This window comes from Engystomops pustulosus, chromosome 6 (assembly GCF_040894005.1).
Source record: "Engystomops pustulosus chromosome 6, aEngPut4.maternal, whole genome shotgun sequence".
NCBI classification, from domain to species: domain Eukaryota; kingdom Metazoa; phylum Chordata; class Amphibia; order Anura; family Leptodactylidae; genus Engystomops; species Engystomops pustulosus.
In genome coordinates, this window is record NC_092416.1 from 138,752,867 (window position 1) to 138,897,045 (window position 144,179).

At 41.5% G+C, this 144,179-nt stretch overlaps 5 protein-coding genes and 1 long non-coding RNA gene across 12 annotated transcripts; 3 read left to right on the plus strand and 3 right to left on the minus strand.

Moving 5' to 3' along the window:
• Positions 1-7,232: 7,232 nt before the first annotated feature.
• Positions 7,233-14,539, plus strand: PHOSPHO1 (phosphoethanolamine/phosphocholine phosphatase 1). The gene is made up of 2 exons (XM_072111345.1): positions 7,233-7,376; positions 11,322-14,539. Exon 2 carries the CDS (start codon positions 11,331-11,333, stop codon positions 12,072-12,074), a length of 744 nt encoding a protein of 247 aa, XP_071967446.1. The 5' UTR covers positions 7,233-7,376; positions 11,322-11,330; the 3' UTR covers positions 12,075-14,539.
• A 15,573-nt stretch (positions 14,540-30,112) lies between these two features.
• ABI3 (ABI family member 3) lies at positions 30,113-61,343 on the minus strand. 4 transcript variants are annotated; one of them, XM_072111347.1, is made up of 11 exons: positions 61,023-61,343; positions 58,909-59,076; positions 58,109-58,285; positions 54,362-54,447; positions 48,547-48,615; positions 39,703-39,782; positions 38,748-38,855; positions 35,466-35,549; positions 35,157-35,302; positions 34,173-34,271; positions 30,113-30,274 (listed from the first exon to the last, which is right to left on the minus strand). In XM_072111347.1, exons 1-10 carry the CDS (start codon positions 61,176-61,178, stop codon positions 34,200-34,202), a joined length of 1,146 nt encoding a protein of 381 aa, XP_071967448.1. In that variant the 5' UTR covers positions 61,179-61,343; the 3' UTR covers positions 30,113-30,274; positions 34,173-34,199. The 4 variants fall into 4 exon arrangements, 3 of the variants coding, with proteins under 3 accessions (XP_071967448.1, XP_071967449.1, XP_071967450.1); XM_072111348.1 differs by lacking the exon at positions 35,157-35,302 and having other exon boundaries at positions 61,023-61,339; XM_072111349.1 differs by lacking the exons at positions 34,173-34,271; positions 35,157-35,302 and having other exon boundaries at positions 61,023-61,341.
• Positions 61,344-63,926: 2,583 nt separating this feature from the next.
• GNGT2 (G protein subunit gamma transducin 2) lies at positions 63,927-67,038 on the plus strand. Its single transcript, XM_072111350.1, has 2 exons — positions 63,927-64,306; positions 66,684-67,038. The coding sequence occupies exons 1-2, from the start codon at positions 64,223-64,225 to the stop codon at positions 66,807-66,809; spliced, it is 210 nt and encodes a 69-aa protein (XP_071967451.1). The 5' UTR covers positions 63,927-64,222; the 3' UTR covers positions 66,810-67,038.
• An 18,078-nt stretch (positions 67,039-85,116) lies between these two features.
• On the plus strand, positions 85,117-100,995 carry LOC140064436 (lysozyme C-like). Of its 2 annotated transcripts, XM_072111351.1 has the most exons (4): positions 85,118-85,319; positions 88,367-88,516; positions 99,867-99,945; positions 100,860-100,995. In XM_072111351.1, the coding sequence occupies exons 1-4, from the start codon at positions 85,166-85,168 to the stop codon at positions 100,918-100,920; spliced, it is 444 nt and encodes a 147-aa protein (XP_071967452.1). In that variant the 5' UTR covers positions 85,118-85,165; the 3' UTR covers positions 100,921-100,995. The 2 variants fall into 2 exon arrangements, with proteins under 2 accessions (XP_071967453.1, XP_071967452.1); XM_072111352.1 differs by lacking the exons at positions 99,867-99,945; positions 100,860-100,995 and adding an exon at positions 89,232-89,314 and having other exon boundaries at positions 85,117-85,319.
• Positions 100,996-108,094: 7,099 nt separating this feature from the next.
• LOC140064437 (lysozyme C II-like) lies at positions 108,095-112,727 on the minus strand. The gene is made up of 4 exons (XM_072111353.1): positions 112,598-112,727; positions 112,026-112,175; positions 109,462-109,540; positions 108,095-108,823 (listed from the first exon to the last, which is right to left on the minus strand). The coding sequence occupies exons 1-4, from the start codon at positions 112,725-112,727 to the stop codon at positions 108,760-108,762; spliced, it is 423 nt and encodes a 140-aa protein (XP_071967454.1). The 3' UTR covers positions 108,095-108,759.
• A 13,567-nt stretch (positions 112,728-126,294) lies between these two features.
• On the minus strand, positions 126,295-137,265 carry LOC140066089 (uncharacterized). Of its 3 annotated transcripts, none has more exons than XR_011848105.1 (5): positions 137,146-137,265; positions 131,508-131,698; positions 131,263-131,412; positions 130,291-130,369; positions 126,295-127,040 (listed from the first exon to the last, which is right to left on the minus strand). It is a non-coding gene; the product is annotated as an uncharacterized lncRNA (long non-coding RNA). The 3 variants fall into 3 exon arrangements; XR_011848107.1 differs by lacking the exon at positions 137,146-137,265 and adding an exon at positions 133,705-133,727; XR_011848106.1 differs by lacking the exon at positions 137,146-137,265 and adding an exon at positions 132,498-132,712.
• Between the last annotated feature and the right edge of the window lie 6,914 nt (positions 137,266-144,179).

Sequence of the window (144,179 nt, forward strand, 5' to 3'; positions counted from 1 at the left end):
GACTGCCTGTACTTTACAATCTCAGCATAGTGGATTTATGCCAATCCTATTCACATGCAAGACACATGGAACTTGGCATCCACAGCCGTCTTACAATGCCGAATGTAACTTGCTAACTGCATCCCTGTGCCAGTTCTGTAGCATAACATACACCAGCATAGCAGCATAGAGAAAGAGGTACTTCATTTTTTCAGAAACCATCCCCATTACCCCCCACCCCCAAACATATTATATTATCGACCTTAAATTCCTTAAGGATGCAGCTTCTTTTTAGTTCATTTTTCAAACTCCACCTTCTAAAATCCATTTTTCCGTTTACAGAGCTGTGTGAGGGCTTTTTTTTTCTGCGTAACAAATATAACTTATCAGTTACATTATTTATTATTTCATGCTGTGTAGTGGGAAGCTGGAAAAAATTCCAAGTGTGGTGAAGTTGGCAAAAATAAACCCATTTGCGTCACACACTTGTTGGCTCAGTTTTTACAATATTCACTGTGCACTCCAAATGATACATCTACTTTATTCTTTGGTTCGGTACGATCACGGTGATACCAAATTTATATAGGTTTTATTGTGTTTTATTATATTTTAAAAAATTAAATGAATGTATGAAAAAAAAAATAAATTTTTGCCATATTTTGACGCTAAGAACTTTTTCATAGTTTGGTGTACGGAGCTATGTAAGACGTCATTTTTTTGCAAAATGAGCCAACGTTTTCATTGCTACCATGTTGGGGACTTTGCGGTCTTTGGAGCACTTTTTATTGCATTTTTTATGTGATGTAAAATGGTGTAAAATCCTTCAGACAACAGTGCTGAATAGTTATCATGTCTACAGTATTGTGCTGTTTTCCAGGGCTTTAGCGGCAGCTCCCTGCATTATATATAACTAAGATGCTTGGAGTCTCATCCCAAGCACAATGTTCTTTCCATGAAATCCTGGCACCAGTCTGGGATTCAAGGTGGTTGCATGCAATCTCAATAGAAAGCTTAAAATAGAGTAAAAAAAAAAAAACCTGCCTTTCAGCAAAAACAGCAGCACATTTATGCTCAAGCTTTGGGCAGTATTGCAGCTTGCACACATTTATTGTATGGATGCAGAGGCGTAACTAGTAAACATAAGGCCCCAAAGCAAAAATTGGAAAGGGGTCCGCTCTTCAACATGAAACTTGCAGCTGGTCATTTCAAATAACTTTGATAAAGATAGATTAGAGACACAGGGATGTCACAGTACAAAGATAATTTACACTGTAATGTCACAATATAAGGGATAACGCACAGAAATGTCACAATATAGGTATGACACATTATAATGTCATAGTACAGGGATTAGAAACACAGTGATGTCACAGTCCAGAGATAATATACACAAGGATGTCACAGTATAGGGATAATACACACAGTAATGTCACAATACCAGTATAAGATACATCATAATGTCATAGTGCAGGGATTAGAGACACAGTGATGTCACAGTCCAGAGATAATATACACAATGATGTCACAGTATAGGGATAATAGACACAGTAATGTTACAATACAGGTATAAAACACATAATGTCATATAGTGCAGGGAATAGAGACAGTGATGTCACAGTATAGGGATAATACACACAGTAATGTCACAATACAGGTATAAGACTCATCATAATATCATAGTGCAGGGATTAGTGACAGTGATGTCACAGTCCAGAGAGAATATACACAGTGATGACACAGTACAGGTATAAGACGCATCATAATGTCATAGTGCAGGGATTAGAGACACAGTGATGTCACAGTACACATATAACACACACAACAATGTTAAAGTACAGGGATAATGCACTTAGTGATGTTATAATACAGAGATTACAAACAATGATACCGGTACCACATTAAAAAAATATTAAACACAACAACCTCAAAATCTACAAGAATACCATGTTATCATAATATAGGAATAATGCAAATATATTGCATGTCACCTACATCACTGCTCCCTATGTCTGAGGGCCGTGGTTTATGGGCTCTATAGTAGCTGCTATGTCTGTTACCCTTGTAGCTACAGGGTATGTCATTCTAATCCTGCACTGCCCCTTTAACTAAGCTCCCATAGGCGGGTATGCTCAGGCTACGTGGAGAGCACATTCTGTGTCATTTTGGATTTATAAATAAGCCGCTGCCCTCCATGTGGACACAGTTGTATTATAATTAAAAACAACGTAATGATTACCAGCTCCGCACCAGACCAGCATGTCACAGAAATAACTCCTGTGGATGGGGGGAGAGGGGTGTCTGTGACCACAGGGCTCCCTGTCATTTACCCGTCAGTGGTTGTGTGTACGGGAGGCCTAACAGCGCACCCTCTCATCTGTCAGGACCAGCCCCTCCTTCTGGTTACACAGAATATGCTCAATGCTATCATTTACCCTTCTGATTTTATACTAGCACAAATAGCAACCAATCCCCACATTAAAAAAGGAGTTACAACCAGTTTGGACCGTTTCATGTGTTACAGTTATAATATTGGAAAATGTTATGGTCCAGACATAGAAGAAAACACATTCAGAGACTCAGAGCTGTAATTCTTCTCTTTTAGGGAACCTTCAGATTTAAAGGGGTCATGCACTTTCAGAAAATAATTGATATTGTTTGTGTAATGAAAAGTTATACAATTTTTCATTTAATTCCTCCCAAATTTCTAGATCTCTGCTTGCTGCCCTTCTATAGAAGCTTCTAAGTTTACTACCATGTCCCAGGTCATGTGATATCACACAGGTGCACTGCTCGTTATATCACACAGCTCTGATTACTCTCTGTGGTATAACGAGCCGTGCACCTGTGTGACATTACAGGTTAATTCTTCATATAGAATGACAGCAAGCAGAGATCTAGAAAACCACAAGGAAGTGGTTTTATACAGAAAGTACATTGGAAAAGTTTATAACTTTTTATTATACAAACAATAACTTTTATTTACTGAATCAACATTTTACAAACAATAAATATTTGTAGCCCATTGGGGCAACGTATGTATGTCCGCAAGCTTGCGGCTGTACGTACGTCCCCTGTAGACGGCAATGGACACACAGAGCGATACGGTACCTCCCAGTGTTATGGCGCTGTGTGCCATGCATCACTATGGAGAGGGGAGGGGTCACCACTATTCCTTTCCATCGCGGTGACCATATGCAGCCAGCATACGTTTGTGTGAATGTAGCCTAAGATTTGTCATTAGAGGTGCACATTGCATTCTAAATACACACTGGTTATTATGGTGTTGGTTACAAAATTTAGGAATCTTCATCCATTCATTCAGCGTTTGTGAGATCAGAGCTAGAATCACCTTAGAATTTTTATCATTGATATGGAGCCTGGTGTCATCTACATGAACCATCTGCACCCAGGATCTTGGCATAGAAAACAGCTGTGACCACTATCCTACCAATATTTCCCATGTGGCATTTGTCTTACGCGCAAGGCACATCTGTCCTAATGCAGCTCATCACACGACTCCTGTATCTCATAGACATATGCACTCCAGGGATAATTTCTAGGAAATACAATTACACTTAGTATGTTTCTGGAGTGAGGGAGCAAGAAAACATCAATGGAGGACTTGAAATTGAGAGGCACTTGTAATAAAAGACTGAGCTGGAAGATTGCAGGGCTTCAAATACTCTGACCTTCTTGGTTAGAAGGACTTATTATGCTAATTGATTTTTATGTTTCCTCTGTTAAACCCCCTAATTCATTGCCAATAGATAATATTTCTCTATCACCTGTAGCTGCTAGTCTGATGTCTGATGCTTGGCTCTAGAACCCAGCATCACCACAATGGAATCTGGGCTCACTAGAGAACTCTAGGTAAAGCCCCTTCCACACTGGCGTTTTTCACGCGCGAGTTCTGCGCGTGCATTTGACGCGCAGAACTTGCATTGCACTCTGTCCCATTGTATTCAATGGGTCTTTCTTCATTAGCGTTGGTTTTCACGTGCGTGCTTACGTTCGTTTTCACGCGCGTCAAAATCGCAGCATGCTCTACTTTTGCGTGTCACGCGCGTTTTTCTCGCCCCATTCAAGTCTATGGAGATGCATCAAGAACGCATTGCACTCGCAATCATTGCAAGTGCAATGCGAGTGCAATGCGTTTTAAACGTAAGGGTTGCTAGGTGACCAGAATAACAGTATTTCCCCTGCTCGCGATCGAGCATTTAATTAAAAAAACACAATGAAGAACAGTGAAGAATAGAATAAAAACATTGAACACAGTGAACACAGTGAACACAGGATCATTTAAGAGAAAAACACAGTGCAGAACACAGTGAAGAATAGATTACAGATGTTCGGCACATCTGCTTACTTGTCGGGAGATGCGCACGGAACGGTGCGCCCAAAATAGCATGTGAAGAACAATATATATGTGTGAAGAACACATTGCAGATGTATTTAAACATCTGCAATGTGTTCTTCACACACATATATATTGTTCTTCACATGCTATTTTGTTCGCGCCGTTCCGCGCGTATCTCCCGACAAGTAAGCATATGTGCCGAACATCTGTAATCTATTCTGCACTGTGTTTTTCTCTTAAATGATCCTGTGTTCACTGTGTTCACTGTGTTCAATGTTTTTATTCTATTCTTCACTGTTCTTCACATCTGCTAACTTGTCGGGAGATAATATACGCGCGGAACAGTGAAGAATAGATCGCAGATGTTTGCAACTTATCAGAAGACATTATTTTTCAATTAAATAACACATTTTAATCCCAAACCATGGTCCCTTTGAAAAATGCTCGAGTCTCCCATTGAATCGCGCGTGAAAAATGCGCCGAAAACGCAAAAAAACGCTAACAACACGCGCGTGAAAAACGCAAAAACGCTAATTACTCCAAGGAAAAATGGAACAGAAACGCAGGCAAAAACGTCAGTTTTTCACGCATTGCACCCTGACGTGAAATGCAACGCTAGTGTGGAAGGGGCCTAACAGTGTTGAATTGATACTTTGACAATACGGCACTTTTCCATTCCAAAAAAAGTAGGAAAGACACATTTTATATCTTGGATTATAGGCACCATTCTTGGAGATTAAAGATTGTATTAAACCAAAAGCAAACCGGAGGTGGTAGGAGTGGCTATATGGCCATGTACAGCATAAAGCCTGTAAGGTGAGCAGGGGGTAACATGTTAGTCCTATGTGTAGGTTTCCCAGCCAACAAATACCTGCTGTCACCTTGGGTACAATATAATTAGTTGTGTTGCCTTCTTCCTTCTGTGACCATGTCGATGTGACAGATGCCACCTCCACAATGACTAGGCACATTCTACACAGGTGCACGGAATACATGGGGTGGGGGAAAGTAAAGGGACTGAAAACCACTTCCGGGCAGAATAAAATCTGATCAGTCTTAATAAACCTATGTGCACAAGATATTATAAGTATTTGCTAGTAATTAGTGCACTGGGGGTGGGAGCAGTACAGGTGTTGACAGTGGGGCAGTATAATAGGTATTACAGCAGTGGCTGATCACCACCTCCTCTAGGCTGTATATTCTGATGAAGTACAACCTCAATGACCTTCACTCCATCAATTATAACATCAATAGTTGCATTGTAGGAAAGTGATAAGACCTGTACTTCAATGCAGAATACAGTATATTACGTCTATGAAAAATGTCATTGACATGCAGGGGAACTGGACGCTTACATGGTACATGTTATCGTCTACACTCAATGGGGGACATTGCAGTTATTTCAGGGCTTGTGCAAGTCCTCTGATAAATGTGACTCAATGTTCCCATCATGCATGGGAGGAATGGAGGCCTGTGAAAAAACAAACCCTGGACATACACAGTGGGGGTCATTTACTAAGGGCCCGATTCGCGTTTTCCCGACGTGTTACCCGACTATTTCCAATTCGCGCCGATTGTACCTGAATTGCCCCGGGATTTTGGCGCACGCGATCGTATTGTGGCGCATCGGCGCCGGCATGCGCGCAACGGAAATCGGGGGGCGTGGCGGAGCAAAAACCCGACGGATTCGGAAAAACCGCCGCATTTAAAAAAAAAATTGTGTCGCAAAAATTTCACTCACCTTTTCACTCACCTTCCTGTTTAATTCCCGGTTGAAGATGCTTACCATCTCTCTCCTCTCTTTATATCTATCTCCTATAATCTGAACATTTATATATCTCGCTTTTTCTCTATCAATCAATCTTCTATTTCTGTTCTAGTGTATTTATCTGTTATATCCATCTACTGTATATATCATCTACTTTATAGTTCTGCATCTAGAAATCTCTATCATCTTTCATATTTATCTTCTATCATAATAATTAATAATTCTTTATATAGCACACACAGATTACACAGCGCTTGCCAAATCAGTCCCTGTCCCCATGGGGCTCACAATCTATTCAACCAAACAGTAATTTTTTGGAGTGTGGGAGGAAACCGGAGGACCCAAACAAACATACAAACTCTTTGCTGATGATGACCAGCGCTGCAAGGCTGTAGTGCTAACCACGGAACCACTGTGCTGACTAGCATCTCCCTATCATCTGATTATCTCCTTCCATATTGCAGTTTGTTTTACCATACTAAAGGGAGCCACTTACTGACTTGTCATAAAATTGTTTTATTTTGGGGCCCCACTTTTAGTTCTGCCCAGGGCCCCAATTTGTCTTGAACCGGCCCTGTGCTCATGGCTATTATTATTATGGGACGCTGGTTCATAGTTGGTGACATTGAGGCAGGAGAGAAGCAGCCTCTCACCCAGGGCCTCAGTGACTGCTGAGCTGGTGCTGATGCTGGTTCTGGTGGTGCCACACAGGGTGATGCGGGACTCGCCCGGTCATGATGTTGGGATGTATAGAGAGGAGGAGGGAGGAGTGGCAGGCAAGGGGAGGGGCTAGATGACGCAGCACACTGTGGAGAGGAAGGGAGGCCACGCCTCTCAGGCTGGTATACCTACATTTAGCCGACAAATTAGCATTTTATACAATCTTCACTAAAGCGCTCGGCGTGACGTCACTTGTCAGAGGGGGTGTGCAGATTATGTGGTTTGTTCTGGTGCAGGTACAGAGGCAGCTCCACCTCCTTATTGAAAATGTGGGCGAAGCTATGAGACGTGGGCGTGTTATGCTGCTCCCTTTCCCGCCCACCTGCCGCTTGTGAATGGAAGTGGGCGGAGCTATGCGCTGTGCTGCGCTTCCCAGCCCTCCCCGTTGCGGCGTCCTCTGATCACCGCTCGGAGTCTCCATTGGCTGCTCCTCTTATGACGTGTTGCGATGCGATGCGGCCGCTTCTCTCCTTCATATAAAATACCGGAGGAGATAACAGCCAGAGCATCATCCAACCACCCGCAGAGGAGAGGAGCCGGCAGGAAAACAACGTAAGATTATCCCCCCCTATGCATGACATGGACTGTCTTTACCTCCTCTGTTATTCAATGAAACTGAAGATACCACTGGTGGTACAAGGGGGTTAACTTTTAGAGGGCAAAGCAAGGAGTGGGAGCAACCACTGAATAATGGGGGTGGTAGATATTACTCTACATTATATTTTTAAAGAGATTTAATTGTTGTAAAAGCCATTGACATCAGGAATACAAGCGATAAAATATAATAGCCGATAAAATATACTAATATTATATTTTATACTATGTATTCTACCAGTACATTGCTTTGACCTTAGAGTGTTTGTAGTACAAGTGACATATATTGACACTGTATGTATAACATGAATGTATCTAACAATGTAACAATATATAACGTCGAGAGAGGTTACTTTTAACATTGTTGCAAAGTTCATTGTAAGGTGGAAAAGGGCAGGAATCCTCTTAGTAACCCTTTACCTGCCGCTATCACCTCCTTTTATCTCTTTTATCTCTCTAATCTATAGAATTACTCTTTGGCATATATATATATATATATATATATATATATATATATATATATATATATATATAAATTTTGCCATATAATGCATGGTTTTTTTTTTGTTGCATAAAATAATCCATTATTGGTTATTGCGGGGGCGGGGGGGGGGGGGGAGGTTTAAGTTCTTTTTACACAGTTATGTTGCTTATGTTAGGAGATAGTTAGAAGGAATATATTCAGTACTATATACCCCCTATATACATATACCCTGTCCTCTCCCTTGTCCCTCATGGGAAGCTGAGGGGGTAGGAGGGTTACGAAGAAGCATCTTGAAATAGGCAATGTTCTTTAGTAGCAGATATAGTCTTAGACTAGAAGGACTGGGAGACCACGGCCAGGGGATCTGCTGACTCCAGAATACTGGAGCCATCTTCTAGTGCTGATAAGGAAATTACACTAATAGGGTTTAATGCAATGTAAACTCTTATCCTATTGACCCTCTACCAAAATGTATGATTATGCTGATCAGCCATAACAATAAAACATTAGTAGAGAGTCAGTTCTTTATCTTGATATGTTGGAAGCAAGTGTCAGTATCTCAGTGACCCTGACAGGGGTCAAATGTTAGCATCTCCAAAATGGCAGATCTCGTGTTGTTATGAATGTGCAATAGTTAAGACCCATTAAAGTGTCCCAAAAAAGAACACATGGTACACTAGTGACCGGATGCCCAAGGCATTATTGATATGTGGAGAACAACCTGTTTGGTCTTATTCCACAGATACTGGAGTCTGGAGATAATGGTTAGGATGTAAAGGTGTGAATACAGCATCACAGCATAGCCCCATAATATACAACATTAGGCAAATACTATTTGGCATAACCATGACCATCCTAATATTTTTATTTTATTTCCCAGTTTCCCATTAAGGCCATTGGAGGAGGTGAATATAATTCTATAGTGAATAATTACAGAAATAGTGTCTTGCACATATTCTGTTACTCCAGTGGAGTTGGCAGCCTATCCAATTTATGTTTGACAAATCACAGAGCTTTAAGGAAGTTAGAATTAATATTCTATATCACAATATCATACTATGCTAGTTCAAATACATCTCTGGTTTACCTAGACTCAGTAATTAACTTTACAGTTTATATGGACATCTTAAGGGGGATGTACAACATTAAATTAGGTCTGTACTATTATCAGTGTCAGTTTGTTCCATACAACCCAATCAGTTATCAAGATCATATTGTCAGGATATAATCAAATACAATGAATATACATATGCATACGTTTATTACTGAAAAGCAGTTTGATACAGATGTAGGTTACCGATGTGAAAAAATATGAGCTTTTAGTTAGCATCACCATCTGCTCTGCTCTGCAATCTGTTTACCAGTTGTAATGGCCCCATCGCCCATGCATACAATTGACCTATATTTAGTTGGTTATCTGATTGGAACTATGTTAAAGGGAATCTGTCAAATCTTTTTAACCCCTCCCCCCAAAAACCAATGTATCAGCCTTGTATATCACAGGCACAATTTTTGATCCAATTTCCCAGGTCAGCAATAAAAATAGTGCTAATTATTCTAATGTGGTTCTGGACTGTTACCTAAGCCTCTCGGGCTTTGGTCTCCAGCTCCAGCGCTTTCTCTATGTGCACATGGAATATCTCATGAGAGAGCACAGTGATGTACATGAGTGAAGGAAGGTTCAGTAGAGGCGATGGGCATTTCTGAAATGCGATGGGGTGAAGAGAAAGCACTGGATTCGAGCTATGACAGAATCCCTAATCTACATGCACACTCCTCTATAGCTGGTTAAAGAAGGGGCAACATTTGTGGGTAAATGGATAAAAATCTGATATACCCCTCCATTGTGCATCCCTGGTTTCCCAAGTGATCCTGGCTTCTGGCACTAATCTTTCCATGATTCTGAATAGTGGAAAATGTAACTAATAGAAACAAAAGAACATCTTTTATCAATCTGATATTGACACAAAAGGAGTCTACCAGCAGTTTTTACCATACATAGTTGCAGACAGTGTTATGTATTGGCCCTGGAGAGCTTTGTGTATGTTGTTCGTAGTGGTAGGACAGGAAAAAATACATTTTCAGGATTATACTTGGATTGCTGTAGGAGACTTCTCAAACTGCTGTGCATTCTAACAGTTCCACAGCTCCTCCCCTCTGCTGTAATATCTAACCAGAAGCCTGCTTCTGCTTTTACCAAGAGCAGCGGGTAGGGTCTTTGCTGTGAGATCTCACATACCAGTGCAGTCCATCTACAATCCTGAAATATAAATGCAGTTTTCACAGTCCTACCGCTGCTAAGTTATGGTTATATAGATATCCATGGACAGTACCTAACACATCTATCATAGACATCCTTGACTTTGCCAATGTCACCATGGTCGTAGACACACTGGCTTCATGAGAAAATATGCATGTGCATTTTATCTGGTTGTTGCACTTGACCTTTCGTGTGTCAATAATGGGTTGTCTCCTACTAGCTTACAGAATGTATGAATTGATCCAGTTGTACCCACAATACATTACTGCAGCTACAGAAAATACCACATTCGACACTCTTGTTCTATAACACATGCAATTTATAGTAATAGTGAAGTATTGATACTAAAAAGGACAAAATTTAAGTCTTAATCTGAATGCTGAATGCTTATTACTGGTTGTCTTAGTGACATCCAAAATCTAACTTGGGTTTCCTGGATGCAGCAGAGGAGTTGATAGTGAGGTCCTCCTTCAATCTACACAGAACAAGTACACTTTAACACATAATTGTATTGTCAGTTCTGTTGTTATCATTGCATAAAATCAATAAGGTCTGACACATTGGGGCACATTTACTTACCGGTCCCGTTGTGATCCCCGAGGTGCGTTGTCCGATGAGGATTCGGAGCTGCCACGATTCACTAAGATCGTGCTTCCAATTTCCTGCATGTGTCGCTTCCCCGCTGAGGTCCGCCGGAGTTCACCATCTTCTTCCCGGTGCATGTAAGTGCATGGCTTGCGACACAATTTGAATTTTAAATTCCGCGGTTTGTCCGAATCAGTCGGGTTATCCGTTGGCCATGCCCCCCGATTTGTGTTACATGAAAGCCGGCACCGATGCTCCAAAGTCTGATCGCATGTGCCAAAAACCCCTGTGCAATTTGGCACAAATTGGAAAAATTCGGTAAACCCGTCGGAAATGCGTTCCGCGGAACCTTAGTAAATGTGCCCCATTATTTGTGAACCTTCCTATATGAAAATGCTCTAAGACAACACTACTCGGGGTTGTCTTCTGCTAGACCTCACATCTCATTCTTGTGTCAGTACCTCCGCCCACTGAGATTTTGTGTGAGATTTTGTGTTTCTTCAGTCAAAGCTAAAGATCCAAGAAGAATTTACTTGCATATTCAATAAACTGACACTGTGACATTGTCTTGTAGGTGACAAAGATGGCGTCCAACCACAAGTACCTCCTTATTTTTGACTTTGATGAGACAATTGTCAATGAAAACAGTGATGATTCAGTGGTTCAGGTTGCACCTGAACAGGAGCTTCCTGACTGGTTGAAGGAAACCTTCCAAGATGGCTATTATAATCAGTACATGCAGAGGGTGCTTAAATATCTAGGTGATCAAGGTGTGAAAGTAAGTGACCTTAAAACTGTGTATGAAAAAATCCCCCTATCACCTGGAATGACCACTCTCTTTCGTTTTCTGACCAAGAACCAAGATCGGTTTGAGATCATCCTCATTTCTGATGCTAATATGTTTGGTATTGAAAGCAATTTAAAAAGGTATGGCTATCATTCTCTCTTCCGCAGGGTTATAAGCAACCCTACCAGTGTGGAAAAGAGTGGATACTTGACTCTAGGACCTTATCATTCTCATAGTTGTCCTCAGTGCCCAGCAAATATGTGCAAGAGGAAGATAGTGAGTGATTACCTTAATGAACGATCCCAAGAAGGTGTAAAGTTTGAGAGCCTTTTATATGTTGGTGACGGGGCCAATGATTTTTGCCCAACTGTTATATTTTCTTCTAACGATGTTGCTTTCCCACGAAAGAATTATCCAATGCACAAGCTCATGAGAAAGATGGAAGAAAAACAGAAGGGATCCTTTAAAGCAAAAATTGTCCCCTGGGAATCAGCTGATGTGGTTGCACAATATCTGCAGGCTCTTTTAAACAAGTCGTAAGAAGAAATGTCAACATTTTATGGAAGAAGAAGGACTCCGAGCACTGTGATGTGTCTCTGTCTATGGTCTGTCCTACTATGCAGTTATGTCAACTTCCAGTAGCCCTTCTATAGGGTTGTCGAGTTGTCCCTCAAATGCCAGTGATCAAATATGCTAATGTATTCTCAAGGTACTATGGACTGTTCTTTATGATGCTTATTAGACTCAAGTATTACTTTCTACTTGTTTTCACTGAAGAACAAAGACCAATAACATTTTAACGTCTTAACATTTTCAGGCACTGCTAAAGCATGAAGATGCATTTTCTATATACCTCTCAAATGTATTCAAGAAATATTTTTAGAATCTTAACAAAGAAGGGAAATGTTAAAAGTGCTTTTGTGTTCTGGGGGTTGTTTAGTATGGGAAGTGGATGGCAGCCATATGCACACACTACTATTATTGTTTTATGATAAGTTCTTCCATGGCTCAGTGCGGCATACATATATTGAAGAAGTGGTAGTTAAATGTGAACTATCTACCATGCCCCCTTACTATAATTATGTATGTATTATAGTCTCCTCATATAAGGAAGAACCAACTTATGGCCTTCTTAAAGGTAAATTCACAAGTGCATATTTTGACATGGAAATGCTAGTCTAAATTCTTCTCCTGTTAATTTCAATTGGAGGAAGGGGGGTGAGGGCACCACAAGTATTCTCCACAAGCGGCATGACCTACTCCAGGTTGGATCTCCCATTAAAGAATGTGATGTTGCTTCTCTCTGCATAATCACTTCAGAAAATCACTTCCATTTTTTTGACCCAGATTAGTTTTTCCAGCCAAAATTATGTTCATGTGAACATACCCAGCATCTCCATGGTTGAGGAGCAACCCTTAAGTTATACCCCTAGAATTAGCTTCCTGTTTACCCTTATTTTAAGGGATCATTTAGAATGAAATACAGTATGTTCATGTTATCTTCATATGGATTATAGGAGTTGTCTGGTTTCTATATAATGTTAGAAAATTTTTTAAAGGGGTCCTCCATTATCTTTACAGACAGTATGGGTCTGAATGGCAGTTTTTATTTATATGCAAAAAAAGAATTTCAGTGCATCATGGGATAGTATGGCACTATTCATCAAGGCTGACACCAGGCAGTGAAACTTGGCTAAAGAGTTAACATACCTCACTCATGTTCATACATAAGAGATGGTGGACCTCGCTCATGTTCATACATAAGAGATGATGGACCTCGCTCATATTCCTTACATAAGAGATGATGGACCTAGCTCATATTCCTTACATAAGAGATGATGGACCTCGCTCATATTCCGTACATAAGAGATGATGGACCTCTCTCATGTTCCTTACATAAGAGATGATGGACCTAGCTCATGATCCTTACGTAAGAGATGATGGACCTCGTTCATGTGCATACATAAAAGATGATGGACCTCACTCATGTTCATACATAAGAGATGATGGACCTCACTCATGTTCATACATAAGAGATGATGGACCTCACTCATGTTCATACATAAGAGATGATGGACCTCACTCATGTTCATACATAAGAGATGGTGGACCTCGCTCATGTTCATACATAAGAGATGATGGACCTAGCTCATGATCCTTACGTAAGAGATGATGGACCTCGATCATGTGTATACATAAAAGATGATGGACCTCACTCATGTTCATGCATAAGAGATGATGGACCTCACTCATGTTCATACATAAGAGATGATGGACCTCACTCATGTTCCTACATAAGAGATGATGGACCTCACTCATGTTCATACATAAGAGATGATGGACCTCGCTCATGTTCATACATAAGAGATGATGGACCTCACTCATGTTAATACATAAGAGATGATGGACCTCACTTATGTTCCTACTTAAGAAATGATGGACCTCACTCATGTTCCTACATAAGAGATGATGGACCTCGCTCATGTGCATACATAAGAGATGATGGACCTCGCTCATGTGCATACATAAGAGATGATGGACCTCGCTCATGTGCATACATAAGAGATGATGGACCTCGCTCATGTGCATACATAAGAGATGATGGACCTCGCTCATGTGCATACATAAGAGATGATGGACCTCGCTCATGTGCATACATAAGAGGTGATGGACCTTGCTCATGTGCATACATAAGAGATGATGGACCGCACTCATGTTCATACATAAGAAATGATGGACCTCGCTCAAGTGCATACATAAGAGATGATGGACCTCGCTCAAGTGCATACATAAGAGATGATGGACCTCGCTCAAGTGTATACATAAAAGTCGATGGACCTTGCTCATTGTCATACATAACAGATGATGGACCCCGAACATTTGAATACATAAAATAGCTTAGACCTCACTTATTTGCATACATAAAAAAAAAAAGATGGACCTTGCTAATTTGCAAATATAAGAAACTAATTTTGACACAAGAACATAGACCAATAACTTCTTATGACGCAGTGCACTTCATTTACAGGCAGAGCCATATGTATATTTTTTATGTGACCTGGGAACTGACAGGTTGATATTCACAGAACAGGAAGTTGATGCAATAGATACATTTCTTTTTAAACTCAGGAGTCGTAATTCAGAATGTAAAGCTGCATGGTTCACCACCAGAGTATCAGCCTACCTATACCAATACATCATGGAGATATTTTATTAGATATGATTATATATGTACAGTAGATCTATAAAACACAGTTTCATACAATATACATTTTATTTTTTAGCACAGTAATCTCATTTACTATCTCAGAGGACTCTTATTCTTATTCTGTGTGACAAATGCTGGTTTGGTGACTTCTTATTACTAAGGGCAGCACCAAATGTCCTTTTTGGTTTGAGCATTGAGGACTTACACTTGGTGCCCAGAACTAGAAACATGTAGTACCACAGGACACAGCTTAATTTTTTGGGTTGTTAGTTGAGCTGGGTTATTTAGATGTTTAGTTGAACACATTTTGCATACCATAAGGAATCGAGAATGCAAAGTACACTATACTATAATACTTATGGAACACTCCAGTCACAGCTAATTCATTAAATCATAACTTGTGCAGGACCTGAAGGGAGGAGCAGGACTCCAGGTTCTAGCAAGGTTCTAGGAATACTATGTAAATGAGTCATAATTGTACCTTCAGGCTCTACACCATGTGTTATTCAATTAAGTAGCTTTGACTGGAGTGTCCCTTTAAGAAGAAGTATCTGGAATGAAATAATTTTGCTGTCCCTTCCCATAAAAATATGAGGACACGTTTTAAAAGTCAATAGTAGTCTCAAAGGGAAGAAAATTTTTTCAATTGCAACACTTACATACAAGCACAATATTATATAATTAATTCTCATCTATTCACTCAGTAAACTATTTCATAGTCAACTACATAGTAGGAACTGAATGCTTGCACAAAATTATACTTTAAAAGTTATGTATGGTTCTCAGGAAACTTAATAATAAATATATTTTAAATGTCTACTTATTACATGATAAGGAAATGTATAAGTTTTTATTTTATCTCTTACACTACTTATTATTCTTCCCAGTGGTAATAACTTTGCTCTCTAGGAATCTAAAAACTAAATATATCTATATAAAGCCCTCCTTATTTCTACTCCCATTACCTATCTGCAAGAGCAATATACCGTATATACTCGAGTATAAGCCGACCCGAGTATAAGCCGAAACCCCTAATTTCAACACAAAAACTCGGAAAACCTATTGACTCAATTATAAGCCGAGGGTGGGAAATGCATTGGTTACGGCCTCCCAGTATATAGTCTGTCAGCCCCTGTAGCATACAGCCTACCCAACCCCTGCAGCATACAGCCTGCCCAGCCCCTGTAGTAGGAAAAAAAATAACACTGTACTCATCTTTCAGACGTCCCCCATAGGTCCTCTTCTGTCTCAGACTGTCTCAGACCTATAGGTGATGTCAGAAAGGTGAGTTTTGACTTTATTTTTTTAGTTGACTCGAGTATAAGCCGAGTTAGGGTTTTTGAGCACAAATTTTGTGTTAAAAACTAGGCTTATACTCGAGTATATAAGGTACTTCCTCCTTCCACTAGCGCACCCAGAGCTTTCATTACTGGAACTGCTTTTTTCCCCCTTGCAGCTGCTCCCTCTACCCTGGAAATATAAAGGGGTCTCTCCCTATATCTCCTCCTATTACTCCATATAACATCTCCCTATATCTCCTCCTATTACTCCATATAACATCTCCCTATATCTCCTCCTATTACTCCATATAACCTCTCCCTATATCTCCCCATATTACTCCATATAACATCTCCATATATCTCCTATTACTCCATATAACATCTCCCTATATCTCCTCCTATTACTCCATATAACATCTCCCTATATCTCCTCCTATTACTCCATATAACATCTCCCTATATCTCCCCATATTACTCCATATAACATCTCCATATATCTCCTATTACTCCATATAACATCTCCCTATATCTTCCTATTACTCCATATAACCTCTCCCTATATCTCCTCCTATTACTCCATATAACATCTCCCTATATCTCCTCCTATTACTCCATATAACATCTCCCTATATCTCCTCCTATTACTCCATATAACCTCTCCCTATATCTCCTCCTATTACTCCATATAACATCTCCCTATATCTCCTCCTATTACTCCATATAACATCTCCCTATATCTCCTCCTATTACTCCATATAACATCTCCCTATATCTCCTCCTATTACTCCATATAACATCTCCCTATATCTCCTCCTATTACTCCATATAACATCTCCCTATATCTTCTCCTATCACTCCATATAACATCTCCCTATATCTCCTCCTATTACTCCATATAACATCTCCCTATATCTCCTCCTATTAGTCCATATAACACCTCCCTATATCTCCTCCTATTACACCATATAACATCTCCCTATATCTCCTCCTATTACTCCATATAACATCTCCCTATATCTCCTCCTATTACTCCATATAACATCTCCCTATATCTCCTCCTATTACTCCATATAACATCTTCCTATATCTCCTCCTATTACTCCATATAACATCCCCCTGGAGAGCACCAGGATTTACCTTTTCACCAGAATGAACCTTTACATAAAGCCATATGAACTCTTTTCTCAGAAGTAACATGGATGTAAAAAATTACATATAGATAGATATATATAAGTATATATTTCAGCATGTTACATGTATGACTAAGATGTAATAAACATCTCGAGAGTGAGTTTTCTATGAGTATTTCTTCTGCTTCTGAGAGTTACTTCAGTCAAAATAATAGCCTGCCTGTTTTCTGTACAAGGGAATGTTCACACAGCAGAAAGCTGCACATTTTTTACTTGCATGCTCTGCATTGTTTAACAGATTCTGTAGGGAACATGATTCGTGTTCAGTTTGGGATTTTGGGACAGAATTTAGTTGAGTCTATATTCACAACTATTTTCAACTATTTTCATTTCCGTAGACTTGGATGGAAAGTCACATATGATGACAAAACCCCTACAACTCTCTTTAGTTCCTAAAGTCTGCTACATTGGAGTAACCTTTGCCTTAAACTTTAAGCCCCACATTCAGGCCCTCACAACAATCTGCCGGCTCCACTTTAAGAACATCTCTTGTATCTCCTCCTTCCTCAACCCGGAGTCTAAAAAATTGCTAGTCCATGTCCTCATCATCTCCCACTTGGACTTCTGAAACATTCTTCTCTATGATCTGACAGGTCCTCTTTAATGCCTCTCCAATCTATCCTTAAAGGGAACCTTTCACCGCTGTTTGAAAAAAATTACCCTAAGACAGGTTCCCAGAGAGCACTTATGGCCTAGGAGCAACCTTTTTTTTAACTAACATGATCGATAGTCATAAGTGGAGAAAATGAACTTTGATTCCCTGCCTGGTATCCAGCGGTCCACTTCCTCTGCTGCCTCACTGCATATGCGGAAGGGGAAAAGCTGTGCATGCACAGTGAGGCAGCGCAGGGTATGGACAACTCAGACACTCACTGCGCATGACAGGCATTAGCGGCTTATGCGCATGTGCAAGAATTCGGCAAGACAGTTAAAGAGCAATTGATAGATGAATATAAGGCTGGAGTGGTAACTCCTAGCTATACAGCTGGTATAGCTGGTCTAAGTAAAGATTGCAGAAGTATTTATATCTCTACGTTAAACTTTGCTTAAGGAACTGTAGTTAGATAATATTCACATGTAGCTGTACTACAAGCCCCAAGAATGGATTTCAAAGCAATAGGTTCTTCTGTACCATATATACATGTGATGCCCTTCTTTGTTCTATCGCCAGCTCTCAGTTTTCTCTTTTTATGGACTGGTGGCCAAAATGGCCAGGATGCAGTCACACCTTTATAGGGGGGGGGGGGGGGGGATGAAATAATACATCGTTTTCGAGGAGTCAAAACAAGGGCTTGCTGTGGAAGTTGGTTTGATGTTGGCCCTCAAAAATCCTCCACCGAAGAGAAAGCAGTTGATTTGGGCCCAAGACGTCAAGGGGAATCTTCAGTTCAGACTAGTTACCGCACAAAAAGGATGAGTAAAGGATGTACAAGGATGTGTTTTATCCAAAATCTTCTTTTAAGACATATAAATCTGTTGCAATGGTGAAGGAGTGCCTCTACTTCATGTGGCAGATTGATTAATCTGTTTATGACAGAATTCTGAGGTAAAAAATGTACGAAACACATCAAGGGTTTAAGACTTTTATAACTACTACACCAAAAGGGATGTGGCATCTGAAAAGGGGTGTGGCTTCATCTGAATTTTATGAAATTTAGACTATTATTTGAGGAGTATTAAAAGTCCAGGACCCATTTTAGGTTTTCACCGATCTATATGAGGTTTATCAATAAAGGTTTTCTAACATGAACAGGCCATTAAAGGAAATCTACCACCAGGATGAAGGATTGTAAACCAATCACACTTGTCATGGGTGGTCCAGCGACCTGTGCCCCGCTCTCCCCGCCAGTGTGTCACATGTGCAACTCACCGGACTTGGCTCCTGCTCCGTCCTCTTTGGCCGCAAGAGCGCTGGTTTCAGGAGATTTAAAGGGCTAGCGCGGCACTAATTGGCGCTGGCCATTTTCAGGTAATCTATTCAACCCTGCCTCTTCCTGCAAACTCTGTCGGATCTTTGTGCCTACGCCTTAGAGAAAGCTCCCCAGCGATATTCCTGCGTTCCCATTGTATCCTGCGTTCCTGCTCCCGTGTGTTCCTGAGTTCCCGCGTCCTGCGTTCCTGCGTCCCGTGTGCCTGTGTTCCCATTCCCATCTGCCTGCACCTCCCATTGCTGACCCCGGATTGGACTTGACATTGCATCTCTGCCGCCTGCCCTGACCCTGTGCCTGACCACGAGACTGTCTTCTGCTAAGGTACCTCGACCTCGGCTGCCATCGCGGGTCAGTCGCATCTGTGGAACGACCTAGTGGTACCTGCCGCAGCAAGACCATCCCGCTTTGCGGCGGGCTCTGGTGAAGACCAGGTGCCACTTAGACTCCGGTCCCAGGTGTCGGCTAATGCCAGTGGTGTAACTAGAGTCCACTGGGCCCCAGGGCAAAATTCCCAACAGGGCCCCCCCTTGCCCGCCCGGTATGCATAAAATCGTTGAACACTATCCACCAGTAGCCGTAATCAATGTCCCCCCCCACCAGTAGCCATAATCAATGTCACCCCATCCACCAGTAACCAAAATTAATGTCCCTCCCCCACCAGTAGCCATAATGAATTCCCCCCCAGTAGCCTTAATTAATGCCCCCCCCTCACCAGTACCTATAATCAATGCCCCCCTCACCAGTAGTTATAATTAATGCCCCCCCCCCACCAGTAGCCATAATTAATGTCCCCCATAGGTAAAATCCCTCCAAATAGCCATTTCCTAACTTTCACCTTTGACCCCCCCCCCCCCCAAATAGAAACAGGGCCCCATATATTTAAGCAAAATAAAAAATATAATTCTTACCTTATTACTCTCCTCTTTGCGCTTTCTCTCATCTGGAGATCCGGGGCAGGCGATGGCTGATGACGCGTCTGCCAGGTCAAATGCCGGGTCATAGACCTCAGCAGACACGACGTGTAATTAAGCCTGGTGCGTGGGCAGCGTAATCGATGGATCTGGTGCGTGGGACGGTGGGCGGAGCGGGGCCCGTTCTTATTTTGAATTGTGACAGCTCTGGCCCCCCTAATCCAGAGCAGATGCAGAACAGTTTGTGTGCTGTAATGGGAAGGCCAGCGGCTGTCACAATTTAAAACATCTGCCCGCTGTGCTGCGCCGAGTTATCAGTGCAGCTCAGGGGTCAGGTGCGGGCCTCTGACTGGCAATGGGCCCGGTCTCAGTTGCGACCCCTGCGACCCCGATCTTTACCCCCCTGGTTAATGCTACCTCCCGCGGTGGTCCAGAGGATCCACTCATCCCGAATTCTGACAACACTGACATACTGGTGCATGCCCCCCTGGCAGGATCCAATCTTTTTTAAGCTTTCTATGCCTTTGTTTTTAAGAAAAAAATGCTTTATAAATTATGCAAATGAGCCTGAGGGGCTTAAGGGTGCATTAACCCCTCAGACGCATTTGCATAATGTTAAAAGCCTTTTTTGTTTAAGAAGCTAAAATAAGAGTGGATCTTGCCAGAAGGGGAACACACCAGTATGTAAGTGTACTTGGTTTACAATCCTTGACCCTGGTGGTAGATGTTCTTTAAATAAAGTAGAAGAATCTGTACACAGGGGTTGCTATTTTATTTTTTTTGCTTTCTGTGTGGTGGAGACAATGGGGCACATTTACTAAGAACAGTGCAGTCTGTACTATGTGCAGTTTGCCTGTGTAGTGTGCAGATCCTCATGAATCTGCAACCCCCTGCACTGTCCCGACAAAGTGCATCATCTTCTTTTTTAGGTGCACCTTTAACATAGGGCATGCGACACGCCTCGGTCGGACTTTGCATGCTAAATCAGACGCACGTCCGACTGAGCACTTGTATGCCCACATCAGTGCAGAAATAGCATAGGGCAGTGGTGGCGAACCTATGGCACTGGTGCCAGAGGCGGCACTCGGAGCCCTCTCTGTGGGCACCTAGGCCATCGCCCCAGCATGAAGTTCACCAGACAGGACTCAAATAATCTTCCTGCAGAATCTTCCTACAATGATAGGCGAATTTGCCCTCCTCCTTTTAAATGCGTCGGTGTATTTAGGAGTCTGAACGATGGGAAGTTGTCAAAGAACAAGGAGAAATAAATTATTGCTTAAATTGCTGTACTGGCACTTTGCAATAAATAAGTGGCTTTTGGTTGAAGTTTGGGCACTCAGGCTCTAAAAGGTTCGCCATCACTGGCATAGGGTATAGTGAAACCGCCCCACAAAATGGTTGTGTGAGACACAAGTGTGTCGCAGACATTTTATTAACACCTGTGCAAGCAGTTTGCACTGAAAAGAACGTGCAAAGTCCGACCAAAAACTGGCGCATGACCCTTAGTTAATGTGTCTCAATACCTGTACATACACACATATTAAAGAACGGGTGAAATTTCAGGCAAACAGCAAGGTGTGGTGACAACTAATAGGATTAAGATACCTGGCATGTGTGACATTCTTCTTTTTACTGTAAAAAATGCATTTTTGTAGTCTCCTTCAAAAGGTTGTTTCTTCTGGGGGCAGTAAAGTAAACCTTGTGCCTGGTTACTGCTCTGCACTGGGGCCGGGTACAGCCGTTTCATCCTTTTTTGTAAATGGGTAAAATCATAAAAAGTTCTTTTCAAGAAAAGCCTTTTTTTCTAATCTCATGACAGGACTATTGAAGTCTTATCAGTCTCAGAATCGGGGTAACATGACAATGATCTGCATTTTCCTTCCACACCACAAAGAAAACAAGGACATCTGTGACTCTCATACTGAGAAAATCTGCAGACTGTACAAGAGGGCATGAAAATCTCATCCATTTTAGTGGTGTGCTATATTATATAGTGGATTTTAAAAATGCCAAATCCAAATCATGTGCATTAACCCATAGACTAATACAGTTTTTATCACATGTAACTTGTAGGCAGTAACTTGGGACTGAAATTCCATTACCAAATCAGATGGTAGATTTCCTTTAAGTATTTCAATTTCTTATCAGGTACCATTTGAAAATTGAATGCCCACCCCAGTTCTAGATCCTAAAATGATCCTAAAACACAGGCCTCCTCATACATTACCTGCTGGGGTATTCACATGCAACACCCCTGCCAATACAACGGCATGCTGGTAGTTGCGAATAGAGCCCTCTCCGGGTTAGGAGCTGTCAGAGGGAGTCTTGAACCCTCTAGTAAGTTTCTAACACTTAGAGATTATGTAATAGCAGCTGTAGACTCTGCCTGGCAAAGCAGCAGTTAAATGGTGTTAAGTGTTATCCAATCAGTTGGCTGTATTGTAAACTAGAGTGTGATTGGAGAGGTGCTACCACCTGACCAGGGGGAGTATAAAACCCCTGTGCAGTGGGATCACATGGTATTAGTCTGCAGAGTCATAGTGAACAGAGAGTCAGCACACCTTCAGTGCTGTCACAGAAACCAATCCCAGATTCTGAGTCAGGCGACTCTAATCCAGAGCTGAAGCTCCCACTGTTTGGACACAGCTCCATCTCCATTATCCTAGCCTGCATATACTATCAGGCTGTTGCATTATTCCTGAGGACCACTCTCCATGACCACTCCAGTACCGGAATCCGAATCTGCTGTATGACTGTTCTGGTCCGTTGCCTGCTACCTGTTGTTCAATAAAGAACCGCAAGTTGATTTTCACAACGTTGCCTCCGTCTGATCCCTGGATACGGCTGTTTACCACCACGGCTCCCCCAATGATGTCTGTGCCACTACGCCCTTCAGTCCATGCTAGTATATTTAGTCAGTTGACATTAGTGCAGAGTCGGGCCCTATTTCATACCATTGTGACCGGGCATCTTGCAGTAGAACCTCTAGTATTGCTCTGATGGTGGCCCCGCTCCAGCATGGCTGACTATAGTCTACTTCATAATAGATATTGCTCCTAGCTCCAGATCAACAGTTTAAAATCTGTAACATGTCCCCCACCTATCATGTGACATGTCCAATATGTGTGTAGGTATACATGTAGGTATGTGTATGAGCAGAACTTATGACTCCAGTTATCGTCATTTTTCTATGTCTGTATGATACAAAAAAAGTCTTAATACTTGATTATTAATAGGTTATTATAAAAAAGTTAAAAACACAGGACGACAGTGATGTCTTTGTTGTCCGTTTTTTATTAGTTCTCCCTAATCCTCTCACATCAGATTGAAAGATTTTTTTTCCTCTAGAACTTCCAAATTTGAAGTAATTACTTTGGGTGATTTGAGGGCATATTATGTGGTATGAGGACATTATGACAATGCAAGTATTATGTGCAAGAGGCACAGGACATTCTAAAAACTCTAAAAACTACTGTTTGATTCAGAAGCCTTTAGGGTGGCGTGACATGTGTAGGAAAAAGTGTGTAGTCTGGCATCACTAATGAAGGTATCCCATATCAATGAGGATCCATTAGCAATTAAAGGGATATACCTAATTTAATTTTTATGCCCATATCGCAAGGATAGAGAATTACAGTCGATCAGTGGGGTCTGAGTGCTTGGACTCCCATGGATCATGAGAATGGGGGTCCTCAGTAATGAATTTAGCAACAGGTTAAGCATGTGTCCTGCTCCATGTATTGTCTATTGAAGCATAGTGCTTATCTATCTGCACTGAGGAAGTAAGAGTGCCAATAAGGAGCCACTTTGTAGACATGTGGAGACTTATAGCCATTGGCGCTCCCCTAGGAAATTCTGTTAAACATGCAAATACGTTTTCTATGATGGGATACAGAAAATCATGCCTCTTTTAGCTACCTTATAAGGCAGCTCCCTTGACATAAAGCATGACCTTCAGGAAGCCTTATGACTTAAAACCAAACCAGTATATGTATTCCAGGATGAACAGATTCCCAAGTGTGGACTGTTCCGACCTGGTTCTTCAGTACAGCCCGAGTCACTAGCCTCTTGCTCAGCCAAACCAATTACCTAATTGGTTTGGCTGAGCAAGAGGCTAATGACTCAGGCTGGGAAGTAAGAGTTCTCCTTATGGAGACTGCCAATTAAGGCCGCCTTGTAGGCATGTGAAGACTTATAGAGGACCTGTCACCGCGGAAAACCCACAGAGCAAATGTGCTCCCCATAATCCTCCCCCCAGCCCCTTTCTACCTAGCCGTTTTTTAAAAAAATTTATGTGCAGTAAATGGATTTAAAATAATCCGACTTCTTACCAAATAAGAGGTCGGATCGTGTATCCAGCGCGCTGGCAGTCGGGGTTATTCATTAGGGGGCTTGCCGACACGCCCCCACCAGCAGACACATTGTAGAAGAAGCCGGCAGCATTGCCGGCCGGCAATGTGAACAAGCCTGGTTGCGACCGCAGCCGCTGTTAGTGCGGTGCGGCCGCACCGTGGAGAGCCGGCAGCGATGCGATGCTGCCGGCTTCTCGTACAATGTGTCCACTGGCAGGGGCTTGCTGGGGCATGCCCCCTAATGAATAACGCCGACTGCCAGCGCGCCAGATACACGATCCGACCTCTTATTAGGTAAGAGGTCGGATCGTTTTAAATCCATTTACTGCACATACATTTAAAAAAAAACGGCTAGGGAGAAAGGGGCTGGGGGAAGGATTATGGGGGGCACATTTGCTCTGTGGGTTTTCCGCGGTGACAGGTCCTCTTTATAGCCATTGATGTTCCACTAGGGGATTCTGGGAAAACATGCAAATTACTTTTCCAGAATGGGATAAGGAAAATCCCCTAATGGAGTGTCAATGGCTATAAGTCTCCACACACCTACAAGGCGGCCTTAAAGGACACCTGTCATCAGGTCTGTGTCACTAGTCCTGTCACTACTACCTGTTGGAGCAGCTCACAAGGATCCCATCCCAGCCTTTATCTAGTTATGTCATACATTAATCATTGTAAAATCATCTATTCTTTATCATGTAAATGAGGCTGGGCACATGGTCAGAGGCAGTGATGTCACCCCTGTTTCCCCTCCCCTCTCCTCCCCCTGCTCATGTCTGTGTGTAATGTATAGTAAAGCAAGGCTAGTGTGTGCTGCATCTGCTGACATGCTGCATCCTCATAATATACAGGTGAGAGACACAGACATCAGCTACACATGAATCTGACATGTTCTGCTATAACATGGCTGCCTGGAGCTGCTGTATCTCTCCTATACACACACACATGCACACACAGGCTGCAGGGGGCGTGGCCACCAGCACCAGGAAGCACATCATTATACAGCCTCACATCATTATACAGGCTGTCAGTCAAGCACTGGGGGTGTGGCTGTGCCTCCCACTCATGAATAGAGTGGACAGCTTGAATATGCTAATGCTTCATTGGACATTTCACAGGTCATTTGCATACAGTTTTAGGACCTCAATGCTCAGGTTTACAGGCATATAGAGGGACAATAAAGGGATAGAGGCAATGCTCTCTAATGGCAGTTTTTGAAAATATATTTAGTTTAGGGGGTTATTTTGCATGACGGGTTCTCTTTAAGAGACAGTCTCTCACTCAGCCAAACCAGTTCCCTACGCGGTACTGAAGAGACCCAACCAGGTCGTAACAGCGCTGTCTACAGTTGGGAATCTGTTCCTTCTGGAATAGATATACTGGTTTGGTTTTAATGCGGCATCATGTCATAAGGCTTCCTGAAGGTCATGCTTGATGTCAAGGGAGCTGCCTTACAAGGTAACTAAAAAAGACCTGGCAACTGCAGTCTGTAGGTGCCTGTGTCTCCTCATGCATTCTTTCTCTCCACCGCTACTCGCTTTATGCACATTAATGGAAGTGAGGAGAGGTGAGGGAGCTGCAGGAGTGTGGAGGAGAGGAGAATGACACAGGCACATGCCCCCCACTCCTCGTCGACTCACCACACACTGCTGGCAGGGAGCCAAGTAATGTGAATTAAACTCATGCTGACAATGATATTTTTAAAATTAGCATAACAAAGGCTATTGGAACCTGTCACCAGCTAAATATATCATCCCAGATTCCCTAACAGGTTCACTTTATGCTGTTTTTTTAAAATTAGGAAAACTTTCTTCTAGAAAAACCTGTCACTGTCTGCAACATAAGCTTACAAAGATAGTCTATAGCTAGGAATTTAGTAAGCTGATCCATAGTGGGTCCCCATTTAGAGTGCCTAGTGAGATCACTAGTATTTCTTTTGCAGAAAATGAATTTCCAATCCAATTACGTTATCTTCCCTCTCCAGCATTGCATTACACTGTATCTCATCCTCCAAGTCTGGGTAAGTCTGGGTGCGGTGTGCACATATCTAAAAACACAAATTAAGCGTGACTAGTGGAAAATATTGTGTGTACTGCCAAGAAATAACAAAGCATACTGTTAGATGCACAGTTCCAGAGGCTACTGTCTGTAGGGTGGAGTAATACCCACGGAGACTTCTTCTCCTCTTCTTCTGTTGGATTACTTCTACTTCTCCAGTTCTATTGTCCCACCTCATTCCTTGTGCTCATATTGATTTGGGAAGATCTTTCAAAATATTTGCCTCACCAGCTTCCATGCATTTATGGTTATATGGCATGTAGTTTATGGGTGCAGTGTTATTATCGAGGTGACACTATAATGTAGATGACTGTGATATCTTTAGGGGCATAGTGCAGAGATGGGCTGCACAGAGCAGGAGAAATCTGATGTCGAATTCTCCCAGTCGAGGTTGTGAGATTTGTGTTTTGATGGATCCTCAAAACCAGTCCTAACATAATAGGAAATCAATACTCTTCATCTTTTCAGAAATTCTTGCACAGAAATCTTATGTTAAATAAAAGAGAAGAACCACAATATATTCTGTTGGGTACTCAGTCCTCTTGGCTACAATACCACAAGGTTTGCACACTTGGGTATGGGGATTTGCTGCCATTATGTTATGTTGGATGTAGACTATTGTTGGACAAGTCTGTACAGAGACACCATGCCATGCAACTCAGCATTCTAGTGCACTACATGGTTGAAAGTTCGGCAAATTTGGCACCAGCTATAAGGAGAGCATCAGCTGCTGATGCAGAGCATAAAAAAGTTGGAAGAATTTATTACTGGGAGAGTGAATAAAAGCTAGGATTAAGGGGGTATGTATAGCTATAAGACAACAATGCTAACATGGGCAGAAAACACAAACTCCAAAGTGAAGTTGTCTTGGTGTGACATAACCCCTTGTCAGTACTGTGCAGAGTCATCGGGAGACTAAGACAAAACAAAGCAAGTGGCAAGATAAAGATCGAAAAGTCAGCAAGTGGAAAAGAAAGTTGTGCAGCTCAGCAATTTTAATAAACACAAGTGAGTTACACAATGTCCTAGGCTTCGGCGCCTCTGGTAGTACTTAGCTGATATAACACACCTTAATGCTTGTGTAAATGTCTACGTTCCATGCTGACATGTTCGTTGCCAGCTCTACACTTCTGTGTTAGATCCTTAATAAAGAAGAATCTATCCTGCCCAGAATTCATGTCTCCATCAGGAAGGTTGATCTGGTGCAACTGGTGGAGGACCCTTCAGTATACTTAAAGGGGTATTCCCATCAGGGCATTCACATTTATTTTAAATCATTTGTCATATCTAAACATTTCTTCAATTGGATGATATTAAAAAAATGTTTCTGTATAAAGATAATTTCTAATACATGTAGCCATGTTGTCCCTTAGAAACTATATAGCTTCCGCGGATACAACCACCCCGCACTCTGGCAGCAGTGGCCAGATATGCGCCTTTGATCCCTATCTGACCACCTGGATTCAGCGTCCATTACCACAGGACGGCTGTGGGACAAACAGTAACTTCCGGACATTTCATATACAAAAACTTGTTGTTTCTTTGTGCAATCACTCCAGCAGAGGTGGTCGTATCCAACACAGTCTTGTTTCAAAGGGACCATATGACTACATTTATGAGAAATTATCTTCACACAGGTAAATTTTTTTTAATAACATCCAATTGAAGAAATATTTACGAATCACAAATTAACTAAAATAAATGTGAATGCCCAGATGGGAATACCCCTTTAAAGACTCTATCAAGCATATGGGCAAATGTGCTTCAGTTTCTACTTAAAGGATTTGGGACACTATACCACCGACATGTCCTCATGGACCAGTGGTTAAGTGTTCCAAATCACCTGTATGATTTACTGTGCAAGCTCTGTGATTATGGTGCATGTGCAGTGAAGCTGTGATACTGTCCTGGCTTCACTTCCTACAGCGCGGTAGGAGGCACTGGCACGGGATCTGAAGTTGGTAGGTAAGTATAAAAGTTTTTTTTTTTAACTTGTGGAGACTTCAAAAAGGTCGATTTGAAACCCTAAGCCAGAGGTCCATAAGGACCTGTAGTTGGTTTAGGGTCGTATGCGTCTTCTGTTTTAGAGATCTTCATAATTCATATTGAGGAATGAGGCATATTCTATTATAATCAGACTTTAAGAGGACCTGTCACCTACACCTACACCTACAGCATATGCTGCAGTGTAACACTGTTAGCGTTATCAGAAACCTCCGATAACGCTAACAAACATTTTCGAAATTCAAAATCACCGCGTTTTCAGACAGATCGATTTACCACCTAAATAACTTGCTGAATAACATTTCCCATTTGTCTACTTTACATTTTCATAATTTTTGAAATGTCGTGATAATTTATTTTGACGTCACGCGGCCTACAAATCGAATAGCAGTTTTCCGTATTTTCAGAATTGACTATTTTGAGGATAAATACTGTTTGAAATTAAATTTTACATATTTAGCATCAAAAACCCCCTATATAACCAACCCATTTTCAAATCTGCACCCCACAAACTATCAGAAACAGCATTTACAAAGATTGTTAACCCCTTGAGATCTTCATAGTAATTGAATCAAAATGGCGGTGAAATTTAGAATGGTCAAATTGTGTCGGTTATACGTTCATTTAGCCCTAAAATTTACACATTTCCAAAAGATAAAAAGAGAAAACCCACCATAAAGTTTGTTCTACAATTTCTCCTGAGTGCAGCGACCCCCCACATGTGGACATTACTTGTGTTATACTTTTTTTTTTTTCGTGTTCACCGTATAGCCTAATAATCCTGTTATCTTTATTCTATGGGTCGATACGATTACGGGGATACCAGACATGAATATTTTTTCTTATGTTTTACTAAATTTGCCAAATAAAACCCTAATGTGGGGTTTTATTTGGGGTTTCACATACTTTACTTCAAACACCATATAACACCGACATTTTGTAAAAAAAACATATTTAGCATATACAGTACTTTGTCGATAGCAAGCTGTCCCCTGATAAAAATAGCAGTTGAATGTAAAATGTGATATTTTTCTGTATCTGTCCATGTATCCAGAACTTTTTGTTATAAATGTTGTTCAAAGGATATTTGCTGCTTATCTAGTCTATTGGAAAGAAGGATCAGGCATACTGAATATCAGCATCCCCGCATGTATTAAGACACTGTCACAAGTGTAATGCAGTGGGATAATTCCCCACCTCCAACATAAAAGGGATACTTTATAGTGGCTGCTATGGGGCCCACAGTGTCAGGGGGCCCCAGCATCTGAACTGACACACTAAAGAATGGTGAATGTGCACCTTTGTGCATATTGTTTATCATAATATGTATATAACAGCGCAATCATCTACAATACACAGCTGAGTTGGGAACTGTACGGGGAGGAGACAGCAGGACTAGGAATCTCTCATCTCTAGCTTCCCGCTGTCTGCTTCCACCATGTGGTCTGTAGTCACTGAGACAGATATTTGTCCTTAATCACCCTGGGATAAGAAGACTACCTGGCAATGGGGGGCCTCATTCAGAAGTCTGCTGTGGGGCCCAGGCTCTCCTAGTTACGCCCCTGGCCTCCATGTATATTATTGGTGTCTCACTGACATTGAATGTGCATGTGGAACATAATCCTCCAAAGAAACATCATAATCAGATTATTCTACATATAAAACATTTTATTTTAGCACAGAAACCTTATAAGACTTTGTGTTGGTTGGGTTGTAGGTAGAGACTCCAGTATGTGAGCAGGATTGTTGTCTACAGGTCAGGAGGAGGAGGGGGGAGATCGTAAGAGGATGTAGAGCTCTCCATATCAGCTGCGGGAGAACAAAAACAATACAGGTTTTATTATTATTCTTATCATGGAACCTGAGCTATAAAGAATCAGTAAAAATAGATTCCTATTTTACATAACTAGGAAGTCTTTCAGTTTTTTGTGTGCTATACTGTATATGTCAGTGTTATAGTTGTACTATATAGCTGCATTATCTGGATACTATTTGGTTATATTACGGTATTAAATGGAGGTAAAACAGTTTGGTTTATTAAATGTTTGCTCTGCTTTTGTGACATGTACAGTGAAACCTCCTGTCTTTTACCTCATCAGCCAGACATTTCTGTCCATAAAATGGCTGCAGATGAAGGCACATGTGATCTTATCTGAACAATTTCCCTGCCAGGATGGATAGAGATCACGTGACCCTCCGTCTGCGGCCACTTTATGGACAGGAATGTCTGGAGGATTAAGTAAAAGACAGGAGGCTTCATTTCATGTATCAAGAAAGCGGAGCAGAACTTTTAATACATATATACACAGATTACAAACATATGAGCTAAAGTGGCCAACCCCTTTAAGCACAAACTGTAAATGTATGGATGATTCTTTATATTCAGTACAGACCAAAAGTTTGCTGCAGTTTCATGACTATAAAAATTGCATTCACCCTGAAGGCATCAAAACTATGAATGAACACATGTGGAATTATATACTTAACAAAAGTGTTTAACAACAGAAAATTTTCTTTATATTCTAGGTTCTTCAAAGTAGCCACCTTTTGCTTTGATTACTGCTTTGCACACTCTTGGAATTCTCTTGATAAGCTTCAAGAGGTAGTCACCTGAAATGGTCTTCCAACAGTCTTGAAGGAGTTCCCAGAGAACTTGTTGGCCCTTTTGCCTTCACTCTGCATTCTAGCTCATCCCAACATCTTAATTGGGCTCAGATCTGGTGACTGTGGAGGCCAGGTGATCTGGCGTAGCACCCCATCACTCTCCTTCTTGGTCAAATAGCCCTTACACAGCCTGGAGGTGTATTTGGGGTCATTATCCTGTTGAAAAATAAATGATGGTCCAACTAAACACAACCCAGGTGGAATAGCATGCCGCTGCAAGATGCTATGGTAACCAGTATCCCCAACTGTGTCACCAGCGAAGCACCCCCACACCATCACACCTCCTCCTCCATGCTTCACTGTGGGAACCAGGCAGGTAGAGTCCATTCATTCACCTTTTCTGCGTCGCACAAAGATACGGTGGTTGGAACCAAAGATCTCAGATTTGGATTCATCAGAAATCAACCATTTCCACTTGTTTAATGTCTATTCCTTGTGTTCTTTAGCCCAAACACGTCTCTTGTGCTTGTTGTCTGTCCTTAGCAGTGGTTTCCTGGCAGCTATTTTACCATGAAGGCTGCTGTACACAGCCTCCTCTTAGAGTTCTAGCAGCAGAAACATCTCTACAACAACTGCTGTGTGGCATTGACCTGTTCTCTAATCTGAGCTGCTGTTAACCTGCGATTTCTGAGGCTGGTGACTCGGATAACCTTATCCTCAGCAGCAGAGGTGACTCTTGGTCTTCCTTTCCTGGGGCGGTTCCACTGTGAGCCAGATGGTTTTTGCAACTGCACTTGGGGACACTTTGAAAGTTTTCCCAAATTTTCGGACTGACTGACCTTCATTTCTTAAAGTAATGATGGCCACTCGTTTTTCTTTACTTGCTGCTTTTTTCTAGTAATAATACAAATTCTAACAGTCTATTCAGTAGGACTATCAGCTGTGTATCTATCTGACTTCTACTCAAGACAACTGATGGTCCCATCCCCATTTATAAGGCAAGAAATCCCACTTATTAAACCTGACAGGGCACACCTGTGATGTGAAAACCTTTTCTGGTGACTACCTCTTGAAGCTCATCAAGAGAATGCCAAGAGTGTGTAAAGCAGTAATTGAAGCAAAAGGAAGAACCTAGAATATAAGACATATTTTCAGTTGTTTCACACTTTTTTGTTAAGTATATAATTCCACATGTGTTAATTCATAGTTTCGATGCCCTCAGTGTGAATCTACAATTTTTATAGTCATGAAAATACAGAATACTCTTTGAATGAGAAGGTGTGTCCAAACATTAGGTATGTACTGTATATGTAGAATTTCTATTGATTATTGGACTCTGAATAGTACTAAGCCACAGTGGTTTTGACTGTGACCCAATAGTCATATCCTTGGGGTCATAATGAAACCCTGTTCACATATATACAGGTCACAGAAATATTTGATTGTGCAACCAAAATCGCTGTTCATCGCCAGGCTTAACCAGGCATTCATTTTATTCTTCATGTAAAATGATGTAAGGTACACAAAAGAAGGAGTTAAGTAATGATAATCCTCTACCAGTCACTTGCATAAGATTTTTTTGCATAGGAAGCATCTGATGAATCAAAAACATTCTAGAAACATGATCCGGATTTTCTATAGGTCTGAGCATTTTTACTACCTTGAAAAGGTGAGAAATGTCCCACATGTCAACACAGGTGAGTCCTAGGGCAGCACATGGAGTAATAGACCTCCCACACTGCTATTTACCCAGCCTGAACTGTGCTGATTATCGCTGTGGCACTGTGCTAGGCACCCAACAGAGGAAGAAGGGGCCCGTTACTTCACGATCAAAAGTAAATATTGAAATATTGAAATGGAGCAATATAGGCAATAAAAATGGCCACAATGGAACAGGGGGAGTATTAATGGGATCATTAAGATGAACATGGAAACTACTGAGGGGGTCATGGAAGGGGTACTTGAACTTGAAAATTGCATTGGTAAAATAAGCTGATGGAGTAAACGTGAAAATGTAGGTAATTTAAAACCTATTATTATAGTAATGTAGTACAGACGGTCTCTGGGTTACATACAAGACAGGTTCTGTAGGTTTCTTCTTAAAGAAAATCTACAATCAAGATCAAGCCTGATAAGCTAGGTCCAGGCACTGTGACTGGTAATCTTCTTTCCATTCTTTCCTTCTAAAAAATTATGCTAATGAGACAAAGGGCTCTTGGGGTGTTCACATGCTACAGAGAGCAGAACATGTCTCACCCATCCCCCTGCTCTTTCCCTCTTTCCTCTGCCTGTGTAATATAGCAGCAGGAAGTGCAGGGGGAGAGGACACCTGCTCTGCTCATTGTAACAGCCTGTGAAGCTAAAGCACTCAAGGGCTCTAGAAACACCCACCAGAGCCATTCAGGCTCATTAGTATAATTTTAAAAGTTAATTTTAGGAGGAAGGGGGCCATGGATAACAAATATAACAAGATTACCACAGTTACAGTGTCCCTGGTTTAAGTTGAAATTTTTATTTCAGTCAGAATTTGTATATTTTGTAAATGTAACTCCAGACAAAGTACTTTTTGTCCCATAGGATTTTAAAAATGTTGGTAGCAAGGATTAACAGTTAAACTGCATTGTGGGCAGCTTTGATAACTCTTACAGCTGATCATTGCAGACTGGGGCCAAAGTTCAGTAAATTACCTCATCCACAGAGCATCACCAGAGGTCTGTCTGTAACTAGGGGTTGTCTGTAAGTCAGGTGTTTTTAATACCCCCTGTATTGTTACTGTTAAAATAACTAAATGAATACAATTTTGTATTGTATTGAAGTTAAAATAATGCAGTTTATTAACATCTGCATGAGATAATCCTGTCCTGCTGATACATGTATGTGCAACTGGAAAGGTTTTACGTGTTTTTACTGACATCTAGTGGCCCCAATGTATAAAGCAAGGATTGTGCACATTTTATTTGTTTAATATGAATGTATTTTATGGGATTTATAGTCTAATTTTCATTTAAAGGGACATTAACAGACATACACTATGTACAATGAGCTGTGACACAAGCACATGATTCTATCTAACATGGCAGATAAAATATTGGCGATTACGTACCATTCTCTAGTGGCCATACTGCGTTTGTCATGTCACTGTCTGGAGCAGGAGGAGGTGGGAGGTCATCGGTAGGCTGTGTACACACTGAGGATATAATACCTGAAAACAAGGAGATGCATAATATATACCAGGATATGGGGTATTCTGGCAGTCACAAGCCAACACCACATTGTTCACAGTTCTTCAGTGGTGGGCAACCAGGTACAGTAAGTTTTCTTTCTTCAACAAACAATATAGACTATAGTAAAGTCAAACTGGATAACTATAAGCATGAGTTTGTCTTTTTAGAAAAATTAGGGGTGTTTTCCTGGATTAAGCACTGATGTCCCTTATGTCTAGCATAAAGTTCTCCAGCTTCAGGAAGTTACAGGAACTAGAACCTAGATGCAACGGCTCACTCTGAACCATTAGAGTTACATCTCTTTTTGGGTGAGATCTAATGGGGCTCATTTACCCCGAGGACAGCACTTTCGTCAGACATCCCGACAATTTCCACTTTGCGCCGCTGGGACAGGAATTTAAAAGGGGTTTTTGGCGCATGTTATCGTATTTTGCGACACAAAATGGGGGGTGGGGGGAGCATCGGACGATCCCCCGGATTAGGACAAACCGCGGGATTTAACTTCAAAATCGTGTGAAGCGACAGATGCAGGAAATCGGGCGCACGATCTAAGTGAATCATGGCAGAGTGCATTCTGGACGAACTATGCACTTTCGGGAACTCCGAGGGACCGGGTAAGTAAATGTGCCCCAATGGGGCTGATTTACTAAGGGTCCGCGGAGCGCATTTTCGTCGGGTTTCCCAACAATTTCTGTTTTGCACTGCATTTAACAGGGGATTGTGGCGCATGTGATCGGATTTTGGCACATCGGTGCCGGCTTGCACGCAACACAAATAGGGGGACGGGCTGTCGGACAACCTGACAGATTCGGACTATGCGCAGGATTTAACATTTAGAATTGTGTCGCAAGACACGCACTTACAAGCACCAGGAAGAAGAAGGTGAACTCCGGCAGACCTTGGCGGGGAAGCGTCAGATGCAGGAAGCTACGTGAATCGCGCCGGACTTCATCTTCGTCGGACTGCCGGAATTGGGGATCATGACAGGACCGGGTAAGTAAATTTGCCCCTATGAGTCCATGGGACAAATTGCTGTATAAACACAAGGGTACTACCACCAACGCATCAATAGGGGCCGCAGAGGAATGTGGAAAATTGTTATGGTAGGACAAGCACTTTAATTACACATTAATATATCTAGCATGACAGATAAAATATTGGCGATTACGTACCATTCTCTAGTGGCCAAACTGTATTTGTCATGTCATAGTCTGGAGCAGGAGGAGGTGGGAGGTCATCGGTAGGCTGTGTACACACTGAGGATATAGAACATGCAAACAAGTGGATGCAGAAGATATACTAGGATATAGGATATTATGGCAGTCACAAGCCTACACAATTCTGAATCAGTGGTTGGTATCCAGCCGTAGGTTTTCTTCTTTAACAAACAATATAGACTATGGGGGTCATTTACTAAGGGCCCGATTCGCGCTTTCCCGACGTGTTACCCGAATATTTCCGATTTGCGCCGATATTCCCTGAATTGCCCCTGGGATTTTGGCACACGCGATCGGATTTTGGCGCATCAGCGCCGGCATGCACGCGACGGAAATGGGGGGGCGTGGCCGAACGAAAACCCGATGGATTCGAAAAAAACACCGCATTTAAAAAAAAAAAGTGTTGCGAAAACTGCACTTACCTTCACTCAGCCCGGCTCGGTGTATTCCAGTGCAATCCGATGCTCTTCAGCGCAGCAGCGACATCTGGTGGACAGCGGAGGAACTGCCTTAATAAATCCCGGCCGGACCGGAATCCAGTGCAGAGAACGCGCCGCTGGATCGCGAATGGACCGGGTAAGTAAATCTGCCCCTATATGTTTAAGTCAAACTGAATAACTAGAAGAATGAGTTTTTAAACTTAACAAAATGAGTGGTGTTTTCCTGGATTTAGCACTGATGGCCCTAAAGATCTTGAGCTCCAGTTATAGGCACTGAGGACCTGGATACAACAGCTCATTTTGGTGCACGCGATCGAATTGTGGCGCATCGGCGCCGGCTTTCACGTGACAGAAATCAGGGGGGGAGTAGAAAACCAGATGGAAAACCCAGACGGAAAAACCGCAGAATTTAAAAAAAAATTTGTGTCGTAAAAATAGCACTCACATACACCAAGGAGAAGAAGGTGAATTACGGCGGACTTCAGCGCAGTAGCGACACCCAGTGGATATCTGATCACACTGGGATAATAGCTGCTAAGTCTCTCTCTCTCTCTCTCTCCTGCGCAACTCGCTTTAGGGATAATGCAGTCATTGTTAGGCATCAGCAGCTGTAGATACTGCCTGTAAAGGCAAGGGTTAAGAGATGTGTGATATGTCATCCAATTGTATTCCTTTATGTGAACTGGAGTATGATTGGAGAGTGAGCCACCACCTGACCAGGAGTTAACAAAACCTCTGGACAGGGAGGAGCAAGCCCCCTAGGCCTGAGCCCTGCTTCTGAGCACATCCTCTCACCACATGAGCAGCTCTTACGCCTCAGCTCTCCTAGAGAGCACATCTTCCAGAACACACCTGTCTGTGCACCTCTAGCACATATGCAACATCCCCCACCGGGGCCTAGCCTTTTCTTGGGGCCTGGAGACAGCCGGGGCCCGCGGTACCGGAGTGGCTGGCGGTTGCGGCCTAAGCACGCTATGGTCACGGTGCTTGGTACGGGGGGAACCGGAGGGCTGTCCTACAGCCTGGCAGGTCTCCAGCAGGGTGGTGTTGGCAAGAAATGATGAGGGAGAGGCTGCTATAGCGGATCTCCCTGGGGCAACCCCTTAATGTCCCGAGTGTGAGTCTCTGGGTGATGGACAGGGTGCCGGTGATGAAGGCAGCCGTATTAGCAGGGACCAGACGGAGACAGAAGTTGAAGAAAACAACTTACAGTTCTTTATTTGAACCGGCAGGAACCGCAGCAACGTGCCTTTAACAGGTAGATGGAGTGCTGAGATGTGAGTTGGAGGGAGCCTCAGGAGATAGTTCACCAGCCTGGATGTAGAGGGCAGGCTGGGAAGGCAGCTGAGTCCTGGAAGGAAGCTTCAGCTTGTTCCTGGATCTCTTCAGGTATCACCTTTAATGGTAAGATGATACCCCTTTTCCTCACTACACTAACTCTAGTCTGATGCTCCACTCTTCAGAGGCAGGGGCTAGGCTCTTCCTGCTCTGGTATGGGCTAGACTGAGATTACTCACTCACTCACTGATCTCTAGGATTCTCCTACTAGAATCATCAAAATCCTCCAGAACATTCCTGGCCAGAGGTTTTATTACCTCCCTTTGGTCAGGTGGTGGCTGCTCCTCCAATCACATCTCAGCTTACAGAGCACAGGATGTAACACAAATCATTGGACAACAGCATTTTGCATCATACAAAAATACTTAACCTCTGCCTTGCCAGGCAGGATTCACCACTGCAATACCCCTATGTCCTATCAGGGCCATGTAGTGTAAGGTGATTACATGCAGGTGGGACGTATTCGCAAACCCTCCCTCGCCATTGCATCGGCGAGGGTGTTGCACATACACACAGCTAAACCCAGCCTCTACCTACTACCAGGCTGGTGAATCTACTCCTGAGGATCACTCTCCATGAACCCATCAGTAATCTCCAACAATCCGCCATCTGCTCTAAGATCGTTTTGGCCCGTTGCCTGCAGTTGTTCCAATAAAGAACCATGAGTTATTTTGCACAACGTTGCCTCCGTCTGATCCCTGGTTACGGCTGTATCACCACCACGGGCTCCCCCATACATTACCCAGGGACATAACTTACCAACACTAAGGGGCTGCCCCAGGGAGAACCAGTACTTTAGCCTCTTCCTCCATCAAAAAGCAATGCAGCAATTGTACAAGAAGCATCAAAACGTGACTGTACCTCCACCTAGTGGTGAACCTAGCAACTGCATGCCAGCTAATTAGTTACTCAGGGATTAGGGAGGGTTTAGTAGGATATTATGTAAGGTTTTTTTGTCAACACATACCATATCATAAGTGTCTCACCTCTAAGACTCTCCCACTCATCTGAACAGCCGCCATACCCCTTTGGCAGCTTCCATAGAATGTCTATGGACATTTATGTGTCTTGCGATTAAAGTGATCTAATCTGATCTTTGGAGCTCTCATAGACTTGAACAGAGGGAGCGGTGGACTTGCATGGTCATCTCTTTAATTTGCTTTACCCTGGATGCAGGAGATGTATTATTTGGAAAGACTGCTACCAGTGGACCTAACTGTGCCAGGTGGGGAAGATATAGAATACCATAAAAAAAAGACATAAAAATATAGAAATACCATTTATACAGGTATAAAGTCATAACCTGTTATATACAATATCCCCACAAGATGGGGCCAATCTACTAGGAAAAATATTCCTCCTGAAAATCAGAAGGATGTGGTGCACTTCTGCAGAGATCTTGTGGAGGTTTTAAAGAAAGAATGGATAGAAGTTTCTTAAACAAGACAGTAGAAATTACCTTCAATGGGTGCGGGAAGTCTCGATGAACCATTCAGCTCAGATTCTGGGGGAGGAGGGGGAGGAAGGTCCCAGCACTGCTGAGAATATGGGGGACTGAAGCCAGAGCCTGAAATATTAATGAAAATGTAGCAAGAAGTAAATTTACCGTTCATGTTTGTAATTTTAGCTGTTGTGTTATTTGTCTCATACAGTGAATGACGAAAGAAATTTCATCACACATAACATCGGTTTAGCAATTTTGTGAATCCAACTCCCAAAAATCTCAATAAAAAGCAAGAAAAATATGTATAGCATAAAATGGAACCAATGAACGTCTCGTACCACAACAAAGACACCACACAGCTCCATTGCCTGAAAAATAAAATATTATGGGCTCCGGAACAGAAAGATACAGAAATGAGGTTCTGTACCCAAAAAATAGCGGCCTTCAAATCCAAATCAACAAATTGTCCTGAAAATGGGTCCAGTGAAGGAAAAATAAAAAGTTACTGGGGCAGATTTACTTACCCGATTCATTCACGAACCAGCGGCGCGTTCTCAGCGGTGGATTCAGGTCCGGCCGGGATTCACTAAGGCAGTTCCTCCGACGTCCACCAGGTGGCGCTGCTGCGCTGAAGTTCCCTGAAATGCACTCAAGTTCACCGGCCTATTCCTAGTGAAGGTAAGTGCAAGTTTCACAACTTTTTTTTTTTTTTTAAATACGGCGGTTTTTCCGAATCTGTCGGGTTTTCGTTTGGCCACGCCACCCGATTTCCGTCGCGTACATGCCAGTGCCGATGCGCCACAATCCGATCGCGTGCGCCAAAATCCCAGGGCAATTCAGGGGAAATCGGCGCGAATCGGAAATATTCGGGTAACACGTCCGGAAAACACGAATCGGGCGCTTAGTAAATGACCCCCACTGTGTAATGTGTTGGTACTACCGAGCCCAAATATTGTACATCTTCACTCACCTGATTGTTGAGGCTGAATAGCAGAAGGAGACAAGCTCCCTGAACTCCCTGGTGAGGGTGAAGGAAGGTCACCATTCACTCTAGAAGATGAGAGAAAGTGGGAGAGATTATAGACAGATATCTGTGGTACCACAGCACAACTAAGAGACCCTGGGCCCCATAGCAGACTTCTGAACGTGCCCCCCTTAGTCAGGCAGTCTCCTTATACCAGGGAGGTTGAGGGCAAATATCTTTCCCAGTAACAGATCACGTGGGGGAAGAAGGCAGCAGGAAGATAGAGAGATTTCTAGTCCTGCCATCCCCTCCACCTACCTTTCTTATGTGAATTCCTGAGCTGTGTACAATGGAAGATGTCACTATTATAAACTTATGCTTTACAATGTGTGCAGAATAATATGTATATAATGGTGCCCATTCTCCATTCTTTAGTGTGTCAGGTCATTTGTTAGGGACCACTGACACTGAAGGCCCCATAGCAACTGCTATGTCTGCTACCACTTTAGTTATGCTCCTAACCACGGCCGATATATAGTTATGACTAATGATTAGATAGAAGGTTAGTGGAGAGATGTTATATGGAGTAATGGGAGGAGATATAGGGAGATGTTATATGGAGTAATGGGAGGAGATATAGAGAGATGTTATATGGAGTAATAGGAGGAGATATAGGGAGATGTTATATGGAGTAATAGGAGGAGATATAGGGGGATGTTATATGGAATAATAGGAGGAGATATAGGGAGATGTTATATGGAGTAATAGGAGGAGATATAGGGGGATGTTATATGGAGTAATAGGAGGAGATATAGGGAGATGTTATATGGAGTAATAGGAGGAGATATAGGGAGATGTTATATGGAGTAATAGGAGGAGATATAGGGAGATGTTATATGGAGTAATAGGAGGAGATATAGGGAGATGTTATATGGAGTAATTGGAGGAGATATAGGGAGATGTTATATGGAGTAATAGGAGGAGATATAGGGAGATGTTATATGGAGTAATAGGAGGAGATCTGGGAGATGTTATATGGAGTAATAGGAGGAGATATAGGGAGATGTTATATGGAGTAATTGGAGGAGATATAGGGAGATGTTATATGGAGTAATAGGAGGAGATATAGGGAGATGTTATATGGAGTAATGGGAGGAGATATAGGGAGATGTTATATGGAGTAATAAGAGGAGATATAGGGAGATGTTATATGGAGTAATAGGAGGAGATATAGGGAGATGTTATATGGAGTATTAGGAGGAGATACAGGGAGATGTTATATGGAGTAATAGGAGGAGATATAGGGGGAGGTTAAATGGAGTAATAGGAGGAGATATAGGGAGATGTTATATGGTGTAATAGGAGGAGATATAGGGAGAGGTTATATGGAGTAATAGGAGGAGATATAGGGAGATGTTATATGGAGTAATAGGAGGAGATATAGGGAGAGGTTATATGGAGTAATAGGAGGAGATATAGGGAGATGTTATATGGTATAATAGGAGGAGATATAGGGAGATGTTATATGGAGTAATAGGAGATATAGGGAGATGTTATATGGAGTAATAGGAGGAGATATAGGGAGATGTTATATGGAGTAATAGGAGATATAGGGAGATGTTAAATGGAGTAATAGGAAGAGATATAGGGAGATGGTATATGGAGTAATAGGAGGAGATATAGGGAGAGGTTATATGGAGTAATAGGGGGAGATATAGGGAGATGTTATATGGAGTAATAGGAGGAGATAAAGGGAGACGTTATATGGAGTAATAGGAGGATATATAGGGAGACGTTATATGGAGTAATAGGAGGAGATATAGGGAGATGTTATATGGAGTAATAGAAGGAGATATAGGGAGATGTTATATAGAGTAATAGGAGGAGATATAGAGAGATGTTATATGGAGTAATAGGAGGAGATGTTATATGGAGTAATAGGAGGAGATATAGGGAGATGTTATATGGAGTAATAGGAGGAGATATAGGGAGATGTTATATGGAGTAATAGGAGGAGATATAGGGAGATGTTATATGGTGTAATAGGAGGAGATATAGAGAGCTGTTATATGGAGTAATAGGAGGAGATGTTATATGGAGTAATAGGAGGAGATATAGGGAGATGTTATATGGAGTAATAGGAGGAGATATAGGGAGATGTTATATGGAGTAATAGGAGGAGATATAGGGAGATGTTATATGGAGTAATAGGAAGAGATATAGGGAGATGTTATATGGAGTAATAGGGGGAGATATAGGGAGATGTTATATAGAGTAATAGGAGGAGATACAGGGAGATGTTATATGGAGTAATAGGAGGAGATATAGGGAGAAGTTATATGGAGTAATAGGAGAAGATATAGTGAGAGGTTACATGGAGTAATAGGAGGAGATATAGGAAGATGTTATATGGAGTAATAGGAGGAGATATAGGGAGATGTTATATGGAGTAATAGGGGGAGATATAGGGAGAGGTTATATGGAGTAATAGGAGGAGATATAGGGAGATGTTATATGGAGTAATAGGAGGAGATATAAGGACAGGTTATATGGAGTAATAGGAGGAGATATAGGAAGATGCTATATGGAGTAATAGGGGGAGATATAGGGAGAGGTTATATGGAGCAATAGAAGGAGATATAGGAAGATGCTATATGGAGTAATAGGGGGAGATATAGGGAGAGGTTATATGGAGCAATAGAAGGAGGTATAGTGAGATGTTATATGGAGTAATAGGAGGAGATATAGGGAGAGGTTATATGGTGCAATAGAAGGAGAGATAGGGAGATGTTATATGGAGTAATAGGAGGAGATATAGGGAGATGTTATAGGGAGTAATAGGAGGAGATATAGGGAGATGTTATATGGAGTAATAGGAGGAGATATAGGGAGAGGTTATATGGAGTAATGGGAGGAGATATAGGGAGATGTTATATGGAGTAATAGGAGGAGATATAGGGAGAGGTTATATGGAGTAATGGGAGGAGATATAGGGAGATGTTATATGGAGTAAAAGGAGGAGATATAGGGAGATGTTATATGGAGTAATAGGAGGAGATATAGGGAGAGGTTATATGGAGTAATAGGAGGAGATATAGGGAGATGTTATAGGGCAGTGATGGCTAACCTATGGCACTGGTGCCAGAGGTGGCACTCAGAGCCCTTTCTGTGGGCACCCAGGCCATAACCAGAGATGACTCCAGGTATCTTCCTGCAGTCCCAGACAGCCCAGGACTTGCTGTGCACAGAGCTATTTTAAAGTGACAACTCTACCTGGGACTATTTTCTGCTTTATTGGTGTCCTCAGGTGCTGATATGAATGAAAACTGTGACAGAGAAGGGAGTATAAATCACAAATAACATTTCTGTGTTGGCACTTTGCGATAAATAAGCGGGTCTTTGTTGTAGTTTGGGCACTCGGTCTCTAAAAGGTTTGCCATCACTGTTATAGGGAGTAATAGGAGGAGATATACGGAGATGTTATATGGTGTAATAGGAGGGGACATAGGGAGATGTTATATGGAGTAATAGAAGGAGATATAGGGAGATGTTATATGGAGTAATAGAAGGAGATATAGAGAGATGTTATAGGGAGTAATAGGAGGAGATATAGGGAGATGTTATATGGAGGAATAGAAGGAGATGTAGGGAGATGTTATATGGAGTAATAGGAGGAGATATAGGGAGATGTTATATGGAGTAATAGGAGGAGATATAGGGAGATGTTATATGGAGTAATAGGAGGAGATATAGGGAGAGGTTATATGGAGTAATAGGAGGAGATATAGAGAGATGTTATAGGGAGTAATAGGAGGAGATATAGGGAGATGTTATATGGAGTAATAGGAGGAGATATAGGGAGATGTTATATGGAGGACTAGAAGGAGATATAGGGAGATGTTATAGGGAGTAATAGGAGGAGATATAGGGAAAGGTTATATGGAGTAATAGGAGGAGATATAGGGAGATGTTATATGGTGTAATAGGAGGAGATATAGGGAGAGGTTATATGGAGTAATAGGAGGAGATATAGGGAGATGTTATAGGGAGTAATAGGAGATATAGGGAGAGGTTATATGGAGTAATAGGAGGAGATATAGAGAGAGGTTATATGGAGGACTAGAAGGAGATATAGGGAGATGTTATACGGAGTAATAGGAGGAGATATAGGGAGTTGTTATATGGAGTAATAGGAGGAGGTATAGGGAGATGTTATATGGAGTAATTGGAGGAGATATAGAGAGATGTTATAGGGAGTAATAGGAGGAGATATAGGGAGATGTTATAGGGAGTAATAGGAGGAGATATAGGGAGATGTTATATAGAGTAATAGGAGGAGATATAGGGAGATGTTATATGGAGGACTAGAAGGAGATATAGGGAGATGTTATAGGGAGTAATAGGAGGAGATATAGGGAAAGGTTATATGGAGTAATAGGAGGAGATATAGGGAGATGTTATATGGTGTAATAGGAGGAGATATAGGGAGAGGTTATATGGAGTAATAGGAGATATAGCGAGAGGTTATATGGAGTAATAGGAGGAGATATAGGGAGATGTTATAGGGAGTAATAGGAGATATAGGGAGAGGTTATATGGAGTAATAGGAGGAGATATAGAGAGAGGTTATATGGAGGACTAGAAGGAGATATAGGGAGATGTTATATGGAGTAATAGGAGGAGATATAGGGGGAGGTCATATGGAGTAATAGGAGGAGAAATAGGGAGATGTTATATGGTATAATAGGAGGAGATATAGGGAGATGTTATATAGAGTAATAGGGGGAGACATAGGGAGAGGTTATATGGAGTAATAGGAGATATAGGGAGATGTTATATGGAGTAATAGGAGGAGATATAGGGAGATGTTATATGGAGTAATAGGAGGAGATATTAGGAGATGTTATATGGAGTAATAGGAGGAGATATTAGGAGATGTTATATGGAGTAATAGGAGGAGATATAGGGAGAGGTTATATGGAGTAATAGGAGGAGATATAGGGAGATGTTATATGGAGTAATAGGAGGAGATATAGGGAGATGTTGTATGGAGTAATAGGGGGAGATATAGGGAGATGTTATATGGTGTAATAGGAGGAGATATAGAGAGATGTTATATGGAGTAATAGGAGGAGATGTTATATGGAGTAATAGGAGGAGATATAGGGAGATGTTATATGGAGTAATAGGAGGAGATATAGGGAGATGTTATATGGAGTAATAGGAGAAGATATAGGGAGATGTTATATGGAGTAAGAGGAGGAGATATAGGGAGAGGTTATATGGAGTAATAGGGGGAGATATAGGGAGATGTTATATGGAGTAATAGGAGGAGATATAGGGAGAGGTTATATGGAGTAATAGGAGGAGATATAGGGAGATGTTATATGGAGTAATAGGAGGAGATATAGGGAGAGGTTATATGGAGTAATAGGAGGAGATATAGGGAGATGTTATATGGAGTAATAGGAGGAGATATAGAGAGATGTTATAGGGAGTAATAGGAGGAGATATAGGGAGATGTTATAGGGAGTAATAGGAGGAGATATAGGGAGATGTTATATGGAGTAATAGGAGGAGATATAGGGAGATGTTATATGGAGGACTAGAAGGAGATATAGGGAGATGTTATAGGGAGTAATAGGAGGAGATATAGGGAAAGGTTATATGGAGTAATAGGAGGAGATATAGGGAGATGTTATATGGTGTAATAGGAGGAGATATAGGGAGAGGTTATATGGAGTAATAGGAGATATAGCGAGAGGTTATATGGAGTAATAGGAGGAGATATAGGGAGATGTTATAGGGAGTAATAGGAGATATAGGGAGAGGTTATATGGAGTAATAGGAGGAGATATAGAGAGAGGTTATATGGAGGACTAGAAGGAGATATAGGGAGATGTTATATGGAGTAATAGGAGGAGATATAGGGGGAGGTCATATGGAGTAATAGGAGGAGAAATAGGGAGATGTTATATGGTATAATAGGAGGAGATATAGGGAGATGTTATATAGAGTAATAGGGGGAGACATAGGGAGAGGTTATATGGAGTAATAGGAGATATAGGGAGATGTTATATGGAGTAATAGGAGGAGATATAGGGAGATGTTATATGGAGTAATAGGAGGAGATATTAGGAGATGTTATATGGAGTAATAGGAGGAGATATTAGGAGATGTTATATGGAGTAATAGGAGGAGATATAGGGAGAGGTTATATGAAGTAATAGGAGGAGATATAGGGAGATGTTATATGGAGTAATAGGAGGAGATATAGGGAGATGTTGTATGGAGTAATAGGGGGAGATATAGGGAGATGTTATATGGTGTAATAGGAGGAGATATAGAGAGATGTTATATGGAGTAATAGGAGGAGATGTTATATGGAGTAATAGGAGGAGATATAGGGAGATGTTATATGGAGTAATAGGAGGAGATATAGGAAGATGTTATATGGAGTAATAGGAGGAGATATAGGGAGAGGTTATATGGAGTAATAGGAGGAGATATAGGGAGATGTTATATGGAGTAATAGGAGGAGATATAGGGAGAGGTTATATGGAGTAATAGGAGGAGATATAGGGAGATGTTATATGGAGTTATAGGAGGAGATATAGGGAGATGTTATATGGAGTAATAGGAGGAGATATAGGGAGATGTTATATGGAGTTATAGGAGGAGATATAGGGAGATGTTATATGGAGTAATAGGAGGAGATATAGGGAGATGTTATATGGAGTAATAGGAGGAGATATAGGGAGAGGTTATATGGAGTAATAGGGGGAGATATAGGGAGATGTTATATGGAGTAATAGGAGGAGATATAGGGAGAGGTTATATGGAGTAATAGGAGGAGATATAGGGAGATGTTATATGGAGTAATAGGAGGAGATATAGGGAGATGTTATATGGAGTAATAGGAGGAGATATAGGGAGATGTTATATGGAGTAACAGGAGGAGATATAGGGAGATGTTGTATGGAGTAATAGGGGGAGATATAGGGAGATGTTATATGGTGTAATAGGAGGAGATATAGAGAGATGTTATATGGAGTAATAGGAGGAGATGTTATATGGAGTAATAGGAGGAGATATAGGGAGATGTTATATGGAGTAATAGGAGGAGATATAGGGAGATGTTATATGGAGTAATAGGAGGAGATATAGGGAGAGGTTATATGGAGTAATAGGAGGAGATATAGGGAGATGTTATATGGAGTAATAGGAGGAGATAAAGGGAGATGTTATATGGAGTAATAGGAGGAGATATAGGGAGATGTTATATGGAGTAATAGGGGGAGATATAGGGAGATGTTATATAGAGTAATAGGAGGAGATATAGGGAGATGTTATATGGAGTAATAGGAGGAGATATAGGGAGAAGTTATATGGAGTAATAGGAGAAGATATAGGGAGATGTTATATGGAGTAATAGGAGAAGATATAGTGAGAGGTTACATGGAGTAATAGGAGGAGATATAGGGAGATGTTATATGGAGTAATAGGAGGAGATATAGGGAGATGTTATATGGAGTAATAGGAGGAGATATAAGGAGAGGTTATATGGAGTAATAGGAGGAGATATAGGAAGATGCTATATGGAGTATTAGGGGGAGATATAGGGAGAGGTTAAATGGAGCAATAGAAGGAGATATAGGGAGATGTTATATGGAGTAATAGGAGGAGATATAGGGAGAGGTTATATGGAGTAATAGGAGGAGATATAGGGAGATGTTATAGGGAGTAATAGGAGGAGATATAGGGAGATGTTATATGGAGTAATAGGAGGAGATATAGGGAGAGGTTATATGGAGTAATGGGAGGAGATATAGGGAGATGTTATATGGAGTAATAGGAGGAGATATAGGGAGATGTTATATGGAGTAATAGGAGGAGATATAGGGAGAGGTTATATGGAGTAATAGGAGGAGATATAGGGAAATGTTATAGGGAGTAATAGGAGGAGATATACGGAGATGTTATATGGTGTAACAGGAGGGGATATAGGGAGATGTTATATGGAGTAATAGGAGGAGATATAGGGAGATGTTATATGGAGTAATAGGAGGAGATATAGGGAGGTGTTATATGGAGTAATAGGAGGAGATATAGGGAGAGGTTATATGGAGTAATAGGAGGAGATATAGGGAGATGTTTTATGGAGTAATAGGAGGAGATATAGGGAGATGTTATATGGAGTAATAGGAGGAGATATAGGGAGATGTTATATGGAGTAATAGGAGGAGATATAGGGAGATGTTATATGGAGTAATAGGAGGAGATATAGGGAGATGTTATATGGAGTAATAGGAGGAGATATAGGGAGATGTTATATGGAGTAATAGGAGGAGATATATGGAGGTTATATGGAGTAATAGGAGGAGATATAGGGAGATGTTATATGGAGTAATAGGAGGAGATATAGGGAGAGATTATATGGAGTAATAGGAGGAGATATAGGGAGATGTTATATGGAGTAATAGGAGGAGATATAGAGAGAGGTTATATGGTGTAATAGGAGGAGATATAGGGAGATGTTATATGGAGTAATAGGAGAAGATATAGGGAGAGGTTATATGGAGTAATAGGAGATATAGGGAGGTGTTATATGGAGTAATAGGAGGAGATATAGGGAGAGATTATATGGAGTAATAGGAGGAGATATAGAGAGAGGTTATATGGAGTAATAGTAGGAGATATAGGGAGATGTAACATGGAGTAATAGGAGGAGATATAGGGAGAGGTTATATTGATTAAAATTATCAAAATATGGAGTCACAGCAGGATATACTGCATGCCACCCAACCATTCTAGATTCTGTAGGACAGCTGCTGGTAGTCCTATACTTACGTTGGAAAAGGAAACTTTTCTGCAGAGATTATTGGTGGAGTCACAGGCTCCCTCACTCGACAATTTCTCCTGCAAACAAAATAGGAAAATAAGTTACAAAACCTGAATAAATTACTAACCCTTATTTATAACAGGTTTCGAATACGAAAAACGAGACACTGATAAGGATTTAACAAAAATTTCACAAAAGCTCAAACCTTAACCTATTATGTAAAAGAAAAAACATTCGATAGGGGGGGGGGGGGGGCGGCGCAGGGGAACACAGGTGAGAAAGTCCAAAAACACCTAAAAATTCAACAGAAGAAAGAAGTATATTGTTCACCGCATCAACGTCCTTGCCCGCTGTTTATTAGCGCACATCAAGCGCCAAGTTAGATTAGACAGTACCTTTCTTGATGGAAAAAGGTGTGCTCGTATTCCACGCTCTCACTCAGCTTTCTTCCGGTCTTGCTGGACGAAAACTCCGGATCGTTGTTTGTTACCGGTGCGTGGGTAAAATCCTCCGACCAGGAACTGCTGCCACCGTGTGGTGTGTTCCACAAATTTCGCGGTCACTCCGGTTCACTCGTCAAAAGGAAGAGAAGATAACACGCGATAGTGCAGACAACTTTTGTGGTAATTAAGTTGAAACATTTATTCAATATACTCACAGACAAAAGTTAAAATAAGGCCTTTAGTAATTTAAAAATGCACGTTCGGTTTTCCTCGCCCGACTCCGAGTTTCGCCTCCACGGCTTCTTCCGGGGCTTACTGACGTGCATGCATTGTTGACTCTTTATAGTAATTACTCTCCCAGACTACATCAGTGAGATTTACTTGGATGAGACATCCAAGTGGAGGGGGAACATACATATTAAAAACGTATTAAAAACATATCAAACTATATAAATGTAAGAAGGTATTAATACTTTAATATTGCAGGAGGATTGAAGGAGGATTACGAAGAGCAGGCTGCAATATTAAAAGAGAGGTTTTTACAAAGAAATTATAAAATAGAGGAGCTAGATAAAGCACAAACCGAATTAGAGCAAGAAACCTCAAGAATGAGTGATAGTGAAAAGAAAAATAAGGATAAACATAATATTATGGGCGAAAATAATGAAAAAATAGTTGTTCCATTCATCACTGATTATACGAAGGACGCACACATTATCAAAAAATTTTTTAAACAGAATTGGCACATTTTAAAACACGATCCAGTCATAGGACACCTTATAACAGAACCAAAAATTGTTCACAGGAAATTAAGGAATGTGAAAGATTGTATAGTACAGAGTAGTATCAATCATAAAGATGACTACACAGATATAGCACATAAAGGTTTTTTTAGGTGCACACATTGTAAAGTGTGCAACAGCACGGGAGAATCATCCACGGGTGGTATTTATAATTTCACTTCATCTGACAACGCACAAGTTTTTAATATAAAACACTTTGCCACGTGTGACTCCATTCGAGTTATTTATATGATTATCTGTCCATGTGGCTTAAAATATATTGGAAGAACCATAAGGAAACTGAAGGTTAGGATTGGAGAACATTTTAGGAACATCAAAAATGGTAAATTAGATCATTCTTTGTCTGCCCATTATGTGAAATTTCATCAAAACAATCCCAAGGGTACTAAGTTCTTTACCCTTGAACAGGTATCCCCACATTGGAGAGGAGATGATCTAGAAAAGAAAATGAGCCAACGAGAATCCTTTTGGATTTATCAATTAAAAACCCTGATCCCGATGGGACTCAATGCAGACTTTGAGATTAAATGTTTCCTCTAGTATCCCCCTGCAACGGAGTATGAGGTTTATAATCACTATTGAACACTAAACACAGAGCACTTTAATTTTTGCACATTAGTATTAATACATAATCTACCTCATATTTTATGTTGAATGTTATACATATATATCTATGTTAGAATGGAAGAATATTTTGTTATTAAATATATCAAAATTCATTACGGAATTCATATAAGAAGGAAGTTACTGATAAGATGAAAAATAATTTTTTAGTATTAATACCTTCTTACATTTATATAGTTTGATATGTTTTTAATACGTTTTTAATATGTATGTTCCCCCTCCACTTGGATGTCTCATCCAAGTAAATCTCACTGATGTAGTCTGGGAGAGTAATTACTATAAAGAGTCAACAATGCATGCACGTCGGTAAGGCCCGGAAGAAGCCGTGGAGGCGAAACTCGGAGTCGGGCGAGGAAAACCGAACGTGCATTTTTAAATTACTAAAGGCCTTATTTTAACTTTTGTCTGTGAGTATATTGAATAAATGTTTCAACTTAATTACCACAAAAGTTGTCTGCACTATCGCGTGTTATCTTCTCTTCCTTTTGACGAGTGAACCGGAGTGACCGCGAAATTTGTGGAACACACCACACGGTGGCAGCAGTTCCTGGTCGGAGGATTTTACCCACGCACCGGTAACAAACAACGATCCGGAGTTTTCGTCCAGCAAGACCGGAAGAAAGCTGAGTGAGAGCGTGGAATACGAGCACACCTTTTTCCATCAAGAAAGGTACTGTCTAATCTAACTTCTTTCTTGGCGCTTGATGTGCGCTAATAAAGAGCGGGCAAGGACGTTGATGCGGTGAACAATATACTTCTTTCTACTGATAAGGATTTGTTTTATTGGAATGAGGTTGTACAGCTGCGAATGCAATGATAGCAAGCAATCTATCAAAATGATCATCCTACTTCTCTCAGTTTCAAAGTCAGGGCCAGTCACAATGGGACACATTTACTTATCCGTGTGGAGGAGTCACCGAAAGTGTATTGTCCGACGATGATGCACTATGCCACGATTCATTAAGATCATGCGCCCGATATCCTGCATGTGTCGCTTCCCCGCTCACCTTCTTCTTCTAGGTGCATGTAAGTGCTTGATCTTGCAACACAATTTGGAAGTTAAATCCCGCGCTCAGTCCGAATCAGTCGGATCGTCCGATGGCACGCCCCCCAATCGCTGTCGGATGAAAGCCATTGCAGCTGCGCCAAAATCCAATTGCGTGCGACATAATCCCCTGCTAAATACTTATCACAGCCATGCAAAACCCGAAAACATCAGAAAGTCCAATGAAAGACCGTCCGCGAACCCTAAGTAAATAAGCCCCAATGTGTTTGATTGTGTCATAGAGGCCTCTCAGGCAGTTACCAATCTCTCCCCAGGAGGCACCACACCTATATGTAGGACAGAGGAGGGGGTGGGGGTGCTTTTTAGAACAATTCTGCAATCATTTCACAATCTCCATTTTTATCTGGGTGTATTTTTGTCAGTGAGTGGATTTCTTCATTAGTTATCATAGTTGCAGCATATGGAGGTAGTTTGTTTTCTTGCAGTACCTTTACAATATTGTGGTTACATGGACATGCCCAATGAGTGCCATTGTTTTTAGAAGTGGGTTTATAGTTGTGCCAGGATAGAAATAATGGGGCAGATTTACTTACCCGGTCCTGTCGCGATCCAGCGGCACGTTCTCAGTGGAGGATTCGGGTCTTCCGGCGATTCACTAAAGTAGTGCGCCCGATGTCCACCAGGTGTTGCTGCTGCGCTGAATTCCGTCGGAGTGCACTGAAGTTCACCGTCCTACCCTGGGTGCAGGTAAGCGCATGTATTTTTTTTTTAATACAGCCCTTTTTCTTATGGCCACATAAGATTTCCATTGCGTGCATGCTGGCGCCGATGCGCCACAATCCGATCGCATTTGACAAAATCCCGGGGCAATTCAGGGAAAATCGTCGCAAATCGGAAATATTCGAGTAACGCGACGGAAAACACGCGATTCGGGCCCTTAGTAAATGACCCCCAATGTGCGTAATAGTCCTAGTCTAGGTACAGTATGTAGCAGCTGTAGTTCCTAGACCATATACTGCATATTTAGTAGTGTCTCAGATCCATGCTTTGCCTAATAGACTGGGTTGTTGTAGCTTTTTAAATGTCTACGTGTCTACCAGAGTTTCCAAATTCTGTCTGGTGTCCATTAGTCCCCATTTATGCCCCAGCATAGTATTTTCATGTTTCAACTACATGAGGTATTGATGCTTTTATCATATTGTAGACTTTTAAAGCACTTCGATATTTGGGTTTCCACTAAAATTCACTTTTATTGAAGCATATTCAGCAAGAGTAACAACTTGAACACCATAGGACAGTGATGGCGAACCTTTTAGAGGCCGAGTGCCCAAAATGCAACCCAAACCCTTCTGACTTGAAGCGAAGTGCCACCACAAAAATGTAACTAGAATAACAAGGTTTTAATTAAGAAAACATAGCTCAAACGTTACAATCTTTTGTATTACAATAAAAACACTATCAACAGCGTACCGTTTTGTAGTATAAAATGCATACAACTTGTCGCCATGTAGTATAAAATGCATACAGCTTGTCGCCATGTGGTATAAAATGCATACAGCGTGTCGCCATGTAGTATAAAATGCATACAGCGTGTCGCCATGTAGTATAAAATGCATACAGCGTGTTGCCATGTAGTATAAAATGCATACAGCATATCGCCATGTAGTATAAAATGCATACAGCGTGTCGCCATGTAGTATAAAATGCATACAGCTTATCGCCATGTAGTATAAAATGCATATAGCTTATCACCATGTAGTATAAAATACATACAGAATATATATATATATGTATATGTATATGTATATATATATATATGTGTGTGTGTATATATATGTATATGTATACACATATAAACACCTACATATACACATCACATACATATACACATCACATACATATACACATCACATACATACATATACACCCACATATGCACATCACATACATATACACATACATATATACATTACATACACATAGACATAAAATACACACATTACATACATATACACATTACATACTTATACATATACACATTACATACATATACACAGATAAACTTACTTTATTTTCTTTTATTCTACAGGAAGGTTCTCCAGGAATGCATGCAGGTTACGCTGTATGCATTCTGCACTCTCACCTGGAGCAGAGGTTGGGGAGCTGAGCGGAGGAGAGGGGGGCTACGGAGCGGAGGAGAGGGGGGCTACGGAGCGGAGGAGAGGGGGGCTACAGAGCGGAGGAGAGGGGGGAGCGGAGGAGAGGGGGGCTACGGAGCGGAGGAGAGGGGGGAGCGGAGCGGAACGGGACAGAGTAAGCAGAGCAGTGCGGAGCGGACCAGGACAGAGCAGAGCGGACAGGGAGGGAGCAGAGCAGTGCGAAGCAGACCGGGAGGGAGCAGAGCGGAGCGGACCAGAGCAGCCCGGGGCAGAGCAGAGCAGGAAAGAGGCTCACGTAGTACGGGCGGGGATTTCCGGCGCAGCATAGGCGGACTGGCGGGAGGCAGCATGGACGGCGGGCTCAGGTGCGCCCCTGGTTCTAAGGGAGCGGAAATTCAGTCAGCGCTCCCTGTCAGTCAGCAATAAATACAGTGCAGTTCTGTCTATGGAGCGGCGCGTAGTTCCGCCGCTCACATAGACAAACTTTTACGGGCAGCGGGCAGAGGCTTACCGGCGACGGTACGCGTGCCAACAGAAACGGCTTCGCGTGCCGTCTGTGGCACGCGTGCCATAGGTTTGCCATCGCTGCCATAGGACAATTATTTTCAACTGATTTTCTTATGGTGTTCAAAATTTTACTCATGCTGAATATGCTTCAACAAAGGTGGATTTTATTGGAAAACCAAATGTCAAAGTGCTGGAGCTTTTTACATGTCTGTATTTGACTGCCCATGCCTTGGGATACAGTGCAGGTATCTGGACATTGTTATTTATTATATCCTACTTACCTGTGTGAACTGTGTGCCAGGCCGATGTTTTTCACACTTATCTTGCGAGACATAGTCCCGGTTTTAGATAACTGTAGCTCAGAATCCTAAGATCGTGGAAGAATATGAAAATCACCAACTCATATCAACTTTCAGTTCTAGGTCTATAATAGACATCCTAAGATTTATAACCAAAGATGTAACCCAGTTATGTTCTAGGACCCACATCATATATTGTACTGGTTACTCGTATGTGTATAGGGATCCTTCAGGACATCTATCTTGCAAAATATGTAAGGCAGCTTCAATGTGGTTCATGCAGGAAAGGGGGAATGCTCATGTTATAATCCTTTTTACACTTGGAGAGTATAACCTGATCAAGGATCCATCTAAGGTTCTGGTTTGGAAGTTTATTATGTTTATAATTAGCTATAAACTATAATTTGAGAGGATATAACTTTGAGAAGAAGATGGCCATTGTTTATACTTGCCTCTAGGACTAAAATGGTTGGTTTTGTATTTAGGAATAGGCAGCTAAGTCCTTGCATTTCTCTCCTTGACCAGCAGAGTGCAGTATACTCAATGCAAGTGAGACTGTATTCCCACGTAAACAAGTTTCTTACATGTACTCAAGATAACAAGATAACTCTTATTCACTGTTATTAACAAAAATACAGCATTTCACAGATATAAGTCCAAACTGTCTCCATCAGTCCTGGTGTACACAATTTCAGTTGCCCCTAGACACCACCCTGTAACTTCTGACTTTAGGGTTGGGCCGCCATCTTGGATTTCTGTGTGACAGCCATGTTTCTGAGTTTCTGTGTCTTTCTGCTGTGAGCATGTAGCACTATCCCCTGCACAGAGCTCAAACTGATCACTTCCTGCCAGCACATCATGAGCAGAGAGTAGCTGCAAACTCCAAGTAGATAAGTGATGCGGGGGAAGGGGAAGGCAGGCACATATCTGTGAGATGTAGTAGAGCTCACAGTGTAAAAGTCTGTCAGCCTCTGTGTAATAGGTATCTCATTATCTCTCATCTGTCTCATCTCTCTTTCTATGGGTCAGTGTGTTAGTACAATGTCAGTAGGCAGATAAAAGTGTATATACACCTGTACCCTGATAATCTATCCACACTGAGTGATAGGAGCTAAAACAACAATAAAACTGAGTAAAATTGTAAAGTAAGGAGTTAAAATGATCTTTATTGTGTAAACATCACTAGGGGGGGTAGAGATTTGAGAATTTTATTTCGTGGGAAAACCCCTTTAAAGTCACATTAACCCCTTACCGTCGTGTGACGTAATAGTATGTCACATGTCGGTTGCATTTTGAAGAAAACACTTACCGGTAACACACGTAATCTGCTAGCACCGACCGCGGGTGGTAACCCCACCATTGCGCCGGCAAAGTTGCCCGCGGCTTTTAAAAGATGACGTCTCATGGATGCCGCCATCCTGGTGAAGATCGTTGCTCCATTTGACGTCATCAGGAGGGTGGAGATTGGTTGCCATGACAGCCTTCGGAGGGCTGTCTTGTTTTAACCCATTCATGCGATTTGCACATTGTAATGAATGAGGAGGAAAATCCCCATATACTGCCATATTGTAGTATGGGTGTATATGGTAGGATCGATGAAAAAACCTAGGGTTAAAGTACCCTGGGGGGGTCTGAAAAATAGTAAAAATTAAAAAAAAAGTTAAAAAAAAATTATATTAAAAAAACCTAAAAAGTCGAATCACCCCCTTTCTCCTAAACAGTAAAAATAATGAACACATTAGGTATTGCAGCGTCCAGCGACCAAAGTCGAAAATGGCACTTTGCCATTTTGAAAAATATAAAAAAATTCAATAAAAAGTGATCAATATGTATTACAGTCCTAAATATGGTAGCATTGAAAACGTCATCAAAAGTCACAAAAAATAACTCCATAAACCAAAGTATGAAAAAGTTATTAGCGCCAGAAAATGGCAAAATAAAAAAAACCCACAGCCGCATTTTCGTCGGGTTTCTCGACTTTTTGGCGATCGCGCCGGGGATTGTGTTGCAGGCGATCAGATTTTGATGCATCAGCGCCGGCTTTCATGCAACAGAAATCGGGGGGCGTGCCATCAGACGAGTACTGGATTTAACATTTAAATTTGTGTCGCATCCAATGCACTTACATGCACCGGGAGGAAGATGGTGAACTTCCGCGGACCTGATCGGGGAAGCGACAGATGCAGGATATCGGGCACACGATCTTCTTGAATCGCAGCATTCTGGCGGATATTCCGGATCGGAGATTGCGCAGGACCGGGTAAGTAAATGTGCTCCATTCTGTGTTCACTTTATTACCTAACAGCCCCTCTGATAAAAAGCAATGGTCTCAAAGAGAAGACTTGCTATAGTTATTTAAACCTCATTTTCATTTTTTTTACTTGTAAATTGAGCAGTTAAAGTCATTATTTACTTGTACACTTTATCATATTACTTTCATTTTATCTCAGCAGAATTCAAGATATGGTTCCCCTAATATTTTGGGTCTAAGACTCTTAGATGTGCTGGGAAAGTTTCTTTCTCATTACTTTTTATAACCACTTCTCCTTTTCGTTATTACTCAATGCGCCTGTTGTGGTCTAGATGGCGCCTCTCTGTACCGCTGATACCATATCACTGAGACTGTCCGTGATAGACAGAGCTAAAACTTTATTAAATGAGTCAAAGCATTTAGTGGAAACTGATTTTTTTTTTAAATAAGGAAACCTTATTGATGACAGCCATACAAAAGTGTGTTCTTATAGGATATGAAAAACCACCATATCTATCAGTTCTCAGCTGAAGACCAGGTATAAAGTATCAAGGTAGTAAAATAAGGCAATATCTTGCTTCCATGGGTTAAGTACAAGATAGCTTCCATGGGTTTGTTCTTAAGTTGAATTTGTATATAAGTCGGAACTGTATATTTTATAATTGTAGTTCCAGACAAAAAAAATTTTTGCCTGGAGTTTCAAAAATTTTTTTCTGTAATGGGACCAAGGATTATCAATAAATCTTAATTACAGACACTTTATAGCTGATCATTGCAGTTTGCGACAATAGTAAAGCATCCAGAGAGCTTCACCAGATGTCACAGGGGTCTGTCTTTAACTAGGGGTCGTCTGTATGTCGAGTGTCCTTAAGTAGGGGACCGCCTGTATAGGAAAAAATATTCTGGAACAGCTTGTATAAATGGAATTAATTTGCTGTTCCTATAGGAAAGTATCCAATTGATAGTTGGATGTTACCAGCTAAGGGAGTGCCCATATACACTGGAACACTGTCCAATCATAAATGGCATAGGGGCTAAATGTAAATGGTGACACCCAGTTGTCAATTTAGTCATAAATTTCTTGCAATATATGTAAGGCAGCTTCAATGGAAGAGGAGTACAACAACACAGAGTTTAAATGTAGGATGTTGTAGATGTTTTGTATGGGGAGTACAATATTAAATTGGGTTTAGTTTACTACACTTATCCCATATGCTGTTTGCCAAAGGTCTGACCGCTGGGACTCTCATTGATCCAGAGAATTGGGAGCCACAGGCCTCCTGAAGTGCCAAATAGTAAATGAAATGCTGGTGTGCTTGCAAATAGAAGAAAATGTAGCACACTACTCAGAAAACTATGGAGCACTTCAGGGGACTTACAGACCCCCTCCCACACCTATCCACAAGATTGTAGATAAGTGTCCTTAGTGGGAACCCCCTTTAAATAAAGAAGAGTCGTGTGCAACACATAAGTCTTACCATGAACCCATGACCAGTATTATCAAGAGAATTGAAATTTATGGGTATTCTGGTATAAGAGGTGAAAGGTCTGTTGTTTTGTCCATTTTGGATTTTCTGAGTGTGATGAAATTTCTTTGCTGTTGTCAACTTCCCAATTTTTTGGCGGGCAACTTTGTCCACGTGAACGTCTAGTAACTGAAGAGATACAGAAATAGTCTTTATCATTAATTACTTTGTCTCCTTCTTGAAACTATTGAAGCTTAAAACTTTTAATTCTATTCATAACGCAATTTTAATGAATCAATTCCTTGCGACCCACCAGGCATTTATTTCCCCCCTTACAAAATCTCCACGCCAAGTGGAAGGGGGCCCTGGGCTAGCGCAAATGATCAGCTATACTTATATAGAGATGAGCTCATTAAGTCACATTAAACCCATCTCTGGAGCAGTGGACCAAAGTCAGTAAAAGAGTTTGTTTGTAATGCGACCACAGTCAGTGTTGATATAAGAGATTCATGAAAACTAAACCCCTGCTTTGTAAAAACCCGTGGGTGGCTTATTGTCCCAAATTGCCTTTTAAGACTGTCAAGATTACGTGACGTTGAGGACACAAAAATGTGATAAATAGGTGTGATAAATGATAAACCTTTGTAGGACAGATCATTAACTTCTAAAAGATAAATATTTAAATGCTTATTAAATTACAGCAAGCAGAGGTCTTGAAAATCCCATCATTGAAAATCCCATAATGTTTTAGTAAATATGCATTAGTATAATATCTCTATTATACTATTTTTTAGATTCTATCTGTGACTGACCTGAGAGATATATCGGACTTTTGCTTCTTCCTTCTGTAGCACAAGGCTCTGTATCTCTAACATGTCGGAAACATGACGGGCAGCCACTCCTACTTGACAAGCCACACTGGCCAGTGTCTGTGTGACTAGGGACATTGTGCTTTCCAAGGCCTTGCGCTTGTCTGGAGCCTGGAAATAAATAAAATGGGAAGCATCGTAAGGTTACTGTTTTTTTATATTTCTATGAGGAAAATAAGTAATTTTTCAAAAAGAGGAAGATAGCGAAGCCTCATTGTCTCATCTCTATTGTTAGCTACTTATGACATGAGGCAGACTTGTTTTTCTAGGGATGCACTTCCTAACAACCTTATATAATTAGAATATGAGACATTCAATCTTATTCATCTAAATTTCTATAAATAAATGTAGGAAAGAGCGTATTTAAAAACCCAAGAGCAGTGTAAGTAGCAGAGGCTGGGCCCCATAGCAAATTTCTGAATCTGTACACTCACACATGTTTATACTTTCACACACATCTATACTCTCATACACACATTTATATACACAAATATAAGGTTCTACACTAATACAATACATACACACATAGCTACAGTAACATATGCAGGCATATAGTAGATAACCATACACACATACAACATAAACACACCTTATACCATATACACACATACAGCATATACAGACCATACAGTACATGATTCACACATACAGCATATACACACATACATACAGTACCATATACTGATATACAGCATATATACACACATACACTATATACACACCAGACAGCATGTACACCACATATCCAATATACACATTGCACGTAAACAGATACAGCATATACATATATATATATATATATATATATATATATATATATATATATATATATATATATATATATATGTGTATATATATATATACACACATTTATACACTCATACAATCGGAAGTATATCCTCACGGTCAAGCAGTCTTCTTTTCTTATGCCCAGTAACTGCTGGGGAAGGGGAAGGAGACAACAGGAAGTTAAGGTGATTTATTCCTAGTCTGCCCTTCTCTCTGCTCCCCCGACATTTATTATCTGTGCTTCTGATTCAGCTGTGTACTGTAAAAGATGTGCACTATTATATATGTATTATGTGCAGCACAATATGTATATAATGGTGCAAATACTCCATTATATATTGTGGCAGGTCCGATGCCAGGCCCCCTGACACTGCAGGCCTCATAGCATCTACTATGGCTGCTACCCCTTTAGTTCTGCCCCTGCCCAAGAGTTATCCGTAGCAGTAACCAGCAAAGTTCTCCATCATATCTAAGTAGAACAACTACAAAGAACCTGGAGGAGCCGATCTATATTTGCGTTTCTAAACGTTTTATTTTGCTTGTGTGGGAGCTGTATGGAAATTGAACACATGCTGACACTTTATTTTGCCATAGATTAAAAGTAATGACTAAGGATCCCTGCGATCAGCTTATCACTAATAGTAGAAGAGACGATCACTGAATGGTGAATACTCCAGACCTGGTGTTCAAGCAGATACTGGACTGGTGTTAATACTGGTTAGGAATTGTCACTTCTAATTGTTGTCATACCAGTATATGGAGGGTATACTAAGCCTTGGGATTAATGACCTCTACACATTATGTTTCACAGAATGGAGGGAAAATACTGGATTAATATACCTAATACCATATTTATCTATATTCCTCAAAATCTTCCCTTTTATGACCATAAGCTATATGCTGGGTTCGTATGATGATATTTGGTGGCACAAAGCCATGTTTTCTGACAATATACAATTTTGCAACATAATTATTTTATCACTACTATTTTAGCTTTTGTCAAAGGTAATTACATTGATGTCTTATTGTCCTGGTTTGATGTAACTACAAGTACCTCAAAATCTTTCCATATAGAATATATGGGAAGAATATGTAATTTACTCAATATTCTATGCTGTTAACATGAGTGAAACTGAAACCACAAACTAAAAAGATTATCTGATAGGTTTCTGCAGCCATGACCATTAAACCGCTACAATTTAGTGTCTCTTCAACATCCCCCTGTCCAACTCTGGTTTCTACTGTAGAGCAAAGAATTGTCTTCCTACCTCCATGTAGTTCTTCTCACAGTAATCTGCAACATTTTGCAGGTTCTGGTAGCTATCTCTCAAGGCTTGTCTTGCTGTAGATACTTCTTGGTAGATGTCTTTCATGTCATGTCTTGATGTAGAGACCTCTGGAGTCTTATTCATTAAGTCACCCATTCTGCAATAGAAGCTTCTTCAAAGCATCTTAACAATGATCTGGAGAACAACAGACGGAGCCTGTAAGACACTTCCTCACATGAAACCACAATATGCTTTGTCGCCTGTAAGACGCTGTATGTGGCGTGCTACTCTGTCATTGCTTCATGCTCTTCTTACATATTCACAGAGGAGAATTCTGCAGGCCGAGTTTTTTTGTTTGCTTTTTACAATACTTAAATGAAGAAGTAAAAGGCAAAAAGATACACCCACAAGAACAAACCATGACAGTGTTTTCCCACAGATAAGATCTTATGTGTATTATAAAACACTGCACCAAAGAGACCTTGATAAAACTGTATGATGTTATTTGTATCACAAATTTTTATACACATATAAAAATCCCGAAAGAACTGCCTTCTCGAAAAGGTGGTTTAGATCAATTTTACAGAATACCTTGAATTTATTTTACAAATGTTACAAAATAAATGACAAAGGAAATGGACTAAGAAAATGCAAAGGATAAGCCATGGCACCTGTCTGCGGTCAATAAACATGTTTGCGTGGGTTTCCTCCGGGTCCTCCGGTTTCCTCCCACACTCCAAAACATACTGGTAGGTTGATTAGATTGTGAGCCCCATTGGGGACAGAGACTGATTTTGCAAGCTCTGTGCAGTGCTGCGGAAACTGTGTGCGCTATATAAATAAAATAATTATTATTGTTTATTATTATTTTATTATGTGATGAATTGAAAGGAATCTGTCAGCAGGATTACAAAACACAAAGTTGTTACCAAGGGCTCTATATGAACTTTTAAAACATGCCCATCTTTCCCACAAACACACCTGAAATACTTTGGGAGGGTCACTGGATCTCAGGCACATGCATGATTATTGTATATGCGTATTAAAAAGACCCATGCTATAACTGGTATCAATGACCGATTGCTATTCCACATGCTTGAGATTTTAGCTGGCAGAGGAGTGATCGCAGTCCACAGTTAGTTATGACAGCTGTGGCAGCCTGGTTAAGGCTGGGTAGCTAAAGCCTGTGGCACCCCAAGGCGCTTGGTGTCCTATATGCACAAAATTATCCATTCTAGGGGTGAAGGAGCATTTATTTGCAGTAAGATCCTTTAATGCAAATGTTATCACTTTGGGGGATCAAATTAATTTCTTTAATTATGTATAGTAGAATATCATCATGTTATCAATTATTATAAATTTTATATAAAAATGGCTCTTTCATGGCACATGTAATGTGTTTTTTCTGTATATGCAGCACATGATCTGTAAAGCGCTGCGCAATATGTTGGCACTGTATCATTTATTATTCTAATTATCACTTGGAGCTATGTAATACTTCTAATTTGTAACACTGCAAATCTACAGAATTCATCTCTATCCTCATGCTGCAACAGAGAAAGTTCCATAATACTTAGCCAAATCCTTTTTTCATGCTCTTCATCTCATCTTTATTTCTACATTACGATGACCAAACCAACCTATGTCTCTTGCCTGGACACACAAAGGGGAAAGGCTCTTAAATATTTTTTGAAACTCAATAACTTATCCATGTGCTGGAGTATCCAGCTTTTCAATACTTCCATCACATGCAGTATAGAACTACATGACCTTAGAAAAAAGACATCTGAGAGGAGACTTCATTCCAATATACAAATACCTGAAAGGGGAGATCTCTCCAACGATCTTTTTATACCCAGGCCTGTGACCAGGACAAGAGGGCATCCTCTACGCCTAGAGGAGAGGCGATTTTACCATCACCATAGACAAAGGTTCTTTACTGTAAGAGCAGTGAGACTATGGAACTCTCTGCCGCAGGAGGTTGTTATGGCGGACTCTATGTACATGTTCAAGAGAGGCCTGGATGACTTTCTGGAGAGCAAAAATATCACGGGTTATGGGGAAAAAACATTTATTTATTTCTTAAAGGTTGGACCTGATGGACTTGCCTCTTTCTTCAACCTTATTGATACTATGACCTTTCTCAATTCAGATAAAAGTGTCAAAGTAGAGAAAGAGCCTTGAGCATGAAAGGTAGCTGGCTCAAGTGTGAACCTTCAGTTGCTTCCCCCTTATTTTGTTTACAATAGGTATTGTGCACATCAGATAAAAAGGTGGGTGCTTTGGGATTTAGGGATCCAACTCCAAAATATCTACGCAGAAAGTAATCTGAGCACTCCAGTATGCTGAAAATGTTTTTTTAATTTTTGACACATGGCCAAAATTGAACGTTTTTGGCGGATGCAACGGCCTTTATCAAACACATAGGCCAGTGAGATAGCGGGGGACCCCTTATTTTGATTCATATGAACTATATATTAGTTTCATAAATGATCTACATTGGCCCCGTCAATGTTTTAATGACATAGTAATCTCATAAAATATAAATCAGTAATCTGACTGGCACCAGTCTCCCCAGCCCAGTTCTTGTCATTGTTAAAAGGAAAGAGAGACAGTAATGCTAAGCAAACGAGACATGGCTTCTGCTTGCTTAATGAGCAGAGAGAATCAAATACAATCATTTTAATGGAAGTAGGGTTACAAATGCTCCCTAAAAATTATTTATATACATACAGTGTACAGTAGTGCATGCACAATAATAACATGAATGCTGAACACCTATCAAAAATCAAAAATTCTTTCCTTCATCTGTAACATAGATGTATATACTGTATATCCCCACAGAGCTGTAAGCAGGTTAGATGTTAAGCCCTTTATCAGATTAGGATTAAGCGGGGTCTTCCATCTGTGGTCCTCCATAACGACTGACTGAGAGGGATGAGACGAGAGGGGAGAGAGCAGGGCCTGGTTCCACATCATCTCTTCATAAAGACATTCACTTAATTCTGTACATTTAGATGGACAGCAACATGCTATCTTCTGAGAAGGAATCTTGAGTTTTCCACACATTGACCTTCTTCTGAAGAAAAACATAACGATACATCTTGCTGTGGACTACTACACAAAAACATCTCACAATATTAGGGACCTGTAGTGAATACCAGTAGTTTTCTTCATCTAGGTTCATATAGAGTTGTGGAATGGCTCAGGACATGACAGAAAAAGACCTTCTGAAGATGGAGGTTGAACAGTTGCGAAAGGAGATCAAAACAGAAAGGGTCCTGGTAATGTATCAGGATTTTTTTCATAAAAACGATGTTCCCTCTGGACCAAGGCATTAAATAATCTTGTGTGCAGTTATATGTTCTCTTGTGCAGCTGTATGTTTTCTTGTTTAGTTGTGTGTTTTTAATTGTGTAGTTTTATTTTCTCCTTTGTCATGTTCTTGTGTTGTATGTGTTGTTGTTGAGTTGTGTGTTCTCTAGTTGTATGCTATTTGTATAGTTGTGTTTTCTGTATAATTTTATTATGCATTACTATACATTATTATGTATAATTGTTTTAGACAAGTTATCTTATTATTGTTCATGTTTTCTATATAGTTTTTAGTGTAATATGTTGTGTGCTCTATTTTCTAACTGCATATTCTTTTTAGTTGTAAATTTTTTTGTAGCATCTTCTCTTGTTTCTTTGTTCATTTGAATGTTCTCTTGTAAATAGGCATTCTCCTGAGTAGTGTAATTTTTATGTGAACCATATGTGTGCATGTAATATAATACCTGATAATAAATCGCATATGCAATTTATGTGCAATATTAACAATTTCGATAAGATAGACTTATTACCAAATATAGTAACTATATAGACAAAGGTGTATTAAATTGTATTCCTCTTCTCACCTGTTTTTACATTAATGTTAAAAAAACAAAACAAAAAAAAAATCGGATTTGCACTATATGTCTCTTAAGTTACATATACTGATATGATACTAAAAGTATTGATTTTTTAAAATCTTTTACATGAAGCATAATATTCAGGAATTTGGTGTAATTCATCTTAATGTTCAATCAATACATAAAAAAATGTTGTAGTTTTCACTATGGTCAAAGAACCTTATAGTAAAATGACACTTCCTGCTCTGTAGAGATCATTTCTAAGCAGTGATCTCATCATCACAGGAAGGATTACAATGCTATGGATTACAATAGGTGATAGTTACAGTTTTCCCCTCCCCATGAATGACCGCAGTGTAGAGCATGCCTATAACACTGTAGTCAATTAGCTTTTGCTGTCCATGCTGTAAACCATATCTCTGTTAATAGTAGATATGTCATGCTGGTCATCCTTTTAAAAATGTACAACAAATATGATAAAAAAAATTAAAAAACACTAAATAAAACGTGTTAGAAAAAATGTTTAACTACTTATTTTTTTAAGAACAGCACAATTGTACATCACATGATGGATAGGGTCAAAGTTAAGTACACAAAAATGGCCTAATTACACTAGAAAAGGTAGAACACCACAATAATCTATAAAAGCTAAAACATGACCTTTATTAAGTATGCATTAAAAAGTACATATATAGGTACACATACACCACATAAAACATAATGCTAAAAGAAAACACACCAAATAGTAAATTACTCACACCAATCTAGCAATGGGTTTGTGGTCACCAATATTGTGCAGGTAGTCCTGAAGCCAGGAAAGAGTATTCAATGCATATAACATCTCACTGCCCCTGGCCCCCCCGTAATGACTCCCACCCTTACAAGGGCAGTCCCTCGTACCGAACCCTAACAGACACCCCTCATCCCCCCGCCCTGATCTCTGTTAATAGTAGTTTTTTAGAACAGCACAATTGTACAGCACATAATAGGGTCAACTTTTAGTACACAAAAATGCCCTAATTACACTAGAAAAGGTAGAACACCACAATCATTTATAAAAGCTAAAATATGAAGCAGCGCTCGGCAATTTCGTTCAGCTCCATAGAGATTAATGGAGCAGAACGGTCATGTGCGGCCGTCTGCTCCATTAGTCTGACGGAGCGATGAGGGGTCTGAATGGGGTATGTGGGACCCCATTGGTCCCCGCATTTTGGTGATCTGTGGGGGTCTCAGCACTGAGACCCCACTGATCAGCAACTTTTGTTCATGGGAAAACCCCTTTAAAGGGTCTATCCGGGTTTTAAAAATAACTGAGGTCCGGGCTGGGGTGGGCTAGTTAAACATAACAAACATCTACTTACCTCGTCCGGCGCCGCCGATGTCCCGCTCCGCGGCTGGTCTTCTCTGTGCGCCGGTTTCATTACAAGGGTGCACAGAGAGCTTCCGGCCGGAAGCTCCTATCCGACACCATCTCTCAGCGCTTACAACGCTGAGAGATAGGGACGGATGGGAGGAGCCGGACACATCCCGGACCAGAAGCTCCTTGTAAACAAACAGGGGCACGGATCGAAGGGACCGCGGTGCGGGACATCGGCGGCGCCGGAGGAGGTAAGTACATGTTTATTATGTTTAAATAGCCATCCCCAGCCCAGCCATAAGAAAGTTTTAAAACCCGGATAACCCCTTTAAGGTTCATTTCTGGCTGGGACATTTTAGGGGCATGACCTTTTATACAGATCAATATTTACTATTTTTGTATTTCTTTGAAGGTCTCAAAATCTGCCCAGGAAATGAAGGCCTTTGTGGAATCTCTAGCAACAGAAGATCCTTTGATTAAAGGAGTACCAGAAGATAAAAACCCATTCAAAGAGAAGGGTGGCTGTTCTTTGTCCTGACACTCGCACTAAACCGGACTCCTGGAGCCATTCAATAAACTGCTCTTACCCCATTGTAGTCGTCCACAGAGTAAATTGTGTTTATGTGTATGATTTTAAAAACAAGTCTTTTCCAATTGTTGGCTTACAGAAGAGGATGATGGGGTGTGTAGTGGGAATGTTAATCAAATTCACTTACAATTGGATTTTTTTTTAAGTATCTGCAATAAAACAGACCAATATCTCATTATATCTGAGCTGTTTTTAATACTTTACATTTGCATCCTGGTGTCATGTGTTTATATAGCAGAGCTTCTTTAAATACAAAGCAACTCAACATATAATATGTAGCTGTAAAGACATGGTAAAACCCTATGAATGTTATATGGATAGTACCATTATAGACTAGCCTATGACTTATATCACTAATAAACTGAGATTTTACCTACGGTACCTTATAGATCTCAGAACTGAGGTATCATGTCCACTATCCTACCTGGTAAAACAGCCACTAGCCCCAAATCCAGGAGAAGTAGAAAAAGAGAGTGGAAAATACCACCACAAAAAAATGGCCACCACTAAAATTCTTAAGTGTAGGAAATGCCACCACTTGCTTGCAGGACGTTCTTTGGGTTTTTGATATGAAGCAACAATAGTTTGTCTTTTAACTAGGGCAAAGACTGAATATGTCGCTGTTGTAACCCTACAGGTACCTAGCTTTGGCCATATGTCTCCATCAGTCTTCTTTGACCTCCAACATTTGCATTAAGTTCCTGTAAGAGGTATTAGCCCTTGACCTTCTGCCACCGGTTAAAGACCGAATCACCCGAAGAGATAGGTCATGGTCTAATTTGTTAATTAGAAATGATGGGAGGTATGAGTTGGCCCTATCTGACCACACAGATTAGTCTGTTCAATGGGGTACACTCCACTTACAATTATAGTGGTGCAGCAATACCATGTTTACTTACCCGGTTCTGTTGCAATCCAGCGGCGCGTTCTCCGATGAGGATTCGGGTCTTCCGGCGATTCACTAAGGTCGTGCGCCCGATGTCTACCAGGTGTCGCTGCTGCGCCGAGGTCCACCGGAGTTCACCATCCTATTCCTGGTGCATGTAAGTGTGTGTCAAGCGACACTTTTTTTTTTAGAATCTGTCGGGTTTTATGATGGCCACGCCCCCCGTTTTTCGTCGCATGCAAGCCGGCGCCGATGCAACACAATCCGATCGGGTGCGCCAAAAACCCGTGGCAATTCGTCGCAAAACTATAAAATTCGGAAAACCCGTCAGGAAAACACGATTCGGACCCTTAGTAAATGTGCCCCATTGTGTCTATCATAATAAATTATGCAAGTTTCCAATTCCGTTCTGTGTATACAGCTCCTATGAAAAGCTATGGGCTACAAACCACATTGGTTTATTGTATATAACCTGATTCTGTAGCCCTGTATTTTTAGCTTCCATGCATTGCTAGCTGGTTGTTTGTTTCAGTATGTCAGAGATTACAAGATCTTTTTTATTTCTCCTTGTGTCAGGGGAGGATTGAACAATCCTTGTCACTAATCATTCAGTTAAGACAGACTTTTCAGGCTAAGTCCTGATGTCCTGATATTAAACTACATGTCTTAAGTAATCTCATCGGGGCCTCTTAGCTTGGTTGCCACAGACTTTTAGATTTATGTCAATCATTTCTGTAGAAAATCTGCAAGACCCAATGACACAGGCTACAATATAAAAGATTAACTAAATGCCTCCTAGTGGATCAAAAAGTCATTTGTAAAAACAAATATTCTGCTAGTTGGGGGTTTTCTGTGGCAACTTGTGTTTTTTTTCCAACGAAGGTATTGGAACATAAAAAATATCTAAAGATCTAAAAATGTAAAGATACTTACCAGATACAAGGTGTGCTGTGTTTGAAAAAAAAATAAAAAATTATTGGAAATGATGAAAGAATTAAATAATTAAACGTGACTCCACCCTTAAGTAAAATATCTTAAAAGATAAGAACATTTTCCTAAAAAATTATACCAAAAGTCCTCCTTTTATTTATTTAAATATTGTTAATAATTCTCATAATTATCAATATCATAATTATACATGGCGGCTGTGTGTCTGGTAACTGTATGTGGCTTGGCCTGGGCTTGTAGAAGTCTTTGGACATTTGAAATATCAGTGTGTGTCATATGAAATATATATTTAGTTTCAGAACCTCAGTATCATGTCCACTATATATTCATATATTATCATATATATTATCATATATTCTGGGCATATCATTAGTAGGCTGAAGCTACCCGTACTCATTCACAGTGAGGGAGGAAACCAGAAAATAGAGGAAACCCACACACACAGAACACCAACACACATATACCATAGTTAGTAGTTAGGCCCCTTCCCCCAACCAGATGCTGGTTAAATTCTCCCCCACCCTGAAATATGTAGGAGAGAACAGTGGTATGAACATCTACAACCTCGTTTCTCCCTTTACTTTTTATACATGGTGGGGAGACAGTCCCCTTGAATGGAAATAACTATTAAAAATCCCAAAAAATCAAGATTAGAAAATGGTTTTGTTTTTTCCACTTGCAATAGCACACATTAGACAAGAGTGGCGCTGTGAGAACTGTCCTTTACCTGCACTAGGGATCACTTACGGTAGTTATTATATATTAATATTCAGCTATATTTACATGCTGTAAACTGCATTTTCACGCTATTGTCTCATCTACTCTGATGCCATATGTCATGATTAGTAAAATTCTTGATCCTCTTCCAACAGCATGTAGACTCATTTGGGTAATTACTCCCTAATAAGATTAATGTTCTGCTGCTATGACCTGGCTGGACTCCCATGTCAGAGCATAGATGTGTATGTTTATGCTAATCTCCAAACCACAGATTAGCACAGTGTAAAATATTATATCTATCTATCTATCTATCTATCTATCTATCTATCTATCTATCTCATATCTATCTATCTATCTATCTATCTATCTATCTATCTATTTGTATGTGTGTATATATATACTGTATATATTTGACACAATGGGGCTCATTTACTATGGGCTCCGCGGACCGCACTTTCGTCGGACATCCCAACAATTTCCGTTTTGCACCGCTGGGACAGGGATTTAAAAGGGGTTTTTCGGTGCACGTGATCGGATTTTGGCGCAGTTGCGCCAGCTTTCATGTGACACAAATCAGGGGGCGGGTCATCAGACGATCCAACGGATTCAGACAAACTGCGGGATTTAACTTCAAAATTGTGTTGCAAGGCATGCACTTACATGCAGCGGGAAGAAGATGGTGAACTCCGGCGGACCTGATCGGGGAAGCGACACATGCAGGATATCGGGCGCACAATCTTCATGAATCGCGGCAGAGTCCATCCTCATCGGACAGTCTGGATCGGGGATCGCGCAGGGACCGGGTAAGTAAATGTGCCCCAATGTTCCAATAATATAACAATATATAACAATATGTAAAATTATTTTCACTGGGAGAAAATATGATAGAGAGTCCTCATTACATTAAGGGGTGGATCACTGAATAATGTAGATAATTTAAAACATAACTTTTAATAGCATTCTATTTAAGATCAGGTGAATCTGTGATAAATAATACAAAAAACACAAAGCTGATTGGCTGAAAAACTATTGTTGTGGAGTCTGGCACACTAAGGATTCTGGGAGGACGAATATTCATATCTTACACACAATTTCCTCCTAACCTTACCCCTCTCTGGCCAGCAGAGGGAGTGTTAAGGATTCCCAATGTATGTTTGCAGCGTTAGTGTTACTGCAAACAACACAATATTCAGGGCTTTCCAACTAAAGCTCTGCCCAGCCATATGTATTGGTTAGAGCTAGAAGCTCACAACAATATGACAGTAGCTCCGTATGTGATTATTAACGAATAGTTTATAAAGTTTTTTAACATTATATAGATATTATGATAATAATTCAAGACTATTTTTAATATTTTCAGCACATAAAATGGATTTGTATTTTCTTTGTCTGTGTTGTACTATTTTTAGAGCTTCAAATTGTATCCTAAAGTTGCTCTAATGGGGATAAGACATCATAACTAATGTAGGTAGGTGAGCGACTGTTAGTGGTCATCTAGTCATGGGCATGTGTACACTGTAATATATTAGCCTTGTGTATAGTCTATGCTTCTGTTATCATTAATATCTAATAATATTGTAATATTAGTTTGTAACAAAAGAGAATACAAAGTCACAACCATGCTCACAACACATTGATAACAGTGAAGTGGAATGGTAGGTTTGGTACACTATCCTCTTCTTTTGGTTGTTTTTATTTACACCAATATTTTGGTCCAACACTACTATACATTTTGATCATCTTTCTGATGAATTCTGGGGGAGATTTATGAATACTGGGGGAAAAGTGTCTGAGAGCAGAACTGTTCTGGTTTCACATGGCAACCAATCACAGATCAGCTTTCATTTTCCCACAGCTATTTATAAAATTTAAACTGAGCACTGATTGGTTTCCAAGAGCAACAAGAACAGTTTTACCTCAGACACTTCTGATAAATCTCCCCCAATAAATTTGACACAGAGCATGCTGCCTAAAGTTCCACATATTTTACTTATACATATTGATGAGCGGACCCGCACTGGGTCAGGATTCTAAGGCCCCTTTCACACTTGCTTTTGATGTACAGAACTTGCATTGCACTCTGACATTGTTATCAATGGGTTTTTCAGACTTGCTTTATTTTTCACGCACACACACAATTTTTTAAACGCACTTTTAAATCTCAACATGCTCTACTTTTGCAAATTACGTGTGAAAAACACACCATACAAGTCTATGCATCAAAAACGCATTGCACTCTGAGACATGTGCAAGGTCAATGCAAATGCAATGCATGTGTGTGAAAACTGAGACACTGGGACTCATTTACTAAGGGTCCGAACGCCGCACTTACGTCGGGTTTCCTGAATATTTCCGTTTTGCACCAAATTGCCATGGGATTTTGGCGCACGTGATCGGATTGTGGCGTATCAGCGGTGGCTTTCATGCAATAGAAATCGGGGGGCGTGGCCGTCGGAAAACTAGATTCAGAAAAACAGCGGAATTTTTAAAAAAAATTGTGTCGCAAAAATAGCACTCACATACACCGGAACGAAGGAGGTGAATTCCAGCGACCTCCGGCGGACTTCAGTGCAGCAGCGACACCTGGTGGTCATCGGGCGCATGACCTTAGTGAATCCCGGGAGAACCAGAATCAGCGTTGGAGAACGTGCCGCTGGATCGCGAATGGACCGGGTAAGTAAACTGCCCCACTGAATGAAAACTGATTGAACTCTGATGGAAAATTTCTGTTTCTGACCAAACCCTGATTGCTCTCTGATCAGACTCTGACATGATCTGCAATGCAAGTGTAAAAGAGGCCTAAGTTTAGCTGAACTTTGAACGAGAATACCCACAGGCAGGGGCGTCTCTAGGTTGCGAGTTCATCGCATCACACTCGCAAAAATGATAGCATTGAAAATGTCATCAAAAGTTGCAGTAAATGACACTACTCACAGCTCCGTTCACCAAAGTATGAAAAAGTTATTAGCGCCAGAAGATGGCAAAATAAAAAATTTGTACAGGAGGTTTTAATTTTTGTAGATTTGCAGAAAACAAGCCATCACAGAGCTCTTTACGTGTAAAAATAAAAAAGTTATAGATTTATCAAGGTGGGGAGTGAAAAATGAAAAAACAAAAAAGGGCCAGGTTATTAAGGGGTTAATGATGCTGCCAACAAAAATGGCCGTTACAAGTTTAGTACAAGCATGGACATTCATAGAAACATGGTACATACGAGGCCTGCAGATGGCATAACATCTATCATATGCCAAAATACCTAGAAGAAAGTATTACAGGGCTCCAAATGCCACAAAGATGGACGTCTGAATGGCACAACCAACCAAAGATATGAAAAGATTTTTGGCACAAAATTGACTGATGAGTAACAAAGATCAGAAAATGAAAGATGATGTAGGAAGAAATACATGGGAGTATTCCTATGTTTCCCACAACTGTGAAGATGTAGACCAACAAAAAGAATATGAAGAGGATAATCTGGGTATTTGGATTATCTGTGAGTCCTGAGAGGACAGAAGCTTGTGTTCAGCTATGGTTTAATCCTCTCATTATGTTTCTGTGGTAAAAAAATATTTATACAATTATAAAGCTTTATTTATTATTCCACCCAATGTTTTCAAAAAAAGTTAATGATTTCTTTTTAAAGGGTAAGATTGATATGTAGGTTTAATTACTTCAACACATGTACAATATACAGTACAGGCAGTCCCCAGGTTACATACAAGATAGGGTCTGTAGGTTTGTTCTTAAGTTGAATTTGTATGTAAGTCGGAACTGTATATTTTATCATTGTAATCCCAGCCAGAACTTTTTTTGGTCTCTGTGACAATTGGATTTTAACCCCTACGGGACTCAACCTCTTTTGGCCTTAAGGACGCGGCCCCATTCTTCAAATCTGCCCTGTGTCACTATAAGTGGTTATAGCGTGGGAACGCTATGAGATATCCAGGGGATTTTGAGATTGTTTTCTCGTGACACATTGTACTTCAAATTAGTTTAAAAATTTGGATGAAATCTTTTGCGTTTAGTTATGAAAAAAAACTAAATTTGGAAAAAATTTGGAAAAATTCTTTATTTTCAATGTTCTAAATTCTCTACTTCTGATGCAGACAGTCATAGCTCCCAAATAAATTCATAACTTACATTTCCCAAATGTCTGCTTTATGTTGGCATGTTTTTTTAAGATTCCACATATTTTACTAGAATGTTATGAGGCTCCGAATTTAGGTATCATTTTTCAAATTTTTTGTAAAATCACCAAAACCTGTACTTAGATGGACCTGCTCAACTTGTAATTGACACTGAGAGGCCTAAATAATAGTGAGACTCGTGAATTACCCCGTTGTGGAAACTACACACCTCAACGTATGAAAAACCACTTTTAAGAAGTTTGTTAACGCTTTACGTGTTTTATAGGGGTTAAAACAAAATGGAGGTGCAGTCTGCAAATTGTAATATTTTTTCACAATACACCCATTTTGTGTGGAAAATTAAACATTTACAATGGATTAAATGAATAAAGGCTCCACAAAGTTTGTTACCCAATCTCTCCCGAGTACACTGATACTCTATATGTGGTGGTGACCTGCTGTATGGGCGCACGGCCGGGCATAGGAGGGAAGGAGGCGCCATCCAGATCAGATTTGCTATGTCACATTGTTCAGGCTATAATTTTTTTCTTTTTTTTAATGTGGACCTATAGGGGCTTATTTCTTTTGCCACATGAGATGCACTTTTTTGGTACGTAATTTGGGGGAATCTATAGGCTAATTGGTGAGATTTTATTAACTCTTTGTTGGTGGAGGAAATGAAAATCATCACTTTTCAGGAAGATTTTTATGGTTTTTTTTTTGGCCGTTAACCATACCATAAAAATAGTATATTATTTTTATTCTATGGGTCGCCACGATTACAAAAAGACCTCATTTATATAGATTTTTTATTTTTTCCCATTTTTACGGAATAAAAAGTAATTTGGCAAAAATGTTGTTACTTTTAGCATCACCGTCTTTCATATGCATAACTTTTTTATTTTTCGCCTCACAAATCTGTTTAATGGCTTATTTTTTGCAAGAAGGATTGTTCTTTTTAGTGGTCTTATTTTAGAGTGCATAACATTTTTTAAATCACTTTTTAGAGCATTTTTTATAGGGTATTAATTGAAAATTATCTTTTTTTCTGGAGCTTTTTTTTTTTTACGGGGTTCACTTTTCGGATCTAATAATGTTTCTGTTTTATTATGCAGATTGTTACGGACGCAGGGATACCAAATATGTGGGGGTTTGTACTGAATAAAAACCAATTTGGAGAAAATCTTGTTCATTTTAGCATCACCATCTTTTCATATGCATAACTTTTTTATTTTTCGGCTGACAAATCTAGTTAGGGGCTTATTTTATGCAAGAAGAGTTGTTCTTTTTAGTGGGCTTATTTTGGAGTGCATAACATTTTTTAAATTACTTTTTAGAGCATTTTTTTATAGGGTATTAATTAAAAATGATCTTTTTTCGGAACATTTTTGCATTTTTTTTCTACGGCGTGTACCGTGCGGGTCCAGTAACGATTCTGTTTTATTATACAGATTGTTACGGACGCGGCAATACCAAATATGCGGGGTTTTTTTGTGTTTTTGTGTTTTTTATACTTTATTAAGTGTTTTTATAGGACAGTGACATTTTAGGGGCTTATATTTTAATGCATTTATTTTTTATTTATTCTAATTTATTAACTTTAGTGTTTTTGACTTTTTTTTTCAAGTTCAATACACTGCTCTACAATACTATTTTATTGTAGAGCAGTGTAAACTGTCTGAGCAAGCTTGCGCATGCTCAGACATTTTACAGTCAGACCCGGAAGGGGTCTGACTGCCAGGGAGACCGGGCAGCTCCGGGGCACATTCCAGTCCTCGGAGCTGCCCAGAAGTGGATCGGATCCCCCGATAAGCGGCACAGGGGATCCGATCCACAGCGCAAAAACCCTTACACGCCGCGGTCATGCTTGACCGCGGCGTGTAAGGGGTTACCACCCGCGATCGAAGCCGGCTCCGATCGCTGGTGTTACCGCAGGCTGTCAGCTGTACTAGACAGCTGACAGCCGCTGCTTCTGGTACCGGCTCTGTTCGTGAGCCGGTGCCAGAAGCAGGATGTTATAGAACGTCCCCGTGCGCTAAGCATCTAGCCCCGGGGACGTACTATAACGTCCTGGTGCGCCTAGGGGTTAAAAATGTTGGGTTGTCATAAGAATCAATATTAACACTAAAGCTTCATTACAGACATCAGTGATAACTGTTACAGCTGATCATTGTAGTCTAGGACTAAAGTACAATAAATTACCAATTTCCAGTGGTCCGTTTGTAACTAGGGGTCGTATGTAAGTCGAGTGTTCTTAAGTAGGGGACCGCCTGTATACTGAAGGTGTTTTACAGGATCAAGGTATTGGTCAAATTTTTAAAATAAATGTTACTCGCCTCCTTCATCTCAGCCTCCTTTTATGGCTGATCTTATGACACAATGGGGCTTATTTACTAAGGGTCCGCGGACTTCCCGTCGTTTTCGGGATTTGCGCCGCTGGGAAAGGTATTTAACAGGGGATTGTGTCGTACGCGAATGGATTTTGGCGCAGCTGCACTGGCTTTCATGCCACAGAAATCGGGGGCGGGGCATCGGACGATGTGTTGCATACAATACACTTACATCCACCGGGAAGAAGATGGTGAACTCCAGCGGACCTGAGCGGGGAAGCGCACCATCTTAGTGAATCGCGGAAGAGTTCATTCTCGTCGGACAATGCACATCAGGGAACGCACCAGGGACGGGTAAGTAAATGTGCCCCAATGTGATTGGACCAGTGAGTGCTTGTTCCAGCAACATATGGTTCTCTTTCTCCCCTCATCTGCGGGCTGGATTATGTGGTTATTCCTGTGACCATCCTCCTCATGCTGCTGCTGTATTGCTGACATTTTTCATTGAACTACTACAAGACTTTTACCCTAATGGTAGTTATGGATGATTCCTATTATAAACCTGCTAGAACTTTTCTCATATTTCTCATAGTAGAATTTGCCAAATTGAATTTCAAAAGCTCTTTATCATTACATAATAGTACAAACACAAAAACGGTAGAACCTTTTGAATGTTAACCATCACATTACTGTCTATTAACCATTGACATGAAATATAGGGGCCAGGGCAGTAACTAGAAGAGACAGGGCCCCATTCTAGACTTTTTAATTGGGTCCCACTTCCCCTTAAAAATAATAATCACACACAATGGGGCACATTTACTTACCCGTCCCTTGCACGATCCCCGCTGTGCGTTGTCCGACGATCATGGACTCCAGTGCGATTCACTAAGATTGTGCGCCTGATATCCTGCATATGTCGCTCCCTGCTCAGGTCCGACGGAGTTCACCATCTTCTTCTCCATGCACGTAAGTGCATGGCTTGCGACACAAATTTAAATGTTAAATCCCGGGGTTTGTCCGAATCCGTCGGATTTGTGTCGCAGGAAAGCCGATCCTGTAAAACACCTTCAGTATATATTGTACATGTGTTGAAGTAATTAACCCAACATTTTAATCTTACCCTTTAAAAAGAAATCATTTTCAATCATTTTCCAACAAAAATGTTGGCTCCAAAATCCTATCACGTGCGCCACAATCCCTTTTTAAATGCGGCGCAAAACGGTAATCGTCCGAATAACCAACGTATGTGCGGTCCGCGGACCCTTAGTGAGTAAATGAGCCCCAATATATGCACACTTCATATACATACAGCATATACACACATACACACAGTACCATATACACCCAACAGTATATACATATCACATATATATACACACATACATACAATACCATATATAGTATATACACACACATACAAATACAGTATATACAGATCACACACTATAAAAGCTATTTTGTAATGGATGTGTAATGTCACTTTAATAAAAACACCATGATGCAGAGTGTGTATAAAGAATGGCACATTGTGACTTTTGGAAATCATAACATGTAAAGGTCATTATGCAAGGAAACGTAGACACAGTCTATCACAGCCCATCTACAGTACAATGGTCACTTCATTCTGATGGATATCGGCTATTTTGTAAATAAAAGACTCTTTTATTCAAAATAGTATATAATTTGTCTAAGGCTACATTCACCCGAATGTATGGGGGACATATATACGTCCCCCATACACGGCAATAGGCACACGGCGCCCTACGGGAGCGGTACGGTGCTGCACATGTGGGGCACCGTACCGTAGCCGGGAGAAATATAGGACATGTCCTATCTTTTTCCGTAATATGGCGCTGTGCGCCATATATTACTATGGAGAGGGGCGGGGGTGAGCAGCGCTCATCCCCTCCTCCTCTCCCCGGTGCTGATGTGTGAATAGTGTGAATAATAATCTTTATTTATTAGGCGCCATCAAATTCCGTAGCGCTTTACAAATGTGAATGTAGCCTAAGACTTATACCAGAGCTTGATATAGTTGGGAACACTAGAATTCATATGTACAATACAGAAGCTTGATGGGCACTTACCTTTCAGCCATTTATGATGAGGAGCAGCCTACACACAACATCATTTAATCGGGAAGTTGTATTTTGTGTCAGACAGTTAATGAAGTCTTAATTGTTTTTATATTTATTTATAGCAAACTACATATAGCAGGGAAAATGGAGAATTACACGTAGGACAGTCAGATTCACAGTAGCCAATTTTTATTGTAAGATAAAGGCTGGCTTTGGACAGAATTAAAATGGATAATATATTATACCACAAACACAGTCACAATAAGAAAGTGGGGTGCAGAGAGCACTGATACAGTGTAACCTCTACAAAACACCAACTCCTAATAGTATTACTATACAAGGGCAAGTAATACCGCCATACCATGACCTCTAGCATTACCATACATCATGACAGTATTATTACCATGGTTTTGAATAAAACCCTTTAAACAATGACTAATATTACCAATATACATTAATTATAATAGTAGTACAGGCAGTCCCCTACTTAAGGACACCCGACTTACAGACAACCCATAGTTACAGACAGACCCCTCTGACCTCTGCTGAAGCTCTCTGGATGCTTTACTATAGATTTCAATAATCAGCTGTAAAGTGTCTGTAATGAAGCTTTATTGATAATCCTTGGTCCCTTTACAGCAAAAAATGTTTAAACTCCAAATGTCACTGGGGCCAAAATTTTTTGTGTCTGGATCTACAATCATAAAATATACAGTTTCGACTTACATACAAATTCAACTTAAGAACAAACCTCCGGACCCTATCTTGTACGTAACCCGGGGACTGCCTGTACGTGTCAGTTGCGCACAAACTCCAAATGGTCATAGAGGTGTATACTGTATAGTTTGATCTAGGGCTGCTGTCAGGAATTTCTGGGCCCCCATAGAGGCAAATATTATGTCCCCCAAACATTACAGTTTTCCATCCTACAGTGTATCACATACATAAATGTTACAGTTGTCAACTACCCTACACTGAGATCCTTTAGGTATCCCATGTTGTTTTATATTAACAAATGAAATAGTATACAGGAGGTCCCCTACTTAAGAACACCTGACTTACATACGACCCCTAGTTACAAACGGACCTCTGGATTTTGGTAATTTCCTGTACTTTAGTCCGAGGCTACAATAAACAGCTGTAACAGTTATCAATAGTGCCTGTAATTAAGATTTATAGTTAATCCTGGTTCTTATGACAATCCAACATTTTTAAAATCCAATTGTCACAGAGTCCAAAACATTTTTGACTGTGGTTACAATAATAAAGTATACGGTTCCGACTTACATACAAACTCAACTTAAGAACGAACCTACAGACCCTATCTTGTATGTAACCCGGGGGCTGCCTGTAACCGCTGTGAGCAGATGGGATACAGCAGTTTCCTAAGGTTACCCCCTGTGTCATCCCCTTAGCATCATAGACTGTAGACTGTAAGCTCTTGTCACTGCTATTGTTCCATATGACTGTTTGTACTCTGTAATGTAGTATTTTATTTTTATATGTCCCCTATGATTTGTAAAGCGCTACAAAATATGATGGCCCTATATAACAAAAATTATTATTATTAAGGTGCTCAGGAGCTTACTCGCAGGTTAAGGTCATATGTATAGAATACACGGGAGGTCAGTTGCAGTGCTATGGTTTATGGCAGTATAGTGGATGTATTAATATGTACACCACACTATAAATTAAGGTAAATAGCAACTCCAACTCAAATAAATTTTATTACACACAGTGCTACCTACTAATTTTTACATAGCCCCCCCTAACCATAACTTAATGAGTGGGACCCTAAATATCAGGGGTGGTGTATAGCAGGTGGCTGTATATAAATTAATAAAGGGACCACTATATACCAGAGAGGTTGTATACAGTGCTACCTTCATGAATTTATGTACAGACCCAACCACTATACAGTGCCCCCTTTATTAATTTATTTAAATACTCCTTTCCTATAGAATGTCCCCTTTATTATTACAGCCTTGACTGGCCCCACAAGGCACTTCTTAAAGAATACAACTTATAGTGATTTGCTACTTTGCCATAACCCGTGCTTCAATGTTTATATTAAAATGTTTTTAAAAAGTGACGTATTTCAGTTGTATTTCAAAAAACTACAGTAAGTATGTTGTTCTTTTATTGGCAGAATTGCAGTGTATAGTTTTTTACCATTGGTGAACTAGTTGTCAAAAGTTGTAATTTTAGCCCTACACTGCTTTTTCAGTAAAACTCTTTTTAAGAACCAGCTCTGGCAAAAATGAGGAACAGGAGACCGATTGGCATAAGAGAGTCTTCAGTAAACACTTGCATCACATCATACGACAGTAGGAATGTGGGTGGGCCACAATGAATAGGCACCTCACCTACCTAAACCAGTTCCTTCCAATGAAATTACAACATGTAACAGTATCGAAACATCCATGTCAAGAGATGGGCGTCAGTTCCTTTTGGAAAGACTTTCGGCTATTATCCAAGTTATGTCACAATACTTCCTGAAAGTCCGACCTTGATGTAGAGGGAGTTGCCTTATTTAAAGGTAGCACTGAGGCAAAGTTTTCTTTTACATATCCTGTAAAATGATAGCAGAGAGAAGCCACACAGCATCAATAAGCAACTTCCTGATGCATGACTCCCCTGGCATCCTTCTGTCGCCAAAAATAACAAGGCAGAACAATGCTTCCTCTGTCTTCTTTCATGTCTGTAAACGGAATATTTTGTCTTACACCTGATGAACAATGAAAGAAGCCACATGGAAGAGTTTTTAGAACTTAGTGTAAATGCAACCTAACATTTTGTCCAAAACAACCAGAATTTGTAGTGTGCGCTCTTTTCAGTGTGTATTCATTTTGGACCATGATAATTTTTGGTGATACTCATGCTAGAGATACTCTTAACCAGTCATAAAATTCTTTCCAGTGCTGCTACTAGTTACCTGGAACAGTCCAATATTGCAGTATGTGCACACTTCCTTATGGACTTAAACTTCCCCTTTTTGGTAATTACAGCAGAGCTGCCCTTAATCCACCTTGATGTCTATCCCTCTCATATTAAAATGTATTGTCATAATAATTTGCAATATCCCCCACTGGGGCCTAGCCTTTCTACAGCTGTTGGGCATGCTATGGTCATGGTGCTTGGTATTGGGACCGGAGGACAGGCCTACAGCCTGGAAGGTCTCCAGTTGGTGGTGTGTGCAAGAATAATGGAGAGAGAGGCTGATGAAGGAGGTTTCTTACTGGGGCAAACCCTTAAGTTTTATATAGAAATCTGTGGGTGATGGAGGATTGGGAGCCCATGATGGTGAAGCAGCCTGATCCAGGGATCACATGGAGGCACATTGCACAAATCAATTGACAGTTCTTTTTTTGAACTCAAACAGCAGCCAACGGCCTAACATCAGCAGCAGGTTCAGTAGGCTGGAAAGCTGGCAGGGGATAGCTGGTGCGCAGGAAAGGTTGCTCACAACCTGGTAGTAACTTCAGGCTAGGCTTAGTCTCCTGATTTGCCCAAGGTGTCAGGCATCTGGCCTAAAACACCTCTGCTTCCTGGTAGTGTGTCTGGATGGGAGCGCTGCAGGAGCTGCACACTGGACACTTCACACTCTGCTTACTGGAACTGACATGTGCTCCAAGACCATGGGCTCCCACCCACAGGGGGCTTTTATACTCCCCTAGTGAGATGGCAGCACTATCCAATCAGCTTCCAGCTCTCTTTACAATAGTACAAAGCATATAATTGGTTAATAACATTTAACATGTTAACTCTTGATTACCAGGCAGTCGCTTCACGCTGCAATTACTAAGTTTCCATGTTACAGACCTCCTAGTGAGGTGATCAATCTCACCAGGTAGCTACTGGCATGGAGAAATACATTTCACAACACAACACTTACCTATCCCATGCACTGGCAGGGGTGTTGTAAATTCCATGATATTTTTAAGGGGCCTGATGGACTACCCCAGCAAGAGAAATTTTTGTAGAAGTCCAAGGGTACCACAAATGGGGTTCAAACCCACGTGTATATATGTCCATTGTATCTATTTTAAATAACAACTAATTACATATTAGCTTATATTTGAAGAACCCATTTGTATATGAATTATGCTTATTCCTGGAAAAGCCCTTCAAAGTTATCACTAACTTATTACTCAGCAAACTGCTAAGTAATGTAGATGGAAAAAGAGAGGGTCAAAAGATGCCAGCCATCTTGAATTCTTTATCCAAGCCCTTGGGTTCCATATTGTCAAGCTCATATATCCCTTTCAATTCAGTTGAGTGCCCTTCACTACCCCCTCCCCCCTCATATGTTGAGGCATTCTATCAATAATCTCAACTGTGAGATATGATGTCCACATTTTTTAAAATGGTCTGGTATAAGTTCTGATATAAGTTGATATATGTTGGGTAATCCTTGCTTTGCCTAGTTGTGTAGGTGTTCTATGGTGTTGTAGTTAATGCAACAATGGCACCCTTATCTGCTAGTAATTGGTTCACCATTCACCAAATCAGCATGTACAAGATGGGGGTGTCTGAAATTCTGTGGCATTTGGAAATGAGTCTTTGAGAATTTGCTATTCTGGCGCTCATAGAAAAATATGTAGATACAAAGGGTATCCTCTTGTTTACTGGCATATTAGAACACAGTAGTGATTCCCTATCTAAGGATCTAACCTTATTTCTTGTTCTTGACAGAAGGGAGCTAGTATACTCGGTTTCAAGCTTGCTATCTAACTGATCCTCATTGTCTACAATTCTCTTGACTCCCAGCATTTGATTCTAGGGGAAGGATTTGATGGTATACACCCGCACCGTTTTTTGCATACTTGGTCCCTATAAGACTTAACCTTATATGCCATTTCTCCTTCATCTTGTGGATGCTATAGAGATATATTGCTTTATCTGTTATTTATCTGTTATTTATCTCATCTTTTATTGTTATTTCTGAGTTGATGTATGAACATAAACAATTCTCATGGATTTGACTTATAATATTCCTTATCCTAAATATTATGATGTATAGATACATATATAATTTTATATTGGCCAGCTTATTTGTTACTTTGCTTACATTGTTGGTAATATTTATCGTAACATCTGACATCTCTTTATATTAGGATTGTTTTTATAAGTTACCTAGCAACCTGATGTAGTCTACAACCTCATCATGACTTTTTATCCCTCTTGTTGGGTCGGGTTGCTATAGGGTCCAGTCATGATAAAAATAATATGCAACGCTCCCATCCTCTCGATCACATGACTTAATTTGCTTCCAATTTCTTGGTTGGTATCGAGTTGCCTTGGCCATAGAGAATAAGCAATTACATCTAGGTTATATACTATTTCAGCTTCCTTATCACAAAACTTACATTACTTCCAGTTTAATGGGATCTGTATATTTACTTATGTTACAGATTTTTTGACTAGAGCACCTTCTTCCACATGTTTGGTGGCTTGTAGCAAACTTTAAACAAGACTTTTTAATGAGAAATGGCTTTCTTCTTGCAACTCTTCCATAAAGGCCAGATTTGTGCCATGTACGACTGATTGTAGCCCTTTGGACAGACCTTCCCACCTCAGCTATAGATCTCTGCAGTTCACCCAGAAGGATCATGAGCTTCTTGGCTACATCTCTGATCAGTGTGCTCCTTGTTTGAGATGAAAGTGTCGAGGGATGGCCTTGCTAGATTTGCAGTGATCTGATATTCCTTTGATTTCAATATGATCGCTTGCACAGTGCTCCATGGGATGTTTAAAGTTTGTTAAATCTTTTTGTATCCAAATCCGGCTTTAAACTTCTCCACAACAGGATCATGGACCAGCCTGGTGTGTTCCCTGGTCTTCATGATGCAAAACCCTAAGACTATCACAGAGCAGGTGAATTTATATGGAGACTAGATTACACACAGGTGGATTATATTTTCATCGTCATTTAGGACAACACTGGATCCTTCAGAGATCTTCACTGAACTTCTGGAGTCCGTTTGTTGCACTGAACGTAAAGGGGCCGAATAATATTGCACACCCCACTTTTCAGTTTATTATTTTTTACAAAAAAAAAAAAAGTTTGCAACCAAAATGTCGGCAACATTGTTTTTTTACAAAAGTTCAAAATATCCAATAAATTTCGTTTCACTTCACAATTGTTTCCCACTTGATTTTTACCAAAAATTCTCTCTGAAGCCTGACAAGCTAGAAAAGTTCAAGAGGGTGGAATACCTTTGCAAGGCACTGTACACCAGCAGGCATATATCTCCATAATGTGATGATTTTGGACTACTTTTTATTTTTGTTTAGCTTTAAAAAATGGCAGCAAGTTGGTAGGATCACCCATATCCGAATTCAATGTAGATAATGTAGTTACTACTTTATTAGTTTTAATTGACTAGAAAGTGGTTGCATAATGTTTAGAAGACCTGATATGAATCTTTTCATTGCAAATGGAACACTTTTTATCACAAAATTGGCAAATGGAATCTTGGAGGTTTTATTCATGTCTAATAGGGAATAATCGCCAGGTCTTTTCCTGTTCATATGTCACAAGGGAGCAATCAACTATGTTGTGCATGACAGGGAGTTAAACATAGTAATAATTGGTAGCCTATCTGCATTTCATTCTGCTTGTGGTTAGAACACCATGAATCTGCTGACAGGTTCCTTTGCACCTCTTCTCCATCAATGATCATAAGATGGGGGGCACAATTTTTCATTTCTAATTCCTTTATTATGCCCCAGTTCCATGACAGGTAGAGTTAAGATGGGGACAATCATTTGTGTCACGAAAACGGCCATTAAATCTGACTTTGAGTTAAGGGTTACATACATAAAATATGCAAACGTAAAAAAAAAACATCCCCTATTAATCAGATGACAGTTTTAATTGTAGAAAATCACACCAGTTACTGTAATATAATGGAGTGATAACACTTCCAGTAAATGAATAAGTATACATGAGTTTACATGAGTCACCAGTTATGATTAAGATCATAGAGTTACGTTTATGTTATGCAAACAAATGACACTTTGTTGCAAATAACATATAATTATCCGTGCAGACTATGAAAGGAAACATAAAATCACTCTGACCTAATAAAATAATCTTCCTTATGGGAATATCTTGTCTCCGCCTTAAGTTGCACAGTGGTATGTAAATAGGTGGCATGTAAATAAAGATATAGATATCTCTCATACATCTGAAGTGACATACTCCGTCATGGCTGGGCTCCGGCTCTTTGTCATCTCCCTGATTGTCTTAGGCATTGAATGTGCCATTGGTTGTAATGACACAATTTATGACAGATGTAAACTGATCAAGGACCTGAATGATGTAGGAGTCGTTGGTATAAAGAACTACACGGTCGCTGACTGTAAGTACTGTGATTTCTAATCAGGAATATAGTTTTATACTGTGGTTACCTTACATACAGAGCGCAGTTCAGGTACCAAATGTGTTTTCCTTAGTACTTATAAGGACATCAGGCTTTCCAATGGTTATGAAACTAATTTTAATGAAACTTTTCACTCTGAATTTTTTTGTATGTTTTTCTATAAATCTTATAGAAAAACATACAAAAAAAAGGTCAGGCCTTATTCACATTTCAATTATTTAATCAGTGTTGTGTATTCTTTATTGTGAGCTCAAACTAGGAGTAGTTCTAACACAGAGAACAGGTGCAAATCTTTTTATATCTCATCCCTGCATATTCTTCATACCTGTTTTTGGCTCACAATAACTGATGCAAGAAATGCTGCTGTAATAACAGTGGTGTGAATAATCGGGGGAAGAGCTCCTACACCAATGCAAAAATGCATACATATTCATCTATATGCACTCCGCAAAACAGTTGTAAAAATGTCAGGCGGATTAATATGCCCAGTTTTTATTGTATTTGGGTAGTTACTATGTAATTTGTAAAGAAAAAACTATAATTATTGGAATATTAGCAACAGGGAGATTTGGGCTCATTTGGTTTTGCCACCTGGGTCACAAGGGCATTGTGTTTATCTCCACTCACTGCCTTTTCCATTACCATAGATACAATTTTCAAATTCTTTTTTTTAAAAACTCATTTATTGAATAATAAAAACAAGTCGTCATACATAGATAATTTTCTCAGTACAGTATCATCATCATTGGAGACACCGAGTTGGTGTGTAATGGTGTAATAGTACAAGAGTGCACTGAAATGTGCAAACTCAATAAAAACAACCATACAAAATAAAGAACAATCATATACAAATATTGGCATACACTCATCTGTCAAATTGTACATAAAACATATGATATCGCGGGCAATCAGAACGAAGAAGAAATATCGGTATAGGTCATGTTTGTGTAGTTGGTATTTAGTGGAAAATTGTTCAAATGACATAAAAACATTATCCTACAGATGTTATCTCCCTTCAGGGTCCACTAATACAGAGCCCAACTCCCACCTAACCATTCTATGAACCAGCAAAGACACCCCTCTAGAATGCATTGAGAGCGTCGCATGTGCCGACCACTGGACCCAGGGGCGGCCCAATCTGGCAGATTGGCCGGTGGCTATATGAGTTTCCAGCAGGCATATTAAATGAGGGTTCTGAGCCCTTATGGAAGAGAATATTATATTGCGTTTGCGAGTATCTCTCATACCTCTGACATTCCACGTTAAAACAGATAAAGACATTTGAGTGTTACCAATTAACTAACTATCTAACCAAAAAAAAACAAAAAACAGATGAAATACTAGCTATATATACACTAGATCCGTCCAGTACATACAGGGGACCATCCGGATCCGTGGGCCGTATTTGCCTCGGCGCACCCGCCGCGCCACTCGTAACCTCGGGGGCAGCGGCGAGTGCCCCGGCGGGAGGCTACCCAGGAAAATAAGTATAGAAACGGGGGAGGTCTGTGTAGATCTGGTGGAAAACTACAGACCTATGCGCCGAACACCCAGCGCTTGGATTATGACTGTCATCTGGGGCAAAATATTGATGGCATGGACTAAACTGTATGCCTCTATGGCCATTTTGGCCTGCTAGTAACATATATAATGGGCAGAAGACATTTCTGCTAAACAGAGTAGGGGCATAGGCCCAAAATGTAAAATCACAAATGTTGGGTACTTATCACACCAGCCCCTTTAGAGAACTGAGTTCCAGGTGCAGACAGAGCCTTCAGCATCGAGGAGGCCTTCTCCTGGTGTTAAGCCAGTCGTCCGCTTCTTGTGGAAATCTGGAAACAGGGAAATGTCCGCACTTTGATATGAGATGGACCCCATGCGTCTTGAGGCCTGCAAGATGGCGTTGCGATCTTTACTACACATCAGGCGAACCAAGAATGGCCGAGGTCTTGCCCCCGGAGGCGGTGGTTTAGCGGGAACGCCATGGGAACGCGATGGACCGCATAGGCTGGAGACAGTGCTGCAGTAGGTATGACATCTTTAAACCACTTCTCATTTCCCTCTGCCCTTTCAGGGAGGCCCAATATGCGCACATTGTTGTTCATGAGGCAGTTCTCTAGGTCAACCAACTTGAGGGCCCAAAGGGCCTCCGCCTTCTCCAGAGATTGCAGGCGTTCCGGCATGGGAGCTGTCAGGTCTTCCACCTGTGATATGCGGGTCTCAGTTTCCTTGATCCGGTCTCTGAGTCTCTGCAGGTCCTGCCGAATTAGGCCTACATCCACTCTTACCTCGTCTATCTTAGAAGTGAGGGACGTGGTGGAGGTCTGTATGGTCAGTAGTTGGCTGGAAACCTCCTTGAGAGCGAGGTCGGCGTCCTCCGGATCAGATTCAAGGTCTGGATCCTGCTCACAAGGCGTGGAAGGAATGGCGGGAGTCGCTGGTTCTGAGCAGCCGGCGCCATCTTGTGAACCATGCCATGCATACTCCCGGAGTTTTGCAGCGGCTCTGGAGGCTCTGGTTTTGCTCATTCTCTGCTGGTAATGGTCGGAGCCACGTTTAACCTTACTGCCCTGTATCTTGACAGCAGGATAAGTAAGTAACGCTGGGTAAGTGCGGAGCTGCTCTTACATGCGACTGCTCGGCCGCTTAGCCACGCCCCTCCACAATTTTCAAATTCTTATAATCTCAAAGTAATTGGGGCCAAAGCCAAGCTTGGACCGTCTCTTTATGGATTTCATACTATGCCTATGATCAGTGTCAGACTGGGGTTCCTGGGGCCCACCCCTCATCTCCCAGGGATTAGACTCTACAAATTAGGTGTCTACTGCTGTATATATTGGTTCAAATAACAGGTTAGACCCTGGGCCCGGAGGATCCTCTGGTGCACTGGTGGGCCAGTCCGACACTGCCTATGATCAGTTAGAATAGCTAAGCTACATTGTCTGATGTGTGACCACCACAGACTCACCAGTAGACTGTTCTTTTTTCTATAATGACGTATAATCTTTGCTTTCCTTTCCTTTCAGATCTATGTGTAATTCACCACGCAAGTGGCTATGACACATCACTTCATTCAAGTGAATCGGAATATGGCATCTTCCAGATAGCCTCCCTCTACTGGTGTGATGATGGAAAAACAGTGGGACGCATGAATCTGTGTGGCGTTAAATGCTCAGGTAAGTGCTTATTTCTGATAAGTAGGAAGCTATTAACCATGGACTTTAATGAAAGCATCATCGCAGTGTGGCTGGACAGATGATTCATGTTTTTTTTGGTGTAAGTCTAGTATATAACAGTTGGACATGAATAGTTTTGTGCCTAAAAAACCCATTTTACCTTTTGTCGAGGAAGCCAGTGCAGCAGTAGTGGATTTTACAATATAATTTCCCGATACATTGTCCAACAGCACCAATCTTGTCTATGAACTTTGTGTAATATTGCAGATAACCCCTTTTCTCTTAACTAAGATGAGCTGTGGTGTGATACAGTATAAAGGTAAAGTATCTTTCACCATATGCACATATCTATTATTGCCCAGAATTCCCCTCTAAACACCTATCTGGATTTTATGCCAGCAAAACAATAATAAGTGATGGTCACTAGAATATGCAGTCAGTTCCTGGTCACTACAATATTTTAGGTTGTTCAATGTTAGCCAACTGCTAAAGCTCCCAGTTTTTTCTTCCATACTAAAGCTCTTGGTCATCCACCTTGCAGGTGGCAACAAAGCCCTATTCAAACAAAATAGGATAAAATGTCCAAACATTCTGATAATATGGAAATCATAATCCAAATGATGGGGGGATACATATAATGGGGCAGATTTACTTACCTGGTCCAGTCGCGATCCAGCGGCGTGTTCTCCGACACTGATTCGGATCTGTCCACTAGGTGTCGCTGCTGCGCCGAGGTCCACTGGAGTTCACCGGAGTTCACCTTCTATTTCTTGGTGCAGGTAAGTGCATGTCAAGCGACACTTTTTTTCTTTTAAATACCGCAATTTTTCCGAATCCGTCGGGTTTTCCGACGGCCACGTCCCCGATTTCCGTTGCGTGCGCCGATCGCGTGCAATCGCATGCACCAAAAATCCGGGGCAATTCGGCGGAAATCTTAAAAATTTGGGAAACCCGACGAAAAAAAGCAATTCGGGCCCTTAGTAAATGACCCCCATTAAGTTTTAGAATGGAGTAACTCCACCCAGCAGATAATATTATTCTGGGTACCCACCCTCTGGAACTAGACCCTAGGTTGTCTTCTGCTATATATCTGGGATCCATTATTAGGTTAGAGTCTGGGCCCACCGGTGTATCCTCTGGTTCTCTGGTAGACCAGTGCAGCCCTGTATACATAAAATAAGAAGAGGCAATGAACTTGGTTATCCATATTACACATCAATTCACTGTGTAATCTGCATATACACAACCATGATTCTAAAGATAGCCAGGGTCAAAAACCCTGACCCCTAGTAACTCTGCGGTACTGCTTCTATCCTGATGAAGCTTCTTCAAGAGGCAAAGGAATTCAAATAGTGGGTTATAGATAGGAACAATTTATTTTTGAACCACCAAGCAAATCAATGCATAACCTTGATGACCTTTAACCTCTTGGCAGGCTACAGGTATAAAATAGCTCTCCCATCTAACATTTGCATGGCCCATATAATGAATGTCTTAACCCAGTATATATAAGGGAATCCATAATGGTCATCTTAACATTGGATCTATATGTCACGGTGTCATTAAAATTGCATCAAGAGGGCTCACAGGCCGCTAACACCGGCAATTGGATTTAAATTGGAATATAAAGTAATGAAAAAATTCTTACATTCCCCCATATGGTAGCAATGAAAATGTCAGCTCTTTCCGCAAATATATTACACCTTATGCAGGTCCATACTCTGATGTAGGAAATGTTTTTGTACAAAAGATTGAAATGTCTTAAAATGTATTTAAACATAATAAAACCTATATAAATTTAGTATTTAGGTGATCATATCGCCCCAAAGGAGTAATGGGTCATGTCATTTGGAGTGCACTGTGAAAGCTGTAAGAACAGAGCCCACAATAGAATGCCCAAATGCATTTTTCTTGAATTGCACTGCATTTGGATTTTTTATCCAGCTTTCCAGTACATTGCATGCAATATTCAATTCTGCCACTAAAATGTACATTCTGATACACAGAAAACAAGCCTTCATACATTCCCATAATGGAAATATTTATACAAACATAAAATATACGGTAGCAAAATACACAAAACACAAAATTGAAATAGGCTATTCAACATGTAGGAGGTAGATAGGTGGGTAGATCCATGACAGAAGTGAGGGTGTCAAAATATATACTCATTAGATATATATCCATAATAAAACCCAGAGGGCCCAGTAGGAACTTAGAATTGGGGTCCCTGCAGAGGCATAACTACAGTGGTAGCAGCCACAGCAGCTGCTATGGGACCCCTAGTGTCAGGCTCTGGCATCCGACCTGACACACAAAAGATTAAAGGATGTGCACCATGATATATATATTATGCTGCACATTGTACAGAATGAGAGTGTGGACGTTTATATCAATGCTATTCACAAAAAAGGCCTTAAGCCTCACTGAAACTTATTTGTCATTAAAACTTCACTTTTATTGACACTTCTAAAACCAATATCAAAATATAATTTCCAAAACAAATTTTTGGGTTGAAAAATTTCTGTATTCGATTAAAATTATACAGGCCATCGTGGAAACTTAATTGTGTGGTTCATAGTGTAATGACGACAGCTGGATTTAAATTATCCTAGGACAGTGATGGCGAACCTTTTAGCGACCGAGTGCCCAAACTGCAACCCCAAACCCTCAATTATCCCAAGGTGCCAACCAAAAATTAAAGCAGTAACTTATTGCTCCCTGTTCTTCAACAACGTTCAATCATATTGGCCTCCTGAGGACAGCAACACAGTAGAGGAGGGAAAATTTGCATCATTGTAGCTTCTTTCCAGTGTCTCTCTGTACAAAGAGAATCATGGGGCCAGCAGGAGGTCCTCCAAAGATAAATAGGTCCTGTCTACACATTCTCCCTTTTCCTACAGTCCCAAGTAAGAATCACTTTAAAATATCACTGAAAGCAGCATCTTTGCTTCCAAGTTGCTTGAAACTGCAGGAAAATTCTGCAGAGTCCTGTCCGGTGTGCTCGGGCGATGGCCCAAGTGCCCACAGAAATGGCTCTGAGTGCCGCCCCTGGCACCCGTGCCATAGGTTCGCCACCACTGTCCTAGGATATTGGTGTGCAATCCTTATTTTCTGACAATAGGTGTCAGTCTTGTGCTGTAAATTTGACGATAAGTAAAAGTCTTAACCTGCTAATTCTGAAGCTACAGGATTGCAACACTGTTGTAATTGTTTTGTAAATAGACTTAATGTCAGTTCATTTGGTATATGTGCCGTCTCGTACACTCCAATAACCGTAGTGTCAGTTCATTTGGTACATGTACCATTTCGTACATACCAATATCCTCAGGTATCTACTTATGAGAGCAGTTGGCAGTTATGTTCACTGTCAACAAGCTCACTGCTCTGTATATATACTAGGGATCCTATAGATTCTAGGGCTTCTATTGAAATTTCAATCTATTGTAGTAGTACCGATCATTCTACACTGATCTCTCCCTCGCCTTCATTCACTCATTGATTCCACACACACACTTTGCCTGCTATCTAAAAACTTTTTTCACACTACCGCCCCCCCCCGACATGTTTCGCCACATTAGTGGCGTCCTCAGGGGTGTCGGGGCTAGAGTGTGCACTTCCATGTAAAGCTCCAGTTCTTAATACCTCCGTTTGTGTCGTCACTAGACCCTCCCATTAGTTGAAAGCAAATAGCAACTACTGTTACAATTCGACCAATGGGGTCTCAATATCTCTGATAAGCGCCATTGGCCACATCCTACCCTATCCGGAATGGAGCACCGAGAGCATAAATTTGCACATGCCTCTCTCCAAACCCGCGCATGTGCGAGGACTTCAAATTCCTCCAGCTTCCATTCTAACGTTGACAGTTCATATGCCTTATAGGACTTAGAGTTTCCTACAGCTTCACTATTCGGAGTTTACCATTACGGGCATGCGCAGGGATTTAGAGTCACAACTTCCCCGGAGCTGGTAACCCGTGCGTGCCTGTGCGGGGATTCGGAGTGCTATTTGTCTCCATTTGATTCTTCATGTCGTGGATAGAATTCTTTTCTTTTCAGGAGATATCTAGTTCTAAAGGGAGTTCATCAGTAGGTTAATACCTTATTTTTCATAAGCTCTAGTGGCAAATATTTTCAAGACGATGAAACGGAGTCATTATATATTGATTTGCATATCACAGTAAATACTCAACTGAGTTATAGTATTGGATATATATGTAAGGAGCTAGTAGAAACACTAGAAATTGTCCATTTCTTTTATAAACATATAATTACAATTAGGGTATGTTTATATCACAATCCTCCTCTATTAGTGATTCCAATTCTTTATTTTAAGATAATTACAATGTTGTCTGATAACCTTGTATTATCAACTATGGTTGTCTATTAACTTATATTCACGTCTTCGAAAGTATGGTGAGTATCATGAATATAGATATGATTATTTATTGTTGATCCATAAAAAGAAATACCTTCTTTTTATGGATCAACAATAAATAATCATATCTATATTCATGATACTCACCATACTTTCGAAGACGTGAATATAAGTTAATAGACACTTTCTATCAAGAACAGAAAGTGCTATCTGGCACAGAGAGTTGAAAAAGGTTATAGGAATGCAGAGAAAGTAAAACCTTCATTTAGGCCTTTCGGACTTAGGTATTCCAACCGCTCTATCCATCGGGCTTCCAATTGGAGTAATAATTTATCTATATTTCCCTTACGGGGGCCTATTTTAATCTGATTAATAGCCCAAAATTTCAAATGATTCATGTTGCCTCCATGTTTTAATTTTACATGTTTCCTTGTCAGTCCTAATCGTACTGAGATGCGCCGATATTCTTCTTCTCAATTCCTGAACCGTTTTGCCTACATATATTTTAGGGCAGGCACACTGTGCAATGTAAATCACACAGGTACTCTTACAGTTCAGGAATTTATGAATTGTGTAGACCTTCCCATCAATGGAGAATTGCTTCAATTTTAGCATGTATTTACAAAAACTACAGTCTCCGCAGGGGTAGGAGCCCATTATTGATTTTGTTAGCCAAGTTTCTTTCTTGTTATACTTCGGTTCAAAATGACTATGGACTAAAGTGTCCTTAATGTTCTTACCTTGGCGATAGGTGATACTGGGTCTATTACTAATTACGCCTTTGAGGTCGTTATCTGACTGTAAAATGGGCCAGTATTTATTCAAGATGTTTATTATGTCTCCAGTGCGGGAATCGAAGGTCCCTATACGCTGTACCGTCTTATCCTTCTCCTGTTTCCTTATCGATTCGGAGATTAGGGTATCTCTGTTTGCCAATTTGGCTCTCCTATAGGCTCGTTTTAAGGTTTTCCTGGGATAACCCCTATCAAGGAATCTCTTGTATAGTGTTTTTGATTCAGTCTCGAAAGCTTCATTCGAGGAACAGTTGCGTTTAGCTCTTAAGTATTGGCCAATTGGGATCCCCCATTTTAAGGGTTTCGGGTGCCAACTTTCCCAATTTAATAAGCTGTTAGTTGATGTGGTTTTACGGTATACTGCAGTTTCTAAGTCACCAAGTTGATTTATACTTTATTGTTATTTTATGATTTATTGTTAAGTCCAAGAAATTAATTTTTGATACATTGATCTCAGGTGTGAATCTCATACCTATGTCATTTGTGTTCAATGTGTCAACCAAACTGTAAAAAGTGTCCTCATCCCCACTCCAGAGGATGAGGATATCGTCTATATAACGACCCCAAAATAAAATATGATCCGTGTATAATGTGTTTTCATCATTGAAGACATAAGCAGATTCCGACCACCCAAGAAAAAGATTCGCGTAAGTGGGTGCGCATATAGTGCCCATGGCAGTACCTTTCACCTGATGGTAAAAGGTACCGCCAAACAAAAAATTATTGTGTGAAAGTAGAAAATCAAGTAGTGTCAAAGTAAAGTAATTGTGATCAACGAATTGTGTCCCTTTAGTGTCCAAAAAACTCTTGACTGCAGTTAAACCCAAATGATGTTTGATATTTGAGCATAGGCCTTCTACGTCGAGGCTGGCTAGAAATGTCCCTGGTGGTACCCTCATATCCTGTATTTTGTTTATGACGTCTTTCGTATCTTTCAGATATGAAGGTAGTGTAGATACAAACGGATGTAAGATGTTATCGACATACTCACTAATGCCCTGTGTCAGATTGTTGGTACCAGATACTATTGGGCAGCCTGGTATGGGGGAGACTCGTTTATGTATTTTCGGGAGGGCATACATGGTTGATATGGTGGGTTTGTTATTGAAAATGCATTTATATTCTTCTAATGTGATCAGATTTCTTCCAAGACCATCATCCAGGATCTCTTTGAGATCACTCAAATATTTTTTGGTCGGATCCTGTGACAATATTTCATATGTTTCTCTATCCTCCAAGATTTTTTTCACCATATCTACATATTGTTTGCAGTCCATTACGACCGTGTTGCCACCTTTATCAGATGGTTTCAGAATTATTTGATTATTTTCTTTCAATCTACAAAGGGCTTGTTGTTCTCGTTGGCTTAAGTTTGAAATGACTTCATTTTTGTGAGCTTTGATTCTCTTGATGTCTTTTGTGACTAATTGTACAAATGTTTCTATTATAGGGTATAATGAGAAAGGTGGTGTATTTCTAGACCTAGGCTTTAGGGATGTAAGAGGTGGATTAATTCCTGTTGGGCAGTTTGTATTTTCTTCCTCTAGATCTAGGAGAGTTTGTAATACTCTCTCATCTCTACATCTTTCCAATGTTTCATTATCCCATTTGAGATGTTGCTTGTGCAATGCCAACTTCTGTGCGAAGAGATTTATATCCTTTATCCAGTTAAAAGCATCGAAAAATGGAGTTGGAGTAAAGGATAGTCCTTTCCGTAGTAATCTTAATTCATCCTCATCAAGAATGTAGGAGGAGATATTGATCACCAATTTGTCTTCTTCATTCAGTGTTCTTACATCCACATCCCCGTGTTGATGGCTTATTTCCCATTGAACCCCATTTTTCCCGATCCCGTAGCTGCATATTGGGGACCGGTGTCCCTAAAAAAGAGGTCTTTCAAGACTGAATCAAAAACACTATACAAGAGATTCCTTGATAGGGGTTATCCCAGGAAAACCTTAAAACGAGCCTATAGGAGAGCCAAATTGGCAAACAGAGATACCCTAATCTCCGAATCGATAAGGAAACAGGAGAAGGATAAGACGGTACGCTGTATAGGGACCTTCGATTCCCGCACTGGAGACATAATAAACATCTTAAATAAATACTGGCCCATTTTACTGTCAGATGATGACCTCAAAGGCGTAATTAGTAATAGACCCAGTATCACCTATCGCCAAGGTAAGAACATTAAGGACACTTTAGTCCATAGTCATTTTGAACCGAAGTATAACAAGAAAGAAACTTGGCTAACAAAATCAATAATGGGCTCCTACCCCTGCGGAGACTGTAGTTTTTGTAAATACATGCTAAATTTGAAGCAATTCTCCGTTGATGGGAAGGTCTACACAATTCGTAAATTCCTGAACTGTAAGAGTACCTGTGTGATTTACATTGCACAGTGTGCCTGCCCTAAAATATATGTAGGCAAAACGGTTCAGGAATTGAGAAGAAGAATATCGGCGCATCTCAGTACGATTAGGACTGACAAGGAAACATCTTTGGCGAGACATGTAGAATTAAAACATGGAGGCAACATGAATCATTTGAAATTTTGGGCTATTGATCAGATTAAAATAGGCCCCCGTAAGGGAAGTATAGATAAGTTATTACTCCAATTGGAAGCCCGATGGATAGAGCGGTTGGAATACCTAAGTCCGAAAGGCCTAAATGAAGGTTTTACTTTCTCTGCATTCCTATAACCTTTTTCAACTCTCTGTGCCAGATAGCACTTTCTGTTCTTGATACAGAACATACCTTCTTTTTATGGATCAACAATAAACAATCATATCTATATTCATGATACTCACCATACGTTCAAAGACGTGAATATAAGTTAATAGACAACCATAGTTGATAATACAAGGTTATCAGACAACATTATAATTATCTTAAAATAAAGAATTGGAATCACTAATAGAGGAGGATTGTGATATAAACATACCCTAATTGTAATTATATGTTTATAAAAGAAATGGACAATTTCTAGTGTTTCTACTAGCTCCTTACATATATATCCAATACTATAACTCAGTTGAGTATTTACTGTGATATGCAAATCAATATATAATGACTCCGCTTCATCGTCTTGAAAATATTTGCCACTAGAGCTTATGAAAAATAAGGTATTAACCTACTGATGAACTCCCTTTAGAACTAGATATCTCCTGAAAAGAAAAGAATTCTATCCACGACATGAAGAATCAAATAGAGACAAATAGCACTCCGAATCCCCGCACAGGCACGCACGGGTTACCAGCTCCGGGGAAGTCGTGACTCTAAATCCCTGCGCATGCGCGCAATGGTAAACTCCGAATAGTGAAGCTGTAGGAAACTCTAAGTCCCCGCGCATGTGCATACGAACTGTCAACGTTAGAATGGAAGCTGGAGGAATTTGAAGTCTTCGCAAATGCGTGGGTTTGGAGAGAGGCGTGCGCAAATTTAAGCTCTCGGTGCTCCGTTCCGGATAGGGTAGGATGCGACCAATGGGGCTTATCAGAGATATTGAGATCCCATTGGTCGAATTGTAACAGGAGTTGCTATTTGCTTTCAACTAATGGGAGGGTCTAGTGACGACACAAACGGAGGTATTCAGAACTGGAGCTTTACATGGAAGTGCACACTCTAGCCCCGGCACCCCTGAGGACGCCACTAATGTGGCGAAACATGCAGGGGGGGCAATAGTGTGGAACAAGTTTTTAGATAGCAGGCAAAGTGTGTGTGTGGAATCAATGAGTGAATGAAGGCGAGGGAGAGATCAGTGTAGAATGATCGGTACTACTACAATAGATTGAAATTTCAATAGAAGCCCTAGAATCTATAGGATCCCTAGTGTATATACAGAGCAGTGAGCTTGTTGACAGTGAACATAACTGCCAACTGCTCTCATAAGTAGATACCTGAGGATATTGGTGTGTACGAAATGGTACATGTACCAAATGAACTGACACTACGGTTATTGGAGTGTACGAGACGGCACATATACCAAATGAACTGACATTAAGTCTATTTACAAAACAATTACAACAGTGTTGCAATCCTGTAGCTTCAGAATTAGCAGGATAAGACTGTTACTTATCGTCAAATTAACAGCACAAGACTGACACCTATTGTCAGAAAATAAGGATTGCACACCAATATCCTAGGATACTTTAAATCCAGCTGTCATCATTACACTATGAATCACACAATAAAGTTTCCACGATGGCCTGCATAATTTTAATCGAATACAGAAATTTTTCAACCCAAAAATTTGTTTTGGAAATTATATTTTGATATTGGTTTTAGAAGTGTCAATAAAAGTGAAGTTTTAATGACAAATGAGTTTCAGTGTGGCTTAAGGCCTTTTTTGTGAATAGCACATTGTACAGTACACAACTGAGCCGGCAGCTCAGATAAGAAATGTTGCGGGAGAAGACAGCAGGGCTAGGGATCTCTCATCTATAATTCCTGACGTCTACTTCCCCCATGTGGTTAGAAACTCCTGGGACGGATCTGTATAAGTGTTTGAATGTATGTATCAGAGCATAAATGTTTAAGCATGAGTGCATAAATGTGTGTATGTGTTATTAGAGGCCCTTCCTCTCCTAGTTATGCCCCTGGACCCCCATGTACCTAAACTATGTTATACTTCAGAATACACATACATATATATACTCTACAGAAATATGGACACATATACTATATATGCATAATACACATATATGAACTCAGCAATATACACTTTATGCACATCATATCATATAAAAGAAACATTGAAATGTAGGTTCATGTAAATATATATATCCACACGGATTCCCAGATACATGTACAATACTTATAGTGCAGTAATGAATATAGCAGACACATAAATAAATAACAGCTGGGAATATACTGCACATTACTATATAGTGCCAAAAATGTACTGCCATAGGGCAGATATAGTCATCACTTACTGTATAACACAATTGTAGCTATGACCTTCACCCTCTGATCTGTTCTGGTCTTCGTATTGTTGGCTCCTCACTGATGACAATTCTTTGTGGGTATTTGCCTGCCTGTGTCGCTGAATCAATTCTATATGTGTCTCATTGACACACATAAAATTGATTCTCAATCCCTTCTCTTGGGCTCACACCTGGTGCTCTGGGGGGATGGGGGCAAAGTCGCATAACCTGTGACCAAGATAGTTACACCCCTGATAAAACCTCTTGTGCATGGTGAAAAATTTGATTATGGTGTAGGGTTGATTATATCCAGGCAGCAGCAATACAGAGACTATACAGTCTGATGAATAGGTTGGGACCCCCTCAATCCAAAGGGTTTTTCTGTACCCATAAAGTACCCTCATACATAGCATATTGCCTGCAGATTTGCTTATGGTAAATCTTCAAAATACATAAGTATTCAATTGTTGGAGGCAGAGAAATGTAAAGTAAAGTATTCAACTTACAGTTTGTTTATTTGGGAACTCGGCAACAGCAGTAACATCAACTTGTTCGAGATGGCTGGTTGCATATAGTCCCACAGGAGGTGCTTGCAACCTGGTAAAGGTAGCTTCAGGCAGAAGAAGAAGAATAGATGGCTGCTTCAGCAGACTCTTGAAGGTGGGTGTCTGCTTGGGGCCTGATGGCTGCAGGCTATGTGCTGAGTAGTGCTGTGCCTCTGCACTTTCTGGGCTCTCCCTGGAGACCAGAACCTTCCACACCAAAGGTTTATGTAACCTTTTGGACTCTCCAGCTCAGGTGTAACATCCAACCAACACATCTGTACAATGGAACAATATTGTGATTGGTCATCATTAGAAATATTCCTTCTCAGGCAGATATTGATTAGCTGCAGTACCAAACAGTGCCAGTAGATGGCGCATTTCTATCCCAAATGAAGTAACATATTTCCACTAGACTCTTACAATTTATTAGCAAGAAGCAGAAGGGGGAACAAATCAGCTTCTTGCACCTCCCTGATGGTACGGAGACAAGCTTCAGCTTCAAAGTGCTGCCTGAACCAGCAGGAAGTGTTTCATGAGTAGTGGCCCGGGCCCCCTGCACCTCAGGTTCCATAGCAGCTGTATCATCTACCTCCATTTAATGCACGCCACTGGATGGAGCAGCAATTATTTTGTCTAGCTATGAACTGGTTTTACTCAAAGTATTTATTCTGACAGAATGATCAAATGTTTCTGCTTCTATCTGTAGAGTTATTAGACAAAGACATAAGCAAAGACCTGAAGTGCTTTGCAAGAATTGTGAGGGATCCCAAAGGACTAGAGGCTTGGTAAGTCAAAATTATAATATCAAATATAATTTTTTGTACTGGTTCAAATGTTAAAAATATTCTGATGTGAAAAATAATCTCTGGTCTAGTTAAAGAACTGTCATAGAGACAGATATTGGCCAATACAGCTGCTATATGTTTTCCTGTCATAAATGTGTCACATTTACCAAGGGTTTAAGACCTCTCTCTACTAGTCCAAAACAAAAGGCTCCGAAAAGGGGGTATGGCTTTGTAAGGAATGGTCAGTGCGCCAAAATGTATCCAAATAGGACATGCAAAGTAGGACTAGACTGTCATAAAGTAAACCAGATTTAGTCAATCAGGGCACCAATTAAATCTTTGCTGTTATATCATCCCACCTCTATGCACATGAACTTTGCTTCAAGGCTGACAGATGTATGAGGCTGGGAAACACTAGTTGGACCTTTATTTATATACATGGGTTGCCATTGCTACTAAAGAGATGCCTTATTAGGATGCTTGAGCCGACCCGAACTGCAATGTTCTGTTCAGCAAAAAGCATGGGTTTGGCTTTCAGGCTCATCCCCACTGGCTACACCTGTGATTGGCTTTTCCAGCAGCAGTTTAAAATTGGTGCTGTTACCGGTTAAGGTTCAGGTACCCGATCCATTCTTTTGTCCAATGTTCGGCTGAACCCGAACCTGAACGATGCAATCATCGCTACTAAGGCAATATTTAATCCAATCTGAGGCGTGAAACTACAAAATTTCCAAATTTTTCCTGTAGCCCTTTGATTTTAATGTGAACCATGTAATATGCTTTTTATCCTGCAAGGATATTGAATATTATCAAGATATTTCATGGCATCCCTCTTTATCATAATGCAATTGTCTAAATTACTCATGATCTATGTTTACCAAACTGCCTAAAATGTCTTTTTTTGTGAATTACAGGAATGCTTGGGCTGAGTTTTGTCAAGGCAAAGATTTAAGTCAATACATCACTGGATGTTAGTGATCAGTACCATTACAAATGCTGTCATTTTTCTGTTTCTGTGTTGAAAATAAAAAACTAAAGCAGACCAGAGAATTATAGTGTATGGTATGTTTTTTAAATATTGAAGGTAAATATAACTGCAACTTATTGCAAGTATCACTTTGTAAGGATCCATTACACAATACCCTGTACACAAACCCTACATACAAAGTATCGCCACATCCATAATGACCAGTACAATAAAACAAAATTGCTGTTGAACCCACGCGATGAACGGTGTAAAAAAGATGATTTAAAAAATTATTTTAACTACCGTATTTTCTGGACTATAAGGCACATATAAAAACCTAAGATTTCCTTAGAAATCCAAAGTGCGCCTTATAGTCCGGTGCGCCTTATGTATGGAGGAGGACAGTGACTGGCAGTGACTGGAGGAGGGCAGCGGACCCTACTTGCATAGGTCCCCAATACCGGAGACAGCAGATCTCCACCGGGAACTGCAGACCACGCGGCACAAACAACAGGCGCCATAGCGCGAACCAACTTCTGCCGCGTCTGCAGTTCCCGCTGGAGATCTGCTGTCTCCGGTCTCTGTTAGCGGGACCTATGTAAGTAGAGTCCGCTGCCCTCTTCCACTTGAACAAACCCCCTTCCCCATCTCCCTGTGTGACCGCTCACCTCTGCTCACCTCTTGCTGACAGTTGCCGGGTCTGTGGAGAGTGCGCCGGCGCGCCTTATATATGAAATTATTCATGGGCTTTACTCATAATGCGGCTTATAGTCCGGTGCGCCTTATCATCAGGAAAATACGGTATCTAGTTCCACATATAATAATAAAAAGTGGAGGTCTGGGTAGTTTGTAGGCTGTGGACCTTTAGGCAGTGTATGGACCTCCGGATGTTGTGTAAGGTTTGGACCTCCGGATGTTGTGTAAGATGTGGACCTCAGGATGATGTGTAAGATGTGGACCTCCGGATGTTGTGTAAGATGTGGACCTCAGGGTGTTGTGTAAGATGTGGACCTCTGGATGATGTGTAAGATGTGGACCTCCGGATGTTGTGTTAGATGTGGACCTCCGGATGTTGTGTAAGATGTGGACCTCAGGATGATGTGTAGGATGTGGACCCCAGGATGTTGTGTAAGATGTGGACCTGCGAATGTTGTGTAAGATGTGGACCTCAGGATGTTGTGTAGGATGTGGACCTCAGGATGATGTGTAGGATTTGGACCCCAGGATGTTGTGTAAGATGTGGACCTGTGAATGTTGTGTAAGATGTGGACCTCAGGGTGTTGTGTAAGATGTGGACCTCAGGATGTTGTGTAAGATGTGGACCTCAGGATGTTGTGTAAGATGGGGACCTCAGGATGTTGTGTAAGATGGGGACCTCAGGATGTTGTGTAAGATGTGGACCTCCGGATGTTGTTTAAGATGTGGACCTCAGGATGTTGTGTAAGATGTGGACCTCAGGGTGTTGTGTAAGATGTGGACCTCAGGATGTTGTGTAAGATGTGGACCTCAGGATGTCGTGTAAGATGTGGACCTCAGGATGTTGTGTAAGATGTGGACCTGCGAATGTTGTGTAAGATGTGGACCTCAGGATGTTGTGTAACATGTGGACCTCAGGATGTTGTGTAAGATGTGGACCTCAGGATGTTGTGTAAGATGTGGACCTCAGGATGTTGTGTAGGATGTGGACCTCAGGATGATGTGTAAGATGGGGACCTCAGGATGTTGTGTAAGATGTGGACCTGCAAATGTTGTGTAAGATGTGGACCTCAGGATGATGTGTAAGATGTGGACCTCCGGGTGATGTGCTTTTACTCAGTTATGTTGTAGATTCACTAAAACAGTAAAACATGCAGTCTCAGAAGCAGTTTAATCTATTAAGTTTGTAACATGACAGAATCTGGACAATTGTCAATCATATTTCATTTGCATTTCAGAATGTGATATAGAAATTGTCAGAACCGTTCAGTGTGAATTGTGTCTCAGGGGTTTTGACACGCCCGATTGCGGTGGTGCAGCAAGTTCTGACAGTAATGTGCAATGTGAATTGTGCCTTTGGAGTCTGGACACACCCGATGACTTTGGTCCAGCAGTTAATGAGTTACCTGGTCTTTGCTGGACTGATGCAGGTGATTTCAGCTCCAATCAGCACTAGTCCTATCAGCTTCTTGTCTGTCTCTCCAGCTTTACTTATAAGGCAGCTAGTGGCTCAATTGCGTGCTGGCTATTGTCTTGTTCTTACCTGGATATCCCAGCTCCCCATATTTCCCTGTGACCTCTTTGTACCTTCTGTTATCGTTGCCGAACCTCTGCCTGACTTTTGACTACCGTTTTTTGCCCACTGAATTTGTACTGCGATTCTTCTGGTTTTGATTCTGGCTTGTCGACTACCCCTTATTGTGTTGTCTGTCTTGTCCTGTTACGTGTGTCACTTACATAGTATAGGGACCGCCACCGAGGTTGTCCGCAGTTGCTAGAGCTGTCTTGAGGCAAGTAGGTAGGGACAGTGGGGGGGGTTCAGCCTTAGGGCTCACTGTCTGGTTGTCTTGCCCCCCTACACTGACAGAATAGCCAGCCCAATATACTGTCGCTGTCATGGACAGCAGAACTGCGTTGACAAATATTGTGGAACAGATGCAGCAAATCAACACCATGGTGCAGGAACTAGCTGTTCGGCTTCATGAGCAGGAGACGGCCCCACGTCAGTTTACCATGGCTTCCCCAGCACCACCTGAGCCACCTGTACAACTCCCAGATAAGTTCAGTGGGGATAGAAAGAGATTCTGTGCATTTCGGGAGGGGTGTAAATTGTTTTTTAGATTGCGCCCCCGCTCTTCTGGGGATGAGGTCCAGAAGGTGGGCATAGTTATGTCTCTACTCCAGGGGTCACCACAGGAATGGGCTTTCTCGTTACCTCCTAGTTCTCCTGAGTTGCAGACGGTGGATGGGTTTTTTCAGGCCCTAGGGCTACTGTATGATGACCCGGATAGTGCAGCTAATGCTGAACGTCACTTGACAGGTCTGAGGCAGGGTAGACGTCCTGTGGAGGAATATTGCTCGGAGTTTAGGCAGTGGAGTGGTCCCTCCACTTGGAATGACTCGGCACTCCGATTTCAGTTTCGTGTCGGACTGAATGATCGGTTGAAGGATCTGTTGGTAGCTTATCCCACTCCTAGTTCCCTTGAGGATAGCATGACATTAGCTATCCGAGTTGACAGACGCTTGAGAGACAGGCTAAAGGAGAGAGGTACATCAGACGCTTTTAGACCTTCACCTATTCGTGTTACCAACCCTAGTCCTTCCCCTTCTGCTATATCCCCATCAGAGGAACCTATGCAAGTGGATTCTACTGATGCCAAGACCAGACGTGCATATCGTGTGTTGAACAACTTATGTTTCTACTGTGGGAAAGCAGGACATCGAGTCCGGCAATGTCCATCCCTTCCTGGACCACCGCCGGAAAACTTCTACGCCTGAGTGACTATCGAGGGGGTCACTCAGGCGAACAGGTAACCTTCACCAATAAGAATAAGTTATTATTGCCTATTTCATTGTCTTTGGGAGGGAGAAACATCTCTGGTTATGCTCAGATTGACTCGGGGTCTTCTGCTAATTTTGTTAACCCTATGTTCTTTTCCGGTCTAGAGGTGTGTCCCCTTCTGCTCCAATCTCCTGTTAATGTCACAGGAGCAGACTCAGCCCCCTTTGCTCAGGGGGATATACGTTACATCACTCCCTGCCTTGAGGTTAAGGTGGGGGCAGTTCATGTGGAACGTATGAAGTTTTTGTGTCTGCATAACCTGTCGTCTGATGTGATCTTAGGTTTGCCTTGGTTGGAGAAGCACAATCCTGTTTTTGATTGGGCAAACCGGGAACTGGTAAAATGGGGTACTGAATGTGACTCCCATTGTGAGGTGGTTTCTTTTGCTGAGTGCTCTTCCATGGAAGAGGGTATTCCGAGTTTTTTGTCCGATTATGCGGATGTATTTGATGAAAAAGCTGTGGACGGATTGCCGCCACACAGACCATACGACTGTACCATTGAATTAATTCCCGGTGCCAAGTTTCCTCGAGGTCGTATTTTTAACTTGTCTTGTCCAGAAAGGGAGGCTATGCGGGAGTACATTAAGGAAAGTCTCCAGAAGGGTCACATTCGCCCATCTTCCTCCCCATTGGGAGCAGGGTTCTTTTTTGTGGGAAAGAAGGATGGGGGATTACGACCCTGTATAGATTATCGACAACTTAACAGAATCACTGTTAAGAATCAACACCCTCTACCCCTGATTCCTGACTTATTTAACCAAATTGTGGGGGCCAAATGGTTTTCCAAGATAGACTTGCGAGGGGCTTACAATTTGATTAGAATCAGAGAGGGTGATGAATGGAAGACCGCTTTCAATACACCAGAGGGTCATTTTGAATATCTAGTGATGCCTTTCGGTTTATGCAATGCCCCGGCGGTCTTTCAACATTTTGTGAATGATATATTTCGTCAGCATCTAGGTCGTTTTCTTGTGGTCTACTTAGATGACATTTTGATTTTTTCTCCCGACTGGGCTTCACACATAAAACATGTTCGGGTAGTGATGGAACTGCTTAGACAAAACAGTCTGTTTGCTAAGTTGTCTAAATGTCAGTTTGGTATCCAGGAGGTCTCTTTTTTGGGTTACTACGTCACCCCTAATTCCTTCCGTATGGATCCCCTTAAGGTGGTGGCCATCGAAAAGTGGGAACGTCCCAATAATTTGAAGGCCTTACAAAGATTTCTGGGGTTCGCTAATTATTATAGGAAATTTATTAAGGGGTTTTCTGTTATAGCCAAACCACTTACTGATCTCACCAGGAAGGGGGCAGATCTTGTCAACTGGTCTCATGAGGCTATCCGAGCATTTGACAAGCTCCGTAAGTGTTTTTCAGAGGCCCCAGTACTGACTCAACCTAATTTTGAACGTCCATTTATTGTGGAGGTGGACGCATCAGAGGTAGGGGTAGGAGCGGTGTTGTCCCAAGGATCGGACACTCTCACTAACCTGCGACCTATTGCGTTCTTCTCAAAGAAGTTCTCTCAAGCTGAATGTAACTATGATATCGGTAATAGGGAACTATTGGCCATCAAGTTGGCATTTGATGAATGGAGGCATTTCCTTGAAGGTGCCAAACATAAGGTGGTGGTACTCACTGATCATAAGAATCTGGTTTACCTAGACAATGCTAAACGTCTCTCGCCACGTCAAGCCCGATGGGCTTTGTTTTTTACCAGATTCGATTTTGAAGTCACTTACCGACCTGGTTCCCGTAATATCAAGGCTGACGCCTTGTCTCGTAGCTTTGATTTAGAAAGTTCCCCCAGAACTCAATCTGATACTGTTTTAAGACCCGGGGTAGTAGTGTCTATTTTGCAACCTGACTTGGTGACCCTGATTGCAGAATCTCAGGGTCAAGCACCTCATAACACTCCAGACTCTTTGTTGTATGTACCGCCTAACCTTCGACTCCGAGTTCTTGAAGAGATTCATAGTTCTGTTTTGTCTGGTCATCCAGGTGTGGCAGGTACTAAGTATCTGCTCTCACGCCATTACTGGTGGCCATCTTGGGCTCGAGATGTCAAGGCTTTTGTCGAAGCTTGTGAGGTTTGTGCTAGGTCCAAGGTCCCTCGTAGGCCACCCGAGGGTCTGTTACATCCTCTACCGGTCCCTACGAGACCTTGGACGCATCTTTCTATGGATTTTATTACCGACTTGCCACTATCTAAGGGTAAGACAGTCATTTGGGTAGTGGTGGATAGATTTTCTAAGATGTGTCATCTCATTCCACTACGTAAACTGCCTAACGCTCGCACACTCGCCACACTTTTTATTAATCATATTCTACGTCTTCATGGGGTGCCTGAGAATGTTGTTTCCGACAGGGGTGTCCAGTTTGTGGCTAGGTTTTGGAGAGAGTTCTGTGGCAAATTAGGTATCTCTCTGTCCTTCTCGTCTGCATTCCATCCTCAGACAAATGGACAGACAGAGAGGACCAATCAATCGTTAGAGCAATTTCTAAGATGTTTTGTGGCTGATACTCAGAATAAGTGGAAAGACTTCATTTCTCTAGCAGAGTTTGCTATAAACAATCATGAACAACGTGCTATTAAGATGTCACCATTCTTCTGTAATTATGGTTTTAACCCCAGGTACTCGTCTGTTCATTCTGCAGAATCTATTAATCCCTCAGCCGAGGCCATTTTCTCTAAACTGTGCACAGTTTGGGCCCAAGCTCATCAGAACTTGGTAAAAGCCCAAGAGTCTTATCAAAGACATGCTAATAAAAGACGTATATCTGGCCAGCAATATGTACTAGGTGAGAAGGTCTGGCTTTCAGCTAAAAATCTGAAACTTAGGGTGCAGTCAGGGAAACTGGCACCCAAATATATTGGACCTTATACCATTGTGGAAATCATTAATCCGGTAACCTTTAGGTTGAAACTACCCAATGCTCTTCGTATCCATCCTGTGTTTCATAAGTCTCTTCTTAAAAGATATGTGCCACCGGTGTTGCCTTCACCTCCTCCGGCTCCACTCATCGTCCAGGGGGAATTGGAGTATGAGGTGGAGAAAATTTTGAATTCCCGCTGGGTACAGGACTCCTTACAGTATCTGGTCCACTGGAAGGGTTTCGGACCGGAGGAGCGCACGTGGGTCTCTGCTAAGGACATGCATGCGCCCCGTCTGGTCCGGCGGTACCATTTACATAATCCTTCTAAGCCTGGTCCAATGATTAAGGGTCCTGAGGCCCCTCATAAGAGGGGGGGTACTGTCAGAACCGTTCAGTGTGAATTGTGTCTCAGGGGTTTTGACACGCCCGATTGCGGTGGTGCAGCAAGTTCTGACAGTAATGTGCAATGTGAATTGTGCCTTTGGAGTCTGGACACACCCGATGACTTTGGTCCAGCAGTTAATGAGTTACCTGGTCTTTGCTGGACTGATGCAGGTGATTTCAGCTCCAATCAGCACTAGTCCTATCAGCTTCTTGTCTGTCTCTCCAGCTTTACTTATAAGGCAGCTAGTGGCTCAATTGCGTGCTGGCTATTGTCTTGTTCTTACCTGGATATCCCAGCTCCCCATATTTCCCTGTGACCTCTTTGTACCTTCTGTTATCGTTGCCGAACCTCTGCCTGACTTTTGACTACCGTTTTTTGCCCACTGAATTTGTACTGCGATTCTTCTGGTTTTGATTCTGGCTTGTCGACTACCCCTTATTGTGTTGTCTGTCTTGTCCTGTTACGTGTGTCACTTACATAGTATAGGGACCGCCACCGAGGTTGTCCGCAGTTGCTAGAGCTGTCTTGAGGCAAGTAGGTAGGGACAGTGGGGGGGGTTCAGCCTTAGGGCTCACTGTCTGGTTGTCTTGCCCCCCTACACTGACAGAAATAATCATAATCAATATAGTCATCACTTTACAATTTACAAGTCATATAGCTTTCATTTCCATATAAAATATTTGCATTACTGATCTGGCCCTATTCCTGGGTATTTTCTGCCCTATTCCTTGGTAGTTTTGCAATCTTTGCAACATTTCTTTTGCACCAATTTTTATACAGTTTTTACATTGGACTACAACACTACACTTAATAACAGAAGTATATAACAGCAATAACAGAAAATAACAGAATAAACAGAAATCTATGACATTTTAGATGACGCAAGCTTTGCATCATAAAGAAACTTTCTGAATGTGAATAGGGTGTAAAGCTTAGTAGAGGTATACATGATGCCTAAAGAAAAAAAGATTTGTGTTGTTTTATGATGTTTTGTGATGAGAATATACTATAATTGAAATGGGAAAGCACCAATTTAACTGGGGACAAATCATTTACATCCAGTTGTGAACTTATTAAGGTTTTTTCCTTTACAGTTTTGTTTCCAGGGCACCCTGTGAAAGCAGAAAGACAATTTAATTAATATATTGGTCATTGTCTATGTAATATAAGAACTTGTACTCACGCATACACTGTGCCTTATCGGTCCATGGTTTCTGATTAAATATTATGGGCATTGTCTAAATGCAATTTGATATTCTTAATTACGGTAATTTTCTTAAGTCATGACCAATCATCAAGAGGCGAGTGGTCAAACAAAAACCAACAAATTGTGACAAAATGCAAGCATTGATTGTGCAAGAATGGACGGCTATCAGTCAGGATTTGGTCCAGAAGATGATTGAGAGCTGCCAGGGAGAATTGCAGAGGTCCTGAAGAAGAAGGGTCAACACTGCAAATATTGACTTGCTGCATTAACTCATTCTAACTGTCAATAAAAGCTTTTGTTACTCATAATATGATTGCACTTGTATTTCTGTATGTGATAAAAACATCTGACAAACCAGAGGGCAACAGATCGTGTGAAAATATAATATTTGTGTCATTCTCAAAACTTATGGCCATGACTGTATAGTAATACTGCATCCCAACTATATCAACTGTATAGATTGTACATTTAATAGAGATAAAAATCAAATTATGCAGTGTTTAATTATTCAATAATTAGATGTTGTTATGAATCACAACATACCAAGCATTTAGTCCATTAGGATCCTGAACAATTCTTTTAACACAAGCCAGGTCATCTTTTAGGTTGTTATTTAGTAAATCTGAAACAAAAGACCATATTGTATCATTTGTATAAAATCTTCAGTTAACTTGTTTATTTAAAAAAAAAAAAAATTATACATGAAATTGCAATAGACATTATAGCAATGTCCTGTGACAAAAATCAAAACTACTGAGTGAATATACTGATTATTTTTACCACTCAGAACATAAGTGCCATCTACTTGTAGTATAGAATGATTTTTGGTATTAACAATGAGTGTGATAAATACCGTATATACTCGAGTATAAGCCGACCCGAGTATAAGCCGAAGCCCCTAATTTTACCACAAAAAACTGTGAAAACCTTTTGACTTGAGTATAAGCCGAGGGTGGGAAATGCATTGGTCACAGCCTCTCCAGTATGTAGCCTGCCAGCCCCTGCCCCAGTGTATATAGCCTGCCAGCCCCTGCCCCAGTGTATATAGCCTGCCAGCCCCTGCACCAGTGTATATAGCCTGCCAGCCCCTGCCCCAGTGTATATAGCCTGCCAGACCCTGCCCCAGTGTATATAGCCTGCCAGACCCTGCCCCAGTGTATATAGCCTGCCAGACCCTTCCCCAGTGTATATAGCCTGCCAGCCCCTGCCCCAGTGCATATAGCCTGCCAGCCCCTGCCCCAGTGTATATAGCCTGCCAGCCCCTGCCCCAGTGCATATAGCCTGCCAGCCCCTGCCCCAGTGTATATAGCCTGCCAGCCCCTGCCCCAGTGTATATAGCCTGCCAGCCCCTGCCCCAGTGTATATAGCCTGCCAGCCCCAGCCCCAGTGTATATAGCCCCCCCTTCCCCATTGTGCAGCACAACAATACCGGATGGATCGCACAGAAGATCTACGGGTGCCGCCAGAAAGGTGAGTTTTTATTTATTTATTTTTTTGACTCGAGTATAAGCCGAGTTTGGGCTTTTCAGCACATTTTTTGTGCTGAAAAACTAGGCTTATACTCGAGTATATAAGGTAATAGTGATATGATTTTATACCTTGCATAATAATTGATAGCAGTAACCCGTCCTTTAACAGTTGCTCAGGAAAAAACGAAGGAAGTACAAAGCCCATCAAATTCCAGGAGATACTTTTTTAAACCCTGTTTTATTTGAGAGGAACACTCCCAACACCCGTTTCTGAAATCAAATTGGAAGTTGAAAGGTATTTTTTTTTACTTCTGTTTGTAAACTGTGGAAGGATAGCAATAAAGCTTCCCAACATCTTATCTATTTTTACTGCACAAATCTCATTTTATACATTTTAATATCTCCATATCTTGTTCCTTCCTTGTTTGAACTTGATGGACATATGTCTTTTTTCAACCATACTAATTATGTAAGTATCATCTTAATCAAATGTTTTATAGTAACCATCACATTCAGAACACTGAAAACAGGATAGAAAATGTTATACTACATGGTTACTGGGTTTTGAAGGCACATATATTGGGGCTCATTTACTAAGGGTCGTGGATCGTACTTTTGTCGGACTGTGCAGCATTTTTAGGAATTGCACTGCTTTTTATTTAACTAGTGTCTGCGCTGTGATTGATTTTTGACGCAGCTGCGCTGGCTTTCATGTGACACAAATTGGGAGGCGTGACGTCTGACCATCCGACTGATTCGGACTGAGTGCAGGATTTAACTTTCAAATTGTGTCGCAAGACCAAGCACTTAGATGAACCAGTAAAAATATGGTGAACTCTGTTGGACCTGAGCGGTGAAGCGACACATGCGGGATATCGGGTGCACGATCTTAGTGAATGGCGGCACAGTGCATTATTGTCAGACAATGGAGGTGAACTCCAGCAGGAAAGTAAGTAAATGTGCCCCATTATGTAATTCATCTCCATATACTCATCTATATATACTCTGACATGGTTCATTGCAAGTCAGGGAGTCTTTTGGTTGTCATGCACATGCCCTTTCCTTTTTTAAAACCCCTGCTTGTGCCTTAATTATGCTGTTAATGCATTTATACTGCCCATATAGATAAAAAGAGAAAAAGTTTTTTTCAGCTCACCCATTTCTTGTAGCCACGTGTTGAGAGCCGGTGCTCGGACAAACTGAGCCGATTCAGTGCATATTCAGGGGAAAAGTAGGTCAATCCAGCAACCAGGCAAAAAATATATTAAATCATAAGTATAAAACTTAGTTTTTATTTCATCCTTTTAAAAAGTAGGTTAAAAAGGTACCATGGTAATGACAGAAACTGACGCGTTTCGAACTAAATGCTGTTCTTAATCATAGTCAACATGATTAAGAACAGCATTTAGTTCGAAACGCGTCAGTTTCTGTCATTACCATGGTACCTTTTTAACCTACTTTTTAAAAGGATGAAATAAAAACTAAGTTTTATACTTATGATTTAATATATTTTTTGCCTGGTTGCTGGATTGCCCATATAGATGTCTATAAAGAGCCTACACTTGGCCACACACTGTTTGATATGTATTATTTGCCATTGTTATCATCTGTTAAAATTGAAAAATTCTGAGCAAATACCTTTGCATCGTACGCGACATATGTTTTTGCGTCCAGGAGTTTTACCATCATCACACCACCAGTAACTATTTATCTGGAACATGCCATATTCAGTAGGACTCCTATTGAGTGATGGATTGTACCCACTAGCGTAATAGGCTAGACACACATCTACAAGAAGAAAATTACAGTGTTACAGAGCAGATAAGCAGTAATCTGCATTGAAGGGAATCTACCATCACAATCAAGCATGATAACCAAGGGACACTTATTCATAGATCAACGTGACTATGTAAATATTCTTTTATATGATATCCATGGCCTCCTGCTTTCTATAATCAAGGTTAAACATTATGCTAATGAACCAGAGCGGCTACCCTAGCACCTCTGTGATCTAGCTTTACACACTGCTATATTTCCCCTGTACTTCCTCAGCACTTGTGCAGCGAGCAGTACATAAAGCCAGAAAACAGAGGGGCTAGCATAGCCCATCAAGCTCATAAGTGTCCCTGGTTTATCATGATCAATTTTGATGGTAGATTTCCTTTAAGCAAAAGACACAAAAAGAACTAAAAAATCTAATAAATACTTACAATCACCGGCGGTGGAACCCTTAATACCGACCACACCACTGGCCTTTACTGCTCTCAGTACACTGCACCGATCTAATGCCAAGCTGCTGGCGGCAATGGCAGACAGTATGAGGACTATAAAACGCTTCATCTTGCATGTGTTGTTAGGACTGACAATGTTCCCTATTTATTGCCAAAAAATGTTTTTGGTGTCAAAAGACTTTGAACTTCTACTTGATAAAGAAAATTTATTAATTTATCAACCCCTGAAATAAAACTGAGATAAAAACAGTTCTTCCTTGTTTTATAGTAATTTGGAAACCCCCTAATGCCATAAAAAATCAAAACTTTATGATATGACGCACAGGTGCTATATTTAATTCCCATATAAAATCATGAGTTTGTATAACTTGTAGCTGTCTCTGTGTGATAAAAAGCTGAATTGTGATTGGTAAATAATGATCCCTCATTAATGACCAGGATCTCTGTTTTCTTTGACTCTAACAAGTACTTCTGGGTTTTAGATGGAGTTGCTTTGTGTAATGATGAAGATACAGATATGGAGAGGGGACTTCTCTGTGTCCTGTGACTGCAGAGATCACCTGGACAAGTGATACGGATATAGATCAGTTTCTTTAACCTTTTCCTGCACCCTGACATAACTGTAGGTCATAATGTACCATGATGTACAGTTAATCCGTGGCGATCACCTGGGCTCAGCTTCTGATCCCCACATAACAGCTGTGCCCGCGGCTTCTATGGGGCATTCTATATAGACATTAAGAAAACTCCCATTTGACAAAAAGTAACATTTACTCCTACATGATCAATAAAAAGTACAGCTTGTCCAGCAAAAAACAAGTGCAACCTCCCTCACCGGGGCCTGGAGACAGGCGGGGCCCAGAATAACGGAGTGGTTGGCGGTTGCAGCCTGGTAGTAGGTGCAGGCTGGGAGATAGCTGTGTCCAATGCTGGAGGTTGCAGCTTTGTCCTGGGTGTTCTATGTGTCTGTGCTAGTGATGCACTGACACGCTGTCTCTGGTCACTCAGTGAGTGTTCTAGAGGATGAGCTGCGACTTAGGAGGCCTGTGGTCAGAGCATGTGCTCTAAGGTCTCTCTGGTAAGAGAGCTGTCTGGCAAGAGTTGCTCCTCAGTCAGGAGCTGAGCCTAAAGAGATGCTCCTCAGTCAGGAGCTGGGACCTAACCGATTGCCCCTTCCTGTCCAAGGGCTTTGTTGCTCCCTGGTCAGGTGGTGCTCACTCTCCAATCACACTCCAGCTTACAGATCGGAACCTCATTGGATAACAATATTAAATACAGATTTAACCCTTGCCTGTCCAGGCAGTATCTACCGCTGCTAATTACCTCTAGATAGCTGTATGCTCTCTGAAGTGAGTTGGGCAGGCTCACTTACTGGGGAGACACAATCAAGGGGCTTATTTGCAAACACTCCACTGCCTGCACATTGGCAAGGGTGTTGCACAAACTGTAAACAAAAAAAAAATGTGTGACCATTGATACATGGTGATGCAAAAACATTCAAATTTCTTACAAAATAAGTGCTATTTTCTGTAAAACTAGTCAACCATAAAAAAAGTTATATTAATGGGTATCGCAGTAATTGTAGTGACACATAGAATTAAGATATATTATTTTTATTTGTATGGTGAACGGATTGAAAAAAAAAACCACTGAATAGCCTAAGCCAGAATAAATAATTTTTTACCACCACCAAGAAAGAGTTAATAAAATCTCATCAATTAACAATTGAATCCCCCTAAATGATGTACCTGAAAAGTGGATCTCATCCCGCAAAAAATAACATTTTATATAAATTTTATAGTAAAATGTGCCAATGCAGATCTGCTCTGGATGGCGCTACTTCCCTTTTATGCCCAGCCGTGTCCCCAAACAACAGTTTATAAACACCTATGGGATATCGGGAGATATAGGGTATCAAACTTTAAGGAGTTTTTAGTCATTTAATACATTGTGACTGTTCAATTTTTGGCCACATTGAATGTATTGTTTGAAAAAAATTTAAGTTTGTAAATTACACCTCCATTTTGTTTTAACCCATGTGAAACACCTGAACTTCTTTAAGATGATTTTTTCATACATTGAGAGGTGTCGTTTGTAAAAATCCATAATTTACGGGGTTTTACTGTTATTTAGGCCTCTCAAAGTCACTTAAAGCTGAGCAGGCTCCTCTACATACAGGTTTTGGTGAATTTCATAAAAATGAGAAAGATTGCACCCAACATTCTGAACCTCCTAGAAAAGAGAGAGGATACATAAAAAGCCAAGCCAATATAAAGCAGAGATTCGGGAAATGTTAGTTATGAAGTTGTTTGGATGCTATGACTATCCGCCTGAAAAGCAGAAACTCGGGAATTTTGAAAATGAAAAATTTTTAGAAATATTTGCAAAATTTTTATTTTTTAAAAACTAAACACAAAAGATATCATCCACATAGGGCAGATTTAAATGATCAGACCCTAAATGGCTTAGTCCCTAAGAGGTTAATTCTGCAACAACTAACTCATTGAAATAAACACAAACACAAGTGGGACAATTTATTAGGGGTTTGATTAGAATTAGGCAGAGTCTGCTGATTTATTTTTTTTACCTTTATTCTTTTTATAGCTCAAAGTCATATTGCAAAGCAATGTGCTTTCACTGTAGGCTAGAAAATAGCCATAGGAGAACCCCAACGGCTTACTTAGGCCTGCAATAGCGTTATATTTTCCTTTCTTTTGTTTGCTTGTGGCTGGGCTTGCTGGCATTAGTAGTGCAGCTAGTACCATATTGTGAGGAATTTGCAGGGAGACTTGCGACCGTTGTGTTTAGCTCTTAGTGACACGCATATCCACCTCAAACACCGAAGTGGGACAATTTATTAGGGGTTTGATTAGAATTAGGCAGAGTCTGCTGATTTATTTTTTTTTACCTTTATTTCTTTTTATAGCTCAAAGTCATCAGGCACAGCACAAAATCCAGTTGTGTGCTGTCAGTGTAGCTTAGAAACTAGCCATAGCAATAGGATAGCATCGTTTTGTTTAAAAAAAATAAATAAAAAACACAAAAAAAAAAAATTTTAAGTTTACACTTTAATTTGGAAAATGTTTAACCCGAGGGCTAGGGGTAGAGGACGAGGGCGTGGACGTGGGCGTCCAACTACTGCAGGGGTCAGAGGCCGTGGTCCTGGGCGGGGTGAGACACCACCTGCTGAGGAGGGAGCAGGGGAACGACGCAGAGCTACACTCCCTAGGTTCATCATGTCTCAAGTTACTGGGACTCGTGGTAGAGCACTGTTGAGGCCAGAACAGTGCGAAGAGGTGATGTCGTGGATTGCGGACAATGCTTCTAGCCATTTGTCCACCAGTCAGTCTTCCACGCAGTCCACCCATGTCACCGAAATCAGCACTCCTCCAGCTCCTCCACCTCAGCCTCCTTCCCCCCAGTCTGGCATTTGAACCTGCATACTCTGAGGAACTGTTTTCTGGACCCTTCCCACAGTCACAAACCACTTGTCCGGTTGCTGCTGAGCAATTTTCCGATGCCCAGGTTTTCCACCAGTCGCAGTCTGTGGGTGATGATGACATTATTGACGTAGTGGAAGAAGTGTGTAAAGAGGTGTCGGACGATGAGGAGACACGGTTGTCAGACAGTGGTGAAGTTGTTGTCAGGGCAGGAAGTCCGAGGGGGAGCAGACTGAGGGAGCGGAGGATGATGAGGTGACAGACCCAAGCTGGGTTGATAGGCCGGGTGAACACCGTGCTTCTGAGACGGATGCGAGTCCTATAGCAGAACAGGTTCAAAGAGGCAGTGGTGGGGCCAGATGGAGAGGCAGGGCCAGAGCTAGTACATCAGCGCCAAATGTTGCCCGTAGTCAAGCTCCCGTGGCGAGGGCTAGATTTTCACAAGTCTGGAGGTTCTTTAAAGAAACACCGGATGACCGACGGACTGTGGTGTGCAACCTTTGCCAATCCAGGATCAGCAGGGGTTCCACCACTACTAGCTTAACTACCACCAGTATGCGCAGGCATATGAATGCTAAACACCCCACTCAATGGCACCAAGCCCGTTCACCTCCGGCCGGGCACACCACTGCTCCTTCCCCTGTGTCATCTGCTAGTCAGCCCCCTGCCCAGGACCACGGCCCAAACACCTCCCGTGCGAAAACCCCATTTTCGCCTCCACGATCCTCCACAGCATCCACCAGCGTTCAGCTCTCCATACCCCAGACGCTGGAGCGCAAAAATAAGTATAGCGCAACCCACCCACACGCCCAAGCCCTCAACGTCCACATCTCCAAGTTGCTTAGCCTGGAGATGCTGCCCTATAGGCTGGTAGAGACCGAGGCCTTTCGAAACCTCATGGCGGCGGCCCCCCCTCGGTGTTCGGTCCCCAGCCGCCACTACTTTTCCCGATGTGCCGTCCCAGCCCTGCACAAGCACGTGTCAGAGAACATCATCCGTGCCCTGACCAACGCCATTTCTGACAAGGTCCACCTGACCACGGACACGTGGACGAGTGCTGCTGGGCAGGGCCACTATATATCGCTGACGGCACATTGGGTTAACTTGGTGGAGGCTGGGACCGAGTCTGACCCTGGGGCTGCTCATATACTGCCGACGCCGAGGATTGCGGGGCCTACCTCGGTCCAGGTCTCAAAGGCCTACTATGCCTCCTCCTCCTCCCACCCCTCCTCCACCTCCTCCTCCGAATTACCATCCGTGGGCATGGCGCCATCAGTCGGTAGCTCTAGGCACAGCAGCAGTGCCGTCGCTAAGCGACAGCAGGCGGTGCTCAAACTGCTGAGCCTAGGCGATAAAAGGCACACCGCCCAAGAGCTATTACAGGGCATCACGGCGCAGACTGATCTGTAACCTGGTGGCCGTAACCTGGTGGCGGCTCTGCAACTCGGCAGACTGACACATGTGCCATGCCTGGCCCATGTGTTAAATCTCATAGTTCAGCGTTTCCTCAAGACATACCCCAATCTGTCTGATTTGCTCACGAAGGTGTGCCGCATCTGTGCGCATTTCAGGAAGTCCAGCACAAAGGCTGCCACTCTCAGGGCAGCGCAGCGCCGCCTCCAACTGCCCACTCACCGACTGTTGTGCGACGTGCCCACGAGGTGGAATTCAACATTAACCATGTTATCCAGAGTTTACCAGCAGCGCAGAGCGATTGTAGACTGCCAGATGTCAACTTCCACCGGAACTGGTAGTCAGATCAGTCAGCTTCCTGAAGTCTACAATGAGGAGTGGATGTGGATGTCTGATATCTGTCAGGTGCTGAGTAACTTTGAGGAGTCAACACAGATGGTCAGTGGCGATGCCGCCATCATCAGCCTCACCATCCCGCTGCTTGGCCTGTTGAAAAACTCTCTGGTCAGCATGAAGTCGGAAGCTTTGCGCTCGTCACAAGAGACGGGGGAAGAAGATTCCCTTGTTGATAGCCAAAGCACCCTTAGGTCTGTTTCTCAGCGCATATCGGAGGAGGTGGAGGAGGATGAGGAGGAAGAGGAGGAGAATGTTGGCGAGACAGAAGAGGGGACCATTGTTCAGTCCTTCACTGTTCAGCGTGTATGGGCAGAAGAAGAGGAGTTGGAGGAGTTGGAGGAGTTGGAGGAGGAGGAAATGGGCAGTCAGGCCAGTGAGGGGAGTGAATTCTTGCGCGTTGGGACTCTGGCGCATATGGCAGATTTCATGCTAAGCTGCCTATCCCATGACCCTCGCGTTCAAAGAATTTATTCCAGCACCGATTACTGGGTATTCACTCTCCTGGACCCACGGTACAAGCAAAATATTTCCACTCTCATCCCTGGAGAGGAAAGGAGTGTGAGAATGCATGAATACCAGCAGGCCCTGGTGCACAAGCTGAAACAGTATTTCCCTTCTGACAGCGCTAGCGGCAGAGGGCGTACTTCTGCGGGACAAGTAGCGAGGGAGAGTAGGCGAGCAGGCAGCTTTTCCAGCACTGGCAGGGGTACGCTTTACAAGGCCTTTGCCAGTTTTATGTCACCCCAGCAAGACACTGTCACCTGTCCCCAGTATCGGCAGAGTAGGGCTGATCTTTACAGAAAGATGGTGAGGGAGTACGTAGCTGACCATACCATCGTTCTAAATGATCACACAGCTCCCTACAACTACTGGGTTTCAAAGCTGGACATGTGGCACGAACTGGCGCTGTACGCCTTGGAGGTTCTAGCCTGCCCTGCCGCTAGCGTGTTGTCCGAGCGGGTTTTCAGTGCAGCTGGTGGCATCATCACTGATAAGCGTACACGCCTGTCGACTGACAGCACTGACAGGCTGACGCTTATCAGGATGAATAAAGCCTGGATTTCTCCGGATTTTCATTCTCCACCAGGTGAAAGAAGCTCAACCTGAATAATGTATGCACTCCTCCTCCTCATTGTCCTCCTTCTCCTCCTCTTTGTACACTAAAGCACAGGAAACTGGCTATTTTTTGCCAGGGCCAGCTGGCTCTAGCTATAGTACTCTATGTATTTAATTTTTCTGGAGGGCCACCTACCCGGTCCTCTGTTTTAAGCAATTTTTGGGAGTGCCACATACAGGCACTCAATTTATTTAATTTTTCTGGACGACCACCTACCTGCTCCTCTGGTTTGAAAACTTTTTTGGACTGCCACATACAGGCACTATCCAAATTAAATTGTCTCCATAGCAGCCTCCACATGTCGTCTTTTTAGCTGGCTCCACACGTTGTCTCCATTGCTACCTCCACACGTCATCGCCATAGCTGCCTTCAAAAGTCGTCCGTATAGCTGCCTCCATACATGGTCCCCTTATCAAACGAGCTGTGTCAGGCAGAATTTTGGGTTGTTTTCATGGCTTCCACATCAAACTTGTTAACTTTGTCGCAACCCTGCTGTGTAATCCACAAAATATACTGGCAAACTTTTATCATTTACCGATATTATTTCAGCGCTTCTTGCGCATCTGTTTACATTCCCCTCACCCGCCATATCCTAAACTTATAAGAACGCTACTACACTTGATCTTATACAAAAGGTTCTTAGAAGTGCTGTTTGGGGAGTAGCCTAGAGACAGGGGCTTGGATTGGCGAAAGCTCGTCTGGCAGCGGAGCAACAGCTCCATCTCAAGATCCAACTAACATAGTTTTAACTGCAGCACCTTTAATCTACTACTAGTTCACTGCCTCCATACATCGTCCCCTTATCAAACGAGCTGTGTCAGGCAGAATTTTCAGGTGTTTCACCAGATACATAGTGGAACTCGGCCCATCTGTCGCCGCCATGCTGGAGACCTGAAGTTGCAATCATAGCAGCGCAATATGGATGCCCCATACTGTCGCTCTTAATCATGGAACCATTTCCGTAAAAACAATTAAAAATAGAACCACTATGCTATTCCATTATTCCTAGGTGAAATATTCAAACGACCCGGCCTGCTTTGAAAATTATAATTTTTTCAAAGTAAACGCTTCTGGCCCCCAGGCCCATTTTGGGTGGGGAGGAGCCGAGAGACAGGGGCTTGGACAGGCGAAATCTCGCCTGGCGGTGGACCGCCAGCTCCATCCCAAGATTAGGCAGCCTCAGAGGCATCTATGCATGCTGTTTCCTGTCCATTTTGCCTCCACGATCCTCCACAGCGTCCACCAATGTCTCAATGTTCAACTCTCTATCCCCTAGACGCTGGAGCACGAGAGGATATGCAGCACATCATCCCCTTATCAAACGAGCTGTGTCAGGCAGAATTTTCAGGTGTTTCACCAGATACATAGTGGAACTCGGCCCATCTGTCGCCGCCATGCTGGAGACCTGAAGTTGCAATCATAGCAGCGCAATATGAATGCCCCATACTGTCGCTCTTAATCATGGAAGTCCTCTCCATGGCTGCCTCCACATGTCGTTCCCTTATCAAAAGAGCTGTGTCAGGCTCATTTTTCGGGTGTTTCACCAGATACGTTATGGAACTTGGTCACTATGTCGCCACCATGCTGTGTTATCGACTAAATATACCGTCAACCTTTTGTTCACATAGGAAATCATTTCACCTCCTTTGGTGAAACCTGAGTCCATTTAGGGTATGTCGCCATGACACTCTCTAGCCTGCCACTGCTGCCGCTGCCTCTGCATGCCGTCCCTTATAGTGTCAGGGTCAATTATTGGATGTTTTAGATGCTATCTAGCCTCATTCGGTCACTCTGTCATGGCCATGCTGTTGCCCATAATTTTGGCATAATGGTGCGATTAAGCAGCCTCAGAGGCATCCATGCATGCTGCCCCTGCTGTTTCCTGTCCATTTCCGTGGTGTTTCCATCCTTTTCTGAGGTTCCCAGGTGTTTGGCCAAGCTTCCCTGTGCAGAGCCTTGGTCCCCTTGAAAAATGCTCGAGTCTCCCATTGACTTCAATGGGGCTCGTTATTCGAGACGAGCACTCGAGCATCGGGAAAAGTTCGAGCATTTTAGTGCTCGCTCATCTCTACTCACTATGTGATGTAGCTGTTTGCAGGGCTAGTGGGGTCATGGGGAAAACTAAAAGTGGGGCCCTCAATAAAAATATTTGATAAACAGTCAAATTCAGTAAGAGGCTCCTTTAGTTCTGCACACAGTTTGTAGTTTACAAACAGTAGTATGGTAAGGCAATATGGGGAGATTTTATATATAGATAGTTAGATAGATGATAGAAGATAGATATGAGGGACTGATACAGTAGAAGAGAGTTAGAAGATCGATTGATAGATGGTTAGATAACAGAAAGTAGATAGGTAGATTTAAGATAAATATAAGGTATATAGATCAATAGAAAGCCAAAAAGCTTGATAGATAAATGGTTAGATATATAGATGATAAGCATTTTCAACCGGAATTCAACCAAGGGGTATTAAAAGAGCAAAATATCCTCTGCCCACAAAAGTCCATATGCTGTGAGCTCTTTAGGACAGGGGGCCAGGGCAAATTTTCTGTTTGATGCCCCCTAAAGCCAGCCCTGGCTGTTTGAGAAGTACTATTTCTGTTGCAGAAAACCTTCCCCAAACAATGACACTTCCTCCACCACATTTCACTGGCTTACATTCTTTGGGTTCAGTCTTTCCCCATATTTTTCCACAAACATAATGTTTCTCACCAGACCTTTCTCCTCTGTCCACACAACGTGCTCTTCAGCAAATGTGAGTCATTTTCATTGTTTATAAAATGACATGAGCTCTGATTGATTCCCATGGGCAACTAGAACAGTTTTACCTCTTCTCTACCTCTTCTGATCCCAAATTAAAGCTTCAGTTGAGCTCCAAATATAAAAGAAATAAATACAGGTGTGATTTAGTCACAATTTCAGGTGCAGAGCAAGGGACATAGCTAGCTCCTATAGCAGACATCTGAATGGGGCCCTCCTACCCCCCAATATACATATTTGTACACTCTTACCCACATACTGAACTTATACTGTATATACATTTATACACTTAGGGCGCAATTACACAAACGTATGTCTGCATGGCTATGGCCGGGCGGGCATACGTCCGGCTCCATGGAGAGGCGAAGGGGTGACCCTTCCACTCTCCATAGCGATCTACGGCACACGGCCCATAAGACAGGGAAAGATAGGACATGTACGGTATGGTGCCGCACATACTGCTGCTCTGTGCGGCCATTGCTGTCTATGGGGGACGTATATGGCCGCACCAGGAATTAGAAAAGATCAATCCCTAGTCCTGCCTTCTTGTTGTCCCCTCCCACTTCAGTTACATTTCTTATCTGAGCTGCTTACTCATGCTGTATACTGTGGAAGATATGCACTGTTATATGTGCAATGTGCAGCATAATATAATGCATGTATATAATGGTGCACATCCTCCTTTATTTAGTGTGTCAGGTCGGATGCCTGGGCCCCCTGACACTGCGTGTCCCATAGCTGCTGCTATGTCTGCTACCACTGCAATTATGCCCCTGAACATATTCCGCCCCCTAGTAACTTTGGTGGGGAAGCAGTGGTGCCAAGCTTGCGCCCAAACCTGAGCAGTCTGACCCTGATGTAAAACTGAGGCAGGGCGCACAATTTGAGGTTGGTGCCTCCTGATCCAGTGAGTGCCAGGAGAAGAGTTTGGATCATATGCTGGCACATGATGCTACATTTCCCTTTGGCAGAAAAATAAGAATTTGAGTGTTATTGAATAGATTGTATCAGAATTCTGATATTATTGTATCAGAATAATTGAATATAATAATAATCATTTTTCCGCTCAAAGGGGGCTGTATAATTCCAGTTATGTCAGTTTTCTGTCTTTAAAACTACTTACAATTCTCATTTGGATCCTCAGCCTAGAAACATTGGTGTAAGGCTCCCTCCAAATGCACATAAACATTGCAGGCTGAAATACATATTGTTATATCTGCGTCCTAAGGGTGCCCATACACAATGCTTCCAGGCAGTGGTAAACATATAACAAGTGGCATTAATTATCTGGCTGCTACAGTATTGGTTACACCCATGGCATATCACTGTAAAGTAAATTGACAGATATAGTATAATCACCTGATCAAAATAAAGCCAGACTACAACTTTTAAATACCAAATGTACACCAAATGTTACCCTACATCTGTCATTGACATTAACCTCTTAGGGTATTAAATTCTTATTTTTTGTTGGGTACTTCTTATAGTTGGGGGGATTTTATTTTTATTATTATATTTTCATCAAAGCTTGTCAACAGTATACAGTATTCCGATCAGCAGGAATACGACCCGTGTAACTGTGTAGACATCGACAAGGTCCAATTGACAGAAGGGTAGCATTCCTCATGTGGCAGGGGGACCTCCCAACTCCGCAAATGTTGTTTCCAAGTTTGCATACTAGTAGGAACGTGGAGAAAAAAATTATGTAGAGCAGCACCATGTCCATAAATGTTTGGGTGCAAGTTTTCGTAGGGGTTTTGACACAAACCCCACTGAACTGTAGCAAACTATGAAGAAGCGCTTCGTGATGAAGAAATAATGACTTTTATTCTACCATAGAAAAGCTTGAGAATGCCTTTATGGAAAAGGTGAAACGTTGCTGTTCTATGGTGGAATAAAAGTCCTTATTTCTTCATCACGGAATGCTGCTTTATCGTTTGCGAGTAGTAATGTGAAAATGCTGGTACAAAATAAAATGTGTTACTACATTGCACATATTGGACAATAGGACAGTTCATAACCCGAGTGAATTGCACCAGCATTAAAAATTATACCAGCAAATAACAGTTTAAACAGTGTGTAAACATTAGAGAATTAAATTGACATACAATCTAACATACTTGTATATCTCTGCCAGGAACAATCTCCTGCTAGTATGACTTTTAGATCTTCCAAACTAGTAGCACAGGATTATAAATATAGTATCACCTTGTGCCATGTTGGAAGACTTGGGCCACAGTTACTTATACCCTATAAGAGGGATGTTTGGTATAATGTACAGGTTAAAACACAGCCAGAGTTGGGTACATTTTGGAATACATTTGCCCTCTATTGGTAGGGAATAGGAATTGTTCAAGGAGATCTGTAAATAATGTCCAGGTTAGGCAGTGTAGCAAGACTATTTATAAAGAGCTATAGAGTAAACTGCACTGATATAAGGTTTCAATTTGTTGTAAATCTTAACAGCTAATGTACTCTGACCTGTCACCAGGAGACCCATTTTTAGCACCTTGCAAGTCCCCACAGAGCATGGTACATACACTGCCAAAGAGTTTTTGTATCAAAAATAGGTTTTACACGAAAAAAAGATATGTTATATAGTACTTTTCAATGCCACGTGCTCTGTAACTAGGCACTTGTCCCCTGTGAGTGGCTGTAGAAGAGCAGGGGGTGTCACTAAGCTGGGCGATGGGCGATTTCTTATATCTGAAAAGGAAATGCAGCGGTGCCGTTTCCCAAGGGTGAGGGGGAACCACTCCCTTTATAGCCACTGTGGCTATAGCTCTGTAGGGACTGGGGGGGTGTTAAAATGGGTCTCCTGTTGATAAATTCCCTTTAAAAGCCTTATTTAATACCCTTATCATATGTACAACTTTCTATGAGTACTATGAACCTTTTGGTAAAAATCTATTATCTTTACATTATTAGAGGGGATGTCTCAGAATCAAAATTGTATATGGCTTGGGGGTTTATTACAACAATAAACCACGTTCACATTCAGACCACAGACTCGCCGTGCGATTTTTCTCCTCAAAAATCTTCTAGCTGTGTCTCCACTAGAGGAGATAATGCACAAACATAGCATAGCCTGTACTCGTTTTTAAATCTTCTTTAATGGTCATATACTTACATGTATTAACATTAAATGCATAAAAATCACTTGTGTGTGTTAGCTGGTCATTCACTGTGTAGTTACACACAGGATTGCATCTGCCATGAGGGGAGATGAAAATCTCGCCTCAGGCAGCAGATGTCTGAGCCCTAAAGGAGGTGGCAAAATATGGGGCCATAATGGGGGCGATTCGGGTGGCTATTGCCTGCATCTTTAAGATATAGACGCGATTGATGTACAGAGCGGCACAGTCTGTGCAGCACAGTTTGTGCAGCTCAGGAGGACACAAGGCTGTCAAGTTTCAACACATTCATTACAATGTGCCGTTTGCACATTGTAATGAATAAGGTGGAAAATACCCACATACTGCCATATTATAGTATGGCAGTAAATGATAGGATTGATTGGACAACCAACAGCTAAAGTACACTTGGGCATCTGAAAAATAGTAAAAATTAAAAAAAAAAGTGAAAAAAAATAATTTTAAGAAAGCCTAAAAATTCAAATCACCCGCCTTTTGCTAGAACTGATATAAATATAAATATACAGTAAAAATCATCGACACATTAGGTATCGCCGCTTCCAAAAATGTATGATCTTTCAAAATATAATAAAGTTTTCCACTGCCTTTAACCCCATAACTGTAATTAGAGCCTAAAGTTGAAAAGGCACTTTTTTGCCATTTTGAAAAATATTAAAAATTCAATGTAAAGTGATCAAAATGTCTTACAGTCCAAAATATGGTAGCATTCAAAACGTCATCGAAAGATGAAAAAAATGATTTGTAAAAAATTAACCAAAAATTAATTCTTGTAAATGTATGAAAAAATTATAAAACCTATACAAACTTAGTATCCCTGTGATCAGACCAACCCAAAGAATAAAGTAGACATGTCATTTGGGGCGCACAGTGAAATCCTTAAAGGGGTATTCTCGTCTGGGCATTAACATTTAGTTTGATTAATCTGCCATTAATAAACATTTCTTCAATTAGATGTTATTAAAAATAATGTTCCTGTGTGAAGATAATTTCTCATAAATGTAGTCATGTGGTCCCTTAGAAACGAGATAGCTTCCTCGGATACGGCCACCTCTGCTGGAGTGATTGCACAAATAAACAAAAGGTTATTGTATATAAAATGTCCTGGAGTTACTACATGTCGCACAGCCACCCTGTGGTAATGATTGCTCAATCCAGGAGGTCCGGCAGGACCCTATAGCGCAAGTCTGGCCACCGCTGCCAGAGTGCGACGTGGTCGTATCCGAGGAAGCTATCTGGTTTCTAAGGGACAACATGGCTATGTTTATAGGAAATTATCTTCACACAGGAACATTTTTTTTAATAACATCCAATTGAAGAAATGTTTATGTATGGCAGATTAATGAAACTGAATGTGAATGCCGAGACGAGAATACCCCTTTAAAATCCAAGCCCACAGGAAATCATTTGTTTTTCCCGCTTCCCAGTAAACAGCATGGAATATTAAATAACATCACTCTGAAGTGCAATTTGTTACGCAGAAAACAAGCGATCAAACAGCTCTTTACGTGGAAAAATAAAAAAGTTATAGATTTTGAAGGTGGGGAGTGAAAAATGAAAAAGGGCCTCTGGGTAAGGGGTTAAGTAATGTTGCCAGCTTTCTTTTAACAGGTTGCAGATTCTTTTTGAAAATTTGTCTGTAAATTCAGTTGTCCGGGCAGGGATGGTCTGGTGTTTGGGGGGAGGGCGACATTTCAATTTTTGCCTCAGGCAGCAAATAGACTAAAATCGGCCCTGGTTATACATACTCAAAAACTGGAGCAGATCTTCAGTGTTAGAACAGTTTAAGTGATTTAGAACATACCATGACAGAATCAGAGCAGTTGTCAATTTTCTTTTGCATTACTGTAAAATTTCATAAAGAAATATTTGGTCTATTTAATAATCATTTTACTATTTATGTATAATATAACTGTCGATCCTATGTAGAACATTTATGATACTTGTACAGGCATTAATGTGACCTCTGTCTGCAACACTTCTTTTGCCTTTATTCAAAATAACATTTTCATAGGATGTGAGAATTGTGAGAATGTGCTCTGATTGAAATGTGAAAGCACAGATTTATCTGGGGGAATATGAATAACATCCTATTTCAAATTTTCTAAGGTCTTTTCCTTTGCATTTTTCTTTCCAATCCACCCTGTAAAAACAGAAAGACTTAATATATATTTGTCATTATTATTATTATTTCTCGTACACTTTTAATTGTACTACACTAATCAATTAATTAACTAATTAATTGTTGTACATTCAGTAAAGGGTTTACATACATTAAATTAATGCAAGTACAAGAATAAATACCAAAGAAACTAAACTAAACTTCACAATCTATACCCCCCTTGTGTCTAAGCCATTTTAGGGCCTTAGGACCAGGCCTGATTTTTAAAATTTGCCCTGTGTCATTATAGGAGTGTCACGTCCATACCCGCAATCCTCTGTATGGATCGCGGGTACACCCGTGCCCTTCCATGTGGCGTGTCCCCCAGCCCTTACTCACCTCACCTGGCTCCTGGCGCTGCTCCAGTCTTGTCCAGGTCACAATCCTGCTGCTTGCCAAGGCCACGCGTGTCCCCACTCACTAGGGCGCACGCGCACTGGCTCCTTAGGATTTAAAGGGCCAGCATCCCTCTGATTGGCGCTGGCTAATCCGTCTCGTCCTTATAATCCGGCACCTCCTTTCACTCACTGCTGGATCTGCAAGTCATTTCCCTAGTGTTCCAGCGTTACCAGGATTCTTCCGTGTGTCTGTACTCCAGTGTTCCGCCGAGTTCCTGTATTCCTGGGGCGTTCCTGTATTCCTGTGGCCTTCCTGTACTCCTGTGGTGGTCCGGTATTCCTGTGGCGGTCCTGTATCCTGGTGGTCATCCTGAGGTCCTGCTTTCCCGAGGTCCTGTCTTCCCTGTGCCTGGTTCCTGTGGTGCCTCCGTGTGGTTCCTACTCCGGTGATCCGTCCTTGTGCCATCCTTTGGTTCCTGCTTCCCTACCTAGGCTGCCACTGAGGGCCTAGTTGACCCGTGAAACGACCTGGCTGCACCCCGCCGCAGCAACACCATTCCGCTTTGCGGCAGGCTCTGGCGAATACTAGGGGTCACTTAGACTCCGGTCCCGGGTCCACCACGGTGGTCCAGAGGGTCCACAGAGGCTCTCTGATGGATCGCCCAGCCAAACCATGCCAAGGAGGTTATAACTTTGTAACGCTTTAACGTATCCAGGGGATTTTGAGATTGTTTTCTCGTCACAATTTGTACTTAAAATTAATAGAAACATTTTGATTATATCTTTTGTGTTTAGTTAAGAAAGCAGTTAAGTTTGGCAAAAATTTCTAAGAATTATTCATTTTCAAAGTTCTTAATTTTCTGCTTTTCAAGCAGATAGTCATAGCACCCAAGTAACTTATAACTAACATTTCCCGATTGTCTGCTTTATATTGGCATAGGGTTTTATGCATCCTCTCTCTTTTCTAGGTTTTTGGAGGTTCAGAATTGTGGGTGCAATTTTTCTAATTTTTATGAAAATCGCCAAAACCCTTATTTAGAGTCACCTCCTCAGCTTTAACTGACTTTGAAAGGCCTAAATAGCAGTAAACCCCCATAAATTATGCCATTTCAGAAACTACAAAGCTCAATGTGTGAAAAATCAACTTTAAGGGGTTAACAGGGGTTAAAACAAAATGGAGGTGTAATTTACAAAATACATTGTTTCAAGAACAGAATAAACTGCAATAGGTCTTATTTTCTGAGGATGTCTTATTTTGGGGAAACATGGTATCTTAGTTTAGTTTCCCCAAGCCTGACTTGGCACTAGAACAAGTTGGCATTGTTGTGATATTCAGGAATTCTTGAATTGCCGACTGTGTGGGTTGTGTTTTTGTGTTCTTTTAGGTTATATAGTTTGTGGCAGTAGTTTGCTTTGTAGTCAATAATTTCTTTGGGGTTTTTATTCTCCACTAAGTTTAAGGAGGTATGGTATTTTGGTCCTGGCGGTTAAAGTTTTAAATTTATTGGCCAGTAGTTTTCCAGCTTTATTTACTTACCAGTAATAAAATGTTTTTGTGCATCTTAGTTCTAATTCATAGTGTTTATGTCTTCTAATTTGCCTTTTTCTGCTGGTAGTTACTGCTAGTTATGTGTCTAAGATGTCTATGGGGAAGTTAGTTGAGAAGAAATCCCTAAGATCTCTGTTATAAACTCTATGATTTCTTGTGAATTTAGAAGAGAGTTGTTTAACCCCTTAGCGCACCATGATACTGGGGAACGTCATGGTATGCATGTATTTAGCCTCTGCACAAACAGCCTGGATCGCAAGTCGCAATCCTGGCTGTATAACCTTTTAGGTGCCATGATTAAACAAGACCACAGCACCTAAAGGTCAGCCACCTCTGCAACCGGCGAACTGCCACACCACAAGTATGGGGTGCCAATTGTCTTCAAGGCAACTCTGGAGTCCAATGAAGGTCGGTGAAAAGTAGAATAGTAGGAAATCTTATAGATATCTACCTCAGGGATCACCAGGAAAAAAAATCAGTTAGAAATTCATTAAGCTGGGTCAGCTTTTTTGCTATCGGAATTCCACAGAATCTTATATTATTCCGGCAGGACCGGCCATCTAGGACCACTAACTTTAATTTTACAGCCACAACATCCTCATCTAGCTTGTTTTGAACATCCACCAAACTGTTATAAGCAGTCATAAATGTGTCCATTTTCCCCCCAAGCTGGGCAGTTCTATTGCCAATATCCAGCAAATCTTTGGAGATGGTAGCCGGGGGCGTAACTTGAGGGGGTGCAGAATGTACGGTCGCACTCAACCCAAGAAGCTTAGGGGGCCCTTATGAGGTCACTTCCCATATGAGAAGGCTAGTACTATAAACCATACATTGTAGTCGGGGGCTCTGGCACAAACTTTCCACTGGGGCCCATCAGCTTCAGATTAAAACACTGAAGCAGCATTTGTATCTCGGTGGATTGATTCTCTGACTTCAGCAAGTAATTCTCTCATGCTGGATTCAACTAAGTTAATATTGCTACTGGAAAAAATGCTGGCGTGTGCATAGGGGGAGTTGAGTGGTCCTGGGATCCTCTATATGGAAATGAGAGCTTGCAGCTGATATGCAAGGAGAAATTTGTGATCCGTTGCTGTGCCTCGGGTACAGCTACTTCTCTTTGCTTACTCTCCTGCTTTGTGGTGAGTGCAGCAGCACGTGTCTGGCATGTGTCTGCGCCATCCTGGACTGCTGGATAGGAGGTCAACTTAAGTGGCTGAGGCCTCCTTCGGGTGGCTGCTCAACATCTGGCCACACTTCTCATTATTTCACTGAAATTCTCATAACCTATAAGTTCTTGTACTTTGTTTAAATGACTAATAATTAGATGTTAATATGAATTACATACCAGGCATCGAGTCCATTAGGATTCTCAACAATCTTTCTAAGACACATCATGTCATCATATAGGTTATTATCTTCTAAATCTGAAATAGATTGAACATTTTGTGGAATAATATTTTGTATAATATCTTCAGTAACCATTTTTATGGCAAAAATGTACAAAAACATCATGTACCCCCAATGATAAGCTTCATTTAGCCACATGGGATGTTACTAACCCTGCAGGTTTATTTATCTTCAATCAGTTTGTCAGAAAAAAGGAAAATTTTGGGTGTATGGAGTGGAGGGTGAGGTACTGGAATAAATTAAATTACCAAAAAGTGCATTAATGGTGTATTTTGAGCTAAATATGTTGAAGTCGTAAGGAAAGGTCCTCATTATAATATTAGTGATAGTGGTCTAAAACCCCAACTGATCCTACCCTGACCAACAAGCAGTAACTCAATTTTTTTACTAACTGCTTAGGCTGGGCACCCAACTATATGCCGTGAGGGAGCACAAAGACCAACAAATTCTACAAGATATTTGTTAAGAGCCTGTTTATTTGAGAAGGGTGTCCCCCATAAACACATATTTCTAAAAACCTAATTGCAATGACCTAATTGATAATTTTATTTAGATCTGTTTGGATACTGCAGGAGTAGATCAATAACGTTTTTTAAGTCTTGAAAAATTGTTTATTTTGCGTTTTAGACACAAATATGGGGAAGATTTATCCGAAGTCTCTGAGAGCAGAACTGTCCTAGTTGTCCAATGGAAGCCAAATGAAAGCTGAGTTCTGATTGGTTTCCATGGGCAACTAGAACAGTCCTGCTCTCAGACAGTTCTGAAAAAATCTCCCCAAAGACTTTTGTTTCAGATCTTAGTTTGTATATTATAACATCCACAAATAACTTCAATCATCTTAATCAAAAGTTTTGCAGTATCCATCACTTTAAAGATAGAAAACAAGATAGCAAATGGTAATTTTCAATACCTGTGCATCTGATTTTACATAAGTTTTTGCGTCCAGGAGTTACACCATCATCACACCACCGGTAACTGTTGATCTAAAAGAGGCCAAATTCAGTAGGACTCTTGCGCGGTGATAGATAATACCCACTAGTGTAATAAGCTAGACACACAACTAAAAGTAAAGAAAATAATTACAGAGCAGATTTCCACACACGGCAAAAGACACAAAATCAATTAAAAAAAAACAAAAAAAATACAATCACTTACAATCACCTTCAGTGTAACCCTTGTGGGCCAAACCACTTGCCCTTATTGCTCGCACAATAACACACCGATCTACTTGACTTTTAACAACGGCAAAGAGTATAAGGACTATAAATGTCTTCATCTTTAAAGTGTTGGTAGGGATGAATGAATGTACCTTCTATGTAGCCAATTTTTGTTATTTTTGGACCAACCTATTAAGAGTATGAAAAAAGAAATAAGAAGCATAAACAGATGCTTCAGCGCAATGTTCACTCGACACGTCCAAAAGTCTTCTGGATAGGTATCTCTGGTGCTCAACGCCAGGAAAGAATTTACTTTATGTCTCATCAATGTTCTTTATTCCAAATAAAACTGTAATGTGTTTAGATGCTGGATTGGCGTCTTTATCAGGCTGATAATAACAATGATAGTATAACAATATAATCATCTATCAAGTGACAAAGCAGATATTCATCATTTCTAAAGCACAAATAGGAAGATTTATGTTGGAAATATTAGAAAATATTGCCAATTGTTGTAAAAGATTTCCATATATAAAATATAAAATGCATCCTTCATAGAAAAATTGCATTATTGTGGTTGTATTTTTAAACTTCATAGAAACATTATTAAGGAACCAGATAGTTCTAGCTAAGCATATGGTGGTAGTTTAGAAATTCATATGCAGGTTATTTATCAACAAAATGGCACGACCATATATAGTTCTAGTTGTAAAAAATCTTAGACACCTTATTTATACTCATGCTATATATAACATCATGGTATATAGTAGATAGAGCATGGCAATACAATTAATAGCAGTGAAACAGCTAATGAGTAGTTGTGGCAGTGGAGGAGTTAACCTATAAGACTTATTATATCTATATATCATTTAGGAGAAGTACGTATAATATATACAGTATACTCCCTTCTCTGTTCCCACTCTTATTCTGGCCCCTCTTCTCTTCTTCCCCTCTCCTTGTTGCAGAAAAATAAAGACTAGTTACTTACCTCTCCTTGTACCCCCACAGCAGTCCTACCTCCTCTGGTATATATGTGTGCAGCAGCACCAGGCAGGGTCTAAGTGATGGCATCATTGCTTTGTTGGCGTCTGCTGTAACACAAACTTTGCAGAGACTTGGTGTTGATGCAGAAAACTGATGGGTCATGTTGTATCCAATCAGATTGCATCCTTTGGATGCAAAAAGAGTCCTGGAACATACCTCTGGTCCCCATGGACAGAGGGACAGAGACCAAAATGCGGGACTGTCCCACTGGATCACAGATGGTTGACAGGTTGGAATGTGCTGGAGTTACACCCAATTCAGATCATGTCTGGGGAGCAGGCCCGGCGCCAGCACCCGGCCAACCCGGGCAAGTGCCGGGGCCCCGGGGTACTGGAGGGGCCCACTCGGGCCCCCGGATCAATTGTACCAGTGTCGCTATAAGACACTGGTACAATTGATCACCATCCGGAACGATCGCTTTTCTGCCTCTATGCTGCGCTGGTCGGGAGCGCAGCATAGAGGCAGAATCTAAAACTTGAGGAAGAATCTACAACTCACCTGTCCCGGTTCCCACGATGCGGCGCTCCGCAGGGTATGCGACGGCTTTGAAGCCGGCGCACATGATGACGTCATCGGATCACGTGTGCCGGCTTCAGAGCCGGCGCGTACGGGAGGCCCAGGCAGAGACAGCTGCAGGTGCTGCTCCGTGGGAACCAGGAAAGGTGAATTTTTTCTTTTTTTCTTTTCCGGAGGGGAGTGAGGGTGTCCACGGGGGGCGGGGGGGTCAGTGTGTATACAGGGGGAGAGGGGGGGGGTGTTAGTGTGTCAGTAGGGGGGGTCATTGTGTCCACAGGGGGAGGGGGGGGGTGTTCAATGTGTCTGGAGGGGGTCATTGTGTCAGCAGGGGGGTTTCAGTGTGTCCGGGCTCAGTGTGTCTGCAGGGGAGGGGGGGTTCAGTGTTTCCGCAGGGGAGGGGGGGGGTCAGTGTGCTGCCGGGGGGGTGGGGGCGGGGATCAGTGTGTCCCCAGGGTCAGTGTGTCCGCAGGGGGAGGGGGCGCAGTGTGCCAATGGAGGGCGGTCCACGGAGGGGCCCACTAAGGCTCTGTCGCCCAGGGGCCCACTAAAACCTGGAGCCGGCCCTGCTGGGGAGAGAGGGGTGTGAGGAGCTGGAGACCAGGAGCGGCTGGGAAGTAGTCAGCTGAGAAACTTACCAAGTGCTGGAGGAATGTACTGCTGGCAGAGGTAATGACAAGTAGGGAGGATGGACTGATGTTATATAGTGTGTCCTGCAATACGTGGGGAGAGAACCTTGGGGCAGGCTCAGTGGCTCAGGAGGACATTGGGATGTTCTGTTTTATTTCTAATGGTTGCTGATGAGAATTCATGAGTTACATCATTGATGTTACAAATGGATGGAGAAGAGGCCAGGGGTGTGGGGACCCAGGTCGCGGGGTTGGGGGTTGGTGATGGGCTTAGGAAGAAATGGCCAAAAAAGGCATGTGGGAGGGAGGCAGGGGAGAAAAAAAGAGAGAAAGAAAAGAAAAAAAGGAGATAAAATCAATATATATTGTTTCAGTTCAGTTGCTTCATTTAGAATTTCAGGTTGTAAGGTTTAGAGCTTGTGATCCAGTAAATTCTTTTCTTTCTTTTCATATATATTATTTGCAATGATCTAGCAGTCCTTTATAACCACTGCCCATTTCATCTCTGTCAAGACACTAAATATAATGATCATCTCCCGTCGATGCAGTATCCAGCCCTCACCTCAGACAGTTCTCTCTCCACGTGTTGCAGGCTACAGTATATACCATCCACCCATCCACCCTACTCATCCTTACCTCTCATCTGCCCAGAGGTACATTCTTCTAGTAAAGTGTCCATTTTAGGTAACTGTCAGAAGTCAGACTCAAAGATCATATAATTACATTTTTAAGCCAAGTTTGACAACTGACATCGTAGTGGACCCTGCACCCGGCCTCCTGGGCCTCAGCTCCTCATTCCCCCTCCCTCCATCCAGGATCTGCATCCTGTTACTATTGTCACTATGACCCAGCACATTAACCCTCCGCTAACCTCCCTCCTATACTGATCATCTGACAAAATCTTTTGCAGTGGGTACAGCACTCATACCAGGTAGATTTATTATTTTACCTAAACGGAGAAAAATATATATATATATAAAATAAGTCTTATACATCAACTCATCTACTGCCACAACTACTCACCACTATGAATTGTATTGTCTTCCTGTATTCTGTTTATCTACATAGTTCCAGGAGTCTATGGGGCACATGTATCATAGTTTGGTCTCTCTGAGGTGAATTTTAGAGACTTTTGGTGCCTAGTTTTTACACCTTATGTATCGTCCTGTATTTTTACTTGTGATACATGTTCAGTTTTTCCTATCCTGGAAATTTTGGCTTCTTTTTGAGACTTTTTGGGGCATATTTATCAGGACCTCTGCGCACCATCAGTGGCGCAGAGGCCCTGAAATAATCGCAAATGCTAGCTTATTGCTAGCTTTTGCGATTATTTTCCCCAATCCGCCACCTTCACGCCAGTGGGGGGCGCGGCCGGCCGACCGGGGGGCGCGGCTGGATGGGAGTGGGCCGGCGCGGGGCGTTACTGTCCCCGCGCCTGCGCACTCGCTGCTGCCGGCGACTTTTTCATACGTGAAAAGTTGCCGGCTGCGTCTTTTTCTATGCCAGGCCCTGCCTGGCGTAGGATAAACGCTGCGCTACTGGCAGCCCGATACATCAAGAGGCTTCTGCCTCTTGATGTATCGGGCTGCGAATTTGCAGCGGCGGGGCGATCATACGCTAGCGCACGAGCGCCAGCATATGATAAATATCCACCTTTGTTGCAATGTCTCAAATCCACATGGACATAAGCCACGTGAGGAGGTTATATACAGGAGTGGACACAAGCCACGTGAGGGGGTTATATACAGGAGAGGATACAAGCCATGTGAGGGGGTTATATACAGGAGAGGATACAAGCCATGTGAGGGGTTATATACAGGAGAGGATACAAGCCATGTGAGGGGGTTATATACAGGAGAGGATACAAGCCATGTGAGGGGTTATATACAGGAGTGGACACAAGCCACGTGAGGGGGTTATATACAGGAGAGGATACAAGCCATGTGAGGGGGTTATATACAGGAGAGGATACAAGCCATGTGAGGGGGTTATATACAGGAGAGGATGCAAGCCATGTGAGGGGTTATATACAGGAGAGGATACAAGCCATGTGAGGGGGTTATATACAGGAGAGGATACAAGCCATGTGAGGGGTTATATACAGGAGTGGACACAAGCCACGTGAGGGGGTTATATACAGGAGAGGATACAAGCCATGTGAGGGGGTTATATACAGGAGAGGATACAAGCCATGTGAGGGGTTATATACAGGAGAGGATACAAGCCACGTGAGGGGTTATATACAGGAGAGGATACAAGCCATGTGAGGGGTTATATACAGGAGAGGATACAAGCAATGTGAGGGGGTTATATACAGGAGAGGATACAAGCCATGTGAGGGGGTTATATACAGGAGAGGATACAAGCCATGTGAGGGGGTTATATACAGGAGAGGATACAAGCCATGTGAGGGGTTATATACAGGAGTGGACACTACTGTTAATTTGGGATTTAACATTTTTCATTTTTAATGCATTTTGAAACTAATTACAACAGCTGAGGAGGTGATTTGCCTTATTTCATTACTTTTAACATTTGAATTTACAAAACGCATAGTAAACGCAATGTTAACACATGCGTTAACGCTGCGTTTATATTGCATTTTGTAAACATAAGTGTTAACAGTAATGAAATAAGGCAAATCACCTCTCCTCAGCTGTTGTAATAAGTTTCAAAATGCATTAAAAATAGCAATTAAACAGTTACGTGTGACCTCACCCTTAGAAGTAACTAATACATTTTTTTTGAGGTTACTGTGCAAAATTTTAAACATTTAAAGCATGTGAAATAATTCCAATTTACATGTTAAAATCTGGTCCATGAAAAAAAAACTTCCTTTGCACCTGCCCTGGACCAGGTGCAGATTTGCGCAAAAATAAGCAAAAAAAGTGATACATAAGTGAAAAGTCGCACGGAACATCTGGGAAACTAAGATACATTAGAAACACTGCACAAGGTGCAGACCAAGGAGTACTTGAAATACAACAGGGGAAAAGTCGCAAAAAAGTCACAAATATGACAAAATTCGCATAAATGAGACAATTTGACTAGCAGAAATAATGATACATGCCCCCCTATATGTCATAATGTTATTTCTGAGTGGAAATAAATGTTGGGGAGATTTATCAGAAGTATCTAAGGTAAAAGGGTTCCAGTTGCCCATGGAAACCAATCAGAGTTCAGCTGTTATTTTATAAACAGCTATTAGAAAATGAAAGCTGAGCTCTGATTGGTTGCCATGGGAAACTAGAGCAGTTCTGCTCTCAGACACTTCTGATAAATTCCAGTGTCTAAGAAACATTTATTTAGTAATTTTGTTGATAAATAATGTGCTTATGAATTACTAACACCGCCAGGGCAATGCTTAAATATAATTTTATTGTTCCTGAATAATGTTTCTAAGGCTAAGTTCGCAGTTTCGTTCAAACCTCCGTTCCTTAACTACCTAACCGTTAAAAATCCCATGGACATCAATAAAATTTTATGTCATCCGTTATACAGGTATCCATTATTCATGTGCCTTTTGGACAGAAAAAATGATGGAGGCTGCGGTATCCATACACATGCCTGCCTAACTGACCATAATGTCAGGTTATAATGTCACTATAACTTTAGTGTGACATAAAAGTTTACATTGATGTCAATGGAATGTTTAACTGACACGTTAAACCTTCGTTACAAGGTTACAGCAATGACTTACCTCGACTGGCAGCTGCTGGATGGGGGGAGGTAACGGAATAAAAATATAGACCAGTGTTCACACTGGTACACCGAAAACAAGCACAAGCCTGAGACAAGGAAAGTGGGGTCACATCAAGAGATATATGACAGAGATGGACCAACAACACATACAAACAGAGTCGGACAGAACCAAGATGGCTGTAAAGGTACAAAATCAGATAGGAAATAGAATGGTCGGTAAGTCAAATACAATGAACACTAGAACCATAGAATATCTGTTTTCTCACTTGATACATAATGATATTCTAAGTCAAAGGGAAAAGATTCATAGTTCCTGCTCACCTTCTGGCACGGTTGACCCCCAGCGCGAGATGCATCCAGTAAAGCCCCACAGACCACAGGCACAAAATCCACAGAAGAAGAAATGATGTCCGCGCTTCAGGGGAAATGCAGGTAAAAACAAAGTTCCTTTATTTTGTATCCATATAAAATCCAAAACTGGCAAAATACAAAAGTGTGATGGCCCAGGTATGGTGACCTACGCGTTTCGCCCTCTCTCAGGGCTTAATCATGGTCTCTGTTATACAATAAACAGCATGTCGATTTAAAAACCCCGCTCCAGTGATGGCGTGTGACGTCACGGCCACATGACGAGTTGTTTTTAATATAAACATCCAGTATGTTTCTCTGCTCATGAGCTTTCTCCTATGATCTCCCCCTCTTTCCGGTCTCTTTACTTTTTCAATGCCTTGCCACCTAAAACTGCTACTGTTGCCATTATGGATGTCTCAAAAATGCAGTGATCAAAAGATGTTTTTAAATCGACATGCTGTTTATTGTATAACAGAGACCATGATTAAGCCCTGAGAGAGGGTGAAATGCGTAGGTCACCATACCTGGGCCATCACACTTTTGTATTTTGCCAGTTTTGGATTTTATATGGATACAAAATAAAGGAACTTTGTTTTTACCTGCATTTCCCCTGAAGCGCGGACATCATTTCTTCTTCTGTGGATAATGATATTCTAGTACTATCACAGTCCAGCATCAAAATGCATCACAATTTTATTTGAAATAAAGAACGTTTATAAGACACAGATCTTTCATTCTTTCTTGAGGTTCAGCGTTCAAGAAATCCGGCCACAAGACTCACAGATGTGTAAACCTGTGTATACTTCTTATTTTAAATCCAACTGTTGATAAAGTAAATAGAATGAGGGTGCAGTCAATTGTGCCACTTGCGTATACAAGTGCAAGCGCACGGGGACGGGCCTTAGCGTGATTGCATATGCATTTCCATGGAAACACATGTGATCGGTAACCAGTATTTGGTATCTTGCAATTACACAATACAACAAGACAACGGGTGCTGGTTACTAATCGCAAGCGTTTCACTGGAAGCTCATATGCAATCGGCCTGAAGCTCACCACCGGACACTAACGTTGCATTTGTATGTGTAGTGCTAGTGTCAAGTGTGATTTCACACTCAATAAATTACTGCTAAAAAGTTAAGATTAAAGTAGGTCTTTAAATGTTTTCTTTAAATTTGGAAAACCCAATACCAGAATCAAAAGTTGATATCACAACACATGATGGCTATATAATTTATAATTTTACTTCCTACACAATACCACGAATTTGCTGTGATTGGTAAGTTACGTTCCCACAGTACCAGAATCTCCACTTTCTCTGATTCCAAACCTGGATCGAAGCTCCAATGCTTTTAGATGTCTCTCTATCCTGTATCCCATACTTTGTATGACTGGGAAATCCTCAGAGCCCAAGGACTTATCATGACCCACAAGAGTTGAGCAAAAGAAGAATGTATTCCCCCGGACACATCCCACAGGCCCTTATAGACCCCGCTACAGGCTGCGTGATAAAAGCAAATGAAACATTTACCCAGCTCACCAAAGGGAGGGCAGGCGGGCGTTCTCCTCACTGATGTTGTGGCAAGAGGAAGAGGGGGCCGGCCCTAACTCCTTAGAGTCTGCACTTTTAACCCCTTTCGCTGTCGGTCACCCTCATCACGACTTGATGAAGGGACTCCCAATATGCTCCAAGTCTCTTATGCCTGGACAACCCGCTTAAACCAGATACAAACCCCAAATCCCCCTTTTCAATAACCAGGAAACCGAGTGACAATTGGAATGTGGCGGCCACAGCAGCCTCTTTATTAACAACTTTACAACATATATTTTATTAAATAACATTAACATAAATAACATGTTACAAAATTACATTTATACATATATAACAGTAAAAACCTGCAGAAGAGGTCTATGAGGGCTGGTAAGAGAAGAGTATCTGCAGAGATTCCTGACGCCGCACTGCTCTTGCTCATGGGCTGACAAAAGTGTTACTCCATATTGTACTTCCACATCTACCCGCAGGGTGTGACCAACCTTCTTATTCTGACCCAAATGACTTACTCTTCTAAAGGCTTCACATCCCACAGGCCCTCATAGACCCCGCCATATGCTCACAGTAGTAAACCCCCTTTACTGCTGTGCGCTGCGCCACACCAGGAAACCTTGACCTATGCCTTCCTGAATAAGTAAATCCCCATCTCATTCAAATGGACATCAACAGAAAGCCTAAACTGTGGGTAAGCGTTTTCCAAAACATCATGACGATTTGCGATGCTCCCTTGTCTAACAATGAATTTGGACACAGACTTGTAGACCTTTGCCCATGCCAGATTAAAGCTATACACTGACCTTGCATTCTGTGATTTGAGTCGGTGAAGGATATCTGACCAAATTACCATGATCCACAGGATCCAAGATTCTAACCACATGGTGTCGTACTTGATATCCCTTAACAACGCATGGGATTTAAGCGGCCCCTAAAAGTAAACATAGCACGTTGAGGTCCCTGTCCAGCCGGGCATAGTAATGCAGCTGAGTGAGGAGGGAGCTCCATAACATACCCCGGGTCCCCAGCCAATGAACCTCTGCCTCTTCTCCGAGTAAACCCTGCATCTGCTCCGTGTGCACCCCAGAAAACAAATAAATGTCTTACGATGCATATGAGGCACTTTTAAGTAGAAAATATGAGTCAGATCATGATGTCAAAGCATATGAATGAAAAGGATGGGGGGGAGGGTTGGGAGAGGAGGGGAGGATTAGAGGTCTGGCCAACTCGAACCTACAATACTAGATTGGGACGAACATAAACCCTAAATTGACTTGATTCCCAACGGCCTATCTGTTTTATCATGTTCTCAGGGAGGCCCCATCGGGCTGCTTCAGTGGCAGCCCCGAAGCGGAAAGAATGTGAAGCAAACTCTTGTGAATTTTGGCCAAAGCTTGGTAACAATCTCCTGGAATTTTGTGCGTGGTTTGCCATCCTTGTGACTTAACAAAGGAATAAAACCCTCTGGACACATATTTAATAATTGTGTTTATAAAGCTACAGGACATCCTGGGGAATTTGGTAATCTGTGAAGAACTATCGTGGGCCCTCTACCTAACTGGTCGGTTTTGATCTGGCCAGAAAACACTCCACCTTATCCACCCATACACGCACTGCGCTAGAGGGAAAACTATCCGGTTTGGATGTGCCCCCAAAAAACGCTAGGGCTAAAGGTTATCCTAAACATTGTTGTTTTGTATGCGTCTCTGCAAAATCTTGACAGGGATGCAATTAACGATGTTTACAGGGGATAAGCCGGAAACTATGATTGTAACCTTTCATTGCTTGTCTGATTAGGAAGTGTAATATTTTAAGCAAATAGCTTAAAATACAATTCAAGCGCTGCTAAATCTTTGCGCAAAATCACTGGCGACACCAACTTTTCCAAGTGATGTCCCAAATTGTGACCAATGCTACCAAAAAATTATCCTGGTAAGACCTAACTCCTATGGTCTCGCACCACTGTTCCCAAGCCAGCCTTGTTATCTTATAAGCCCTCCAAGTACTGTGAGTCACAAATTTTTTTTTATAAAGGACAATGTGACCTGAAGGAGATGTCCCAAACCTGGTGTGGAACATTGCTCGGGAATGGATCCACAGGTGGGGTCAAGTACCGGAACTTCTCCCACTGTAAAGAAGAGAGAGCATTTGCTATAACATTTGTTTCTCCTGAAACATCCCTGGCGCTCAGCCAGTTGTTATTAGACAAACATAGCAGCACGAGGTGATGCAGGAGGTTAACCACTGTAGGGGAAGAGGCGGTCAAAGATGTTAAACACTGCTTCACCGCCATGTTGTCACAGTGAATTTTTAAGCACTTATTGGACAGTCTCGTGCCCCATACCATCAGAGCTACTACCATAGGGAACAGCTCCGTCAATGTGGTATTGCTAGTAAAACCCTCCTCTCTCCACTCCTGGGGCCAGGCCTCCGTCAACCACGAGCCGTGAAAATAAGCCCCAAAACCAAAACCCCCAAACGCGTCTTTGTAATATTCCACTTCGGCATTGGTTGTCTGATCCTGAAGCCATACTGACTTTCCACTGTAATCAGCCAGGAATTGAGTCTAGATTGCTAGATCAGCCTGATGGGAGGCTGACAATGGGAGACTGAAGTGAAGAGGTGCACGCACCCCCACCATGGCCAAAGCCAGCCTCCAGCAAAATATCCTGCACATGTGGATAATTCTAGTAGCCAAGGCTAATTCTCCTAACAAAGATTGCAACTGGCGCACTTTGCGAGATGACCGGACCGCCTCAATTGATTCCCGCAAATCCTGCAGCTTGTCTTGCAGTAAGCGGCATTCCATTGCAATGTAATCAATTTATATGCACAGAAAGCGCATGGTAGTTGTGGGATCTTCTGTTTTATCTACCCCGAATAGTGCCGAAACCCTTTGCACTGTGTGTAGCAATATGGAACACACATGTATAGGGCCTATACATAAAAAATCATCCAAATAATGAAGAATGGAATGGAGCCCGATTCCATCTTCCCTACTCATTCCATGAAAGTACTAAATTGCTCAAAATAAGAACAGGAAAGCGCGCAACTCATAGGGAGACAGGGGTCTACAAAGTAATCCCCATTCAAAAAACAACCCAATAAACTAAATGATTCAGGGTGAACAGGGAGAAGCTGGAAGGCTGCCTCAATGTTGTTTTTTGCTATATGTCTCACTAGATATACCTCCCTATCAAATAACATGTATGATAGCTCCTCCGTTATTCTGTCATTAACTGACAAGCCAGGGGGATGGGATAGATGTGTATTAAGCGGAATTTATTGGGTTCTTTTTTAGGGGCCACTCCTAATGGTGACACTATTACCTCGTAGGTTATGTAATGGTATTGATTTGAGGGGCCTGCCATGTGTCCCAAAGCTACTTCTTTGAACAATTTTTCATGGACTACCTGGGGGTGTTCCCTGGCCGATTTTAGATTTATGGTGGAAAGTTTAAAAAAAGTAGATACAGAGGGAATTTCAAACCTGAACTGAAACATTCTAACAAGAACTTTGCTGACTCTCTATCGTTGAATTGCCAGCAACTTCCCCTGTCTTCAGGCAATTGCCAGGACAATTGCTGATCCCGGGGTAACTGGTAAATAGGGGGAGGTTGGACGAAAGGGCTCTGGGCCTACTCTAGTTGCCATCATCAGCTTCATCCATAAGCTAATGTCCCTATGGTCCCAGCACATTTCTGGCGGATTTCCGGTCCATCTTTGAAGAAACTGCATGGGCCTGCTCTGCTGAGAATGCATTGTTGAACCTGCGCCAAGCCAACACGTCTGTGGGAGAGTATGCAGTTCAGTTCCGCACCCTGGCCTTGGAACTTATTTGCACTAAGCAGCCCTTATCGCCAACTTTAAAAAAAGACTCTCTGCTCAGGTCAAAGACGCTCTTGCGGCTTGTGAACTGCTGAGTGGTCTCATCTTACTGGCCGGATTGACGGACAATTGAAGGAGCACGCCAAGGAACTACGCTCCAAGCACCCTCAAGCCTTAGTTAGACGGTTTCCTCGCTTGGCAACTGCCTTTCAAAAGTTGCTCCAGCCTCCGAATCCGGCTCTTCCTACAGGAGCGTTCCAGACGACGTCAGGAAAACCTCTGCCTGTAATGTGCCAGCCCAGAGCATTTCATCGGGACTTGTCCGTCCCCAACCCCAGCACCTAGGGTTCTTGGGAGAAGCGTCCCTATGTGTGAGCAAAGCTTCTCCATGCCTGACTATTCCTGTGCTCCTCAGCGTTGGCACCTGCAGCCAGATCCAGGTTTCTGCTTTCCTGAATTCAGGCTCTACTGCAAACTTTGTGGACGCTGCTCTAGTCTCCCAGCATCCCTTCCCAGTGGTTCGTCTCGAGAAACCATTGTCCATTGCCTTGGTCAGCGGCCAGATTCTCTCCATGCCCATCTGGTTCCACACGGAACCCCTGCACCTGCAAGTTGGTGCATTACATAAAGAGAGAATTTCTTTGCTTGTGCTACCCGAAAGCACTTCCGCTCTCCTGTTGGGTCTCCCTTGGTTGCAGCATCATGCACCTGTGCTGGACTGGTCTTCTAGGGAGATTCTCCTTTGGGGCCTGGGTTGTTCCACACACTGTATGGAGTTCCCTCATCCGCTACCTGGCAGGACTTTTACGTTGTATCCAAGGCATCTGGAGGGGCTTCTCGCTCCTTCTGGCTATCAAGTTTGCCTTGGAGGAATGGCACCATCTGCTGGAGGCATTTACACGGAACACAAGAATCTTCAGTATATTCAGCAATTGAACACGCGTCAAGCCCGGTGGTCCCTCTTCTTTTCCTGCCTTGACTTTTAGATCCACTTTAGCCCTGCCGAGAAAAACATCAAGGCTGACGCCTTGTCCGTGCTTCCGATGTTATGGGGGAGG

Bases quoted from the DNA above. Each gene is read 5' to 3' on its own strand.
- PHOSPHO1 (XM_072111345.1), top strand. From the start codon at position 11,331: ATGGCGTCCAACCACAAGTACCTCCTTATTTTTGACTTTGATGAGACA.
- ABI3 (XM_072111347.1), bottom strand. From the start codon at position 61,178: ATGGGTGACTTAATGAATAAGACTCCAGAGGTCTCTACATCAAGACAT. The intron at 38,856-39,702 runs GTGAGTGAAGAT...TTAATATTTCAG, and splicing joins TATTCAGCCTCAACAATCAG to GCTCTGGCTTCAGTCCCCCA. The intron at 35,550-38,747 runs GTAATTTCTACT...CTATATCCTCAG, and splicing joins ACTTCCCGCACCCATTGAAG to TGTGTACACAGCCTACCGAT.
- GNGT2 (XM_072111350.1), top strand. From the start codon at position 64,223: ATGGCTCAGGACATGACAGAAAAAGACCTTCTGAAGATGGAGGTTGAA. The intron at 64,307-66,683 runs GTAATGTATCAG...ATTTCTTTGAAG, and splicing joins TCAAAACAGAAAGGGTCCTG to GTCTCAAAATCTGCCCAGGA.
- LOC140064436 (XM_072111351.1), top strand. From the start codon at position 85,166: ATGGCTGGGCTCCGGCTCTTTGTCATCTCCCTGATTGTCTTAGGCATT. The intron at 88,517-99,866 runs GTAAGTGCTTAT...TTCTATCTGTAG, and splicing joins GTGTGGCGTTAAATGCTCAG to AGTTATTAGACAAAGACATA. The intron at 99,946-100,859 runs GTAAGTCAAAAT...TGTGAATTACAG, and splicing joins CCCAAAGGACTAGAGGCTTG to GAATGCTTGGGCTGAGTTTT.
- LOC140064437 (XM_072111353.1), bottom strand. From the start codon at position 112,727: ATGAAGCGTTTTATAGTCCTCATACTGTCTGCCATTGCCGCCAGCAGC. The intron at 109,541-112,025 runs GTATTTGCTCAG...CTTTTGTTTCAG, and splicing joins ATGTCGCGTACGATGCAAAG to ATTTACTAAATAACAACCTA. The intron at 108,824-109,461 runs GTATGTTGTGAT...CTGCTTTCACAG, and splicing joins CCTAATGGACTAAATGCTTG to GGTGCCCTGGAAACAAAACT.